This window comes from Dasypus novemcinctus, chromosome 27 (assembly GCF_030445035.2).
Source record: "Dasypus novemcinctus isolate mDasNov1 chromosome 27, mDasNov1.1.hap2, whole genome shotgun sequence".
Taxonomy (NCBI): Eukaryota; Metazoa; Chordata; class Mammalia; order Cingulata; family Dasypodidae; genus Dasypus; species Dasypus novemcinctus.
In genome coordinates, this window is record NC_080699.1 from 29671574 (window position 1) to 29815752 (window position 144179).

The 144179-nt window shown below is 37.8% G+C and overlaps 4 protein-coding genes and 1 pseudogene across 5 annotated transcripts; 2 read left to right on the plus strand and 3 right to left on the minus strand.

The window, feature by feature from the left end:
- Positions 1-24200: 24200 nt before the first annotated feature.
- On the minus strand, positions 24201-25139 carry LOC101427860 (olfactory receptor 6M1-like). The gene has a single exon (XM_004459564.1). The coding sequence runs from the start codon at positions 25137-25139 to the stop codon at positions 24201-24203; it is 939 nt and encodes a 312-aa protein (XP_004459621.1).
- Positions 25140-49008: 23869 nt separating this feature from the next.
- Positions 49009-51536, minus strand: TMEM225 (transmembrane protein 225). 2 transcript variants are annotated; one of them, XM_004459565.3, is made up of 4 exons: positions 51272-51536; positions 50517-50663; positions 50111-50245; positions 49009-49454 (listed from the first exon to the last, which is right to left on the minus strand). In XM_004459565.3, the coding sequence occupies exons 1-4, from the start codon at positions 51450-51452 to the stop codon at positions 49222-49224; spliced, it is 696 nt and encodes a 231-aa protein (XP_004459622.1). In that variant the 5' UTR covers positions 51453-51536; the 3' UTR covers positions 49009-49221. The 2 variants fall into 2 exon arrangements, with proteins under 2 accessions (XP_004459622.1, XP_058145455.1); XM_058289472.1 differs by having other exon boundaries at positions 50517-50680; positions 51272-51385.
- A 20224-nt stretch (positions 51537-71760) lies between these two features.
- On the plus strand, positions 71761-72690 carry OR8D4 (olfactory receptor family 8 subfamily D member 4). The gene has a single exon (XM_004459547.2). The coding sequence runs from the start codon at positions 71761-71763 to the stop codon at positions 72688-72690; it is 930 nt and encodes a 309-aa protein (XP_004459604.2).
- Positions 72691-108878: 36188 nt separating this feature from the next.
- Positions 108879-109824, plus strand: LOC101428730 (olfactory receptor 4D5). Its single transcript, XM_004459566.3, is given in 2 exon segments — positions 108879-109043; positions 109045-109824. Coding segments are annotated over 2 exon segments (945 nt in total).
- Positions 109825-115999: 6175 nt separating this feature from the next.
- LOC105746221 (olfactory receptor 6T1-like) lies at positions 116000-117371 on the minus strand (annotated as a pseudogene).
- Positions 117372-144179: the final 26808 nt, after the last annotated feature.

The window sequence follows — 144179 nt, forward strand, 5'->3', positions numbered from 1 at the left end:
GTCCTGCAAATTATAGTCTGCCCTGGACACCAGGCACCTTCCTCAGGGAAGCAACTAAAGAAGAGGAAGTATGGCATCAAATAAACTCTGCTTATTTATTAATTTTGTCACTGGTTGGCCCTGGTATCAGATGATGAAGTTTTCCTTTAAGAAACTTCATTGGAATTTAGTTTCTTGCCTTTATTCACATCAGTTTATTGTCATGAAAGGTCTTTACCTGGTCTCTCTAATTTTCCAACTTCTTATTTTTAAGGCTCAAATCAAGACTCATTATCTTACACAAAGGCTTTCCAGCCCACTCAAGCTAACAGAGCTGATGATCTGCACTGAACTTTGTATTGTATCTTTTCTGGTATTATTTGCTAATTATCACATATTTCTTATTATACCTCAAATGTTTGTTGTTTGGCACTGCTATTTAACTTTTCATGTGTTTGTTTATATTTTCTTTACAATATTCTCTTCTTGGTTCAGTCTCCTAGGTATAACAGATACATGCAAAAATATTTGTTGATTGATTGGCATATTGAGCGTGTTATGGGCATAATTTGGAGGATAAGGAAAGAAGAAGTGCCACATCTCCTTTACAAGTTATCAATTGGTTGAAATCAAACTTTCAATTTAAGTGATTTTAGGAAGAAGGAATAATAATTGAGAAACTTACAATTAGAAAAGGAATATTTCAGTCAGAAGATAATGATTTCCAGAGTGGGTTCATTTGATTTGAGCTGGTTTTTTTAGCAATAACTTTTTATTATAACTCTGAATGATTGAATCTAATCCTTAGTTTCAATCTGACATGACATGAGGATGTAATTCTTTTCAGACATACAAATTGTTTTATACCCGAACCCAAAGGGCTGAGCAAAATTCCGAACTCAGAATTTTACATTATTGTAATGTAATAATGTAAGTGCCGCAGTCCTTACTTAGCCTTTGCGATTCCACCCGTCCTGGTAAGTGTATTCAGCCGTTTTCCTTCGGACTTGGCTGATTTCCTGCTATCTTTTGAATTACTGCAGCGCCAGCTGCTGGATCCACCACAAGGGGGCTCCCTTGTATGGTTGATACTGTGTAGCACCCAGAACTCCTAGGAGTTCATTTCACTAAGAACGGTCCTTTTCTGTTTTCTGTCAATGACTAACAATGAACATATGAGCTATTAGCCATATTTTCCAAGAAAACAATGCTTTACAAATTCGTAAACTAAATCAACTTTTCTATTTTACACAGATTTTGTTTTTGGCAGTTTTTCTGAAATTCTTTATTCTTGGGTAGAAAAGATAGTTAGGGAGGGGCCCTTCCTCATGGGAGGTCCTGAGGAGTTTAAAAACAGAGGCTCTGGGTTGTATATAAAAATCTCTACTTTTTTTTTTTTTTTAGGAGGTAATGGGGATTGAACCCAGGACCTGGTATATAGGAAGCAGGCACTCAACCACTGAGCTATATCTTCTCCCCTCTTTTCTTTTTATTTATTTATTAATATATTATTTGTTTATTTTTTAAAGTATATAGATCACACAAAATATTCTTTTAAAAAATATTCACAGAATCTCATGCCAGAAAACAAGATTGTTATGTTAGCCACCCAACGATGAAAGAAGAAAGCACTCGGCTTCTCAAATGCTTCTTTTCAAAGTAACCTCAATGACCTTAACTGATTCGTGGAATCAATTAATAATAATTATAATGGTGCGGCTGGACAAGTAGTTTTCAGTTTTTTGACGTTTCAGAACCCCTGTCAAGGTCCTCTGGCACTCACACCCATGTGGCTTTCTCAGTAGGCAGCTGCCAACCCTGAGGAAGGTCCTTGTGCCTGGAAGAGAGCAGTGGCCTCCTAAGTGAGGTGGATCCTCCCTAGCGAAGATACTTGATTAATTCCTGTTGATTATCCACTAACAACTTGAGAGTTATCTAAACAACCAGTTTCTACATGAAAGTGTGCTAAATAGATTATTTGGAAAATGGAGTTCATTTCTAAATGACCTCATTAAGACTTTAATTAATTAAATTCATGATTGAAAACAATTCTGTATGTTCACACTGGATTCCAAATTTACTTCAAGAATTATTCAAATATGGAAATGGTAGTTTCAGCTATAGAACCCAAACTTTCAGAAATAGAATATGGGCATCTTATTTGACTGGTAAAAAATTCCATTGAAAACACAAATATTACTCTAGTTCTCACCTCAATTCCTGGCTCTTTTTCCCTTGAGAAAGAACTGCTAAAATATGTGTAATGGACATATATTTTATTTGTTGGCCTGGTTTCTCTTCTGTTAGGAAATGCCCATGATATCTAGTATTTACACCTCTCTTTTGACATACCAGGCACTAACTGCCCTAAGTATTTTAATTTTATTTTTATGTTTTTATTAAATTGTCTTTTTAAAAAATATAAGAGGTTCCCACATACCCCACACCCACCCACTCCTCCCACATCAACAACCTCTTTCATCTTTGTGGCACATTCATTGCATTTGGTGAATACATTTTGGAATGTTGCTATACCGCATGGATTATAGTTTACAATGTAGATCACACTCTCCCCCAATCCATTCAGTGGGTTATGGCAGGATATATAAAGTCCAGCATCTAACCCTGCAATATCATTTAGGACAACTCAAAGTCCCAAAAATGCCCCCACATCACATCTCTTCTTCCCTCTCCCTGCCCTCAGCAACTACCGTGGCCACTTTCTCCAGATCAGTGCTACAGTTTCTTCCATTACTAGTCACAGTAGTAGTTCTATAGTAGAATAATATACATTCACTCATTTAATCATCACAAAAGCCGTACAGTGAGAGTATCATTATTATCTCCATTCTACATGTGAGGAAATTGAGGTCCAGAGTGGTTAAGGGCCTTCTCCAAGGAAGTAGAGCCAAGGCTTGCACCCAGGCAGTCTAAGGTCATGTCACAACTGGTGTTACAGCATGCCAAAGTCAAATGCAAGTTCAGTATTATTAAAAAAAAAAAACCTTATTGAGAATGTACTATATACCAGGGTCTATGGCAACATTTTACTTGTATTCAATATAACAATCCAAGATCTTTCTGACCACCAAGCCCATATTTTTGACCAGTACCCTACACTATAGAGGGGTGCCTCAGAGTTGCTTGACTTTGAATATCTTAGTTATCTGTAAAGCTAATTGTTTCTTTATGAGTTGGTTTAATATATGGGTTGAGGTACGCTTTATTGTCAGTGATTGATAAGCAACATGCAAAAGCCCAAACAAATGAGATGAAATGATTTAATTTATTTTGAACATTTATAAAGTCCAGAAATCAGAAGGAATCTTAAGATTGTCTATCAGAAAAAATGTCATTCAATTAATAGGCATTCTTTTCTTAGTTACTCTAAATGACAGAACCCACCAAATTTTGTTTTTGGCCAGTTACCAGAAAGCTTGTCATGAAACTGAATGTGTACTTAAAGCAACTTTGTTAACTTAGATTTTTGGTATGTATATCTATTTTTCTCTCACATGCTTTCTGTTTCTATCTTAATGGTAGTATTACATCTACATCATATTATAAGCAACCCTGAGTTGGATACGTTCTGAAAGAGAAGATCCACTTTACTGCTTTGTAGCACTTGAGGAAGAACCTTCCTTGCTTGCAAAGGTGAAATGATTCGCTGATAATTGTGTAGGGCAGTTAGTTCCAACACTGAAGCTTTAAGGCATTCATTTTGTTTTTAACTTAGTTTAATGCATTTTAGATTCATCCATGCTGTTACATATTTAAGTAGTTCACTCTTTTTTAGTTCTGAGTAACAATAGCTGTTTGGCCATCTTGCAGTTTATTTATATATTCGGTAGCTGATAGAAATTTGGATTGTATATGGTTTGGGACTATTATGATATAATTGCATGAAAATTCAAGTAAAAGTCTATGTGTAAATATGTTTTAATTTCTTTGGGGAAAATACCTAGGAGTGGGATAGCAGTGTCACATGGAAATTGTATGCTTAAATTTTGAAGAAATGGCTGAACTTTTCCAAATTGGCTGCAGTATCTTCTATTCTCAACAACAATGTATAAGAGTTCCAGTTTCTCAAATTCCTTGCCAATATTTGACATTAGTCTGCTCAATATGCTTAGGTCATCTCAGGGAGGTCATGCAATGTTTGTCCTTTAGTGACTTAGCTTACTTTACACAACATAAGGGCTTTGAGATTCATTCATGTTGTTGCATGTGTCAAACTTCTTATAGCTGAGTAGTATTCCATTGTATGTATATACTACAGTTTGCTTATCCATACATCTATTGTTGGATACTTGGGTTGCTTCCAACTTTTGGCAATAGTGAATAATGCCATTGTGAATATTGGTGTGCATATTTCTGTTCCTGTCCCTGCTTCAATTCTTCTGGGTATATTCTAGGAGTGGGATTGCTGGATCATATGGCAATTCTATAGTTAGCATTCTGAAGAACTGCCAAACTGTGCTGCAAATGGCCACACCATTTTACATTCCCACCAGCAGTTGATGAGTGTTCCTATTCCTCCACATTCTCTTCAGCCCTTGTAGTTTTCTGTTTTTGTTTTTTTAAAAATAGCTGGCAGTCTAGTAGGGTAAGATGATATCTCATTGTAGTTTTGATTTGCATTTCTCTAATAGTTAGAGATGAGTGCCTTTTCATGTGCTTTTCAGTCATTTGTATTTCCTCTTTGGAAAAGGGTCTATTCAAATCTCTTGCCCATTTTTTAAAAGGGGTGTTTGTCTTTGTATTTCTGAGATGTAGGATTTCTTTAAATATGCTGGATATTAGTCCCTTCCTGGTTAAGTGTTTCCCAAATATTTTCTCCCATTGAGTGGACTGCCTTTTCACTTTCTTGAAAAACTCCTTTGATGCCCAAAATTTTTTAATTTTGAGGAGGTCCTATTTATCTATTTTTTTCTTTTGTTTCTCATGCTTTGGGTATAAAGTTTATGAAACCATTTCCTACTACAAGATCTCACAGATGTTTCTCTGCATTATCTTTTAGGAGCTTTATGGTCTTGGCTCTTATATTTAGGTCTTGATTCATCTCAAGTTAATTTTTGTATCGGGTGTGAGATGGTGATCCTCTCTCATTCCTTTGGTTATGGTTATCTAGTTCTTCCAGTATGCTTTGTTGAAGAAGCTATTCTGTTCTAGTTGAGTGGGCTTGGTGGTCTTGTTGAATATCAGTTGACCATATATGCATTGCTCTATATCAGAATGCTCAGTTTGGTTCCATTGGGCAGTACCTTATTCCAGTATCATGCAGTTCTGACTACTGTAGCATTGTAGTATGCTTTAAAGTCAGGTAGCGTGATTCCTCCAATTTTGTTTTTCTTTTTCAATATGTTTTTGGCTATTTGGGGCCCCTTGCCCATCCAAATAAATTTCAGAATTGGCTTTCCTAGTTCAATAAAAAATGTTGTAATTTTTATTGGGATTGCATTAAATCTGTAAATCAATTTGGCTGGGACAGATATCTTAGTGACATTTAGTCTTTCAATCTATGAATAGGGACTATTCTTCCATTTATTTAGATCTTTGATTTCCTTTAACAATGCTGTGTAGTTTTCTGTAAGTCCTTAACTTAACCTAGTTAAGTTATTCTTTGATATTTGATTATTTTAGTTGCTATTGTAAATGAATTTTTTTTTCTTGATTTCCTCTTCAGATTGGTCATTATTAGTATACAGAAATGCTACTGAGTTTTGCATGTTAATCTTATATCCTGTTACCACTTTACTGAACTCGTTTGTTAGCTCTAGAAGCTTTGTTGTAGATTCTTTGAGGATCATGTTATCTGCAAATAGTGAAAGTTTTACCTCTTTTCAAGGCATTCTTACCCAGCCTTCTCTCATTCCAATATCCTTACTTCTCTGATCTTGGTGAGCCAATGAATCTTGATTTATTCACTAATGAAAACAGGAAAAAATAATTTGGTGTCATAAAACCAAGTTGGAGGAAACAGGTGATGCTGGAATAATGTGAACTGTTTTTTTTTTCTGGGATCCCCATAGATTCCTTTAGTTAGAGGGGGTGGGGGATATCTATGTGCCAACTTTGTGTTATTGTGATTCACTTTACTGTGCTTTGCAGCTATTTCATTTTGTCCAAATTGAAGGTTTGTGGCAACATTGTGTTGAGTATGTCTATCAGTGCCATTTTTCCAACAGCATGTGCTCACTTCATATCTCTTGTCACATTTTAGTAATTCTCACAGTATTTCAAATTGTTTCACTATTATTTTATCTGCTATGATGATCTGTGAATCAGTGGTCTTTGATGTTACTATTGTAATTTGGGGGAGGGGGCACTGCAAACCATGCCATATAAGATGGCAAACTTAATGAATAAATGCTCCACCTACTAGCTGTTTCCTATATTTCTCCTCTCCTCAGGACTCCCTATTCTGTGTTCCCCAGGATACAACAATATTGAAATTAGGCCAGGTAATAATTCTACAGTGGCCTCTAAATGTTCAAGTGAAAGAAAGAGTTGTGCATTTCTCAGTTTAAATCAAAAGTTAAAAATGATTAGTGTTAGTGAGGAAGGCATGTTGAAAGCTGAGATAGGCCAAAAGCTGGACCTCTTACACCAAATGTTAGCTAAGCTATGAATGCAAAGGAAAAGTTCTTGAAGGAAATTAAAAGTGCTACTCCAGAGAACACACAAATGATAAGAGAGCAAAACAACCTTATTGCTGATGGAGAAAATTTTAGTGGTCTGGACAGAAGATCAAACCAGCCACAAAATTCCCATGAGCTAAACTTAATCCAGAGGAAGACTTTAACTCTTTTCAATTCAACAAAGGCTGGGAGTGGTGAGGAAGCTGCAGAAGAGTGGTATGAAACTAGTAGAAGTTTAAGAAAATAAGCTTTTTTCTGTAAGATAAAAGTGCAAGGTGAAGAAGAAAGTGCTGATGTAGAAGCTGCAGAAACTTATCCAGAGGACATAGCTAAGATAATTGATGAAGATGGCTACCCTAAGCAACAGATTTTCAATGCAGATGTAAAAGTCTTCTATCGGAATAAGAGACCTTCTTAGACTTACGTAGCTAGAGAGAAGTCAATGCATAGCTTCAAATGACAGGCTTGTTTGGGGCTGATGCTGCTGGTGACTTTAAGTGGAAGCCAGGCCTCATTTACCATTTTGAAAACCTTAGGACCCTTAAGAATTATGCTGAAGCTACTCTGCCTATTCTGTCCAAATGAACAACAAAGCCTGGATTACAGCACATTTATTTACAACATGGTTTACTGAATATTTTAATCCCAGTGTTGAGACCTACTGTTTAGGAATAAAAATTCCTTTCAAAATAGTACTGCTCATTGATAATGCCCCTGGTTATCCGAAAGCTCTGATAGGGATGTGCAATGAGATTAATGTTGTTTCCATCGCTGCTAACACAACATCCATTCTGCAGCCTCTAGATCAAGGAGTAATTTTGATTTTTAAGTCATGCTGTTAAGAAATGCATTTTGTAAGGCTATGGCCTCCATAGATAGTGATTATTCTGATGAATCTGGGCAAAGTAAATTGAAAACTTGGAAAGGACTCACCACCCTAGATGCCACAAGAACATACATGATTTATGGCAGGAGATCAAAATATCAACATGGACAGGAATTTGGGTGAAGATGATTCCAACCCTCCTGGATGACTTTTAGTTGTTCAAGACTTCAATGGAGAGAATTACTGCAGTCAAAATAGCAAGAGGACTAGAATTAGAAGTGGAGCTTGAATTGCTATGATCTCATGATAAAATGTGAATGGATGAGAACTTACGTCTTACGGAGGAGCAACGACAGTAGTTTCTTGAAATGGAATCTGCTACTGGTGAAGATGCTGTGAACATTGTTGAAATGATAACAAAAGATTTAGAGTATTTTATAAACTTAGTTAAAAATGCAGTAGCAGGGTTTCAGAAATTTTCTCCAATTTTGAAAGAAATTCTACTGTGGGTAAAATGCTACAAGCAACACCACATGTTATAAAGAAACATTTTGGGACAGGAAGTGTCAATCAGTATGGTAAAATTTATTTTTGTCTAATTTTAAGAAATTTCCACGGCCACACAAACCTTCAGTGACCACCACCTTGATCAGGCAGTAACCAGCAACATTGTTTTAAGACCCTCCACCAGTAAAAAGATTATGATTTACTGAAGACTCAGATGATGATTAGCATATTTTAACAATAAACTATTTTTTTTATTAGGGTCTGAACAATGTTGTTTTTTTTTTTTTACATAATGCTATTGAACTCTAAATAGACTACAGTAAATGCAATTTTTATATGCACTGGGAAACATAAAAGTCACGTGACTTGTTTTATTGTGAAATTTACTTTATTGTGGTGACTGGAACTGGATCTGCAATACCTCCAAGGTATGCCTATGTTTTCATTGTCATTTAGTTAAAAATCTTTTCAATTTTCCTTATGAATTTTTTTGATTTATAAATGAATTAGAAGTGTTTTTAAACTCCAACCATGGGGATATTAGTTTTAGCTATTTACTGATTCCTTATTAATAGTGGTTATAAAATATGGTGTATAGAGTACCAGTCCTTTTAAATGTGCTGAAACGTGGGGGGCTCAGTATTCTATCTGCCAGTTCAAGCTTTCTTACTGCTTTGTTTTTAATCTGTGCTTTTACTGTGTTTTTGAATGTTTGGCCTATCAATTTCTGACAGTATCTTATTAAAATTTTTGAAATGGTAATAACTATCCATTTTTCCCTGTTCTGTCCATTTTTGCTTTATAGTTTTTAGGCATTTTGGTTACGTACATAACAATTTGGACTATTATAACTTTTTGACACATTAACCTTTTTATCGTTATTTGGTTACCTCTTTACCTTTAATAATGCTTTTTGCTTAAAGTCTATTATTTTCTGAAATTACCATAACTACAATAGTTTGTTTGACTTGTATTCTTTGACTTGTATTCACATGCATATATATTTTTATCCTTTTCCTATAATGTTTCCATATCCCTATGTTTTTGATGTGTTTCTTTAAAAAAAAGTCTATTAACTATTGTCTTTCAACTGGAAAATTTAGTCCATTTATCTTTATTATAATTACCGATGTGTTTGGGTTTATAGTCCCACATTACTTTACAATATCTCTTTGTCCTTCCATTTCCATATTTTCTTCTCTGCCCTTATTCTTTTTTGGATTTTAGGTTAGTTTCTCTCATAATTTTTTTTCTATAGTAGTTTAAATGTCTTGAACCCCATTTCTATTCTTTTCATGCTACCATAGAGGTTTAATATGCACCATTCGTTATAGGAAAGTTAATTAAATCCACACCCTCTTATTAATTGGCATGAAAGCTGTAAAGCCTCATTTCAAATGCCTCCTCCTAACATTGTGCTATTGTTATTTGTTTTGATTTTATCTTGTTTTTTATTACTCCCTAAGAACATTATTGTTATTATTTTATCTCATCCTTCTTCTTACTATTATCTCATTCATCAAGATTTTTTCTAGATTTACCCACATATTTTCCCCTTTCTTTGCTTCTCTTTCCTTTCCGCATCTCATTCTTTCCTTCTGGGATAATATCCTTTTTTTAATTGAAGTATATCCTTAAGCATTTCCTTCAGTGAGGGTCAGTTGCTAGCAAACTAAATTTTTGTCTTTCTTAAAAGATCTTTATTTTTTCTTGGTCACCGAAAGACATTTTTAATGTTTAAAACCATTTTTTTCATGCCATTATTTATCTTTTGGTTGGTTTAATATAGTACATTAAAGATGAGTTTTTAGAATCTGCCTATTATTGTGACTGGTCTCATATGGAGACAAGTGGGTCCATTACATAGATGGTAGGTGAAAAGAAAACCGTAGTGACTCCTCCTCCTCCTCCATTTCAGCAATTGGATCTTTCATTCAAGTGCCAAAGAGTTGGAAATATCTGCATCTTGATAAAGTACACAGTTATACAAGTCTTTAATTAAAATGCAACTTCATCAGAAGGAAGGAATAGTATGAGTCATTATTCACTATCAGCTCTATGTGGTGGTTTTATTCTTGAAATGTTTTTCACAACAGGGCTAAGTAATGATTTCAGCTGGAAGGGAATCATAAGGGGGAAACAAGGTAGGACAATCCAGACTAGGAGATGCTCATAAGAGAACACTGGTTTTGGGTGGTGGTAGTGGTGGTGTTGGGGTGCTGATAGCATACTTCAGCATTTGTCTTGACTTCCTAACTCAGAATCTCTCAATCCATGTCTCTTCACTTCTTACTTAGATGGTGTTCTTGCCTCTGTTTCAACTGAGGAATGAATTATGAAGTGACAACTCTCTCCACTTACCTAGACCCTGAGCTCCCTGCTCCCTCAGAAACTGCTCCACAAGCTGCCACTTCTCCTTCTTCCCTCTGCACTCCCAAGTCATGGGCTCTTTCCTCTTTTATTTAAAAATATGTTTAAGCCTCTCTTATTCAAAGATCAAAATAAAAACTCTTCTGCTGCTACAAATGTAATACAGCATTCACTGTAGAAACTTTGGGAAATACAGAAAATTACAAAGAAGAAAAACAAAACCCAACTATAACCCTACCCAGAAGATGATTACCTTTAACTTTTTTTGTGTGTATTCTCACCCTTCCTTCCTTACTCCCTCCCTCTCTTTCTTCCTTCCTTTTTTGGAGATATCAGGAATTGAACCCAGGACCTCATACATGGGAAGCAGGCTCTCAATCATGTGCGCTACATCAGCCCCCCTTGCATGGTCTCTTTATTTATCCACTTCTTTTTCCATATACAAATTCGGGATGATAATGTGGATTTTTTCCCCTAATATACTTTGTCTTCTCATTACAATACTTTTCCCTGTTGTTAAGTTTCCTCTGTCTTTATAGTCTTTATTTCTGTCATAAATACTGACAATCTATACTCCTTGTATACACTCCTGCCAGCTAAGTCAGTCCTCACACTAATGAAGACTGTATTTTATGTCTCCCTCCTAGACTAGAAGCTGGCAACTGCTGTGAATGATCTTGGTGCTGACAAATCTGACAGATATTTCCATACCTTATCTTATTTAACTTTAAGTGGTAGTTGACACTATTGATTATAGTCTTCTGGAAACTCAGTCCTCTTAATTTTCACCAAAATTTCTCTTCTGCTTTTCTTTTTTCTTTCCTTCCTGTCATCCATTTCCAGCATCTTGGAATAGTCCCCCTAAGTGCTTATGGATCTTCCCTTGGTCCTTTTCTCATTCTCTAGTGTCTGGGAAATCACATCTATATCAATGATTCTATCTCAAGTTCAGCCTTCACTCGGGACCTCTGAACCCACGTACCTGGATGTTTCATGGTCATGACCATCGCAGAACTTATCATTGTGTGAGAGGGTTCGATGGGCCAGCCTGAAAATAAATCATTCTGCCTACATTCTTTTGGCTAGAACTCAGTCACATGGCTGTGAAATATAGTTTAGCTGTATGCCTAGGAGGAAAAGGGGTTAGGAGACCAAACAGTCTTTAACACACCTACCTATGAGGAACATTACATAGCAAAAGTCACCAAAAAAAAAAAAAAAGATTACTGATAAATGATAAGAATGGCAAAAAGAGAGTGCCTGGAAATAATAGTCTTTTAGGGAAGTCTGGTACTGAAACAACTCCAGATGTTGTTCAGAGAAGTCAGAAAGCAAGGACAGATGTTAAACGCAGCCCATGAAACATGATTTGCTTATCCACGAAGGCCATTCAGAATGAGCTCAGATAACAAGAATAAGGTCAGTAAGGATCATCTCTAAAGCATCCAGATGGGGCTTTTCTCAGCACAGACTTTTGTACTTTTAGAAGACCTGGAACAAACTTAGGCAATGTTTTGGATGTACTTTCATCAGTCACTGTCTTCTTTCCCCATTTCAGTTACAAGTTGGAATATGTTGTATGCGTTAGATTTTGGTCATTTTTGAAGATAGCTGAAGTATTTCAGTTTTGTTTTTTAATCTTGATCCCTTTCCTTAACTTCACCAATCTATTAGCCCACCTCTTCTTGCCAAAAAGGTTCTACAAAAGCATGGTCTCAGAAGATGAAGGAGGCTTAGAGCAAACACAGCTTGGGTGCCCATCCCTGAATCATTTGCTTGAGCCACAATTTATCTGGAGTCTATGTGGTGCAAGGCATTGGTCCCATCAGACCAAGTAAGGGCTCAGTAAGTTATAGGACTAATTCTTTTAACATCTGTGCATATTTCTGTATTAGTCAGCCAAAGGGGTGCTGAGGCAAAATACCAGAAATTGGTTGGTTTTTATAAAGTGTATTTATTTGGAGTAGAAATTTACAGCTACCAGGCTATAAAGCACAAGTTACCTCCCTCACCAAAGTTTATTGCCACGTGTAGGAGCAAGATGGCTGCCGACATCTGTAAGGGTTCAGGCTTCCTGGGTTCCTCTCTTCCCGGGGCTTGCCTGTCTCCAGCCTCAGTCTCTGTTATCTCCACAAGGCCAGTTTGGACACTTAGGCAAATAGCTCTGTCTCTCCCCTGGGACTTGATCCTCTCCAGGCTCAGCTACTCTGTTCCTCTCTGTACTCACTTCCCAGGCTTCAGCATTAAAACTCCCTTTTCTGCTATTTCTTTGTGAGTCCTACTGACGTTGCCCAATCAAAGCATCAAAGCCTCAATCATTATTTGATTGAGTAAAAGTGAAACTTCTGAATCCAATACACTGTAATACACCCAGAGGAAAGGACCAGTTTACAAACATAATCCAATATTTCTCTTTGGAATTCATCAATAATATCAAATTGCTACAATTTCCTTATCTGAAAATGGATAAAGATGTAAAATGAGTCATTCTTATTAACCATACTTTTATTTTTTATTTTTTTTAAAGATTTATTTTTGTCTCCCCTCCTCCCCCAGTTGTCTGTTCTCTGTGTCCATTTGCTGCATGTTGTTTTTTTTTTCCCAAAGATTTATTTATTTATTTATTTATTTATTTCTCTCCTCTTCCCCCCACTCCGGTTGTCTGTTCTCTGTGTCTATTTGCTACATGTTCCTCCTTGTCCACTTTTGTTGTTGTCAGTGGCACAGGAATCTGTGTTTCTTTTCGTTGTGTCATCTTACTGTGTCAGCTCCATGTGGGCAGCGCCATTCTTAGGCAGGCTGCACTTTCTTTCGCGCTGGGCGGCTCTCCTTACGGGGTGCACTCCTTGCACGTGGGGCTCCCCTACGCGGGGGACACCCCTGCGTGGCACAGCACACCTTGTGCGCATCAGCACTGTGCATGGACCAGCTCCACACAGGTCAAGGAGGCCCAGGGTTTGAACCTTGGACCTCCCATATGGTAGGCAGGTGCCCTAACCACTGGGCCAAGTCCGCCCCCATACTTTTATTTTTAAAGACGTTTAATGAGAGATGTCTTTGAACTACTTCTCAGGTAGATTTCTACAAATACTAAATAATAATCTTGATAAATCTACATAATTAAGTCTTCTATCCCTTCCCTTTCATTCCCACTGTTATCATCTCTTACTTGCTCTGCCTGATTTTTAGTTTCTTGGGCAGTACCACTCATGAAATGATTATGGTAACTGCCACTCAAGACACACCCCCAGCAAATCTTAGCTCTGTCATTTACCACCTATGTGACCTTGGCAAGTTCCTTAACGTTTCTTTGTTCCAGTTTTCTCATCTGTATTTAGAGCAATGCCTAGCATGTGTAAGTGTCCTGCACAGATTTAGCTTTTAATATCATTATCAGCCCCACTTTAATACACTCAGAAATCCAGGGCCAGAGTATTCACACTGACTGTTGATTTTCCCTTTGTTAGCTTTGTGCTAACAATCTTCAGTGGCTCTGCATTGGCAAAGTATAAAGTCATTTATTTTTTATTTTTTAATTAAAAATATTTTTAATTGCATTTTTTTGAAGATACATAGAGCACAAAAAATGTTACATTAAAAAATAGAAGAGGTTCCCATATACCCCTCGGCTGACCGCCACCATGTAAAGTCATTTAGGGGCCTCCATAATTTGGCCATAACTCTCCCTTCTGGCATGTTCTCTTCCTTATCAGAATGAATCTCAGGCTATTCTTCACATGACTCTTTCTGCCTCTGCACTGAAGCTCATGGCATTCTTTTTGCCTGGAATTTTATCTTTCTAGATAGTTTCTGGCATAATGGTTTCCCCTTATGCCGAGCAGATACGATGATTAAATTATTGGCTGTTTACCTGGGGTTCCTTCCCAGCTCCCTGGACACCTGATTATCTGGGGAGAGGGTAGTTTGCACTGATGAGTTGGTGGTCTAAGTGAGAAGAGCAGGAATCATTTGTTCCAGCATGGGCATTCAAGTGTGCCCAAGGCTAATCTTTACACTTCTGTGTAATGCAATTCTCTCATCTATAAAGTGAGAAACACAAGACATTCTCTGACTCGTTTTTGAAGGTTAATACATTTAAATAACCTCAAGAATTTGAGAGTTTCATGGGAAGAATAACAAGCTATGATAATATATAAAACAGCATCATTATTATAATCAGGATTGCATGGAAAGAATATGACCAAATTGTGATTCATTATTAGGCTTAATCAATATCAGGTAGGTGCCATTAATTGAATGTCTACTAAGTTTTCAATAAAATTTTAAAACCCTATGAGGAAGAAATAATGAGTAAAGGCTAAGAGAAGTATAGTTGGGTCATGTTCATGTGGATTGGTTGGCACTAGAGCTAAGGATTGAAATGGGATCCATTTGGCTCTAAAGCCTGGGCTCTTTTCAGTTACCACATTGCCTCCAGGCACCAGGGCTAAAGTGAGTAGAATGAGTGCATAGAATTTGGATCAGTAATCTCCAAGGCAAAGGCTTTTAACCCTGAGAAATATCAGAATCTTCTGGGGAAGCATTTGTAGAGTACAACTGCCCAAATGTAGAGATCAGATTCTTTAGGTCTTCAGAAAGGCCTGAGTCTCTGCATTTTGAAAAATCTCCGCAGAGCTTTAACGATTCATTCCTGTTTTAAAAGCTGTACTTTTAAATATTAGTTAACTGAACACATACATCGTGTCAGTCTGTGCGCTAGACAATGGGGTAAAAACATGAACAAACATGATCCTTGTTTTTAAGGTTCTTGTATTTTAAAAGAGAATGGGTTATGTGAACATTTGCAATACAGAGCAATAAATGATAATGACACTTATTTATAAGTGCCTTGGGATTGTGTAGAAACAAATGCCAGACTTTGCTGAGAGCCTAGGAAGGCTTCTCAAAAGAAGTAACATTTTAGCAGAGACTTGAAGATAAACAAAGATGTGGGATGGAGAGATGTGTGTGCACTGGAGCGCTTAAAAATAGAAATGACAAGCTCATGCCCTTTAATGCTCAGCTTGAGTCATGGTCTGAGAATCAGAGCTTCCACGACAACCTTAAAAAACTCTTATTCTTGTAGCCACAAGGCTGTTATTGCTAAAAATCAAATACAAAAAATAATTGTGTACAATGTGCATTGTGCAGCAGTATTCAGCAATGCCAATAAACTTCTATCAGCATCCCCCAGCCATTTTACCTATACCAGCCATTTTACCTATACCAGTGCAAACTGGATGTGGTCTCTGGCTAGAGACACCTGGCCTTCCTTTCACTCAGCTTCATAATCCTCTTTTTTGTATCATACAATTTTAATTGCCTCTGAAAATGAAGGTGTTGGAGTATGATAGCTTAGGGAATGAAAAGACAAATCTGGAACTGGCAGAAAACCACAGCTGTGAAATACATGACTTCGTGAGAATCATCCCTGAGGGAAACACCCCACAAGAGGGCTGCTGGGAGACCGTCGCAAGAATTCCCCATTTGGAACAGGATTTTGTCCAGGATCAAGGAAAAGCCCTGGATATCCTCAAGGGGTCTTGCCATTGGGCACCTGGGGAAATTGATGGGTGGGGTAACCAATCAAAACAGCAAAGAGTGGGACTCTTCCCCCAAACATTAAAATGGAGCAGAGTAATTAATGGTTTAAAAAGCAAGTGCAGAGACTGAATTGCCCTGTTTTTGCCCTTTCTCACTCTGTCTGGACCAGCATGCATGTACATCTGGGGACTTGTAATCTGTAATGTGGACCTGTAATCTATAAATAGGCCTTTTGGACCAACCCACAAATATACCTGGGACCCATAATTTGCTTTCTCCCATTTCTCTTCCTTCATTTTCTTTTCTTTCTTAAAGATTTATTTATTTTTTTCCCCGTTCCATCCTCCCACCCTGCTGTTTTTTGCTATCTGTGTTGTATTCTCTTCTCATTTTCTCTTCTATAGGATTCACCAGGATTCAATCATGGAGACTTCTGATGTGGAGAGAGGTTCCCGGTCAACTGCACCATCTCAGTTCCTTGTTTCTGCTGCGCTTCACCTTGACTCTCCCCTTGTCTCTCTTTTGTTGCATCATCATCTTGCTGCATAACTAACTTGTATGGACACTTGCTCACCACATGGGTACTCATGCGGGCATTGGTTCACCACACGGGCACTTGTGCTCACCATGTGGGCAGTCACGTGGGCACTGGCTTGCCATGTGGGCACACTTTCTTTTCTTCTTTTTCACCAGGAGGCCCCAGGGATTGAACCCAGGTCCTCCCATACGGTAGGCGAAAGCTCTTTCACTTGAATCACATCCGCTTCCTTCTCATTTTCTTAAAAAACCTCTGACTTAAATAACCTGGCATGTAATTAAATTCTTTTTTGTAACGTAGCCAAGAACCTAGAGAAAATCTGGCCACAGTGTTATAGATTCCTCTTTTGCACTCATCAGATTTTTAAAACTCACTGAAGCTAGTATAAATGGAACAAGTCTATCATGGTCTTTTGATAGTTTGACAGGTTAGGGGTTGGTGGAGGCTTGGGGAACCCACTAATCTGTGATTGTGATCCATGATAATTTTTGTAGGTAATCCTATCTCAATGACCTTTTCATGCTGTTTTAATTACCCAGCTTTGAGGCAATCCTACTGTGATGGTTGTCTCATTTTGGTCATTTATTTGTGAGGCAAATTTCTTGCCAAAGTGGGGATTCTTCCACGTTGTTTATTGGAAAAGAGTCTTTTACTACTGCTGGAATTTTTCAGGATGTATCAACACTTAATACACCATTACATTTTTCTCAGGACATCTCCCTCAGGTTTTGTTTTCAAAGTATGACTTCAAAGGTAAAAAATAAATTCCTTAAAACATTTAATACTTTAATTAATGAAGCATAAATAAGTTCTTAAGATGCAGGAAATTTTCAAGGACCCATCTTTATTGATTGCATTCAATTTACAAAAGCATTCTTTGTGTTTGTTATTAAAATGAACTCAGAATTATTTTTTTTGAATTGTAAAATAAAAGGAGAAATTATTACACATCTCCAGGTCAGGAACATTTGCATTTGACTATGCTTCTAATATATGCTTTCTTTGTGTGAAAATTATCTTTATTGATTTCTTCCAATATTAAGAATTAACACATGCTTCTAAAATTTTAAAAGTCCAAAATGTAGAAAAAATATCTCTTACCCCACTCTTCAAACACAACCACTTAAACACTTTGTTATAGCGTATTTTCTTCTGGTTGTTAAATGACTTTTCAAATGTACATGATCTGCCTTTACACATTTAAGAAATTTTGAATTCACTTCTAGAGATTAGAGTATATATTTCCACTTTGAAGTACTTTTTCATCATTTTACCCCTATCACTTATTTCAGTGCTAGAGTCATAGCAGAACAAACTGCATTTTGGATCTAGTGGGATAAATTTGCTAGTTGAGTGAAACGAATTTCCAGGGTGCATTCAATCTTATCCCTTGCTGCATAAGCAGTATGAGATGTATATTTGTCTAAACAAGGAAAGTGACACTGCATTTTTTGCTGAATTCCGTTTTACATTAAGAGGACATAAACACCTATTTCTGCATGTGAAGAAAATATTTAATCACTAATAGATAGTAAATAGAATAACTTGGTATTATATGTGTCAGTCATTCAGTAACGTTCATGCATGTTAAAAAAGCACACTTTAACATGGTATTTTCAAGTTCCTCTTCTTTTATATTGATTGGTGATGACCAGTTCTTTTCAAGATCTGTTCTGGGAATGGCTGAAAAACCTAAAACAGATTCAGACAAAATTATTAATTACTGAAAATTTCAAAACTGGGAGGAACTTATATCTTATAATTTTCAACATTATCACCTTGGAACAGAATAGGGCCTATTTGCTGCCAAAAGCTGAAAAAGAGAAAGAACACCTTAGTGAATGTAGATCTCTAGTGAATGGCCTTTAAACAACATCCTTGAGGTTGGCCAGGAATCCTATCCCATAAAGGATTTTTAAAGGTCACAGAAGAAATACACACCTCCAAATGTGCACCATACACATATACTCACATAACTACTTTCAAGAACAAAGCAAACCAAATGTGTAGAGATACTGCCCAAAATAAATAGTTTGATGTATTTCTTGTGATGTAATTGGGATGTACATTGGTACTGTTCTTACTGAATAATTAATTACAACTGAGCCAGAAGGAAGGATTTTATGAGTATTAGCTGGTGAGAGGAAGGAATATGGAATTCATTATGTAAAACAGTGTGCATTAGTCAACTAAAGGGGTGCTGATGCAAAATAACAGAAATCGGTTGGGTTTTATAAGGGTATTTATTTGTGGTAGAAGCTTCTGGTTACCAGGCCATAATGCATAAGTTACTTCCCTCACCAAAGTCTTTTGCCACATGTTGGAGCAAGATGGCTGCCAATGTCTGCCAGGGTCCAGGCTTCCTGGGTTCCTCTCTTCCTGGGACTTGCTTCTCTCCGGGCTCAGGATCCCTCTCTTCCTGGGGCTTGAATCTCTTTCTGCACATCAAAGCTCCTCTGTGTGCTTACTTCCCAGGGCTCCAGGTCAAGACTCCTGCTGTCTTTTCTGCTGTGTCATTTTCTCTGTGAGTCCACACCCATCAAGAGGGCAGGGATGTAACGTCCAAATGGCATTGCCCAATCAAAGCCTTGATCATTATTTAATCATGGAAACCTCTGAATCCAATATAATTAAATATGCCCAGAGGAAAAGACCAGTTTACAAAAATAATCCAATACTTCTTTTTGGAATTCGTCAATATCAAACTGCAACACAGTCATATTCCAGTTCCTTCATAGTTGAAGGAATATATTTTGTCTGGTATGTGGAGTATTGTTTGAAATTCCTACAGGTTATTTTGATGTATTCCCACCTCTATCCCTCATAATGAAAAACACTAGTGTAAATCAATTAGCCATGATTAAATATAAACGAAATAAAGGATCTGTAGGTGTCCTAGAACTTATCTCATATTTACCAAGTAACTCAACTACTTGAAATCAATGTAGAAAACCAAAATTACTGTCTGCTAGTTTAATAATGTTGATGTTCTTAAGAATAAATAATGATCAAAATTATAATAAAACAGTATATTTATGTGATTCTTTAAAGTTTATAAAGTTTCTGTACTTTCAGTTTTAAGTGGCTTGGTCTGGGGCAAGCTCTACCTGGATACCAAAATCATACTTTAATTTTCTTATTTATTCGGAATTTTATTTTCTGCATTAATGATACCAGAATAGGGCCTTTAAGTAACATGGAATTCATTTAAAAAATCGACATAAAAGAACAACTATATACCTCTTAATAATAATTTAAATAAAAACAGACATAGGTAATCAAGATATGTATTTCCCAGGTGTTTTGCTACTTTATCATCTCCATATTATGGGTTTTGTTAATTTTTCTGGTTGTAAGTGACAAAAGAAAGAGAGAATTTTTTACTTATTATTGGCTTAAAAAAAATCATACTACAGAGACCCATAGGTTCTATGGTCATGGCAGATGGAGTTCAGTGTCATGTCAGTTGGCCCTACTTTGGAGTTTGTGTTTCTGTGTGATGGAGCTGGACTCAGATGTGTTCTTTGTCCGTGAGCCTCTCCTGTTAACTTTTACCAGAACTTAGTTGGTGCTGGGGTTTAATGTATACCCAAGGAACTTGAATCTCTTGACTGATCATGTGATAGCCAGGCCCTGAGCCTCAACAGACTTGAAACTCCTACCCTCTGGTTTATTGGACTTACCCCACTCAGCTAACATGGAGGTGAAGAAGGTCAACCATCACACCAGGGAGCCAAGAGTGCCTACAACTGAAAGCAGGAGAATTGCATCCAGCATCTATGTGGAATCTAAGCCCCCTCTTGATATAGATGTGGAGTGGACACAACCATTCTAAGGTCCACAAGATGGAGGAATAGAGTATGGATTAGAGTGGACTTACTGATATTCTATTCATGAACTATTGTGATTAGTAATCGAAGAAAATGTGGCATTGGTGTGGAGAAAGTGGCCATGGTGGCTACTGGGCGTAGGGAGTGGGAGGAAGAGATGTGATGTGGGGGCATTTTCGGGGGTTGGAATTGTCCTGGGTGGTGCTGCAGGGACAGTTACCAGACATTGTATGTCTCCCATGGCCCACTGGGTAGACTGTGGGAGAGTGTGGGCTATGGTGTGGACCATTGACCATGAGGTGCAGCGGTGCTCAGAGATGTATTCACCAAATGCAATGAATGTCTCATGATGATCGAGAAGGTTGTTGTTATGGGGGGAGGAGTGGGGTGAGGGGGGTGGGGGGTATTTGGAGACCTCATATTTTTTGAATGTAACATTAAAAAAACAAATGAAGACAAAAAAAAAAATCATGCTGTGACCTGTTCTTTATTTTTACTTTCTTGGGTCATTAAAACTAGTCATGTTACTGAGGTAAGCAGACTACTGGTACCCCATAGATGTCCATGTCCCAATGCCTGTAACATGTGTCTAAGCTACTTTTCATCACAAAAGGGATTTTGCACCTGTGATTGAGGTATGGACCTTGAGATGGTAAAATTATCCTGGATTATCTGGATGGATCCAATCCTAAAATGGAAGAAGTTTTCTTGAATGAGCCCAAGAGAGATGGAAGAAGAAGGAAGAGATATGTGAAGCATGAGGGGAATTTGACCTGCTGTTGCTGGTTTTGAAAATGGAAAAAGGGGAACATGGGCCAAGGTCTGTGGCAGCATCTAGAAGCTGGGAGTGGTCCTCATCTAACAGCCAGAAAGAAAATGGGGCCTTGGTCCTACAATTCAAGGAACTGAATTCTGCCACCCACCCAAGTGAGAAAGAAACAGTCTCTCCTACAGCCTCCTGAAAGGAATGCAGCCTGCCAACACCTTGATTTTAGCCCAGCCACACCTGCAATGGACTTCTGACCGACAGAAGAATAAAAATAATAAATTTGTGTTGTGTCAAGCCATTAAATTTGTGGATAGGTATTATAGCAGCAATAAGAAATGAATACAGTAACTTTCAAAATTCCTTCTACATTAGTATCTGATTATGAACTCAGAGCAGAAAATTATGTGACTGCTTCATTCCTGGTGGTGTTGTTCTGTGCTTTTTTGTTGTAAGATTTATTTTATTTATTTATTTCTGCCCCCTCCCATTGTTTATACTCACCGTGTCTGTTTGTTGTGTGCTCATCTTTTTCTTAGGAGGCAACCAGAAACGGAACCCAGGACCTCCCATGTGGGAAGGAGGTGCCCAGTCGCTTGAGCCTCCTCTGCTCCCTGCTCATTGTATCTCCTTGTGGCATCTCCTCATGGTGTCATCTCGCTGTCTTGCTCATCTTCTTTAGGAGGCACCAGGAACTGAACCTAGGACCTCCCATGTGGTAGGTGGGCACCCAACTACTTGAGCCACATCCACTTCCCTCTATGTTCTTTTGATTTTTGAATATTTTTCCACTGCATTATCTTAATAGACTCTGTGCTTTAATAATATTTTGATTCCATTCTTAAGAGAGCACTTGCTCTGCCTGCTCTTCCAGGATAGATTTCATGCTGATACTTTGGGTCCCCATCTTTGTCCATGTAGCTAAAAAGTCAATGGCCACACCAATCATGACCCTTTATGATCTTAGAGAATTTTGTCATATTCTTCCTACTCTTACATCCTCTATTTTATTTTGAAAGGAGCTTTAGATTGCATAAATGCTACATTAAAAATATAGGGGATTCCCAAAAGCCCTGCCCCTACCCCCCACAGTTTTCCCCCTTAACAACATCTTTCATTAATGTGGTACATTTGTTACAATTGATAAGCACCTATTGAAGCATTGCTACTAAACATGGTCTATAGTTTACATTATGGTTTACACTTTACACTGTCCAATTTTAAGGTTTTGACAAAATGTATAACGGCTTGTATCCGTCATTGCAATATCATGCAGAACAATTCCAATGTTCCAAAAATGCCCCATGTTATACCAATTTTTCCCTCTCCCTTCCCTCAGACTGTCTTGTGACCACTGTTTATATCAGTGTTACAGGTTCTTCCATTACTAGAATACTAATGAATCTACTTTAGTTCTTTCTGAGTGCTTAGCTGCTTGATACCTGCTGAGCGGCTGCATGGATGGGGATGATTTGACTCCTTGCCAGCCCTTACATTTAAGTGGCTCAGGAGTGGCCATCTCACTCTAATTGGACCAAACATATCCTTTTTCCTGGGAATTTGGATTTTAAATGTATGTATTAATAATTTAAAAATATCCATACATATTCAGTAGCTATATCAATATATTACTATATCTCACTATATATCAATATATTCATATGTATTGAATATACACCTATATATTGAATATATATGTATATATATGTAAACATGCATATTTATATTTGTAAATATTTAAGGAACCATTATTTTCCATTTGTACAGAGAAGTGGAGAAAAACAATAGAGAAAGAAAAATGAAGCAAGTACATTTGTTTCCCATTGCTGCTGTAACAGATTAACACAAACTTGGTGGCTTGAAACAACAAAAAAATATTCTCTTACAGTTCTGAAGGCCAGAGTCTATAATTTCATTTCACTGGGCTGAAACCAAAGTGCTGGCAGAGCAACACTAGAGCTCTTGGGGAGAATCTATGTCCTTGCTTTTTCCAGCTTTAGAGCTTCATTCTTGGTTCCTGGTCCCTTCCTCCATCTTTCAAGCCTGCAGTGAAACATCTCCAAATTTCTCTCTGCTCCCATCATCTCACCTTCTTCTTTGGGGTAGTAAAATCTCTGTCTGCTTTTCTCTTATAAGTACATGTGATCACATTTAGGGCCCACTAGGATAATCCAGGAAAATCTCAAGATCTTTTACTTAATAATCACATCTTTAAAATCCTATATAATGCAGGATTCATGAGTTCTGGGGATTAGGATCTGGGTGTCTTTGGGTGTCATTATCAGCCTTTGCCTCTCTCAGTCTGTTCTGACTGCAACCCACTCCCAGTTACCTGATCTGCTGATCTGCTGGACTATTAGGGTAGATGGGAACAGCTCTGGTATCAGAAAAAGTGGATAACATCCTGGTTAGCTTCTGTTTCCCCTCTTTCCCCTGATGATATCAGGAGGTGCTAAAGGAGACTGGAGTTCACATACTCTAAATTTCAGTCACTCACCAGCAATGGAGATTTGGTTTCTGAGAACCTTGGTTTTCTTATCTATAAAATGGAGATAATAGTAACAGTTTCTCAAGAATGAAGAAGATTAAATGAGATATATATGTATATATTTAAGTACATTGCTCACTCCCTGGGTTATATTTTCCCTCTTCCTTGTTACTGTTGTAGCTATTATTATCTATTGCATTCAGCTGTCAGGGATGAAGCCAAACATCTTTCAACATTTGAAAAGACCCGATAGCATATGTCTATTCTTATTTACAAGTGGCTGCATTTCTTAGACTATCTTGGTTAGTCTAAATGAGAAAAGGAAAGTACAAAATGTTTCCCCTATTTTACAGATGGGAAAATTGAGGTTCACATAGGTCATGTGTCACCTGACAACAAACTGATGGAGCCAAGATTAAACCTCAGGCTTTTTAAACTTCAATTCAGGACTTTTCCCTTTATCCATGGTTTCCTCCCATTTTGACCTTATCCACTGGTGTTCCCACCAGGATGAGCTGAGGGCAGTCCAGTTATAGAGTTCAGAATACCATGTTATTTTCTCTGTGGCTGAATTGCCTCCTCTGGACCTTGACTCCGTTGCTTCACCGCTGATGTGGCACTAGCTTTCATCATACCTTTCCATGGATCCCTTCATGCAGAGTCAAAGAGTTGAACAATGATCGTTCTGAGCAAATAAATTTCCTTAATGTTTCAAGTTCTGTGCAATAAGAACCTCATTCTGCTGATTGCTTCTCTCAAGACTTCCTTTACCTTTTCATTCCTTAGACTATAAATAAATGGGTTCAGGAGAGGGGTCACCATTGTGGTGAGGACAGCAGTCACCTTGTCAAAATCCATAGAATGGCTCTGGCTGGGCCTCACATACATGAAGATGTTGCTCCCATAGGCGATGGAGACAACCATGATGTGGGAAGCACAAGTGGAAAAGGCCTTCTGACGCCCTTGGGCTGACGGGATACGCAGGATGGTCGAAATGATGTTGAAGTAGGACACAGTGGTGAGTCCCAGTGAGGTCAGGAGGACAAGGGAAGATAAGAGGAAGTTGATCATCTCTATGAAGTGAGTGTCTACACAGGCCACCTGCAGCAGAGGGGCAATGTCACAGAAGAAGTGACTAATTTCCTTGTAGCAGAAAGGTAGCCTGGACACCACAAATGTTGGGCATAGCACGGACAGGAAGGCGCCGACCCAGCAGCCCAGAACCAGCATGAGGCAGGCCCTGCTGTTGATGATGATGGTGTAGCGCAGGGGGTTACAGATGGCCACGTAGCGGTCAAAGGACATGACCGCCAAGAGGATAAACTCCACTGTCCCCAGGAAGAAGAAGAAATATGTTTGGGTGATGCAGCCAGCAAAGGATATGGTCTTCCTCTCCTCTAGGAGACAGGCTAACAGCTTTGGGGTGACCGAGGTAGTGTATAAAATGTCCAAAAATGACAAATTACTGAGGAAGAAGTACATTGGAGTTTGAAGGCGATTGTCAGCCCATATTAGGGAAATAATGACAATATTTCCTGTTAGAGTAAGCAAGTAAGTAAACAAGAGAACCACGAAGAGGGAAATCTGAAACTTCTGGAGAACAGGAAAGGCCATCAGGATAAATTCACTTACTGTGGTCTGATTTTGCATGTCTGTTGCACAAACTGCTTAGTGGGTGGTAATGCCTCTGAAAAAAAAATATACACGAAGAGATGAAAATTAGCTTGAGTTTCCAATTCTCAACACCTGTCATAAGGATGAAGTAGAAAAAGCTCTGTACAAGGAATTAAGAGAAATTTGTTCTGGTCCTGCCTCTGACCCTAATAAATGTGAGACACTAGATAAATTGCATAATTGCATTGCTTCTGCTAACCTCAGTATTCTCAAACTTTGTTTGAATGATATGATTCCCATGGCCCCTCCAAAATAAAATATTTTATGATTTTATTCTCTTTTACAAAATTCCTCTCCCCTTCTCTCTTTCACTCTTTCTTGCTCTGCTATTTCCTCAGCTAAGTGCTGTGCCTGAGAAGACAGACATAGTTAACTGGGAATCAAGTTAATAGATCTGGAAAATGGAGAAAGGGAATGATAATAAAAATTAATGGAAGTTATTTTAACTCAAGATATTTTTCACATCAAAGAGCAGAAACTTTGAAAACTGGTCAGAACGCTGTCAAATGAAAGGAAAACTATATTTGTCTTGATTCACTTCTCTCATTGGTACTATGTGTTGCATATCAGTGTAATGTCTAGTTGGATATAAGTCATTTTAACACAATGATCAATCGTTGCATAAGACCACATAGATTTTCTTTGTTTTTATTTTGTATAATGATAGAAATATTTGATGTCTACATTATTACAGAACAAGTATATCCAAGATATACAGTTCATAATTTGAATAGTGTATTTTATGTATTTATGAAAAAAGGTTTTTGGGATAATGGTTAGCATGTTTCCTCTTTATTCCTAGCAATGATATTATATCTATAGCAACCTCCAGGAGAATGACCAACTCTTCTCCCCACAGCCTCTTCCCCAACTGATTCATACAGGTTCTCTCAAATGGTCTCTTATGTTTTTATTCTTTTCATCTATTTAGAGAGCAGGGTTTTTTCTTTTTTTAACAGTAGTGGAAAACAGTGCATGCAGGTAAATGGTATTTAAAATACTCTATTTCAGGGGTTCTTAACCTTTTTTTGTTCCATGGACCCCTTTGCCAGTCAGGTGAAACAGACCCCTTACTAAGTCCACACTACATGATGTATTATTTAATAAATATATCACACCTGCCCCAACACATCCTCACAAGAATTTTTTTTGAATTTTAATTCAAGCTCACAGACATTTTGTTAAGAACCCTGCTCTATTTAATAATCTTTGAATACAGTTCACCTTTAATGAGTATCAGTATTCCATGTCCAAATAATTAATTTAATTGAACAACTGACTTTGTTGTATTACTTTTTGGCTAACCCTTTAGTGGAAAGTTAAAATGAACTATTTCTGAAGATCGAGCTAGGTGTTTTCTTGGTTTGGAACCCACCCAGTTCCTCTTTAAATGAGATCATTTCCCTCGGACTTATTTCTGGGAAAAATAACTACCAGTGGCTATTTTTTCAAACAGATTTCCAACTGAAAAGTTGGCTACACCTTTTTCTGGCCCTTGTAGCTGTCTCTTAATTTCTTTCAAAACTTATTTATCCCACAAACCGAGTTATTCTCATTCTTGTTTTAATAGCAGGGATTTTTGTCTTTACCTTCTCTGTTCTAGATAAGAAAATATTATTTTCTTAGAATTATGTGACGTCTCTAGGTTGTTTGATAAGTAAACTCCTTTACAAATGATATTGATTTCTGTCCAAAAGTCATTTTCAAATATAATGAGAACTGAATATTTTGAGTTGCAGCTGAACTTAGTAATACAGCTCTTTTTACCTCCTTTCAAATAGATTATCTAGAAGAGCATGGATCGTCTCTATATCCCTGTCCAGTCTAAATTTTCCCTTTTTTTACCATGAGGGCAGGCACCCCACCTACTTAATATCCCATTCTTTGAATGTAATAGGCACTCATTTATTAAATGGATGAAAGAATCAGAATTGGGGGAGCTCCTTCTTGAAATATGGGTGGCAGTTGCCCCAGGTTTAAGCAATGGTAAACTCTGTAGCCTACATTTTATATAATAAATATAGACTTCTACCATATCCTGTTCTTAATTTTCTTTGGAGTGTTTCAAAACTTTTCTTTAGCTGTTACTTGGGATTTATGTAGTTATGGGTAATTGGTCCAAAAGCAAATATGCCTTTTATATATCAGATCTTTCAGCGTTTAGAGGTGGGAGGGTCATAGGGTTAGAGGAGGGAAAAGTTGAGGATAAAGTAGAACAATTTATAATAGCATGGTGCTTTATTCCACTTCTAGTAGTCTTCCAAGTTATTACAAGGCAGGATGGTTATCTTATTTTAGGTTATCAAAGAACTCCAAAACAACTTAACAATTGAAACTCAAGTAGGAAATCTTTCCACCACAAATAATCTAATGGTGTTTCCTCCCCATGCTTCTCCTAAGATAATAAACTTCCATACTGTTCATTATTGCAGAAAAAGGCATAACCATACCTGGGTAGCATGTATTAAGATTACTGAGTTCTAATATAAAAATAGAATAAAGTACTCCATGTAGACAAGTAGGAACACTCTGAAATTTCCCAGCCCCCACTCCTTCTTCACTGACCACATTGGGGCTTGAAATGTCTCTTAAAGCAGAATAATGCAGATTCCCACATGGCTGCCTGCCTTCTATCCCATTGTTCCTTATTGTCCCTATCATTTTTTATGGCTCTGATAGGACCTTGATTCTCCTCTGCTATTGTAAAACTTAGACAACTCGGGAGTTTCAAAAGCAATATGCCATTTTTTTAACAACAAAAATTTGATGTGTTTTTTAACAACAAAAATTTGATGTCATGGTGGTCATAAAGATTATAGAACAATGGGGAAAATGGCATTGATAGCTTTCTAGTATGCTATATTTTAGGTCAAATATACTCCGCTGAGAAGAACCGAAGACGTAGGATTGTTCTCCCCCTTGGAGTTTCGTGAACTGAAAGTTCCTGATAGTGAAGAAAACTGGCTGTGTGTTAGCCTTTTCTAGATTATCTCAGGGTCCTCAGGAGCTGCCTAGGAGGAAAGGTTCTGGAACATAACAATTTGTATGTCACAATTTAATTGCAACTTGCCATATTAAGCCTTTCAGTATTTTTGGCATTTTTCCTCATGATCATTTCTGTGGGTCCTTAGAAAATTGCATAAAATTGCACATTTTGCGATACAAGATTTAGTCAAGAAATTGTGGCATGATGGAAAAAGTCTAGCAGACTTTGGAATCAGGAAACCTGAGTTTTGTTCCTGGTGTGACCACTTCTAGCTTTGTGACCTTCAACGAGACTCAAACTCCCTGAGTCTTACCTTCCTTTTCTCTAAAATGGGGATAGTCATAATGCCAGCTTCCAAGTTCCAAGAAGACAGTGCCTATCATAGTGATTTGTATCTATTGGTGCTCAATAAATGTTTGTTAAGAAATAGGGTTTGGGAAAGGATGACCAGAAATGCAATAAGATATGTGGGGGAGGTGGAATAATACAGATTTTTGCTGCTAATGGGATAAATACCAGTAAAATGTACAAAAGTTTAATTGTAACTGAAGTATAATACAAACCCTCAATTATATATTTATGGTAAAGCTATAACACAAGACATCTGCTCTCACTAAAGTTTTGGCAACAATAATTTCACTTCAGTATATAAAATATACATGTAAACAAATTCAAGTAAGACTCACAGACTAACATATTTGGATAATTACATAACATATTTACATAATAAAATATACTTACAGCACATTAATTTGCAGAACAATAGATGTTTTCTTCATACAAATAATAGAACTTTGAGTATTTTTTTCCTACTGCATTCCATTTACTGTTCTTTAAATTCTTTTACAGCTAGTGTTAAAAATTCTGTATGAGTCTCTCAGTCTTAGCCTGAGACCATTAAGTATGATACTTAATTCCCCTTTTTAAACCACACCAAATGGTTAGTCATTTTTTCAAAGTACTCTGACCTTTCCTTGAATGAAAATCTTTCTTTTCATTAATTTCTGATTATTTCTCCTAGTCCTTTTTCTCAGTATTTAGAAAAGGTCTGTCTAAACCTATACTAAGATTAAGTTCAAGTGTTATATTATCTTTTAATCTTTATCTTGACTATCCAGTGTATCTCAACTTCAGAATTTTCCTCTCTTTCAAGAAATATACACTCTGGACCACAATTTTGCCAAGAGGGGTTAGATTTGGTGATGAATCAGGAACTTAGACACAACTAATGCAGCTGAAGCCCTTTGACTTCTATTTTAGATTTCTAGCAAAAATGACTGAACAATTTCCAATGCTTAGACATTTCTTTTTCAATTGTAGAAATGTAAGAATTGTCTCTTCAATCTCTGTTTTCTCTGTGGATCCCTCTAGAAACTGGGAACTACTCAAATGCATAGAATCTCAGGTTAGAAGAAAACTTAAAAGGCAAATAAGCCAACCTGATCCTAAAAAATTCTCCAATGCCTCCACCAAATTGTTGTCCAGTGATCTTAAATTCACTCTTTTTTGAGGCATCTCACCCACTTTAATGGACCTGACTGTTAAAAAAATTCGTATTTTCACTGGCTTAAAACCTCTCTCTAAACTTACATCATTTCGTTTAGTCACTTTTGTCCTTTCATTAGGCTTATGGTAACTTGACTTTAGATGCATCTATCTTATTTCCTTTCTCCAGAAAATATTATCTTTCCTATCTTAAATAGATTACAGTTGGATGAACTGTGATATTTAATTTTTTGGTTCATCTTTAGAGATTTGGTTTAGAATGACTCTTGGGACTACCACATAAAAAAGGTTAATAATTATTCTTGCAATCAAAGAATGTTAAAATTGAAGTAACTGAGCATGGTTATAAAGTTATGGACTCTTGGGAGACTCTCTTGGGTGTTCTATTTTATTTATTTTAAGAAAAACTTAGAGACATGCTTTAAAGCCTCAGGGAACTGGTAACTTGGAAAACTTTAAAAAAATTTTTAATGTTCAAAATGTATTAAAATAAGTTTTAAGATGATCTTCAAACAGACTATTTACATATATATGCATGTATATATATATTTTAAAACCCGTTTAATTGTAGTATGATTTACATACATTAGGCAGTTTAGGTATATAATTCATTGAGGTTTGAGAAATATATACAGTTCTGTAGCCCCATCACCACAACAAAAGTTTAAAATATTTCCATTACCTTAAAATGTTTCCTTTTGCTCCTTTGCAGTAAATGCCCTCTCCCCATTCCAGCCCCTGACAACCACTGATGTGTATTGTGCCACTCTAATTTTGCATTTTCTAGAACTTTATATAAATGTTCTCTTGTAGCATGCAGTTTGGTGTGTCTGGCTTCATTGCTTAATCTGATGCTTTTGAGATTCATCCAAGTGTTTCATCTATCAATAGTATCTTCTTCTGTGTTGTTGAGTATTATCTGTTATATCAATAAACCACAGTTTGCTTATCCATTCAGCAGTTGATGGATATTTAAGTGGTTTTCAAATTTTGGCTCTTATGAATAAAACTGCTATGAAAATTTGAGTGCACATTTTTATGTGGATATTTCTTTTCATTTCTCTTTGGTATATTCCTAGGAGAGGGATCACTATATTGTCTGGTAAATGTATATTTAACTATGTAAGAACTGTCAAACTGTTTTCCAAAGTGGTTGTACTATTTTCCTTTCCTACCTGTAATATATGATTTTTGCCATAGCTCCAGGTCCTTATCAACACTTGGTTTTATCAACTTTAAAAATTTTAGCTATTATAGTGTATGCATAGTACAGTCATCTAAAGCTGCTTTTTGTTTGCATTTCTATAATGGCCACTGGTGTTGAAGGTCATTTCATTTGTTTATTTTCTGTTTATATATTACCTTTGGGGAGGTGCCTGTCTTTTACCATTAAAAATATATCAACTTATGTCCTATTATTAAATTGTAAAAGTTTAAAAAAATATATTTCAAATACAGATCATTTATTACATAGATGTTTGCATCCGGTCCTGTGACTTCCCTAATTGGGTTCCTTGGCCCACTTGCCAATTTTCATAATCATTGTCCTCTGGTTCTGCCCATAAAACATCTTGTAAAGGGAGAGGACATCCCATTAGTGGGGGCCTTTTCCCCTGTAACTTTGTTACTGCTGTTCTGGCATCAGCTCCTTCCAGAGGGCTAGGAGCACTTCATTAAGTTGCTGCCTTATCTTATCTGGATTCACATTAACAACAATGAGGTCTACCCACATTTGCAGTCAAGACATTTTCAGCAGCATCAAGGACTTGCTCCCCAAGGCCTGCGTTGGTCCGGTCCCTTACCTCCCCCCCCCCCCCCAATATGGACCCTTCCTTGTACTGCTCTGGAAGGGGAAGGGACCTTTTGGACTCCCCAGTCCCCCTTTATCCACATATGTGGCTAAGAAGGCTGCTAAGGAACCAAAATATCTAGTGGAACTGTAGCCAGAATCATGTCCTGCATACAGGTGGAAAAGAGTTCACTGTCTGGGCCCATGTACTTTGCCTGGAACATCATTTGGTGCATTCCCATCTCATGCAAAATTTGAACCAGGTGCATGTAAGTAGCTCATTTACTAACAGTCTCTGGGAGCTTCCCATATTATGCCATATCATCTGACACAGAGTCCTGGGGTGGTGTGGGGACCCAGCCGGGGGGTCATCCCAAGTATTCAAGTACCATCAGCCTCCTCGAGAGCTCTCTTTTCCTCCACTGCACTCAGATGGGCCTCTAGTCCCTCCTGTCACCCTGTAAGTCTCTCAACACAGGCTCGCACAGCCAAAATTTCCTTGTGCTGCTCCCACAATTAGTCAGGAACAACCAGGGCACTTTCCCAGCCCATTCCTTCTGGGAAAGGGTTAATGCAGCTCCCAAAGATTCCTGCACCTTTGCAATAAACTCTGGAGTGGGATGAACCATATCCAGGCTCTCCGGCTGAGTGTAGTTATGCTGTATCACTGTGTCCTAGATACAGCAAAGAAGTAACCAGGATGCTTAGGCCATTTAACTATTGGACTCTAGCTACCCCTACAGCGGGGAATGTTAGGAATGTTATCATGGTGCTGGAGGAGAACACTTATGACAGAAAATTCCTAATTTTATAAGCTAAAATACTTTGAAGGGCATGGAGATCCTGGGAGCTTCAGGTTGTTTGATGGGGCAGGCATTTGTGGGGAGGAGCACTTGGTGAGTCTGGACACGTAAGTGAGGGCAGAGAATGGAGGTCTTATGCCCTTATGTGGCATGTTAGAAATCATTAGGAAACATTAGGACAAAGCTATTTGATCATATTTTTGTTTTATAAAGTTAATCAGGATAGCACATTGATTAATTAGTTGGAGATAAGGCTGGAGATAGAGATATTGTTTAGTAGACCATTACAAAAATCCCAAGAATCTTAATAAAGGCCTTAATTTCTGAAATAGTAATAAAGATGAAAAGAAGGCAGTCTTGAAAGATAGATATGAGGTAGAAAAAAGGCCATGACCAATGTTTTTGGGTACTGAGAAGGGAAACTATTCCATTTTCTGATTTGGATGACCAGATAACTTTTGGAGCCTCAAAATTATTTGGATATTCTTGAATAAAGGCACACTGTATCATATAGCTTCACACTCTCCCTTGATGTACTGCATAGGACATGGCACCAAGATATGTCAGAACGTGCTTCATAAATATTCATGAATAATACATTCTTCCAAAAATTTACAGAACTGATAAGGTGGGATCCAGAATCTAATGGTAATCCTCTTTTGTCAGTGGGTTAGCTTATGACTTGTACATTAATAACATCAGTTCTACCCCAAATCTATGATTTATTTAGATTGGATATGAGATCTAGAGTCCCAGATTAGGGACTGTTTTCTTTATTATGGCCACTTAGAAACTTCATCACTAACAAGCTGTTCATGGAGAGAGTCTGAAAACAGTAAATGTTCCCAATCAACTCACTTTGGCTCAACACATTCCCCTCAGGATTAATTTTCAAACTTTGAATTTAAGGAAAAAGGAATTCCTTGGGGGCATTTAACTATAATAAAGTAAAAAATAATTTGGTTTTAAAATGCAGCAAGTTTTAGATACTTATTTCTACTCCTAAAATGGACAGTAAATTTAAGAGTGTGAAACTTGAGAGTTTAAAAGAGGTTGAGTAAAATAAAATTTTCCTATGTCTATCACAAAATACGATAATCATGTCTTCTTTTAAAAAGAAAACCCCAAAGATTTTGTTTTTGTTTTTTGTAAGAAATAAATCACTTTAGTAGCTAATAGCAAAATATTTATTTATTTATTTATTTATTTATTTATTTGAGAAATTGCGGGTTTACAGAAAGATCATGCATAAAATACTGCATTTCCATATTCCACCCAATTAGTAACACCTTGCATTAGTCTGGTACATTTGTTGCAACTGATGAAAGCATAGTTTTATAATTGCATTATTAACTACCGTACATGGTTTAACTTAAGAGTTCACTGTGTGGTATATTTCCATGGATTAAAAAGAAAATTATTCTAGTACCATATATGCAACCTTAAATTTCCCCCTTTAACCACATTCAAATATATAATTTAGTGCTGTAAACTATGTTCACAATAGGTGCTGCCATCATCACATCAATTACTAAACTTCTTCATTGTCCCAAATGGAAACTCAGTACATTTTAAGCTGTAACACCCTAATCCCTACCGTCACTCTGTCCCCTAGCAATGTATATTCTAGATTCTGACTCTATGAGTTTGCTTTTTCTAATTATTTCATATCAGTGAGATCAAACAATATTTGTCCTTTTGTGTCTGCCTTATTTCATTCAACATTATGTCTTCAGGGTTCATCCATGTTGTTGCATGTATCAGAAGTTCTGTCTTTTTTACAGTGGAATAATATCCCACTGTATGTATATATACCACATTTTGTTTATCCATTCATCAGCTAAAGGGCACTTGGGTTGCTTCCATCTTTTGGCAATAGTGAATAATGCTGCTATGAACATCACTGTGCAAATATATGTTAGAGTCTTGGCTTTCAATTCTATCGAACGTATGCCTAAAGTGAGACTGTTGGGTTATATGCTAATTCTGTATTTATCTTTCTGGGGAACTGCGGAACTCTTCCACAGTGGCTGCAATATTTTCCATTCCCACCAGCAATCAATGAGTGTCCCTATTTTTCCACATCCTCACCAATATTTTTTAATTTTCCGTTTAAAAAATAGTATCCGGACAGCAGGGCAAGATGGCATCTGAGTGGTGCACTCTATAATCTCTCCTACAAAGAAGCAGCTGAGTAGAGTTGGAGTCCTGCTGGACCGGGCTGTTTCAGGTGTTTGCAGGGTAGGAGGTGTCTGGACATCGATTTAGTGGGATGGTGACAGAGGAGATTCTTATAAGAGGTGGAATTTTGGGTCTCTTTCATGAAGGTCGGTGTCATCCGCGGGATCCTTCCCCCTGGGGCTGGCGGCCCTGAGGTGGCAATTCCTGGAGGCTTTGCTGCTCTGGGGAGTTCCCAATCTCTGAGCAGGCTGTTTCAGGGGCCTGCAGGGCGGGAGGTATCTGGAAGTTGATTTGGTGAGACAGTGACGGAGGAGATTCTTGCCAGAGGTGAAATTTTGGCTTTCTGACTTGGAGGTCAGAGGGTCTGGCTGGAGCCCCTCCCCCTAGGGCTGCCAGCCGGGCCACGGTGATCCCTGGGATCCTTGTCCTGTGGGGGGGGGTCCCCAAACCCTGAGCGGGCTGTTTCAGGGGCTTGCAGGGCAGGAGGAGTCTGGATGTCAATTTGATTGGACAGTGACAGAAGAGATTCTTGCAAGAGGTTGAACTTTTGATTTCTGACATGGAGGTCAGAAGTCCTAGGAGAAACCCTCCCCCTAGGGCTGGCAGCCTGTCCGCAGTGGTCTCTGAACTATTTGTAGTGCAGCGGTGCCCCCAACAGGCTGTTTCAGGGGCTTGCAGGGCAGGAGGTGTCTGGATGTCGAGTTGGTGAGACAGTGACAGGAGAGATTCTTGTGAGAGGTAGAATTTTGGGTTTCTGACATGGAAGTCAGAGTTTGCAGGCGGGACCCCACCCCCTACGGCTGGCGCCCAGCTGCGGGGCTCCCTGAAGGCTGTGTTGCATTGCAGTGCTCCCAGGCCCCCTGTTAACTGGATGCGTGGTTCCCAGGTCTGTGTCCCTAAATCCTGGTAGCCCACACTCCAGAGACTCACACACCTTGAGTCTGCAATATCACAGACTTCCCATCCCTGAATCCACCACACCCTGAGGTCCATCTGAGGTCCTTGATTATCCTAGCCCTTGGCGTTTGTGTGTATTTTTTTTTTTTTCTTTTTTGTCTTGGTTGCTAATATTGCATTATCTCCTGGTCTTTTCTCCCATTTTATCCCCCAAGGTCCTTTTTTGTTTATTTAGTTTTTTTTTCTCCTTTTCTTTCTCTTGCTTGTTTCCCTCCCTTTTCTTTGCCCACCCCCTTTTTTTCTTCTCTCTCTTTTTCTTCTTATTTTATTTTATTTATATAATAGGTGCTGCAGGGAGCACTTCACGTTTGCTATATATCCTCATCCTCTATTTCCTCTTTTCTGTGTGAATTGATTTTGGCCACCTACACTATCCCCTTTTCCCCACATCTTACTATCCTCCATCATCCACTGTCTCTCTTACATTCCACCTCCCTTTCTTTGGCCCTCAAATTGTCTGACTTTTAATTTCTAATACCTTTGTTCTGTTTTCTGTCTTTTATCCACTCTTGATATTATTGTCTTTCTTTTCTCTTTCCCTCTCTCATGAAAACACTGGCTTTTTAATTCATACTATATTCCTCCCTATATTCAGTTGACTGTCTCATTATAGGTAATCTACTTACTGCTATAACTCTACACAACTTATATGAGTCTAATATCCATTCTCCCAGATCTCACATTGTTGCTCTGTTAAACATTTATTACCAATACTACTTTACAAATTTTCTTTTCTTACTCATTTTGTTTTCCCTGGCTCTAATATTTTCCTTCAAAGTGAACTTAGCCAGCAACAAGAAAATAGAGTAAGAAGAACAAAGTGACAAAGAGAAGACATAACACTTACGCAAGAACAACAACTAATTAATCCCCAAGACTAGACAAAGAAGCTAAGGAACTGATTAAACCCGTCAAGATAAAATGATGACCAGACAGCAACAGAAAACTACAAACCAAACCAATAATCAGGAAAACATGGCTGAATCCAATGAAGAAATTAAAAATCAGGAAGGGGAGCAGAACATTGGACGAGTAATTAAAGATCTCAAAACATATATTAGAGACCAGCTTAATGAAGTAAAGGAAGAGATTAACCATATGAAGAAAACACTTGGAGAGGAAATTGCAGACATACACAAAAAGGTAACATATGATGGGGATGAACACCACAGTTCAAGAAATCAAAAATACACTCCCAGCAAATAGCAGCAGATTAGAAGAGGCAGAGGAGAGAATTAGCAACATGGAAGACAGTACATCTGAAATCAAACAGATAGTAGAACTGATCGATAGAAAGATAGAAAAAAATCCAGCTAGGACTTAGGGACCTGAATGACAATGCAAAACGCAGAAACATACGTATTATAGGCATTCCAGAAGGAGAAGAGAAGGGAAAGGGGTCAGAAGGGGTGTTGGAGGAAATAATGGCTGAAAACTTCCCAAATCTACTGAGAGAGATGGATGTACATGTCCAGGAAGCACAACGCACCCCAAGCATCATAAAAAATAGTATCCGTTATAATGGGTGTGAGATGGTATCTCACTGTAGTTTTGATTTGCACTTCTCTAATGGGTAATGATGTTGAACATCTTTTCATTTGATTTTTGCTTATTTGTATATCTTCTATGGTGAAATGTCTATGCAAGTCTTCTGTCTATTTTTGAATTGGGTTGTTTGTCTTCTTGTTGATTTGGAGGAATTCTTTCTTTAGGGTATTAATCCCTTATTGGATATGTGGCTACCAAATATTTTTTCCATCATCATTTTACTTTCATGATAAAATCCTAGGAGGCACAAAATTTTAATTTTGATGAGGTCATCCCATTTATGGTTTTTTTTGTGTGTGTGTGCTTTGGATATATGGTCTAAGAATCCATTGTCTTACACAAGGTCCTGAAGATGCTTCTTTACATTTTCTCCTAGGAGTTTTTTTTATTATTTTGGCCCTTATATTTAAGGCTTTGATGCATTTTGAATTGGTTTTTGTATATGGTGTAAGGTAGGGATCTACTTTCATTTTTTATGCAAATGGAGATCCAATTTTCCCTGCACCCTTTGTTGAAGAGTATTCTCTCTCAATTTAGTGGTCTTTGCCTGTTGTCAAAAATCAATTGACCATAAATGTGAATGTTTATTTCTGAACTCCCAATTTGATTCCATTGGTCTATATGTCTTTCCTTGTGCCAGAACCATGCTGTTTTGATTACATGACTTGTAATAAGTTTTAAGATTGGGAAGTATGAGTCTTCCAATTTCATTCTTCTTTTTCAAGATGGAGTTAACTACTTGGTGCCCCTTACCTTTCCATATAAATGTGATGACTGGATTTTCCATTTCTACCAAGAAAGTTGTTGGATTATGTTGAATCTGTAAATCACTTTGGGTAGAAGTGACATCTTAATAATATTTAGTATTCTAATCCATGAACACTGAATGTCTTTCCATTTATTTAGGGCTTGAGTTCCTTTAGCAATGTTTTATTGTTTTCTGTGTGCAAATCTTTTACATCCTTGGGTAGACGTATTCCTAGGTATTTGATCCTTTAGTTGCTATTATAAATGGAACTTTTTTTCTGAATCTCTTTGGAATTGTTCATTACTAGTATAAAGAAACACTACTGATTTTGGGATGTTGATCCTGTACCCTGTCACTTTGCTGAATTCATTTATTAGCTCTAGGAGCTTTGTTGTGGATTTTTCAGGATTTTCTTTACAAAAATTGGTTCATTGCAAATAGGGAATATTTTACTTCTTCCTTTCCAATTTGGATGCCTTTTAAATTTTCTTTTTCTGCCTAATTGCTCTGACTAGAACTTCCATCCAGCAATGTTGAATAACTGAGGTGACAGTGGGCACCCTTGTCTTGTTCCTGGTCTTAATGGCAAAGTTTTAAACTTTCACCATTAAATATGAGGTTAGTGGTGGGTTTTTAATACATGTTCTTTATCATGTTGAAGATGTTTCCTTTTACTCTTAGTTTTCTAAGTGTTTTTACCAAGAATGGATGCTGGATTTTGTTAGACACCTTTTGGCACCAATTTAATTGATCATACGGAGGTTTTCCCTTCATTCATTGTAAATGTGTATTACATTAATTGGTTTTCTTATGTTGAACCACCCTTGCATAACTGGGATAAATCCCATTTGATCAAGGTGCATAATTCTTTTAATGTGCTGTTGGATTTGGTGTGCTAGTATTTGGCTGCAGATTTTTGCATCTATATTCAGATGAGGTATTGGTCTGTAATTTTCTTTTCTGATGGTATCTTTATCTGGCTTTGGTCTGATAGTGATGTTGGCCTCGTAGAATGAATTAGGAGGTTTCCCTCCTCCTAAAGTTTTTGGAAAGCATTTGAGCAGGATTGGTACTAATTATTCTTGGAATGTTTTGAAAAATTTCCCCATGAAACCATCTGGCCCTGGGATTTTCATTTTTTGGGAGGTTTTGGGTTACTGATTCAATCCCGTTATTAGTAATTGGTTTGTTCAGATCTTTTTCTTCTTTAGTCAATGTACATAGTTTATCTGTTTTTTGTTTGTCAGCTTACCTAAAGATATATCAATTTTATTGACCTTTTCAAAGAACTAATTTTTGGTTTTGTTGACTCTTTATTTATTTTATTAGGGAAGTTGTGGGTTTGCAGGCCAATCATCCATAAAATACAGTATTCCCATTTACTACCCCTCTATGAACATCTTGCTTTGGTGTGGAACATTTACTACAATTGATGATAGTAATTTTTTATATTTGTACTAATTTTTAACAGTACTTTCTTACAGTTGAAGAAAAATTATTAAAATAGTATTATTAACTACCTTCCATTGTTTACATTAGGTGTATTTTTCTCATATACGAACCTCTTAATTAAAACCTTGTATTAGTGTCATACATTTGTTATCATTCATAAAGGTGCATTACCTGTTAACTATAGTCCATCATCTACAATAGGGTTCACTGTGTTATACTGTCCTATGTTTTATCTTTTAATTTTTATTCTAATAACATATATGACCTAAAGTTTCCCCTTTTAAATATACTCACCTATATAATTCAGTACTGATAATTACACAAACAGTAATGTGCTACCATCACCACTATTCATTTAGAAACCTTTACAATCAACCTACCTAGAAATTCTGTACAAATTAAGCATCAACTCCCCATTCTCTAACCCCAGTCTATTGCTTCATAATTTATATAATGGATTCTAACTCTATGAGTTTGCTTATCATAATTAGTTCAAATCAGTAATATCATATACTATTTGCCCTTTTATGTCTAGTTTATTTCACTCAGCATAATGGCATCCCATAAGTTTTAATACATTGTATTCTAATTTTCATTTATCTCAAGATATTTACTGGTTCCCTTGCAATTTAATCTTTGGCTTACTGATTGTTTAAGAGTATGTTTTATTTAACTTTCATATATTTGTGGATTTTTCCAGTTCTCCTCATTATTGATTTCCAGCTTCATTCCATTCTGTTGCTGTTGGGTGGCATGTTCTACATATGTCTGATAGGTCTAGTTCTAGTATAGTTTTCAAGCGTTCTATTTTCTTATAGTTCTTCTGTGGATCTATTTCCTTATAGATGTTCTATTCATTAATGAAGTGGTGTATTGATGTCTCCTATTATTAATGTGGAAGTGTCAATCTCTACCTCTGTCAGTACTTGCTTCATACACTTTGTAGTTCAGCTATTAGGTACAAATATATTTATAAATGTTACACCTTCTTGTTGAATTGATCCCTTTATCAGTATATAATGATTATCTTTGTCTCTTGTAACAGTTTTTGACTTAAAGCCTATTTTATCTGAAATTAGTACCCCAGCTCTCTTTTGGTTACTACTTGTATGCTATATATTTTTTTATCCTTTCACTTTCAATCATCTTTCAATTCATGGTACATAACTTGTAGACTGCATATACTTGGGTCATGCTTTTTCATTCATTCTGCCAATATCTGCCTATTGACTGCAGAATTGAAAACATTTGCATTTACAGTTACTACTAATAATGCAGGACTTTCTTCTGCCATTTTGCTACTAAGTCTTTGTTTTATACCTTTTATTTGTACCTGAATTATTCTGTTAATATATGCATTCATATTTATTTGATATTTTGGATTGCACCACATTGAATGCCTTCTCATTCTATCTGGAAAAATTTTTCATGTATTTTCCTTGTGGTTACCATGGGTTAAAATTTAACATCTTAGGAAAGTGACTGTGGCTCAATCAGTTAGGTTCCCATCCACAATATGGGAGGCCCTGGGTTCATGTCTTGGGACCTTCTTGTAAAGGCAGGCTCGCCTGTACGCTGTGGAGAGCTGCCCGGCCCGCAGACACCATGGAGTGCTGCCCAGCCCACAAGTGCCATAGAGAGCCAACTCAGCAAGGTGATGCAACAAAAAAGGGAGACAAGCAAAAACACAGAAGAGCACACAGGAAATGAACACAAAGAGTAGACAGTAAGCAAGCTTCAAGCGGGGGAGGGGAAATAAAAATAAACAGACACAGAAGAATGCACAGTGAGTGAACACAGAGAGCAGACAGCATGCAAAAAAAGCCACAAGGGGGGCAATATAAAAAAATTTAGCATCTTAAATATGTAAAAGTCATATTTTATTTAATATCAACTCGACATTGATCACTTATGCATACACTGTTTCTATAAGTCTTCTTCACCCCCATCTTTTTTATACTTGTTGTGAATTGTATCTTTGTACATTGTATGTCTACAACCATAGATTTATGATTACTTTTTTTCCCTTTTTTTTTGAGGTACTGGAGCTGGGGATTGAACTTGAGATCTCATATGTGGGAAGCTGGTACTCAACCACTGAGCCACCTCAGTTCCCCTGAGTTGTTTTTTTTCCCATTTGTTTGCTTGTTTTTGCTTTTTTGTTTTTAGGAGGCACTGGGGATCAAATCCAGGATATCTTATGTGAGAAGCAGGCACTCAAAACCTTGAGTCACATCTGCTCCCCATTATTACTTTTTATGCATTCGCATTTCACACCTTTACTGGAGGTCTTTATTTTGTTATCTAGTGTCCTTTCCTTTCAGCCTGAAGAACTCCATTTAGAATTAGTTGTAAGGCAAGTTTATTGGTGATGAACTCACTCAGCTTTTGTTTATCTGGGAATGTCTTAAATTAGCCCTCATTTTTGAAAGAAGGTCTTACTAAATATAAGATTCCTTATACCCAGGAATGTCTTACACCATTACCTTCATCAACTGGAACCAACAAATCAATAATTGTGATGGGATGTTTAGATATACTTAAATATACTTCTCAAAAAGCAGGCAAAAAATATTAGTAAGTATAAAATAGATTTGAATAATACAAATAACAAATTTTATCTAATTAATATATAGATTACTGCTCCCAACAGTGAAAAGATACACTTAAATATACATATGGAATTTTTACCAAAATAAACCATGTGCTGTATCCTAATGCATACCTCAACCTTCTTTAAGTAATTGAAACCATAGCAATTATGTTTACCACAATGGAATTAGCTAAGAAAGCAATAATAAATAATAACTACAAAATTGCCAACTGCTTAGAAACAATACAATACTTCAAAAAATAACGTGTCCAATAAGAAATAACAATGAAAAGTAGAAGAGTTTTGAACAGAATGATAATGGATGTAACAACACATGGAAATTGGTGAAAGGCAGTTTAAATAGTACTGAGAGGGAAATATTTCATCTTAATGCATACAATAACAAAGAAGAAAAACTGAAAATCAACAACCTAAACTTTCATCTCAAGAAGTCTGAAAAACAAAACAGTAAATTAAGCTGAAAGATAGTAGCAAGAATAAAATTATAAGGATAGGAAGAAAAATGAATGTGATAGAGATAATATCATCAGACTATTACCACCAACCATGGTCCATAGTGTACATTTTGCAGACTTTTTCCATAACCCCCATTATCAACACAGTACATTGTTGGCATTGATGCATGAATATTACAGTATTGCTGTTAACCACAGTCCATTGTCACACCAGTTGTATTTTTCTCATGCTTTTCCACATTCCCACCACCCTGCAATATTGATATACATCTGATCTTGCTCACAGAAGGACACTCTTGCATTTGTACTATCAACCACAATTCTCATCAACCTCTGAGTTCACTGTTATTATTCAGTCCCTAGATTATTCTCTAGCTTTCTTTAAATTAACATTTATATCCTTAGACTACCCTTTTCAGCCACAGTCCCATTTATAAGCCAGCTGCTACTCACTGTAATGTGTTGCCATCATCTCTATCCATTTCCACACTTTTAAAGTCGTTAATTAAAATCTACATACATTAAGCATCAGTAGTCCTCAGTCCTTCTTTTATCTCCTAATAACCTGTAACTTTCAACTCCATGCATTTATTCTTCATATTTAGTTCCTGTAACAAATATTCCACCATGGTGTGGTGTGTTGGTGAAGGGATGTTGTATGTGAATTCTACATGTATGCATGATTGTTTTGTATGTTCACGACCCCTGTGATAAAAATATATTTTAAAAAGTAATAGGTTGTGTTGGGGGAAAAATGCAACAAATAGTAGATATAGACTATAGTTAGAGTAATATTTTGGCAATGCTCTTGAATAGTTTGTAACCAATGTTTCACAATAATGCAAGGTGTTGGTGGTGGGGTGATGTATGGGACCCCTGTATGATGTTATGCATATTTGTTTTGTAAGTTCACAATTTTACTATACACTTATTGTTTATGTATGTTCAACTTTGAATGACAAACTTCAATAAAATAAGAAAAAAAGAATATGAAAAAAGGACATGTAAACTAGAAAATATTAAAAAAACAAGTTAATTTTTTGAGATGAGTAATAAAATGGATAAACCTCTACTAAGAATGATTAAAAAAAAGAAAAATACGAAATTCCCTATTTTAGGAAGTTAAAAATAGATAGGCACAGATCTTATAGGGTTTAAAAAGACAGTTATAGGTTATCATTAAAACATTTGTGCCCATATATTTTATAATTTATAGGAAATACATAGTTTATGTTTTTCTCAAAAAAGCACGGTGAAACAAAATAAGTGAGAGCAAGTATAATTAGTCTTATACCAATTAAAGAAATTGAATCCATTATTAAAAGCCATGCCATGCAGAGAATGCCAGGCCCAGAAAATTTCCATGGTGAATTATTTCAAACATCTAAGGAACAGGGAAGTGGATGTGGGTCAACTGATAGAGCATCCGCCTACCATATAGGAGGTCCAGGGTTCGAACCTAGGGCCTCCTGACCTGTGTGGTGAGCTGGCCCATGTGCTGTGCTGCTGTGTCCAAGGAGTGCCATGCCACACAGGGGTGTCCCCCATGTAGGTGAGCCCCAAGCACAAGGAATACACCCTGCAAGGAGAGCCGCCCTATGTGAAAAAAGCACAGCCCTCCCAGGAATGGTGCTGCATACACCAAGTGCTGAGGCAGCAAGACGACGCAACAAAAAGAGACACAGATTCCAGGTGCCACCGAGAATGCAAGTGGACACAGAGAAACACACAGCAAATGGACACAGAGAGCAGGCAAAGGGGATGGGGGGAAGGAGAAATAAACAAAACAAAACAAAACATCTAAGGAAGAAATAACATTTATTTTATACAAACTCTTTCAAAGAACAGAATAAAAAGAAATAATTCCAAACTCATTAAATGAGACCAGCATAACTTGATTACTATAAGGACTTTATAGGACTGGAAAATTACAGAATGATCTGTCATGTACATAGATGCAAAACTCCTTGAAAATATTAAGAAGTTAAATAAAAATTTTAAAAAAAGCAAACAGGGTTTATTTTAGGAATCTAACACTAGGCTAACATTGAAAAGACAATTCATTTTATTAACAGGATAAAGTGGAAAAAATCATGTCATTTTCTCATTGGATTCAAGAAAAGCATTTGAGTAATTAATTATGCATTCATGATGATAAAATTTAAAAAACCCAGAAAACTAGAAATAGAAGGGAACTTCCTTAATCTAATAAAGAGAATCTCAAAAAAAAAAAGTCTTTAGCAAATGGTCTGCTAATGGCAAAATAATAAAAGATTTTATCTAGACACTGGGAACAAGACTTGATATCCAGTATTACCACTTCTATTCAACATCATACTAGTGTCTTAACCAATGCAAAAACCAAGCAAATGGCATAAGCATTATAAAGAAACAGATAAAACTGTCATAGTTTGATATATTTATTTGTGCAAAGGAAATAAAATATTGTATTAGAATTATTAATTTGGTAGTTCACTGTACACAAGGTCAATATACAAATAAATATATTGTATGTCTATGTAATAGTAAAAAACAGATAAAAATGAATTTTAATACTTACACTATTTTGTCAAATTGTGCAGGAGAGAGTATAAACTACAATGTAAACTCTAATCCACACTTAGTGGCAATGATCCAACATGTGTTTATCAACTGTAACAAATGTACCACGCCAATGAAGGACGCTGTTAATGTGGGAAAATGTGGGAGGGATGGGGAGTGGGGTATATGGGAATCCCCTACATTTTTTATGTGACATTTATGTAATCTAAGTATCTTTTAAAAAATAAATTTATTAAAAAATACCATTACCAGTAGATTAAAAATCTAATACCACCAAACACATCTAAGAAAAGATACAGAAAACCTCTATGCTAAAACTGAAAACCATTACATGCTTGGCCTACATACTTGGCCTACATGCTTGGACGTATATTTTCATTTCATTGATAGGAAAATTTCAATATCATGAAGATGCCATTTCTCTGCAAATGGATCTAGAGGTTTCATGCAATTCCAACCCTAACACATTTTCTTGTGGAATTAGATAAGCTAATTTCAAAATGTGTATGGAAATTCAAAGTTCTGAAAATAGTCAGGAATTTTGAAGAAGAACAAAGCTAGAAGACTTTTTTCTTTTTTTAGCCAGAAATAAAGTATAAAGTTATAGGAATTAATTCAGTGAGCTATTGGCTTTAAGATAGATTTTAAAACGAGGAAAAGTCCTGAAATGGATTTATACAAACAGTAGTCTGATTTGTGGTAAATGTGATTTTTTTTTCAATAAATAATATTGGATCACTTTGTCACCCATTTAAGAAAATATAAATCTTGATCTCCTATCTTACACCATACATTAAAATCAACTCTATATGGATCAAAGATCTAAATGTGAAAACTCAAACAATATGTTTTAGAAGAAAACATGAGAGCATATGCATGATTTTGGTATGGGAAAGGTTGTCCTAAGTAGAAAACAAAAGTCTTATTCATAAAAGCAAACAATTGATAAATTAGGTTACAGCCAAATAATAACATCTGTTCATTAAAAGACCCCATTACGAGCAGAAAAAGACAAGCTGTAGAGTGGGAGAAGTATTGGCAATAAATGTCTATTTAGACTATAATAGAAAGATAATTCAATAGATAAATGGAAAAATATTTGAACAGACACTCAAAAGAGAGGATATTCAGGTGGCCAATAAACACATGAAAATTGCTCAACTTCATTAGTCATCAGAGAATTGCAAATGAAAACCACAATGTCCTTCTGTCCATATCCATCAAAATGGCTACAATGAAAGAGACAGGCAGCATTGAATGTTGTCAAGGATGTGGGGCAACTGGAACTCTCAAACACTGCTGATGGCAGTGAAAATTGGCACAACCATGATGATCACTTGGTAATATCCCAGATTTGAATGGGAACATGTGTAACCTATGATTCAACAATTCCCTCCTTGGTAAATGACCAACAAAACAGAGTACAAGAATGCTCACAGTGACAAACTGGAAACAGCTGAATGTCTATAAGAGTAAAAAGGATAAGTTTTTTGTGGACTATGTCAATGAATGAACTTCAGCTGCACAACACACACAATGTTGCATGAAGGAAGCCAGATACAAAGAGTTTGAAGTAATAGTGTTTTAGCCTCTGTAATGAGTTATTGGAAAGTCATGAAGTAGACTTTTGGTGCACTGGCAATATTATGTTTTTTTTATTAGGGTACTGGTCACATGGTTGTATTCTCTTTGTAAACATTTAAAACTTGTAAACATTTCTTTTTTTTTAATTAATTATTTATTTTTAAAAATTACATTAAAAAAAATGAGGTCCCAATCAACCCCACCGCCCCCACCCCCCACTCCCCTCACAGCAACACTCTCTCCCATCATCGTGACACATCCATTGCACCCGGTAAGTACATCTCTGAGCATCACTGCACCCCGTAGTCAATGGTCCACATCATAGCCCACACTCTCCCACGTTCCATCCAGTGGGCCCTGGGGGGATCTACAGTGTCCCGTAATTGTCCGTGAAGCACTATCCAGGACAACTCCACGTCCCGAAAGCGCCTCCACATCTCATCTCTTGTAAACATTTCTGTATGTATGTTCTTTTTCAAAAAAGCTTACTCATAAACCTTGAAGACATCATGTTGAGTGAAATAAAGTTAGGCTCAAAAGAACAAATATTGTATGATCTCACTTATAGGAAATAATTAAAACATGCAAATACATAAGCTCAAAAACTAGAAAACAGGTGACCAGGGCCTAGGGGGTGGGTAGGAAATGGGGAGTTAATGCTTAATTGGTATAGAGCTTCTGTTTGGGGTGATGGAAAAGTTTTGGTAATGGATGGTGGTGATGGTAGCACAACATTATGAATATAATTAACACCACGAATTATATAATTGAAAGTAGTCAAAATGGGAATTTTTAGATTGTATATCTGTAACCAGAATAAAGATTAAAAAAACATAAATTGTACAACACAAATTGTGAATCCTAATGCAAACAATGAACTATGGTTAATGGTATAATTATGCTAATATTGTTTCAGAGTTGTAACAAAGATACCAGACTAATGCAAAATACTAATAGGGAAAACTCTACGTGTGTATGTGTGGAATTCTCTACTTTCTGTATGATTTTTCTGCAGACCTGTAACTTCTTTAATAAATAAAACGAGAAAAACTATTGAAGACTGTAAAAGAAAACTTTAATAAACATTACTATATTTATGGGTTGGGTAAATAAATATTACTAATATTATTAATTTAATAAACTAAGCATGATTCTGAATGAAATCCCAACGGGGATTGTTGTGGACCCATACAAGCTGATCTGTTTATATGGAATGCAAAAGGACAACAACAAAGAATGCAGTTTTGAACAAGAACTAGTACTTAGACTGATGAAATATCAGGACTTCCTATTACTACAAAATCATTAAGAATGTGGTATGGTGAAAAATAGTAGAATGGAAAATAGTAGAGAGAAAAAAAATCAGTCATATATATGTATATTTAATACGTGATGGAGGTTACATTACAAATCTGTAGGGAATTGGATTAAGTCATACAATGTTCTAGATAGTTATCCAAGAGAAAATAGTTTAAATTGGAATTATGCCTTGTATAATTCACTGAGATTGTTTCTAGAGCAGGGAAGAGCAGGGAAGGATTTCTTAAACATACAATAAAGCATCAACTAAAAGAAAAAGGTTGGTAAATTTTATTACATTTAAATATCTTTGTAAAACAAAAAAACATCATAAACAAAGTTAAAAGCTAAAGCACAACCAGGAAAACATATTTTCAATGCATATAACCAATGGATATTAGCTTTTCATTTTTAAGGAGAACTACAAATTGATATGCAGTAACAAATAACTCAGTATGCAAATGGCCAAAGTATACAAACAGTAATTCACAAAAGAGGAAATCCAAATGGTCAATAATCAAATGAAAAGGTGTTCAAGTTCAGTAATATTCAGGAATATGAAAATTAATACAACACTAATTCAGAGTTTCAGAAATTAAAGAGGCTGGCCACACAATGAAACTAAACCTCTCCTACACTACTGGAAGAAGTGTAAATTGGTACAACCATTTTTCAGATCATTTTGTCAAAAGCAGTCAATTTCATTATGAATTTTGAAGCAATTCCAGTCCTAGATAAATATCCTAAAGAAACTCTAGATTGTGGACAGAAGGAGCTCTGTTCATAGCAACATTGTTTGTAACAGAATAAAACAGCTAGATGTCTCTCAACTGCCGAGTGATGTCTGCATTATTAACATATTTCTACAGTGGAAATCCTAACAGTAGTTTAAATAAATGAAATAGAACTAAACTTATCAACATGGATAAAACTCATACAAAGTTGAGTAAACAAAGCAAGTTGTACAAAAGGATTTGTGCAGTATGATATATTTGATAAGTTTTGAACACCTGGAAAATTAATATATATAATTTTTATAGATTCATAAAGTTGTAGTGAAAATGACAACATGAATGTACATGATAAGCAAGGCATTCTTATGTGTTTTATGGTGAGAAACAAGGTAGATAAATTAATACAGGGACATCAGTTATGTCTATAAATGTCTTTTAAAACATTTATAACAAATAAGACATAATGGTAAGATTTCATAAAATTGGGTGATGTGTACACAGGTGTTTATCATATTGTTTATTCTGTTCTGTATGTTTGAAATATTTCACAGTAAAACAAAGGAAACCAGAGGTAATATGTATCATTCTAAATCTTTGTGGTGTATAGAGTTACCAATACAGCAAATATTATTTTATGATAATATTTTATTAAGAGTCAACATTGTAGAAGAAATATTTGTTCAGCAGATCAGGATAAACACAGTCATCGTGTGGGTCTTTTTGCAGACCACAACCCATTCACAGTCATTTACATAATGTAGAACACAGACAAAATGGCTGGAGACACACACAGCTGCTTCTGTAAAGATGAGCATATACTGAAGGACACAGACTGCGAAATCACAGAGCCCAGGTTACACGACGCGCTTGCACTGGCGGTGGTTTGACTATATCATCTTCCTTTGTATTTATGGAGTGTGAACGGACAATGCTACGAGGCATAATGGTGGGGCTTTCTGTCGAAATGACTTGGATGGAGTTTGCAGATGGCAGTGTATGCTCACTTTCGCTGTCAGATTCATGGATGGTGTTCAGGCTGGCACAGCTTTTGAAGTGAAGGAAAGAGAGCGTTCCTGGGGAAAAGAGAAGCCGGGCGAGTGGGATGAAGGAACCACAGTCCCCTTTGCTGGCAGAGAGCGCCTGGCCCCAAGCCCTGTGAGGGGGATACTTTAGTAGAAGAGACTAGAAGTGTGTGCAGAATTGCATAAAACGCTGCTCAGCTCAACACATTTGAGACTTCTTTTTGAGAAAGGACATGCTTCTATCCAGGTTAGAAAGTGCAATTTCAGGTGAAATTTTAAAGACTCCTTAGAAAAAAAGAGGGGCTCCAGTGTTGGTGGGTGACCATTTAGCATATTGCTTTTCTCTTCCCTTAAACTGCCTTAGCACTACACTGCACACCCAGGGCTGCTGCCCCTCTCTCCCTATTTGAGCATTCCCTTTAGGTCACTCTCCTTGGTCATGGTTTTAATGGTTATCGCTGAAGTTTTGGGGGGTGGGGATGTGAAAGACAGAAGAAAAGGTGAGAATGAGGAGCTCCCTTCAGAGGCAGGCACACCAAACATTTCACACAGCTGAGCTCCAGCTCTCTCCCACATAGGAAGTGTCCTTGGAAAATTAGGCAAGCTGTTTTAAATGAGAGATTTAGTACCTTTTCCCAACCTTTCTCTCTTCCCTCTATCGGGGTTGGGTAGCCCTTACCCCCTTCAAGGGCCCTGGAGACACTCACCACAGATAATATAGAAGATGATATTTATGTAGACAGTTAAAGGGATCCAGGTGACCTTGTATCTAAAGAAGTAGGTGACTTGACCTTGCTTTAGCTTATGGTGATAGTATAGCAGTGCAGAGAGCAGAAGGATACCTGATGTTCAGACAAAAGAAGAAAAAAGTCCCTTCTGAAGAATTTTGGCTTCAGTTCTCACGCCTTAACCCAAGAGCTACACCTGACTTTCAAGCTTCCACCCGGGACAACTGTATCTTGTCCAAAACTGATCCCACATCAGTGGTTAGATCAATTCAGAAACTGCATATCTGAGCCAGAGAACTGGGAAGGCTGAGCTTGTCAGAAACTGTAGCCTGGACCCGCAAACCAATGTACCTCAAAGCCTGGGTTAGGGGAACCAGGAAGTTACCTGTGAGGAAACTGAGGAAGGCAGTGAACAAGTGGATATATTTGGTTTGAGGAATCATATCGGTGAATTCCATACCCAGGATCAAGTTAAAGGAGAAGGAGAGGATGAGGGCCAAAATCATCATGGTCCTGACCGCTTCCAGATCATCTGTTGGAAAGCAGAAGCTGTATTGAGAGAAGGACAGTTATTTCTTCTAGGCTCATTTCCACCTGGGGTCCACAAATCTCTAGGAAAAATAGGAATAGGGTAAAGATTTGAATGAAAACTCAAGAGGGAAGGGGAGGACAAAATAGAGTCAGGAAACTTGAAGCTGAATGGGAGTGAGAACCAGAATAAAATGTTTTGTATTTTGGTGTCTCTAGAAGCCTTTCTCTTCTACACTTTTCTCAGACCTCATTTCTTGCTGATACTCCAGTTCACCCTGTCCTTTTCTCAGGCCCATATAACTTATTTTCCTGTTGCAAATCACCTTTCTTTCATACTCCTCATGCTCTAGATGTGCTGGCCACCCTGCTGCCACTGCTAAGGCTTCCCAAATGGCCAGCACTTAAGCCTGGGAGCTTCTAAACTTCTCTGCAAAACATGCAAGGAGTAAGCTTTTGGAGTCTGCCTTGACTGTGTTAATTATGGCAGTGGGCACTTTGCAGCCTAAGAAAGTTTCACCAGAGAATAATGGGCAAGCTGGTGAGATGAAGGGAAGTAAAGGAAAGACGAACCATCTCTCCACCCGTCTCTTTCCACAGTTTAGTACTGACCTTCTGGCCAAACAGTAATGCAACATGCCATCCAGGGACTGTGTTTTATTGTTGTTTCTTTTGTTCCCACACTCAGTTCAACCCATTTATCCTCAATGATTCCTATCGCTGTTAAGACTAAGGCCAAGGAAGAGAGGACCATATTGGTAGTCTGGATAGTTCCGCTCGATAGCTGCACCATTGTCAGTGGGAATTTCTGGCTGAGACCACCACGAATCTCTCACATGTAGATATCTTTTCTCTGATTTGATTGTCACAGGAAGAAGGGCAAAATCTGGACTTTGAGTGATTGCTGAGGCATGGGCAGTGGAAGAAGCCGAAGTAGCCTGTGGAACAGAGAAGATCACTCCCACCATCCACCACTCCTATCTGGGCCAGCCTGCTGTCAGAGCTGCCAACTGCCATGGAATCATTTACTGGTTTGACCCTTGACCCGGGGGCAGTGGAAGGAACAAGGGCATAAATAGGCAACATGCCATGGCAACTCATATTACTATGTTCTTAAGTAGCAATATGTTTATTTCCATGAACCTTATCCTTAGTGGGATTTCTGGGTTGAAAGATTTAGGCCTTTTAAAAAATATATTAATAACTGTGGCCATACAGATTCAAAGATGTAGGTAGATTAGAGAAAGAGACAGGATCTGAGGGCTGAGTGAGATACAGCATGGATACAGGTCAGAGAAGAAATCTGTTTCCAGCTGGGGAGAACAGCAGTCAATCTGCGTTTAATTAATATCTGAGATGTAAGAGGAAGCACATTTTCTTCTTGAGGACCAAGAAGCAGCACCGTACGTACTGATGTTGTTTAAGTTATGTCTATGGGATATGCTGTAGGCAGTAAGAATTCAGTCCTGAAACTTGGGGCAGGGTAAGGAGAAAGATAACAGATTAGGGAATCGTTGATTTAGGATTGGCTGTTCAGACAGGAGTGTATGCTATCATGCAAGGATATCACACAGAATGTTGAAAACACCAGCATTTATGAGGGAGTGCAAAGAAAGAATGGTTAGAGAGAAGGTCAGGAAATGAAAATATTGTTGGGGAATTCAAAAGAGGGTGCAGTTTTGAAAAGAGATTGGGCAAAGCTGCAGAGAAGTCAGATTAGCAGGCGGCTGGCATTGGCCACGGAATTGGGCAACTAGAATGTCATTGGAGATTTTGGCTTTAGCATTTTCAGTAGCATGATAGGAAAAGTGGAAGTGGAAATAGAGTCGTTTTTTGTTTGTTTGTTTGTTTGTTTAAACAGGCAACAGATCCAATAAATAACAAGGGAAAAAGAAAAGTACAATTATCAATTCAATTAAAGTGTGTAATTTTGAAAAAGTGAACAATAATGTAATGAATCTGCATGTATCCATCACTTAACTTCAATGTTCATCCTAGCCATCATTGTATGGTTAAATAGTTGTTTATTTTATAAGATGAGGATGGATTTTTTTTCAATAGATTTATTTTCTTTTTTAATCTAGCTTTTTAGAAGGTTATCTGTTCTTTTGGCCTTTTCAAGATCTTTATCCACTTGAAAATATTATCTTTAATATTCTATTTCACCACTTTCAGATTTTACCTTCTTTTTCATTTTGTTTTTTTTCCCTATTTTATCTCATTGTTGCTTTTATGCCCAAATATCTTAAGCTAGTTTTAAGTTCTTATTTAATATGCTAGGATGTAATTTAATGCTAGGATATATTTTTTCTGCTGAGTTTGCTATGGCTCATACATTGTAAAATGACTTTTCCCTCCATTTTATTAGACAATTTTTAATGTTAATTTTGATTTCACCATTGAGTCAGGGATTTCCTAGGAGGGAAGTTTCTTAATTACCAAATAGCCATGGATTTTAGGTCACCATTTAATCCATTATTTTCCTTGTTAAAAAATGAATTATGATGGAAATATAGCCCCTAAACAATTTGCTTTTCGAATTTCCTAAGATTTTCAATGAGTCAACCACATGGTTAATATTTTGAATATATCATGGACAAACAAATTAAATTTCTTATGCAAATGATATGCTTTATATATGATGCAAAGCTAAGCAAACTAGTTTGTTTATTGATTTGCTCAGTTCTTCTATGTTATTACTTATGTTTTGATATGGTAGAATATATTTGGTTTTGAAAAAAGTGCATTGACATCTCGGTCTCTGTGGGTGTACTTTAAATATAATCATATCAGTTAAATGATTTGTATATATAAAGTATCTTGATTTTGATATGTCCATTTTATATCCTGATCTAGTATTGAATTCTCTTATTATTTATTCTCTTATTGCAAATTATTTTGTCTATCCTCTTGGTGTTTCAAGTTATGTTTTTGTATGTTCTTAATATAGATATAGCTTTACTTCTTTCTAATTCTTATACATTTAATTGGTTCTACCTGGTTCTTTGATTTGGCAGAAGTCTGCATTACAAAATAAAATAGTAGTGATGATAGTAATTTTACTTGCTTTCTTCCTGACTTTATTTGAAGTTTTCCCTATTATAATAAAAATACATACTTTATCTTGATAAGGAAGTACCCGTTGATATCTTTTTTCTTGAATTAAAAAAATCAGATTAGTTGTTGAAATTTTCCAAATGACTTTTTTCCTCTTATTTATCCCCCTTTCCCCCACTTCTTTGTCTGTTCTCTGTGTCCATTCTCTGTGTGTTCTTTTGTGTCTGTTGTATTCTCATTAGACGGCTCAGGGAACCCATCCTAGGGCCTTCCGGAGTGGGAGAGAGGTGATCATTCTCTTGTTCCATCTCAGCTCCCTAGTTAGCTGTGTCTCATATTGTCTCTTCTCTGTGTCTTTTTTTTGCTGTGTTAGCTCTCCATGTGTACGGTCCCACTTCTGGGTATGCTGCTTTTTTCCTGGGCGGGGCTACACTCCATTGCATGGGGGTCATACCTTGCTTGTGGGCACCCCTGTGTGGGGTGCCACTCCTTGCACATGGTCCCACTCCAAGTGGACCAGCTTGCCACATGGGCCAGGAGGCCCTGGGCATTGAACTCTGGACCTCCTATGTCGTAGGCAGATGCTCTATCCATTGAGCCATATCTGCTTCTCCCATATGACTTCTTCAAATCACTATGACGAACATATACTTTTTCTACTTAGCTCAGTTAATATGATGATTTATATTAGTGAGTTTCGTAATATTGTGCAATTCTTGCATTTCTGAAATAAAGCTCTCCTGGATATATTATTCTTTATGTCCAATTGGATTTTGTTTTATTGGAATTTTTGCATTGGTAGGTGTATGTGAGTTGTTAGGAATGGTTTAAGCATTACTTAAATTGTAATAATTGTCAAATTCCTTGACAAAATCCTCTGGGTCTGTTGTTTTTATAAGTGGTAGTTCATTAACAACTTTTCCAATTTCTTTTATGGGAAATTTTCTGGTTAAATGATCTCTTTTGGTCTCAGGTATAATAATAAATTCCTTAAAAAGTGTCCACTTGCTAGATTTTCAGAATTTTCTGCCCAAAGTAGTGTAAAATATTCTCTTATAATTTAAAAAATTTCCAGTGCATTAACAGTTATTTTCCTCTGGTTATATTTTTTATGTCTTTTCTATTTCCTCCTCTTTTTCTTGATTAGGTTAGCTGGTGGTTTGTCTATTTTGTAGATATTTTCCCCAAAGCATTACTTAAAAGGAAAAAAAATTCATTAATCTTTTTTTAATCCCTTTGCTCTTTCAGCTTACATTGTAGTTAATTTTTTGAGTAGAATATTTAAATGCATGTATTTTATTATTTTATTTATTGATATATGTTTTTTTATTAAACATAATCTTTGATGGATTCTGACATATTTTAAAAATATTCCTGCTTTCTAGAATTTTTGCAATTTCAGTTTATATTTCACCTTTGGCAGAAGAAATATTTAAAAGAGTTAAAAAATGTAATTGAAAGGACATTTGTTTGCTATTAGTTTTTAGTTTTCTTGCACTGTTTTTTATTGTTTGCATTATATGTATCTGTGATGATTAGTTTCATGTGTCAACTTGGTTAGGCTATGGTATTCAGTTGTTTGGGCAAGCAAACGCTGGCCTGATTAGTACTGTAAGGGTATTTCATTGATGGATTTGTGTTTATTGTCTTTCGATTGCGTCTATGGCTGATTGTGTCTATAATCAACTAAGGAGATTGCCTTAAGCAGTTAGGGGAACATGCCAATCCTCACAATCTCTTGAGCCAATTCCTTGAATAAATTTCTTAATATTTATACACACACACATACATCCTGTTGGATCTGTTTTTCTGGAGAATTCTGACTAATACACTATCTTTTTAAATTTTTTTTGAGATTTTCCTTTAGTCTAATATATATTATCATTTTGAATTAGTGCTTTTATCATGTGTCTTGTTTGTCTTTTTAATCACTTCTTGACCTCATTCTACTTTGTTTTATATTAAGATTGGGACTGTTACTTTCCTTCTCTTTGTACTGAACTTGAATATTTTGTTCATCCTTATTTTGAGTTTTTCTGAAAGAATATATTTTGAGTTGAGTTTTACTTTGGAGATTAATCCAGATTTTAAAAAGAATATCCAATTTAAGCCCATGTACACATTCAATTTATTTAGATGCAGTTAATTTCATTTTATATTCATTTAACTAGGTATGTGAATTTGTATGGGTTTTTTATGTGTGTGCATAATAGTTATTCCTTATTGCTCTTGTTTCCTTGCTCTTATCTTTTGATTAAGTTTTGGTATTTAGGGAGATTTACAGTTTAAATTTAGGATTGCCATTATACTACTACTTTTATTCAATAGTCTTAATCTCCTTTTTCATTTCAGACAATGTGTTAGCTTTCAACTATGAGCTACAATAAACTTAGCTTGTAATTTCTTCCTCCCTTCTCCCACACCTCTTCGATAGCATGCCTTTTTCATCAAGTATGCTATATTTTAAAATATTCATCTTTGTACTCTTAAGTATACATGGAGTTTCACTATTTTGTTTAAAAGCTTTATATGATTTAATTTGATTCTCATCTATTACCTATGAAGTAATCACTGAGCTTCAATTTTGATTTCTCTTCTTTTCTTATATTTAAATTTTATTATTTCTAATTTGTGAGAAAATATACTATACTTCTACTTTTCCATGCTGTGCATCCATGCTTAAATATTTTCATTCTTTTTAAAAAATTTGTTTTGTACTACTTCTTTTCTTGTTGAAGCCCTTATCCCCACCCCATGACACACACAAGTAATATTTCATTTTATGAAATTTATCCTCTAGTAGATATTTTAATAAGGGAGGGAAAAATACAAAATTCCCTGAGATCTCATGTACGTAATATGATTTGTCAGTCCCTGATACTTAAAGAATTGCTGGTTAGATATAAAATCCTCAAATAATACTTTTTACCTTAAGTACATTTATATGTTCTGCTAGTCTTTAGTTTTACTTAAATGCTGTTTCCAAGAAGTTTGATGCCAACCTGTTTTTCAAGAAAGTTTCTTGTTTGAATATTTGTTTGTTATGTTTATCTTGTCCTTTTCAAGGACTCTAATTATATCTATATTAGATCTTTTCTGCCTGTCTTCTAGAACAGGGGTTCTGAACCTTTTTTGTTCCACAAACGCCTTTACCAGTCAGGTGAAAACCACAAACCCCTTACTAAGTCCACACTATACTATGTATTATTTAATAAGCTTATCCTATCTGCACAAATGTCTCCACAAGAATAATGTTTTTTTGAGTTTCAATTCAAGCTTACAGACCCCTTGTTAAGATCCCCTCCCCTAGATCTATTATTTTCTATCTTGTTATTTCCTTCTTTATTTATTTTCTTGGTATTTTCTTTATTTTCTTGATATTTCTCACTTGTGTCCTATTTGCCTTATATAGACAATTTGAACTATGTGTTCCATCTTGTATATTTTGTAATTTGCTTTTATTCCTAGATTATTTTTTTCTTTGATCCCTCCCTTTGCGGCTTTTTGTGTGCTGTCTGCTTTCTGTGTTCATTTGCTGTGCATTCTTCTGTGTCTCTATTTATTTCTCCTCCTCCCTGGTGGCTTGCTTGCTATCTCTGTGTACATTTGCTGCATGTTCCTCTGCATTTTTTTTTTTTGTCTCCCTTTTTGTTGCATCACCTTGCTGAGTCTGCTCTCTGCGGTGCTTGTGGGCCGTTGGCTCTCCACAGTGTGCAGGCGAGACTGCCTTCACAAGGAGGCCCTAGGATGTGAACCCAGGGCCTTCTTATGGTAGATGGGAGCCCAACTGGTTGAGCCACAGCTGCTTCCCTTTCTTTGATTTTTTACTTGAGTTCTGTCAGTTCTTACTTCACATTTACCTAAATTTTATCCATTTTTATTCTGAGTTTTTCTTAAACCTCTTTTTGTACTTATAATTTAATTCTAAATTCAAAGAACTTTTTTTTATATTTTGGCAAATGTTTTAAAAATTATATTTATTGAGATATAATTTGCATACAATACAATTAATCCTTTTTAAGTAGGAAGTTTGATGAATTTTTGATAACTGTAGACAATCATATAGCAACCACCATAATCAATATTTAGAACTTTTCTATCACCCTGAAAAGTTTCCTTGTGCCTCTCAGTAGTTATACAACTTTCCCCAATTCTAGTCCTGGAACAGACACTGATCTGTTTTCTGTCCTTACAGGTTTTTCTTTTCTAGCATGTCAGATAAATTGGGATCATAAAGAATAGAGCTTTTATGTCTGTCTGCTCTCACTTAGCAAAATACTTTTCAGATGCATTCTTGTCATTGGGTGCCTTTTTATTGCTGCATAGAATTTCATTGGATGAATATACCATAGTTTGTATATTCACTCTTCGATTTTCAGATATCTTGAATAAAGATGTAAATATTTCCATATAGCTCTTTGTGTGCATGTATTCTTTCATTTTCCTTGGTTAGATACCTAAGAATGAGATCGTTGGGTTGTTTGATATAAATAGGTTTAGCTTCATAAAAAAGAGCTAAACAGTTTTCCAAAGTGGCTATACTGTTTGTCATTCCCAACAAATTATGGAGAGGAATGGAGGAAGAGAAGTCTCTTTAAGAAGTCTGTGTGGATTAAATAAGAAAACAGCAACAAACCAAACTAAACCAAATCAAAACAAAGCAAAAGCTGAATTCTAGTTTCCACACTGCCACTGATTATTTTTATTGTCATCTGTATTAGTCATTTTTATGATTCTTTGGGCCTTACCTTTGAAAAGAGATGGTTTTATTTGATCCAATGACTCTCTTTATCAATGATTTTCTATGTTATCATTATTTGAAGTTGTGTGATACATTAGATCTCTGTAGTTAGGGAAATAAGGTTGTTTGCATCTTAATTCAGGTTAGGGACTTCATGGATGAAATAAGACCGAAGATTGAGCTGGTGCCTTCTTTGCTGGGCTAGGACAAGACAACATGTGTTCTCAGCATTACTGAAAGGAATCAAATCATTAGCTTGTTCAGTCATATTCAGGCTACCTTTTTAGACACAGACATATTGGTAATTATGTTACTTAATATTATGTCTCCTTTCTGTTCTGCTCTTTTCTGTGCATAGTTTCTGAAACTTTTGTCATATAATATTAAAATATTTTGTTTATATGTGTATTTTTTCCTTTGTGTGTGTGTGTGTGTGTGTATTTCAATTGTATTCTCAGTGCCCGAAATAATACCCTTCAGGCATTAGATATGATTTGTTGAGTAGATGAATTTCCACTGCCTTAAGATACACTAGATACTAGCAATTTATGTACTGCTCAATCTGATTTCTTGTCTCCTCAGTTATTTTCTCATAAATGCATTCTTTTAGCTGCTTCATCTTCTTCCCTCCTTCTTAGTCCCAATCCCTGCCTTGTTTTTTGGTTATCTTGAGGATTGAGAAACTCTGGGCTTTTCTCTCCAGAATTTTGTTCCATCTAAAACGTAGTAGAGGCCCATTGGTGATAAAATCATCTCTAACCACAGGCTTGTATTATAATGAGGTGCCAGTCCCTTCTCCTCCTTTAGCTACAAGGATCTTAGAAATGCAAACATTTTTTGTCTTTGATGACTTAGAAACTGATAAGGAAAATAAAATGCCTCTATTGAGGAAAGGGAAAGAGAGATAGGAAATGTGAAAAACTGAAAAAAGTAAAATTATTATTAAAAATAAAAGAAAAAACAAAAATCCAATCCAGAATAAAAGTTCAAAGAATAATTAGAAAAAACAAAAATAACGTGCAAATTATATTCTCCTACCATAGTAATTAGTTTTATTTTACATATTTTATTTCAGTTTCTCTTTATATGCAACCATGTCCTAACATGCAACCAGGTTCTATGTGGTTGAAGTCAAAATGTTTAATCTTGCTTTTGTTCTATCGCAGAAGCATTTAGAAACAGTATTTAAAATGATAATTTTAATGAATGCATAAAAGTCCATTATGAGGCTATACAAAAGTGTGTGATAAGTTCCCTGTAATATTTAGGTTATTTCTATCGATCATGCTGCCAGTCCTCTTGAGAAATAGGATGGAGTCAGGAGTTGTATAGTTCCCACAGCTGATTCCCTCACTCCTGAGGAAAGTGCTCAATAAAAACTATTAATGGCAGCAAAAATATATGAAGACCTTTATATTTTGTAAAATACTTTTGCATGTTTTTTCTTATTTGGCTTTCAAAAATCCTTAAAGTTCATATAAGATTAGTATTATATGTATCTTATTCATAAGGAAACCTTGCCTTAAAGAAATAAGATATATCGCTTCTCGGCCTTTTGGCTAAGATCAAGTGAAGAAATAAGATAACTTGCCCTAAGGTGACACAGTCTGTATTAAATATAAATGGGTCAACAGATCTTAAGGGAATGAAAGACACAATTCCAAAAAAAGAAATTAAAAAAAAAATTTATGTATGTATTTTTTGGAATTTTTATTTATTTATTTTTTGGCTTTGGTTTTGGGGAGGTTTTGAATTGCAGAAGAGTTGTGACTGTGGCAGGGGAGGGTCACTGGTGTGGGGTGTTGGTGGTGGGGTTATGTGTGGGGAGGGGTGCCCCTGGGGCATGCCCTTATGGAATATGAATATGTTCAAGTGGTCATGGGGTGTTGTCTCAGTGGGTGGAGACACATACAATAACAAAAGAATATTGAATTCCCATCCTGGGGAGTCCTGCTACATTCTCTAACAGAGTGGCAAGGATCCCTAGAGTACACGGGCAGTGCCTAGCAAAGGAGGCCAGACCATTACGCCAGGTCCTTGATATTGGTGGTGGTACTTATGAACCTTGTTCTTATGAAATTGAAACTTAGCCTAGTATTATATATTGCCTAAGAGTTACCTCCTGAAAGCCTCCTTGTTGCTCTAATGTGGCCTCTCTCTAAGGCAAACTCAGCATATAAAGACACTACCTTCCCCCTGGTGTGGGACATGATTCCTAGGGATGAGACTCCCTGGAACTGAGGGAGTATTAATGAGCTCCAACTAGCGATGCATTTGGGAAAAGACCTTGACCAAAAGGGGGAAACAATTAAATACAAATGCGCTTTTATGGCTAGGAGATTTAAAAGTGAGTCCGGTGGTCATTCCAGAGGTTACACTTATGCATGTCTTAGGAGGATCTCACTGACTGCCGCAGTAACAGTGCCTCGCCTCAAGCAAGGGTCCTCCTGAGGTTTCTAGAGACAGAGACATGATAGGCAGGGCAGACAACCCCAGGAAGCTGGTACCGTGTCAGTGGGCCTTACCTTGCAGTATATGAGAACCTATCCCCAATGTATCATAGTTGGACTCAATAATTTTCCTATATATGGTTCTTCGGCCCCTTTGATTTGAACCTTTATTTACCACTATATTTCTTAAATATGTGTTCCAGAGACTGAAATTTTCAGTCTGTTCATATGCCAGTTGAGCCCTGAATCTCAGCAGAGTTACAGTCAACACCTACCCTCCAATTCATGGGACTCATCCAGGACAACTAATGAAAGGATGATGATGGACAACACCCACACCCAATTCAACGTACCTACAACTGGAAGCAAGACAGTCCCACCCATCTGCCCCAGCGGACTAAGCCCCCTCTCAGTCAGAAGCAGAGTGGCATCACCATCCCCAAATCCTCGAGTGAGGTACAAAAGAACATAAGGGGGGAATGCAGCTATGGACTAACGTAGATTTATTATTATTCTAGGAATGGAAGAATTTGCAATGTTGATATAAAGGCAGTGGTCACCAGAGGTTCTTAGGAGAGGGAGAGGGAAGAATAGGTGTAATATGGGGGCATTTTTGGGACACTGGATTTGTCCTGCATGACACTGTAGTGAGAGATACAGGCCATTGTATATTTTGTCGTAACCTACAAAATTGTGCAGGACAGAGTGTAAGCTATAATGTAAACTATAGACCATGATTAGTGGCAATGCTTCCATATGTGTTCATCAATTGTAACAAGTGTACGACACTAATGAGAGATGTTATCAATGGGGAAAAGTGGGGAAGGGGGAGAGGGTAGGTATATGGGAATCCCCTACATTTTTGATGCCTTATGTATGTAATCTAGAGCTTCTATAAAAATTAAAAAACAAAATAGACCTTCAAATGAGAAGCTCATTTTCTCTCTCTGAATGTCTGTTCTAGGTATTTAATCAATCATAATAAGTTCTACAAGAGAAATGTACATCATGAATCCCAAATCTTGTCAGCCTTATGATCGATGACCATGGCAGATTTGGATAATTTTAAAAGCTGGAAACCCCTTGAGATTGTGTACATATGTAAAAATAATTTCCCACCTGAGAGTAAATAAAACTATAATATTTTAGGATTAATGATTGCAGGATTCACTTACAAATAATTGAACATAATCCCATCTGGGGCAATTAAAATTTTGTTTCAGCTCTGGAGACATAAAGGAAAATGGAATATATACAAATCTAAATCAGTATCTATGTCCTTTAAAAACCTGATTAGGCACCTCTGTGATCCAAACAATAATTTCAAGAACAAGAAAGCCTAATAAATTGCAAAAAACTTCTAATTCTCTGTCCGCCTGGGTTAGGACTTCATGCACAAGTTGCATTGTTTCTGGATACTTGCTTTTATTTTCTTCACAGTGGAAGGATGGGTCTCTAACTCCTCCTCTAGAAATATTCTTCAGCTTGGGGTTAAGAGGCCCTATTTCGGAAGTCCTCAATATCCCATGTTAGAGTAGTCTGCAGATGTATAACCAAGACAATAATGTATTGTGTTACCTGTAGGTGAATAGCTATTCCTGACATTTGACTGAGGGGAAGCCCTGACTGGGCAATATGGATTTGGGGGGCACACATATAAATGCCGGAAATTCCCCTTTTGCATGCTGGGCCTTAGAGACAGTGCTAACTGCAGTGGAGTTTATGGGCAGAGTGTTGATTCAGTGTATGCATATTATGGTGTGTCTGTGTTTCCACTCAGATTTTTTTTTCATGCCACTTGGCTTCCCTATTCATGAAGCTGACTTCCTGAAGACATGTGGGTGATGTTATTTTGCTACATTTTAGCCTAGTGTTTCTTGACCATGTAACACTAGAATACTTATTGAGATGCCAATTTGTATCAGGTGCCCTGAATGACTAACATTTAAGAATCTCTTCTAGGGATAGTTCTGATAGCGTGGTAGCTAAGCATGCTGGGACATGTGGTAGTACTTAATCTTTGGCCAAGTTTCTTAACCTTGTAGATCCTTTCCACAGATCTCAGGTTTTTTGTGATGACATGGAAGGGATCCACTAGTCAAGGAGTCCTAAGGATTCCATATAGACTCAATAGAGTCCTAGAGATAAAAGTCAGATAAGTCAGTGATAAAAAGATTAGCAGCTATTTCACTAGTTTAGTATACTAGTTTTATTATTGGTTAGAGCCTTTATCCCCAGTCTGTGCTATTCTCTGAATTAAGTGATGTGTGCTAAGTCACCTAGAAGGGCAAAAACATTCTATTTACCTCTGCAAAACAATCAACCACCCCTCTACTTGCTTTGCTTTTGGGGAGCAAAGCATGGGCACTGGTATGATTTGACTCTGATTCTTCGTTCTGCCACTTATCAACTATGTGGTCTTTAGCAAATAACTTAATCAGTCTGAGCCCTGATATTATCAGCTATAAAATGGAACTAAATACTTACCTTATTGAGATAATGTTTGTAGAATGGCCAGAGCAGTACCCAACACATATCAGTTCATTTTGCCTTTTCTTTCTCTTTTTTTTTTAGTAATGCAAACTTTTTTAAAAAAAGTTTATTTTTTATTTCTCTCGCTTCCTCCCCTTCCCCCCCCCAGTTGTCTGCTCTCTGTGTCCATTCGGTGTGTGTTCTTCTGTGTCCACTTGTATTCTTGTTAGCGGCACCTGGAATCTGTGTCTCTTTTTGTTGCATCATCTTGCCGCATCAGCTCTCCGTGTGTGCAGTGCCACTCCTGGGCAGGCTGCACTTTTTTCATGCTGGGCAGCTTTCTGTATGGGGCGCACTCCTTGTGCTTGGGCTCCCCTATGTGGGGTACACCCCTGCGTATCACAGTACTCCTTGTGTGCATCAACACTGTGCATGGGCCAGCTCATCATATGGGTCAGGAGGCCCTGGGTTTGAACCCTGGATCTCCCATGTGGTAGGCAGACACTCTATCCATTGAGCAAATTCACTTTCCTCTTTCCCTCTCTTTTCCATACTCTTGACCACTGAGGAGTGTGTGTGTGGGTGCATATATGTGTGTGCGTGCATGGGTATGTCCATTGGAAGGTGGGAAGATCAGACCAATCTGTATATGTCAGCTGATTGATTGGAGCAGTTTTCAAGATTCTATTTTCATTAAGACCAGGGAATCTTGAGGGATTCAAGAAGAAGGAAAGCAGAGATTGGTTTGATGAGCTTGACCCAGTAAAAAGAAACTATATCCACACGAACTGAGGTGTGATTTGGTTGGACCATGCCCCTTTGCATATTCGTGACACTGGGAGAACTGAAAATAATTTTAGTAAATGTCTCTGCATGACATTAAGCACCATCAGCATTTCTTGGGTAAACACGTAGCAAAGTACAACACAGAAGACCAAGTGTAAGCAAGGTGGTCTTTGCTATCTTTAGCCTCAGCACAATGAAGACTGTGCAGCCCCATGTAGAAGAGTCTGGTGGAGCACAACAAAGAACAAGACTGCACCTGAACAACCATGGAAGTCCACGTGGGAACTACAGTCTGAGTGGAACAGTGACCCCTAGTAGGTGGGAGGCTATTGTCCCTACACGAAGGGTTAAAAAATAGTAATACCACCTTTCTACCTCTCCTGACTTTTTACTGGTTCACCTACCTTTCTAATTTTCTTATTCTTCACCAAAAGAACTCTACTCTGTGGTAACACCCAGAATTTTTGATGTCTGGGTAGAGAAACCGGAGGAGAGAGGGAGAGACCGTGCACCTCGCCAAAATCATGCTCTGACTTTTCTCTGAAGAACACACATCTTTTTACATCTTCAGGAACTCTATGTTTTACTCCATTGGAGACACTTTCCTTTAGGAAGCAAGGGAGAATAACAAATTATGGAGTCAGTAAAAGCTTCTATAATTTTATACCCAAAGCAGGATCTGGACTGCTTTTCCCATCAGTCATCTCACTTGATCCCAATATCTCAAATCCTGTTTTCTTTATTTTTTAAGGCACGGAAGCACTGTAAGGGTTCACAGATCTTACCAAAAGATGCCTGCACTTGCCTGCATTTTTTTAGCAGATGATTATACCAAGCCAGGGGTGGAAAATAAATCATATAACTATTTGTATGGGAATGAGGATCAAGGATTTGCTTATAAAAAGGGCTTGATATATATAGAACAATTGCTGTAAGCCAGATAGTATGTTACAAGCTGTGTGTAGGGCTTCAGTCCACCTTTAATTAAAAAAAAATAATGATAGAACACAGCAAATCACCTCAATTATCATGTTCCAAACTGGGGGAAATTCCTGGCATAACTATAAAGATATTGTTTTAGCTAAATCAACTTTGATTTATTCACATCAACAAAGAAGAATAACAAATAATCCAAACATTTCTCTTTGCCTTTGGACTCCATTTGCTCATTTGTTTCTAGAGTCAGATTCCCCCATATGATATTTATGTCTCATTTTACAAATAGTTTTTAGTTCCAAAAGAAACTACTTAAATGGTGAGGCAGTGATATATTTTATATACATATATATATTTTTACACATATATATGATCATAATAGGGTAGCAAGAGATTTATTTTACTAAACATTATCACAATAATAATTCACAAACTGGTAACAGGTTTTTAGTTTTACACACACAAATAATTAAAATTTTGTATTTAAAACACTTGACTCCAATATACCTCAAACCGATAACCTTGCTAGGACAAGTATAAGTAGAAGAGATGCATATCTACAATATTTAATTTTAAGTATAAGCAAGAATATTGTACCATAAACATCAAGTCTTGTAATATTATAAATGTGATCATTCATGACTAGTTAATTTTGGTTAATAATTGATCTTTTTGTGATTTCGCAGTAAATGAAAATCCCTCCTCTGGAAGTTACATTAGTTTCATCTGTTTATCAGCTCATGATTTTTTTTTTTGTTAAGGATGTACGAGGGATTGAACCCAGGACCTTGTACATGAGAAGCAGGCACTTGACCACTGAGCTATATCTGCTCCTCTCCATCAGCTCATGATTTTCTTGACAGGAGAGAACAAATTATTCTGATTGAGTTGGATGTCTAATGGGGATGAGAAATGCTGAAAGGAATAAATTCAACTATATGCCAGATTCCAGGGACACTGAAATTAAGGAGAAACGGTCCTTTTGCTTAATAATCTCCCAAATGGCAGGGAAGACTAGCCCATATCCACACATAGTAGAAAAAGTGCTAAAGTGGAGGTCAGTGCAAAGGGAAAAAAAGAAAGTGTGTACAAAGAGCTAAAGGAGTATGGCTGGGGCAATTTTTTTTTTTTAAAGATTTATTTTTATTTATTTAATTCCCCTCCCCTCTCCCGGTTGTCTGTTTTCTGTGTCTTTTTGCTGCGTCTTGTTTCGCTAAAGGCAATTTTACCCAAGAATTTACATTGTTTTAGAGTAAAGACCATGCTATATGCACCACTGCTCCACCTCCAGAAATTCAGGGTCCTTACCATAGTAGACACTTAATACTGACTGTGAAATAATCTTAAATGGTATCATAATTTTCCCCAAACACGGATTTGAATTCATTTGTTTGCCCCTGAAAATTGGGAGGTTTCAAATGCATGAGTTATTTCAAGGGTTCCCCAAATGGCTCATCAAAGTCACCAGGCATTTCCTGCCAGATACCTTGGAAAGCCATCAGTAGACTGGAGAGCTGGACTCAGAGTCACCTCTGACACAGTTAGCCACCATAATCAGCAGCAACTTCCTTTATCCAAGAAATATTTCTGTGCTTCTCAAAGTTCTGCACATATTCCTTATGCTATCTGCTTCCTAGTTCCTTTGTTTATGCCTTATCATATCTTGAATATCCCCACATGTCCTCTTAGCTTAAGCTAGGGTGACACACGAGTTGGGCAATAATTCTGACCAATTAGATTGTGAGATTCTCAATGGACTAATTTTTAATCCAATTTCCACATGCCCAATCTATGGTAAATACCCAAAATACATTTACTAAATAAATAAAAAAGATTCCATCATTTACCACTTAAAAAAATATAACTGGAAATCTGTCTACTTCTATAATTTAAACTCTCTCTGTGAGAAAATAATATTCTTTTTCTCATCCATTCCAAACTTTTAGCACTCTAATTCTGAATATCTTCCCAATGTGAAACTATTCTAAAGGTATCACTCTGGAAACCTGACCTCATTACATGACTAGGTTTCCTTCTGTGTAGGCCAAATCCATAGGCTCCTAAACCTCAGGAGATGAGAAACCCTTGGGAACTACTGGTCTTTATACTTCTATGCCCCCAGTACTCCAACTGATTCATTCAAATCTGGTTCCTGTTAGCTGTGGCTGTTTAGATACTTAAAGAAGAAGGTATAATTAATCCATCTTTACTCCCAAAGTGATGAGGCTAGGAAAGAGAAGAAGAGATACTCACTGAAAGGTTTCAGGTGGGAGGGAGGTGAGTTACGGAATTATGATGTTCCTACTGTATGGTTACTAAAACATGTTCTGAAATCAACTGCTGACTATCCACAAGAGCTCTAGAGTTCATTTTTATCTGCGTGGCTGCTGGGCCACAGGTGCAGAGGGGCAGAGGGCATGGCCATGCATCTTAGACACTCACCTAATCTAAACACCCCAGGGTCTAATCTGGGAATTAATAATCACCAGCTTTTAACAGGAATTAAGGATGTATAAACTATATTTATAAACTATATGTATATAGGCCTTTACATTGCACAAATGGTGTCCACCCAAATTTACCCATATTGTGTCATTTAATTTGCACCACAATCCCTTAAAGTATGTATAATTATTATTTTACAAATTGAAACATGAAGTTCAGGAGCTCTCGAATGAGTTAAATGTTGCATTGTAAAGGTTAGAGCTGGAGGTGAAACTAAATCTTATGACTCATGGTCCATCACTCTTTCTGTCACCTCTGTGCTATTGAGAATTGAAAATTAGGTCAGAATTAGGAAAAATATATATATTCAAGATTTGTTCTGTCCACAACTATTGCCATTAATGACATGTGACTACTGAGCATTTGAAAGATGGCTAGCCTGAGTGGAGATATGCTGTTAGTATAAGATATATTAAGGATTTCAAAGATTTGCACAAAAAAGAATGCAAAATATTTTCTTAAAATTTTCTATCTCCATTGCATGTTAAAATAATATATTTTGGCTATTTTGCTAATATGGTATGGTGCTTTGAAGTGTTTAAAAGCACTTTTTTATACTTTGAATTGCTAAAAATGCAATTCAGTTGTCAGGTATGTCAGGTTAGTATATTATTTTGGACAGTGCTCAAACATACAATGTAAAAATTTTATACCTGGACTAGTAGAGCTGTGCCCCTGAAAATTGGAAAGCAGTGTAGCTACTGATTAGCAGATGGTTAAATAAATTAAGTCTGACTATCGCTGTTCATTTTTTCTGTAGATTAAAACCTCATTTGAGTTTTATACAAACAGAAAATCATAAGACAGTTTATTGTAATGGACATTCTTGTGTTCACACACAGGTGGCAAAATATTGAAATATAAAATTGTACAGTTCCTGTATTTCATCTGAGAAGGCTTTTCTTGAAAAGATATTTTCAGAGATTGACTAAGTGATCATGAATGTGACTTGGCCCATAGAAGCAGCAGAGAGAGATTCAGAGGAGGAAACAAAAAGAAACTTCATTTCAGCTTTAGGAAAGAATACCCTAAAGCAGTGCCTCTCAAACTTTACATCAAGTGGGGATCCTGTTAAAATGCAGATCCTGATCTAGTAGATCTGGAGTGTGACCTGAGTGTGTGCATTTCTAAAAAGCTCCCTGGTGATGCTGCTGGCCTATGGTCCACACTTGGAGTAGGAAAGACCTAAAGTGCAGTGATGGTTTGGAAACTTGGAAGTGCAGGGAAGAGTGACTTGACTGGCTTGATTAGAGGGCATAAGGATGAAACAAGGAACAAGGGAAGAATAGAAGGTATTTTACTTTGGGAGGAATTAGGGAAATGTGGGAGAATTAGATATGTGATGAAAGTGGCCAGAGTATTTGTGACACTTAGGGCAGAAAAATGCCCATGAGATTAAAGGGAGTAAAAAACCCTAGTATTTAGATCTTGAATATTCCTTTGGTATTTCTTTCTGTGTGGTCTGTAAGACTAGTCTTCATCTGTGCACGAATTTGTGTGATGGATGAAAGAAAAGGAAGGCTCCAGGGTCTTGTATTACAGGTGAAAGGCCTTTGGATATTCTCTTTTGCACATGATTACCCTGTCCCTATCCTGCAGGATGGGAGCAAAGAGCAGATACAAAAGGCAGGTGTTGTGTGCTGTGTAGCCTTTGCGGGAGGCGGGGGGAGGGGGGGAGACCTGCTCAGGGAACAGGTGTTCCTTGTCATGCTGCTCCTCAGCAGGAACCACCTGCCCCTTTGGGAACTCAAGTGGCCAAGGGAAGTGTGCTTGGCCTAAGATGTCAATGTTAGATCGGAACCAAGAAGTCACAGTAGCCTCTTGAAGAGCCAGGGAGAAACGTAGGTCCTGGGGTGGACAGACAGAAAAAATGCTGAGCCTGATGTCTGAGCAGGGTTCTGTAAACCTGTGGGCAAATGTGAGAATCTGGAGAGGGCTCTATGCCCAGCCCAGCACTAATTGAGAAATGGCCAGATACTTCAGAGGTAAGGCCTTGGTTGAACTCAGGCCAGGAACCCTAGAACTTGTGCCATCTTTGCCTCTCTCCTGAGGAGTGATGTGACTGGAAGGCAGGAAGAGCTGTGAGGGTTGCTGGCGTCGTCAAAAGGAGCAGTACTCATATTAGGCTGCCTAGAGCTCCCCCGTGAAGGAGCCTGAGTGCCTTAGACTGGAGAAGCAGACTTAGCGAAAGTATAGCCAGAGTCAGAGGTCAGAAACAGCCATGGGAGCTCTGCCACTCTACTGTCACGTAGTTCGCTGAAGTATAAGAAGACTAGGCTTCCCACCTGAAATCAACTTATGAGTGGATTAAAAATAGAACAAACACAAAAATAAACTAGTTTCCTGAGCCACCCACTAGTACCTACAATGTGATTAGAAAAATAATAATAAAAATTAAAAAAAGAAAGAAAAATGATTACTGTCATCAAATAAATTTGGGAAGTATTGTATATTATATAGCTCTCTGGGAGATCCTGAGATCTCCTTCAGCCAAGCAATTGGTTTAACTACATGTATTTAACGTAACAACTATAAACATCCTCCATGGAATTAATACTCTACTGACCATGATTGGAAACCTTGAAAAAGGAAAGAGTAATTGACTTTGGGAACAAACACCTTCTCTTTAGATATTCCTGGAGGCAGAATCATCTCTGGGAAAATGTGTCAGCAAAGTATTTTCAGGGCCCTTGCCTTTTTATGCACCTATTCAACAGATTTGCTATGGTAAATTCTCTCCCAAGGTCCTCAGCACTTCTCTTTTTTTAAAAAAAATAAGTTTATTTTTAAATGATACTTAGATTACATAAAATTTTACATAAAAAATATAAGGAATTCCCATATGCCCCACTCCTCACACCTCCCTCTTTTATCCACATTAACAACTTCTTTCATTAGTGTGGTACATTCACTGCAATTGATGAACACATTTTGGAGCATTGCCACACAGCATGGGTTGTTGTTTACATTCTAGTTTACACTCTCTCCCACTCCATTCTGTAGGTTATGGCAGGATATATAATGTCCTGTATCTGTCTTTGCAGTGTTAATCAGGACAATTCCAACTTCCAAAAATGTCCCCATATTAGACCTCTTTTCCCTCTCTGATTTCAGCAACTCCAATGGTCACTGTCTACACTTCAATGATAAAATTTCTTCCATTGCCAGAATCACAATAAGCCTATAGTAGAATGCCAGTAAGTCCCCCGTACTCCATATTTTATTCCCCAGTTCTAAGGATTCTGGGAAACGGTGATGCCCACTCCACCTCTAATTGAGAGGGGGCTTCAATCCCATATGGCTGATGGATGGGACGCTCTTGCTTGCAATTGTAGACTCTCTTGGTTCCTTGGTGTGGTGTGGTGTCCATTTTCACCTCCTTGTTAGTTGTCTTGGGTGGGTCCAATAAACTGGAGAGTAGGTTTAGCAACTCTGCTGAGGCTCAGGGTCCAGCTGGCACATGGACAGCCCAGAGATTCAAGTTCCTTGGACATATGCCTACCAAGTCCAGTGCCAACTATAGGTTCAATAAAAGGAACAGAAGAGGCATGTGTAGAGAAGTCACATCTGAGTCCAACTCTGTCACACTCAGGAACACAAACTCCAAAGTAGGGTCCACTGGCAAAGCACCAAACTCCAGAGCTATCTGCCCTGACTGTAGGACCTGGGTGTCTCTGGAGCCCTCAGGAGAACCACTATTTGGAGTACTACCTACCTTGGCGGTCTATGAAATCCTGCTGAGATGTGCATAAGCATTACCTGTCTGATTCCCTCCTGACTCATTTTGAAATCTCTTAGCAATTTAAATGCATTTTTTAGTATTGCTCTTATCTCTAACTCTGGAGTAAAATGTTTTATTCTTTGATAAAAGAATTGAGACACTGGAGGGGATGGGAAAGTGAGCTTACAGTTCCTAAACTCTATGGGTAGCTAGATGCTGATACCATTTAGTTTCTTACTTTTTTGGTGGGTCAAAGTACTTGTGCATCCAAGGAGGCATAGGATTAGTGTCAAGGGGACAAGGGAACCCAGGCTCATTGTTTTCATATCTAGAAAAACCTGGTCCATGGGAAATTGTAGACAAGCTGGAATTCTGCCTGTCTAAATTGACTATTTCCCTCTCATCTCTACAGATTTCTCAGAGGAGAAGGGGTATGAGAAATCATTCCACAGTGACCGAGTTTGTTCTTTCTGGATTAACTGACCAACCAGAGCTTCAGCTGCCCCTTTTCTGCCTCTTCTTAGGGATATACATGGTCACTGTGGTGGGAAACCTTGGCATGATCTCAATAATTAGGTTCAATTCTCAACTTCACACTCCCATGTACTATCTCCTCAGTTGTTTGTCTTTTTTAGATGTCTGCTATTCTTCGGTCATTACCCCCAAAATGCTGGCAGGACTTCTATACAGAGATAAAGTGATCTCCTACTCTGGATGCATGACTCAGCTGTTTTTTTTCTGTATTTTGGTAATTTCCGAATGCTACATGTTGGCAGCGATGGCCTATGATCGCTACGTTGCCATCTGTAGCCCACTGCTCTACAATGTCATCATGTCCCCCCAGGTCTGCTCTCTCCTGGTGGCTGCAGTCTTCTCAGTGGGTTTTACAGATGCCATGATTCATGGGGGTTGTATATTAAGACTCTCTTTCTGTAGAACAAATGTCATTAGACATTATTTCTGTGACCTCGTCCCCCTTATTAAAATCTCCTGTTCCAGCACTTACGTTGATGAGCTCTTGATTTTCGTGATTGGTGGATTTAACATGGTGACCACCAGCCTGACAATCATCGTTTCATACGCTTTCATCCTTGCCAGCATCCTCCGCATGAAATCTAAAGAGGGCAGGTCCAAAGCGTTCAGCACCTGCAGCTCCCACCTGACAGGTGTTCTTGTATTTTATGGGTCTCTCATGTTCATGTATCTTAAACCCACTTCCAGCAGTTCAGCCACCCAGGAGAAAGTGTCCTCCGTGTTTTACACCACAGTGATTCCCATGTTGAATCCCCTGATCTATAGTCTGAGGAACAGAGAAGTGAAATCTGCACTGATGAAATTATTGAGAAGAAAATTATCTCCATAAAGAATATGCTCTTTATTAAGACTATGTATTCATAATCATTTCTTTGTATGTATCTTCCAAAGTAATTTGATGTGAATTGTGTGTATATTCAGATTATTAAATATATTCACACATAAGATTAATAATATAAAAAACAAGTCTGAAAGTGAAAGGTAAGAAAATATTTTATAGTGTAATATGATTTCTTGGATTAAACATCAAATTTTACCAGTAGTTTCCTGAATCCAGGCAAAAAAGATAAATATACTACATCATAATATCAGGGAAAAATCACACCAAATTCTCCTGGAGAGACAAAGTCTTTCCTCTTATATATCCACTCAAAAAGACATTTCTATTATGGAAATTTATATAGAAAATATTGAGTAGTGTGATGGAGATCATCACAGCTATTTTACAATAAAAGAGGAAGATTTTTTGCTTTATTTTTGGTAAAGGGTTTATTAAAGACCAATGTTATATTAAAAGTGAAATCAATAAAGAAGATTCAGCAAAGGCCTAAGCTAATATGGCACAGTATTTGGCATCGGATGATCAAAAGATAAGACTAGATGAGGAAATGATGTTTAGGCAATGTTCTCTAAATATCTCCCTTTTTCAAGCTGGGCTGGTAAATATGCAGTATTATACTACTAATTATATTTTTGTTTTGTTTTGTCTTGTTTTTGTTAGTCTTTTCTCTCCAGACTATAAGTTTTATTATCTTCTTCCAAATCATGTTTTGAATTGACAATAAGTTAAAAGTTTACAATTTTCAAGAAATAATTCTTATGCAATCAATCAAGATAATGTATGGGGAGCATGATATGTTAATTAATGTATTAATTTAGCATGAGCTTACATGCACACTATGTGCAAGGTGTTGGAATATTAACATGAGGATGATGGACAGGGTCTCTGCTTACTTTCAGGCATGGTAGCAGATAATACAGAAGTAATTATATGAACATACATGATAATTATATAGATAAGTGCTTTGAAGAAACACAAAAGAGGTAAATATTTGTCAGTCGATTAAGGACTACTCTCAATAGAGCTCTTCTAAGAAGTAACATTTGAGATGAAACTTGAATGAAGAGAAGAAAACAATTATTCAGAAACAAAAGGACCAAAGCCAAGTAAAGTGGTAGCAAGGCTGGAACAAATTTGATGGTATGCAAGAAACAGGGAATGCAGTGTGGCTGAAGCCTAATGAAAGAAAGGAAAGGGGTACCAAAGGAGGTTAGACAGGCAGACAAACGTCAGATTATGTAAATAATATGACTATTATTCTAAGTATAAAGAAATGTCATTGGTATATTTTAAGAAGCAGAATAAAATCAGTTTTGCATTTTAAAAAAATCTCTGGTTATTGATTAAAATTAATGGATAGAAGGGGAGCAGATGTGGCTCAGGCAGTCGAGCACCTGCCTCCCACATGGGAGGTCCTGGGTTTGGTTCCCAGTGCCTCCTAAAGAAAAAATGAGCAGACAATGAGCAAAACCTATGAGCAAATATATGAGGGAAACATCCTGGGGCGGGGGGGGGGGGGGGGGGTGGAAATTAATGGATGGATGTGCGTGTATTTGTGGGGATGTTGGATGGGGAAAGGAGGGGTGCATGGCCAAAGTGGAAACAGGAAGAACAGTTGAGAGGCTGTGGAAATTTTCTTGGCAAGAAATAGTGACATGTGGAAGAAATGTGTGGATTAAGGATGGATTTGGAATTTAAACCAAAAAGATTTGCTGTTGAACTGCACATGAGATGGCTGAGGATGATATCATTTTAATAAAACAAAAATAAAGATACAGAAATAAGGAAAATATGAACAATAAGTGAGTCAAGACTATTCAGGAAAATACAGAAATAGTCATAAAAGCCTAAATAATTGTAGTGTTTGAACTTCATATTGTCTGAATTTCCAAGCAGCCCAAATAAAAAACAGAAATGTGATTATCAAGTTATACAATTTTCATTATTAGAAAGAAGCATGCCAATTATTTATAGTAATACAGGTTCCTTATTAAATTCTTAAAACAAAACAAAATAAAACACCATCTACCTCTTTCCTCTCACATTTCATTGTTACCCTGTTTTTGTTTGTTGTATTATGTCTCCAGTTTTTGGGGCTAACATACCTTGATGAAACTGGAATTTTCCATTTTATTTCAAAGAAACTACTTGTGCTTTTTCTTTGAGTTAAGTTTATGGAAAGGTTTTCTAACTATACTGAAAATTTAGATGCAACATAAAAAAGACAAATTTGATATTAAATTAAAAAAAAAACTTTTTGCATTGCAAAACTATCAAGACTGACAACCTGGGAGAAAATATTTGGTACATATATCACAGATAGATGGGTAAAATCCCTGATGAATAAAGAAATCTTAAAATTTGAGAAAAATTTCAAAAACCTGATAGAAAATGAGAAAATATATGAACAACCAATTAACAAAGAAAAGATATGCAAAATGTTTATTGATATTCAGTCTCACACATAAGATAAATGCAAATTAAAACTACATTGAAACACTATTAGTCACCTATCAGGTTGGAAAAGTTAAAATATGTAACGACACAGTCTGTTGATGAGATGATGAGGAAACATTCTTAAACATTTTTCTTGGAAATGCAAATTGGTGTAATACTTATGGAGCAAAGTTTGGCAATATTTAACAAAAGTAGGTATGCAATTACCTTTTACATTCCCGGTACAAGGAGTTTACCCCAAATATGCACCTCCAACCATTTGAAATTACACAATGTTATTTATTGCAGAATTATTTGCAACTGAAATGTCGAGAGTAACCCAAATACATCTACATGGGAGAATGATTGAATAAATTAAGACACAGCCACACAATGGAGTACCAGGCAGCTTAATAAAAGAACAAAGATCTCTATGAACTAGTCTGGAGCGATTTCTAGGATACATTGTTAAGTGAAAAAACCTAAGTGTAAGAGGATATCTAAAATATTCTTCCTCTGGTGTAAAAGGGAAGGGGAAATAAAATATGCATGTGATCTCATCTGAGCAAAAAGAAACAGGAAAAAGTGCTGAGCCTGGCTATGTGTTGGGTGTGCATATGAATAGGATGGAAAGCATACAGGAAATGGGCTGGGGAATTGATGCTAATCTGAATATATACATTTATACAGTCTTGATTTTCAAAACATCTGAATAGTTCACAGATTCAGCAAAGGAAAATAAGTAAAACCAATAAAGAGGGGAGGAATGCTAAATTCAATACAAACACAAATGAGTGAACAGAATCATATTTCAAGTGAAAAACATAGACAATGAAGAGGAAACACTAACCAATGTAAACTTTGAATTTGGTAGTTGGACTCTATACTCTCAAATGAAAGACAAAGAGAGTTCTAAGTAAGTACTAACTCCAGTTAGTAAACTTCTTTTTCTCAAGGGCATGAGTTAGCAAGTTTGAAACTATTTTACATACATTCTAGAATTGAGCTAATATGTAAATATATTGTGGGTAAGGGAACCAGAAATCTCACTGTAGGAGAAGGGAGTTTCAAATATGAAAGAGGTAGGAATAGAATGAACAATATAACAATGGATGAAAATTGAGGACACATGTACAAATTCATGGATTTAAATATCTACTAATTGCTAGAAACAGACATAGATATGGATGTGTATTGTTAGAAGTTCCCCCTTTCAAGGTTTTCAGTGATTAATAGGTCCTGAGACTGTGAGTCAATATCCCTGTAACATAAACTGAAGCCCCGCAGCCTCCAGCCATAACCCTCCAAGCCATCCCCTAGGCTAGGAGGCAGCCCATCCCCGCCCAAGAATAAACAAAGTGGAGCAAGATATGGGCCTTTACCTTCTCCAGGCCCAGGCCCCACCAACCCCTCTCCTCCCTCATTCCAAGACCTCCTCGCCCACTGCCCCCTGACCATTTGGCCCCAGGCTGTGTTATAGACCAGCGATATCGACCTGACTCAGACTCTGAATAAAGTTCCAACTGAGAGCTTTATTAGCCGCACAGCGACTACCTCATCCTGCGCAGAGGATAGAGTAGCCTCAAATCACAGGGGGAGTTTGCTTATATAGGCCTTTAGGTTCAGGGCGGGGGGGGGGGGGGGGGGGGGGGGGGGGGGCAATATCTCAGTAAGCAAGCACGTACAGAAGCAGGTGTTCACGGTTAATCAAGCACTGGGAATTCTACCAGGGGAGACAAGCGGTTGGGGAGTTCTTGTTATTTACAAGGGTCTGAGTCAGGTTGGTCTTTTGGCAGGGGCTGACGACACTTTCTACAGGAGGCGGCCTTGAAATAAGGTTTTACAGTCAAGCAAGCTGGTTACAGAAGTGAGATATAGGCGGTTAGGGGGCTGTGGGATTTTCCTCTCAGGTGGGGGTGGTCACAGGCTCCTACTTCTCCACATTCCCTACTTCTCTTTGGGAGAAGTCAAACCCTTGAATTTAAGTACTCTCCAGTGTCCTGCATAGGTAAGCTTAGGTATGGGGTGTTCAGGATTAACAGCTTAATGGTTTGCACTCTCTCTTGGATAAATCAAACTAAGCGATTATGAGTGGGCCACAGGCTAACAGCAATAATAGGAGGAGTAAGGGGCCCGAAAGGGCAGTGATAAGGGTTGTAAGCCACGGGGACTAATTAAATAAACTTTCATACTAATTTTTGGTGGCTGACTGAGCCTTTTTTCATTTTTTAAAATCATTTCCAGACTAAGTTTAAGCTTTTTTTAATGATGCTGGAGTAGTTAGCATAAAAGCAACAAGTTTCTCCTAAAGCTAAGCAGAGGCCTCCTTGTTTTAGGAATAATAAGTCCATTCCCCGCCGGTTCTGGAGGAATACCTCAGCTAAGGAATCAAGTGCATCTTTTAAATGTGAAATTTGATATTCAAGGTCCTTGAGGTCCTGGGTAACTAGGGCCAATAATTGGTTGACATCAGAGTGACTTTTTACGAGAGCTGCTGATCCTACCGCGGTTGACCCAGCAATGCCCAGCTCAATTAGAAGGGGAACTAGGATTGGGGCCCTCTTGTTCCAGTGGTGCTTAAGACTCGATGTTTCAAGATATTCTCTCTCAGTTTTTTTCAGAGAGGTAATGTATGGGCCACTATGCCTCAGTTTTTAACATTTCCCCCTTTTTGTTTTAGTCGAGGTGACCGTGCCTGTCTTAGGTTGCCCTCCTTTGAGAGTCTTACCCGTCATTGGCTACCGGCCAAGCTCTTCAACTTGGGGAAGTTACTGAAGTGCTTTTGCCAGCACCAGATCACTTACATGTCCCATAGCTGCTACTCTTTTCAATTTTCTCTGAAAACACCGTCCAGCACAGGTGAAAATTATGAGCAACAGAACAAACATGATCAGCCCTACTTTTAAAGCTGACAGTAAACACTGTGACCTCCACTAATCAACTGGGTTAAACCCTGCAATATGTGAAATCATATCTGAGAAAATATTCTTACCATTGGCTACATGAATTTGATTTTGAGACTTTTTAAAAATATTTTTCTTTGTAATACACCATTTCCAGAGAGATACTACTTTCATGACCTAACAAATGATTCTCAACTCTTTTTATACTGTATCTGATGAATTACATGCAGTTATACAGAAAACTTCATTCCAATTACACTTCAATTTTTTAAACAAGTTTAAACTATACAATTGATCTTCAATATGCAAAACAGCTGATTCTAATTCATTAACTCAATTATTTAACTGTTTATTAATGTGATCTTGGCTATGCCATAAATCACTAACATTTTATGCTAGTCATGCCATGTATTGTCGAGTCTGTACTTATACATAAATTTACCATAGCAGTAGCAGCAGCTGTAATGATTCCAATCAGTCTCAAAATGCTTATAATAAGCAGTCCAATAAAGTATTTAGTCCATTTTAAGAATTCTTGTACCATATGTAGCAATAACTGACTTTCAGGAGATGACTGCCAAATCCATATCATTCTCACAGGTATCCAGATGCCTTTTCTTCTTCTGGTTATCACTATTGTTTCTCCATCCTGCAACACAGTTTCTGGTAGACATGTATACAAGGCACCATTTTCATAAAACAATGAGTTATTCTTAATAGTTACTTTACGAGTCATGAAAACACATGGATCTTTAACACAGGCTTTAAAATGATATGTGTAAAGGTTAAATACTGTCCTGTTTTGTTTATATTTCTCAGCTATTCATACAGAGGGGCAATTCCAAGAAATATTTTCCACAAACTCTTCTGCAGGTTATGATTTTGAGTGCTATTAGTTCAAGGGGCCAGTATTTACCTTTCTTTGCAATGTCAACAGTTCCTGCTACAATAGCATAAGGAGAGAGCACACAGGTCCAAAGCCCACAGGCAGACACAAGCTGCAAGCTCACAATTCCAGAATCTGCAAAGCCAATGTGATGCATGGCAGCAAGTGCCACAGGTTATCTGAGGGCTCATTCTTCTCAAGAGCAGGAGGGATCTGATGTTAGTCATTGGCATTGGCGAGTAACAGGCAGCTAGAACTGCTGGGCTAGGCACCACAAGGTTTGGTACTCATGATGTTTGTTTTTTTTTCAGTGGAGCCACTTTGCCTTTTCTCAGGTTTTAGTGGTAGGGCCCTGGATTTTTACAAAGACATCTGTGTTAACAGTCCTAAAAGGGATGTTAGTGGGGTGGGCAGGGACATCACAGAAAGCCACCTGTTACTACTAGCAGGCATCTCGGATGTTCCTTCATAGATTTCAGGGTGATTTACAACAGTTTACTATTTCTGTTTTGCTTTCAGTACCTGCAGTCCACCCCTGGATAGGGATGGCAGTTTTCAGAGTGCCCAGACACTATTGGGTTAAATTTTTCACTTTTAGCAGGACCTCTTATGCTGCACATAATTGCTTTTTTATATTGCACTTTTGGCTTTTTTCCAAAATTGTGATTAAAACCCAAGGGGTACTTGTTTAGAATTTTGCCTTTGCCACAAACTCCACTCAAACCAAATATTGGTGCTTGCTACATTTAATTCATAGGCTAAGTTAATGTCCACAATTTACTTTCTATCATTTAAAGCAGCTTGCTGGAGGTTTTCCCACTTTTATGAAGGATTTTTTTCCAATTAATACACACAACAGCTTCAATATTTGAGCTAAATGAGGGATGAAAGATTTTTAGCATTTTAATAATATTACAAATTCTATTAGCATGAGAAAACATTGTACTTTATCAATTACAGCAGAAAGTATAGATTTATTTTACTCAACCAAACAACACTTAAGAATTTGATAGAGCAGCAGGGACTTTGCAGCTTGTTCTAACTGTTTGTGTAGTTCAGGCTCTTAAGATAAGATACTACTGTCTCTGATGTTTCCTTTAATTTTGAAAAAAGGATTACTGGTTAGTAACATTATCAGTAGGGTTTTAGCCACAGATTTTTTCTACACAGCCAGATTATTACTACCATGCCAGGAGAGATGGTTGGGCTATGCGCATAGCCCTGAAAAGCACTGCAGAAGTCCATTGTTGGGTTTTTCACAGATAGAGGAGTGCAGGCTAGCTTGGACACAAGAAGACACTAAAGAAAGTTTTAGTAACTTTTAAAACAAAGTGATAGCGACACAGGCAGATATTAACTTTTTGTAACAAACTAGCAATATTTGGACTGCTGCATACTACAGTACTGTTATTTTAATTTATAAGAGGTTGTTTCTGTGACACATACTTTTTTATAATAATTAAAGCCATAATTAACCACAGTATACTTCTGTTTAATATTATGCTGAAATATTGGTAAATTTATACACTCTTAAGTATTCATTTGAACCTTTTACTCATGTAACTTTAACAGAGGGTTAAAGAAAAAAGCCTGTTAATTTTACAATACTTTTAAATACCTTCTATTCAACTTAAAACATATTAAATGAACTCAACTATTGCTTTAACTTTCTTTTAAGGTAAAAGAACAAATCTCTTGCAATTAGTTTGAAATAAAAAGTACTTTTCAGGATTTGATTTTGAGAAAGCACGTTTGAACATTATGTTCTTTTAAAAGAGATCAGACCTTTTCTTCTTCAAACACTGAGGAAATTATGAGGTTAAAGCACAAGAAGCTATTTTGATAAAACAGATTTTCTTTGTATACTGATTATTCAGAAAACTTTCACTAAAACAGACTAATGACTTGAGAGATTGAGAAAGAACAAAATTTCCAACCTTGCATCAGTATACTGCCTGATATCAAACATTTCAAAACTTTACTGACAGACCCACCAAATCTCACTCAACCTTAATCACAAAAATTTCCCCTTCACACACCTTCTATACTTTCAGCATTCACCCAGGCTTGTTCCCACACTCTACTGTTCCCAATAATCAATCATTTTATCTCAGGACAAAATCTTCTCCTATTTTCTTAACAATAAAAACACATTCCATACATCCCACATACATAAGTTACCAGGCAAACTTCTTATAACATAATTATCATCAACATTAAACTTTTCTTCACTTTAAACTTAGTAACATGCAATACCAGAAACAGTCTCCCAGAAGCAAGTTGGCAGGGGAGGCTGGCCACCGACAAGCCCTCCTGTCATAAAATTATCTTTTATTTTTATTAATTCAGTTTTTGTTTAATAGTGACTTTCTAGATTTAGCCATTTAAACACTTTAATTTAAACAATGCTTCGTTAAACTTCTTTTAATTATTTATAACCATATAGACTATAATTATACTACTTTTGTTGTAGAATTTGAGAGAGGTTCAATTATTTGTGTATAGAAAGGCCAGGACTCAGGAATGATTTTGAGAAGGAAAAATGGTTTACTGACAGCTGGCGGGACTCCGGTGCTTTCTGTTTCAAACCCGAGTCCCGAACAAGATTTTTAAGTTCTTTTTATACAGGGTGGGGAGTCAAATGGTGCTTTTAATCAAAGAAAACTACTTTTTTTTGTTAGTTAAGTCTTTGCCTGAGTACCAGGTAGGTTTTGAATTAATATATCGCTCATACTTCAGGTGAGCTTGAATTAGCATCTTGCCCACATTCCGTCTGGATGCAACTTTGAATACACATTCAGTCTTACATCTTTTCTGAACATTCAAAGCCCATATTTCTTAACTGGATTTCTAGAGACTAGGCACACTTGGATACAGAAATAGATGATTTTGAATTTATGCACAGGCTATATTATATTTTTTATTCGAGGCCAAGTCCAAGTTCCCTTAAGTTTTGGCATTATTACCATCAGAGTTTCCCTGGACTGACTGGTATGTATGTAGAGTTTGCATGGCTAAATTGCCTCCTGGGACCGGAGTTGTTGCCATGGTCACCAAGAGCAGGACTGTGGCCTCTTACCATTCCACACCCACAAGTCAGTACAGACAGCTTAGGTTAAGGTTATCTCTGAAGAGACAAAGAGCCTCCCACCCATAGCCCACATCACTTTAAGACAAATTTTATTTTCACAGAACACATTCTCTTACTTAAAATTACCACAATATCTTCTACAATTCACCACATGCATTTAAGTTTCATGAGTTTATGAAAACTAGCCATTCTATTTTATGGCAAAACACACCTTTTTGAAAAACTTATTAAATTTCAGTTAGCATTCCCACAAATTTTTAACTTTCTTTAATATTCATTTTTTTACATCTTTCATTTTATTCTGTGAGGAAAAATAAACTATTCATTTTAATTTAGGCAAGAACTATTTTTTAATGAAAAGACATAGTAATTTTGTTAAGACTTATAATTTTTGTCATTGTAGAAATCCCATTAACATGCAAACTTATGTATTAATATAAACACTTATTTAATATTTGGCCATTTGAATAGAGCCCTTTTAAAAAAAATCTTTATTTATTTATATCACCATCCGGAGGTATCAAAATACACAGACATTGAATAAACAAATACAAAACAATTACAACACATTAGCAGAAACATACAGTTTACAATTGACTCATAATTCTTCACAAATCACACAGAACAGAAATACAAAAAGACAAACAATTAAGACAGATGAAGAGACAAACCAGACAGCCTGAACCAGAGTCAAGAGCGACGTCTCACTCTGACTGGTGGGTGGGATCTATTTGCTGTGTCCAGCAGATCCACTTCCCCACAATCCAGACTCTGCAGAGGTTTTCCAGAAAATAGATTCACCTAGGAACGTTCCGTTTGCTGATCCTGGGCCCAGGAACTCCTGATGCTCTCCAGATAGAATTTAGGTGGAGACAATTTCCAGGGCCAGGCGGCGTCCGGGGCAGAGGAACATCCCTCTGAGGCCTTCCCCTAGACCACCAGTCCGTCCCCAGAACATACCTGTCTCCCTGAGTCTGAGGGGATCAACCCCGCTGGAGTGGGGGATCTTGTTGATCTATCTCGCTGGGGCCTCCAAATGTTATAGACCAGCAATATGACCAGACTCAGACTCTGAATAAAGTTCCAATTGAGAGCTTTATTAGCCGCACGCTGACTGCCTCATCCTACGCAGAAGAGAGAGCAGCCCCGGGTTGCGGGGGGGGAGTTTGCTTATATAGGCCTTTAGGTTCAGGGCAGGGGGCAATAGCTCAGCAAGCAAGCACGTACAGAAGCAGGTGTTCACGGTTAATCAAGCACTGGGAATTCTACCAGGGGAGACAAGCGGTTGGGGAGTTCTTGTTATTTACAAGGGTCTGAGTCAGGTTGGTTTAGCGGCTGACGACACTTTCTACAGGAGGAGGCCTTGAGATAAAGTTTTACAGTCGAGCAAGCTTGTTACAGAAGCGAGATGTAGGCGGTTAGGGGGCTGTGGAATTTTCCTCTCAGGTGGGGGTGGTCACAGGCTCCTACTTCTTCACAGCTGTACTTGTTTCTGCCCCCTATTGATGCACTGTATAAAGTCATATCCACCACTCTTCAGGGGCAGGCTGAAGTCTGTTCTTCAGACCCCCTCTCTTGGGATAGCTTCCCAATAAACTGTGCCTGCAATCGTCAGTCTCCATGTCCCAGCGAGTGCCCTTTCTCTAACATGTTTGCTTGTATGTGGATGTGCATGTATGCACGTATATACCTATATCTATTTCCTGACCCTGTCTTCTTAGAGAACTTAGAAGCAATGGCATCCTGATAGCAATAGCACACCCAGAACCTGGATTTTGATTTTTTAATATCATTTTCAAATTAAAGTTTCTTTTAGAGATAGAGTTGATTCCAACTTTGAGGCAGGGAAAGTACAAGATGAGCCTGCAGCACCTTTTTGTGCCATCACATAGTAAGGCAGGGATCACAGAAAGATGGGGACATATCAAAAGGATGCAGGACTCTGCTTAAAGGGGTCTCTATTGGTCAAATCTGGGAACATTATGATAATAAATTATTTTAATCTACTGAATGAAATAAAATAAAGTGTTCTCATACAAATAAAGGGATCCTGCTCTTTACAATAAGAAGCTAAGTAATAAATGTTGATGAAATGACAGTTGCTAAACCACCATTTAAAAAAAAATAACTGAATTATAGAGGAATCAACAACAGATGCAAAACCTAGTTGGTAAAATTTTGAGGAGAAACAGGGTATTTTTTAGTCTCAATTGTATATCGCTAAAAAGCTTTTATGTTTTGAATCCAGCCAAAGCAGTGCTTAGAGAGAAATTTATAGCTTCAAACAGTTATATTAGAAAAAATGGAACATATACAATAAATGAACTAAACTTTCACTTTAAGGAACTAAGAAAAGAAAAACAAATTAAACCCAAAAGAAAGTTTTTTAAAAAAAGGAAATAATAAAGATAATAATGGAAACCAATGAAATAGAATATGGACAAACAACAGGAAATGTCAATGAAACCACAGGCTAGTTTGTTGATAACATGAATAAAGTAGTTAAATTTGTTACTGGATTTTGTCTAGGTTCTTCATTATGCTGCAGAAATGAATTTCAAGAGCACATTGAGTGAGGTAGCCCAGTAATTTATTCAGGGTGGGAGGGATGAGAAATGGGAGAAAATAACAGACCAAGGGTTCCAGGTGAAGAGTAATGGACTGAAAAGTGATAAAGTGGGCTGGTTTACAGACTACCATTCCCCATTGTAGATTATAAATGCCCAGATTTTATTTGTGTGGCCATCAGGGCGAGAGCAGGGCGTAGAAGTCAGGAGCAAGGATCCACAGGCGAGAGAAAGCGCTCAGTCCTCGTGCCTGCATTTTTAACTGTTAATTAATCTATCGCATTGCTAATGGTATGGGAGGAGTTCCAGCTTTTTGCTGTTTGATTGATTACCCCCATCAATCCCCCATGAGGGCCCAATGATAAAGTCCTTAGGGAATATCTGAGGCTTCTCCTGGCTTCTCCGGGAGAATCTGGGGAGGGCCTTTCAGCAATCATCTTGAGGTTTTTGATGTCCATATGGACTTCTTTCCAGGTTCCAGATCCATCTATTGATTCTCTATCTTAAGCCAGCTTCAAATTGATTTAAAAAAAAAAAAAAAAAAGAAGGGCAGCGGACTTGGCCCAGTGGTAAAGGCGTCCATCTTGGCCCAGTGGTTAGGGCGTCCGTCTACCACATGGGGAGTCCGCGGTTCAAACCCTGGGCCTCCTTGACCCGTTTGGAGCTGGCCCACGTGCAGTGCTGATGTGCGCAAGGAGTGCCCTGCCACGCAGGGGTGTCCCTGCGTAGGGGAGCCCCACGCGCAAGGAGTGCGCCCCGTAAGGAGAGCTGCCCAGCACAAAAGAAAGTGCAGCCTGCCCAGGAATGGTGCCGCACACAGAACTGTGCTCGCCTGGGATGGCAAGAACACCTTAGGTCTGGTCAGGCACTGCTCGCCATGTGGCCTTTGCAGTGACATTACTCCTCCCAGCGTGATGGCCTCTGTGAATTCAGACCTCAGCATGGTGGCTGGGATGCCCTAGACTTGAGCAAGGAAGTATAATCTACCCGACTTCAATCCTAGGCTCCGGGACTGGCAAAGTACAACTTCACTATTTTTTATGAGTGAAAGCAGTGACATTACCCAGAGGGGCGTAGACTCCAACTTTCCATGTAGGAGTGGAAGCCACTTGGTTCATAAATGAACACCTGGGGCTTGAATTTAGGTCTGCCTAATGCCAAAGTCCATTCTCAAGGGAGCAAATACTGCCAAGCACTCCTTCCTCCCTTTGCAAGCCACACCCACCTTTGACATTCTATTCCTTAACATCCCTTTTTTCCCTAACAATGTTTCCCCTATAATCTCCTCCCTCTACCTCTACCTGATTATCCTTTGGTGGTATAGTCACGGAGTATAGAAATGGAGACTTTTGGCACATTAAAGAGATAGAACAGGGAGAATTCTTTCTCCTCTTTTTATCCTGCTCTAATCTCAGGGAACTGACTTCCAATTTTTAAAAATCTCCATCTGATTAGGAGACAACAGGGAAATAACAAAGAAAGAGGAGGCGCTCAAGGAAGAATAAATGTGAGAAAGAGGACAGGAGAAAGAGGGGAGGACATTCTGGGGTCTTCCAACTACAGTGAGGACTTTTACTACTCCTACCACCTCCCCTCTGCCCCAAACTAATACTGCTACTGGATTTCATTTAGGTTCTTTCACTATGCTGGAGAAATGAATTTCAAGAGCATGTCGGGTGAGTTAGGCCAGTAATTTATGCAGGTAGGGAGGGAAGAGAAATGGGAGAAAATAACAGATCAGGGGTCCCAGGTAGAGAGAAGGGTTTGAAAAGTGATAAAGGGGCTGATTTATAGGACACAGTTCTCCATTAGAGGTTCTATATGCCCAGGTTTCCTTGTGTAGTGATCCAAATGGGAAAGAAGGCAGCTGGAGTCTGGGGTCCGAGGTAAGAGAGCACGAGTTAGAACTCAGGCCCAGCACTACTTTTTAAACTGCAAATTATCCCACCCCTTTGCTAATGGCAGGGGAGGAGTTCCAGCTGTGTAGTGCTTTGATTGTTTATTTCTCCCGTCAGTCTCCCAGGAGGGCCCAATGATAAAGTCCTTAGGGAATATCTGGGCTTCCCCCGGCTTCTGGAGGAAGTCTGCTTCGGAGTGGCAGAATCTTGGGGAGAGTCTTCCAGCAGCCATCTTGGGGTTATTGATGTCCACGTGGATTTCTTGCCAGGTTCCATATCCATCTATGAATTCCCTATTAATACATTCCTCCTGCTAAAATAAATTTGATGACTTAATTTAGATGGAAATTCCCCTAATACTCAAACCAGGCAAATTCTGTACAAAAAGAGATATAGCAAACTAATATCCTTCGTGAACATTTGTGCATAAATCCTTAACAAAATATTAGCAAATTGAACCCAGTGACACATGAAAAGGATAATGCATCAGGATCAAGTTGAGTATGTATTCAGGATTGTTTTAACATTTAAATAACAATGCAGGGAAGCGGACATGGCCCAATGGCTAGGGCATCCACCTACCTACCACATGGGAGGTCCACGATTCAAACCCTGGGCCTCCTTGACCTGTGTGGAGCCAGCCCATGCACAGTACTGATGCGTGTAAGGAGTGCCGTGCCATGCAGGGGTGTCCCCTGCATAGGGGAACCCCACGCGCAAGGAGTGCACACCATAAGGAGAGTTGTCTAGCGTGAAAGAAAGTGCAGCCTGCCCAGGAATGGCACCGCACACACGGAGAGCTGACACAGCAAGATGATGCAACAAAAAGAAACACAGATTCCCGGTGCCGCTGATAAGAATAGAAGCAGTCAGAGAAGAATACAAGCGAATGGACACAAAGAACAGACAATGGGGGGGTTGGAAGGGAAGGGGAGAGAAATAAATGAAAAATAAATCTTTGGAAAAAAATAACAATGCAATGACCCCATTAACAGATATAGGGAGGAAAATCATATCATGGTCAAAGAATCAATGCCAAAGAAACATTTGATAAAACTGGTCATTTGTTCCTGAGAAAATCTCTCAACGAAATAGAAAAGATTTTTTTCTACCTGATAAAAGACTTTTATGAAATAATTACAGCCAATCTCATACTTAATGGTGAAAGAGCTAATATTTTTTTTCCCTTAAGTTTGGGAATGAGGCAAAATTGCTCACTCTCACCACTTGTTTTCAATATTGTACTGCCTTCCCAGCTAGTACAATAAGACAAGGAAAGGAAACAAGGAATATTGATCAGAAATAAGAAATAAAGCTGTCTCTTACCAGACATAAAATACTTGTTTATGTAAAAGATGCTAAGAAACCTATAAAAAAGCTTCAGGAACTAATTAAATTTGGCAAAGTCACAGAAAACTTCAATAAAAACAATTGTATTTCTATATACTACTAACGGCTATTTCAAAATACAATTTCAAAAGATCACCATTTGCTATTGCAGCAAAACCATTTTATATCTAATATATTAATATATTAGAAATATATTTAATAATTATGTACAAAACCTGTACCTTGGAAACTACAAAAATTGCTGAGATAAATTAAAGAATAATTAAATTAGTGGAGAGATGTGCTATGTTCAATGATTGGCAAGCTCAATCTTATTATATTATAGATCCAGTTCAATGCAATGGCAATTAAATGCCCAGTAGGCTTGTAGATATTGCTAAGGTGATTCTAAAATATTCAGAAATACATAAGATTTAGAATTGTTAAAACAATTTGAAAAAGAGAAACAACGTTGCAGGAATTTCACAACCTAATTATATGATTTGCTAGAAAGCTGTTGAACTCCGAAAATGTACTGTCATAAGAATAGAAGTATATTTCAATGATGCATAGTAGCAAGTCCAGAAATAGATCCATACAAAAAAATCTATTGATTTTCAACAAAGCTGCCAAGGAAAATGCAGTCTTTCCAAAACTGTGCTAGAGAAGGGATATTTATATGGAATTGAAAGGAACACTAGCCCTTATCTCAAATGCTACGCGAAATTTAACTTTAAATATATCTTAGGCATAAATAGAAATACTAAAACAATAAAACTTCTGGAAGTATACATTGGTGAAAATGGAGGAATGACCAATAAACTCATGAAAATTTACACAACATCATTAGTCATCAGGGAAAATGCAAGTTTAAAGCACAATGTGATACCACTACATATCCATTGTAAATACTGACAACAGGTGTTAGTGAAAATGTGAAGCAATTGGAAATGATCCATTACTGATGGTAATGCAAAAATATACTGCCAAATTGAAAAATATTTTCATAGTTTCTTCTTATATTACACACTATTTATCCCTGAAATTTTACTCCTTAAGAATATATCCAGGGAAACGGATTTGGCTCAGCTGATAGAGCATCTGCCTACCATATGGAGGCCCAGGGTTCAAACCCAGGACCTCCTGACTCATGGGTGAGCTGGCCCATGTGCAGTGCTGATGCGCACCAAGAGTGCCGTGCCACCCAGGGGAGTCCCCCATGTAGGGGAGACCCATGCACAAGGAGTATTCCTCCGCAAGGAGAGGCGCTCCACACAAAAAAAGTGCAGTCTGCCTAGGAGTGTCGCCACGCACTTGGAATGCTGAGGTTAGCAAGATGATGCAACAAAAAGAGACACAGATTTCTGGTGCCACTGACAAGAATGCAAGCGGACACAGAAGAACACATAGTGAATGGACACAGAGAGCAGACAACCAGGGAGGGAAGGCGAGAGAAATAAATTAAAAATAAATCTTAAAAAAAAAAAAAATATCCAAGAGAAGTAGAAACATGTCCATGCAACTTTTCGACAAAATGTTCATACAAGCTTTCTTCATAATTGTCCCAAAGTGGAAACAATCCAAATGTGCCTCAGTGGGGGAAAAGTAAACAAATTGTGATATATACATAAAATGGAATACTACTCAGCAATAAAAAGGGATGTACTACTGATACCATTTTTGTTACATGGACAAAGCTCAAAATTATTATGCTAAGGGAGAGAAGCTGGATACAAAAAATATTTGTTGTGTGATTCAACTTATATGGAACTAGAAGAGACAAATCTCATCCATCATGGCAGAAAGCTGGACAGTAGTTCCATAGAGGCATAAGTATGAGTGGTTTGGCTGGGAGAGTCACAAAGGAATCTTTTGTGATGATGGAAATATCCTACATCTTTATTGTATTGATAGTGGCTATATACATGCGTATATACATTTTAAAACAAGTAAACAGGCAAACTCATTGATTGGTACAACTCAAATTGATGAATTTTTTTTGTGTGATTTATTTTAATAAATGACAAAAAATAAAAGTCTGACTCCAGGAAGGATATAAAATGTGATAAGTCAAAATTCCTGCTATAACAATATAAAAGGCTGCTATAACAATACAAATACCATATTATTAAAAACATTGAGGAGCTTAGTATACTAAAAATATCATTTTAAAATGCAGTTCCCTAATGATGTATGATATTGAGCTTCTTTTCATATGCTTATTTACAATCAATGTATCTTTTCTGAGGAGATGCCTGTTCAGATCTTTTGCTCTCTGTGTAATTGGTTTTTTTGTTTTCTTATTGTTGAGTTTTAAGAGTTCTTTGTATATTTTGGACACAAATTCTATATCATATATGTGATTTGCAATAAGATACAACTATACCACCTATTAAAATGGCTAAAATCCAAAACACCACCACCAACAAATGCAGATGAGGATGTGGAACACCAAGATCTCTCACTCATTGCTGGTGAGAATGCAAAATAGTACAGCCACTTTGGAAGACGGTGCGGCAGTTCCTTACAAAGCTAAACAGGCTTACCATATGATTCAGCAATTTTCTATTTACCCAAGAGAGTTGAAAACTTATGTCTACACAAAAACCTGCGCATGAGTATTCATGTGCAACTTTATGTATAATTGCAAAAAATTGGAAGCAACCAAGCTGCCCTTCAATAGGTGAATAGATAAACCAACCGTTTTACAACCATATACTGAGTATTCTGGGGATTAGTTCCGTCACCTTGGCAAGGGCATGGTTAAGTGATTTATTAAAGCTCATCTGTTCTTGCTTCAGAGCACAAATAGCTCTGTCCTTGCTTATCTCTGCACAACTATCTCTTTTGGCTTGAAGTTAAAAACAGCTTCCTCTTGCCCTTTCTGCACTAGATAGGATGTGAGTCTAGAGACAAGGTTTCTTGTTCCAAGACAAAACATCCTTGAGAAATTTAACTTTCACCAAGGCCTTGGCTGAATCCAAACATACATAATATATAAGCAAGAGAAATAAACCAGCTGGAGCCCTCCCTGCATATGAGTTTTGGTGTGTGAGTCTTTCATTCCCGAGGCAATTGGTGCCCAATGTGGGGCAGCTGATTTTCTCCCTAGAAGAGGGGAATTTTTCTGGACAGCCTCCACCAACAGCCAAGTGTAACTACAGTCTGGACGTTCATTGCTGCCAGTGATCACAGCCACCCTTGAGGTAAACAGCTCCCTGGGTTCCGTCCTAGGAATATGTCTGAGTGGTGAGCTTGGGCCAGGCTACCATCCTGCACAGACAGGACATTAGCTGCCCTAAGAGAGGTAACCTGACCGCAGACACTAGCATAACATGGGAAATACATTATCAAAGCACCAGGAGATCTACCTCTGCACTTTACAACTATTGAAGCAGCTAATTGTAAAGTGAAAGCAGAACAAATTATTACATTGCTTCAAACAGTACGGACCTTTTCTCCTTACTTCCCTGATGAGGGAACCTTAGATTTTAAATTATGGGAACTCTAAACCTAGGATTATAGGTCAAATTATTAACTTTATGTTTCTGTTAGTGTGCTATAATTGTTTTTGTATTTGTCTGTTTGTTCAATGTCAGTGTATATTTTAATACCCTGGGATGGTAATATAAATTAATAAATAAAAATTCCTAAAAGAGATTTGTTCAAATGGCCAAAAAATAAATAAGTGCTTATATTAATACATAAGTATAAATCCTAATAAGATCTCTACAATGATAAAAATTGTAAGTCTTGATTAACGGAATTGCTACAAGTGTGTTCATAAAAAATAGTTCTTGGGAAACAGACTTTGGCCCAGTGGTTAGGGCATCCGTCTACCACATGGGAGGTCCGCGGTTCAAACCCCGGGCCTCCTTGACCCGTGTGGAGCTGGCTCATGCGCAGTGCTGATGCGCGCAAAGGAGTGCCGTGCCACACAGGGGTGTCCCCCGCGTAAGGGAGCCCCACGCGCAAGGAGTGCACCCGTAAGGAGAGCCGCCCAGTGTGAAAGAAAGTGCAGCCTGCCCAGGAATGGCGCCGCCCACACTTCCCGTGCCGCTGACGACAACAGAAGCGGACAGAGAAACAAAACGCAGCAAAAAGACACAGAAAACAGACAACCGGGGGAGGGGAGGGGAATTAAATAAATAAAAATAAATCTTTAAAAAAAAAAAATAGTTCTTGCCTAAATTAAAATGAATAGTTTATTTTTCTTCACAAGGTAAAATGAAGGATGTAAAACCTAAATGAATATTAAAAAAGGTAAAAGTTTTATGAGGCTAGCTGAAAATTGATAAGTTTGTTAAAAAAAATGTGTTTCGTCCTAAAATAAAATGGCTATATTTCATAAAATCAAAATGAAAATACGCATTAATTTTATAAGGATGTAAAACTTAAATGCATATGGCAAGTTGTAAGAAGTATTGTGGTAGCATTCAGTGAGAAAATGTGTTCTGTGAAGGTAAAATTTGTCTTAAGATAAAGTAATTATAGTCTATTTTGTTATAAATAATTATAAGAATTTTATGAATGCATTGTTTGAAGTGTTTAAATAGCTAATTCCAAGAAGTCATTATTAAACAGAAACTGAATTAATAACAATAACAAAGAGTTACTTCATAATAGGAAAACTTATTAGCAGCTAGCCTCCCCCTGCCAACTTGTTTCTAAAACTGTTTTTAGTGTTGCATGCTACTAAGTATTTAAATAAAAGGTTTATTTGCGTAACCAAACCGAATCATTATTTTGATGTTTGTTTAATGTTGATGGTAATTGTATGTTGTAAGACGTTTGCTTGGAAAGAGTTTCCAAAATCATTTTGGTAACTTATGTATGTAAGGTGTATAGAATGTATTTTTATTATTAAGGAAACAGAAAATAATTTTGTCCTAAGATAAAATGACTAATTATTAAGAAAGAGTAAAATTTAGGACAAAACCTGAATGAATACAGAAAGTACAGAAGGTGTGTGGAAAAGGAATTTTTGTGTATAAAGATAAGTAAGATTTGATGTGTCTATTAAGTTTTACAAGCTTTAATATCAAATAGTCTCCTAATGCAAAGTTAAATTTTGTCCTTTTTCAAAGTCTCTTAAGTCATTGGTCTGTTTTAGTAAAAGTTTATAAAAAGTTTTTCTCATAAATAATCAGAATATAAAAAAGTCTCTTTTATCAAAATAGTTTCTTGTATTTTAACCATACCCCTTGGCTGTTTAAGAAAAAGCAAGTCCTAACACTTTTAAAGAAACATAATATTCAAACATGCTTTCTCAAAGGCAAATCTTGAAAAGTATCTTTTATTTCAAGGTATTGCAAAGGATTTGTTCTTTTACCTTAAAAGAAGTGAAGTAATAAAATAATTAAGTTCATTTAATGTAAGTTAAATGAACAATATTTAAATGTGTTATAAAATTAAAAGGGATTCTTTAACCCTCTGTTAAAGTTGTATGAGTAAAAAGTTCATATGAATGCTTGAAGAGTATATAAAATTCCTGAAAATTTAATAATGTTTCAACATAATATTAAATAAAAATATAATGTTGTTAACCACAATTTTAATTATTATTAAAAATAATATATATCATAAAAACAACCTCTCTGCCTGGGAATCAAAAAGCAAATGCTTTAACTCATACTCGTCTGATTCCACTGAAAGCTGCTGCAGGGCAAATGCTTGAACTCATACTTTTCGAATTTACATTGAAAGCTGCCACAGGATGATATATGACAATAGGCTATCATATATTAGTGTAACACCCCTGTTGTGTGCAGAAACCCTAAATATTGTTAGTTTATTACAAAAATTAATATCCAATTATGTCATTATCACTTTACTTTAAAATTTGCTAAATCTTTCTCTAATATCTCCTTAAGCAAGTCAAGCCAGCCTGCATTCATATGTGAACAAGCCAAGAGTAAATTTTACAGTGCTTTCCCAAAGCTGTGTGCATAACCCAATCGTCTATCCCAGCCTAACAGCAAAAATCTAACTGTATAAAAAACCTGTAGTTTTAACACTATTTCATTATATTAATAATATTATGTTAACAAATAATTTTTTTTTTTTTTTACAAAATAATCTCACTGCACTTTAAAACTATGCTTACAAAACAAAAAAAGGGGGACTAGGGTTTTAGGTCTAACCAGTTCAAAGGACACCATACAAATAGCCTTAAATACTTGAAATTTTTAAAATCACAATGAGCATGGTTATAAAGTAGCAGAATGACATTTTCAGATACAAATTTTAAAAATTTATCCTAAAGTGTTATACAAACCCCTGGATGGACAAAAAGTTAATGGTAATTGGCATGGTCCAGTAAATTTACTAACATGGGGAAAAGGGTTTGCATGTGTTCTCTCCCCAGGAGGACCTCTTTGGCTTCCAGCAAAGCACATTAAACCACGCCATGGCCTGGTGGAATCAGTAGCACAACCCAATACTGAGCCCGGAAGCACTCAACCTGCAATCAACCAACATTCCCCTGACGCCTATCCAAAGAGCTGAACCGGTTACAATGGGGAGTCTTAAAAAATTGGGGAACAAAGTACAAGCTCTTATGGCATGAGTTGGGTGCCCTAAGACACCTGAAAATACTTTTTTAGCTTATTTTAAAATAGTCACTACTGCTTCTGCTAGGCGGGAACATGGAAAATGTACATATTGCTAAGCACACCTATTGGGCGCATATAACAGATCCACCCCTATTTGTTTTCACCTGGTGGAATCCTGAGACCCCCGTTATCCTCAAATGATTCAATATGGACAGGAGGATACTGGGTTCCTCCTGCAGGGCCACTAATAAATGAAAGTGACTGGGTAGCATTTGTGTCACTCCTTTAAAATGGAATGACACCCAACGTAATTAAGACCAAATTAAAAAAATACCTTCAAAGCGCCTTCTCCACATATATATTGGGTGAAGTGGAAGTTCTCCATCTCCAATTAGAGTGGCAATCATTGACCTTAAAAAATCAAACTCAACAAACTACACTAAAGATCTCAGCCGAACAGTTACAATGGTTAAACCCTTTAACATGGCTTTCCAATCTAAATTTTAAATAGTGGGTAACAATAGGAGGATTAATTTGTTTCTGTGTTGTTATATTTATAGGGTGCTTGATGCTTCTTCCAACTATGACAACATACGACACAACGCTATGAGTACCTGGCCGCCATATATACAGCTACTCAAATAGAACCACCTGCTCATAAAAGAAGGGGGGGGGGGGCGGGCAGATGTGGGGATTAGTTCCACCATCTCGGCAAGGGCATGGTTAAATAATTTATTAAAGCTCATCTGTTTTTGCTTCAGAGCAAAATAGCTCTGTCCTTGCTTATCTCTGCACAAGTTATCTCTTGGCTTGAAGTTTGAAAATGGCTTCCTCTTTCCCTTTCTGCACTAGATAGAATGTGAGTCCAGAGACAAGGTTTCTTGTTCCAAGACAAAACATCCTTAAGAAATTTAACTTTAACCACAGCCCTTGGCTGAATTAAAAAATACGTGATATGTAAGCAAGAGAAATAAACCAGATGGAGCCCTCCCTGAATATGAGTTTTGGTGTGTGAGTCTTTCATTCCAGTATTATTTTGTCATAAAAATAAATGAACTATCAAGCTATGAAAAGACATGGAGGAAACTTAAATGCATGTTGCTAGTGAAAGAAGCAAGTCTGAAAATGCTACACACTGTCTGATTCCAAGTATATATCAGTCTGGAATAGGTAAAATTATACAGAGAATAAAAAGATTAGTAGTTACCAGGGGTTCAGGGGGAAGTGGGAGAAGGATGAATAGGTGGCACACTGGGCATTTTTAAGGCAGCAAAATTATACTGTGTGATACTGTAATGCTGTGTACTGGGTTAAAAAGTGTCCTCCAGAAATTCATTTCTACTGGGAGGTCAGAGTGTGACCTTATTTGGATACAGGGTCTTTGCAGGTCATGAGTTAAGTTCAGATGAGGTCAGGGTTCACCTTTAATCCAATGTGACTGACTCCGCATAAACAAGGGAAATTTGTGTAGAGACACAGAAGGAAGACAGTCATGTGACGATGGAAGCAGAGAATGGAGCCATGCTGCCACCAGCCAAGGAGTGCCTGGAGCGACAGAAGAGGAAGAGGCAAGGAAGGCTCCTCCCCTACAAGTTTCAGAGTGAGAGTGTCAAGGTCTAATTTTTGACTTCTGGCCCCTGAAGCTGTGAAAGAACAAAGTTCTGCTGATTTAAGTCATCTAGTTTGTGGTTATTTGTTATGGAAACCCTTGGAAATTAATACATGGTAGATACATGACATTATGTATTTGTTAAAAACCCAGAGATATGTATAGCATAAAAAGTGAATTCTTATGGAAACTATGGACTTTATTTAATAATGATAATGTGTTAAAATTGGTTCATCAATTGTAACATATATAATACATTAATGTAAGGTGTCAATATAGGAGAAATTGTGCTTGTAGAGAGAGGGGGTATATGGGAAGTCTTTATTTTCTGCCCAATTTTTGTAAATCTAAAACTGCTCTAAAATGGTTGACTTAAAGAAACCCAAACTCTAATTGATGTTACTTATTGAATAACAGCAATAATGACATTTTATATGACTCGTATGAGTTGTGTCTACTTAGAAGCAAATTTATGCTTATATAATTTTTCAAAAAAAGGAAAAAATAAATACTCTAATCATGCAAATCTATATTTTAAAGAAGAAAAATGAAAATATTCCAAAACCACAAAGGGAATAATAAATATAAATGCCACAGTTAATTAATTATGAGAAAAATCAAAGAATTGATCAATATATCAAAGAACTGAATTATTTAATGAATATACCAATGAGAGAATTTTGAATAATAAAAATAAGGGAAACCATAAGCAAATAGAAATAAGAAATGGAATAAGATAAAATTATACATTAAAATAGAAAAACTAAAAATTATGAAATAATTGAACATACCATTCTACACTAACTTGAAAATTTTAGGGAAATGGATCATTTTTATTATTGTCAGATATAATACATAAATTTGCCATTTTAACAGTTTTTAAGTATACAATTCAGTGGTATAAATTACTCTTACAATGTTGTGCTACCATTATCACCTTCCATTACTAAAACTTTTTCATCACTCAAAACAGAATCCTTTGTCCAATAATGCTTCATTTCCACAGTCCCTGGTAAACTCCATTAAAACTTCTGTTTTATGAATTTGCTTATTCTAAATATTCCATATAGGTGGAGTCATGCAATATTCATCCTTTTATGTCTGGATTCTTTCACTTAGCATGTTTTCAGGGCCTATCCTATTGTAGCATATATCAGAATTTCATTCCTTTTTATGACTGAATAATATTCCGTTGTATGCCTATACCACATTTTATTTAGCCATCCATCTGTTGATGGACACTTGGGTTGTTTCCATCTTTTGATTGTTGTGAATAATGCTGCTACGCACCTTGGTGTATGAATATGTGCTTGTGTCTCTGCTTTCAATTATTTGGGGACATATACCTCAGGGTGGAATTGCTGGGTCATATAGAAATCCTGTGTTTCAACTTCTGTGGAACTGCCAAATTGCATTCCACAGCATCTGCACCATTTTACATTCCCATCAGCAAGGCATATAAACAAGAGGTCAAATTTCTCTGAAATGTACCATTTTTAAAAAGGACCTTTGAATTGACTTGAAGAAGAATTGAAAGCACACATGTAATTATAAAACATTAAAATTCATTAGGAAGAATTACTTCCAAAACAGCATATGAGCCTAGTCATTGCCACTGGTGAGTTCTATTAAAAAACAAGAAACTTTCCAGAATACAGAGAAAGATCACTCATCAGCTCATGAGATAATTCTATCAAAGCCTACAAAGACAGCAAGAAAAGAGATGTTTAAGGACTAATTTCACTAATAAATACAGATGTGAAAGCCAGAAATCTAATACTAATGAAACCAAACAATGGCACATTAAAATTTCATCCAGAAAATTTAGAATTTCTGAAAAAATTTGATCTTTGGATTCTGGGGCTATGAAGTAGTGATGCCAAAAAAAATCTCCAAGCTTGAAGGAGAGAAGCTAATTTACTCTCCAGGGAAGGCTAATCTGGGTCAGTGCCCTTCCATGCCTGGGTCCTGTGAAGGTCCCCAGTGACGCTTGGCTCTGGAGTGCCTCAGAGGTTTGCCTGGCCCGTGCCTGACATACCTTTGCTCTGTCAATAATCCCTCTGCACTAGAATTCACCAACCTCAACTTCCCCAAACCTTCTCAGGGTCTGATGGGATCTTCGTAGTCCTAAATGTTTTGACCTGAATTTATATATCTATCATTTGTTATGGGGATTTCCTAAATGGGAAGCTCCAGGTGAGTGAACCACAGATGATTTATGTATTGCCTAAGCTTTTTCTTATTCATTTGGAGATGTCCACTTCTGAAAAGATCCACTGGAAGAACATGGTATGGAGTTTAGTCCTGGCTGTGCTACTAACTAATCTTGAGAATTTAGCATGCCGTTTCTTCTCTGGGCCTCAACTTTAACTCAATTACTTTATATTAGAGTCTAAGGTCATTTTTCCTGCTATGGTCTCTCCACTTTTAGGGTAAGGGGATAAGATTTAAAATTAAACTAAGGTTTAATATAGAAATACAGGTACACTTAAATTGGATAATTAAACAAAACATTGAAGCATTTATAATTCTATTAGCCAAGGGAGAATTCCCAAATGTTAAACTATTATTTAAACTGATTATTTGGTGCCACAATTGGGAAATATATTAAGCCTAGGTCTCTCTCCCTCACTTCCTTGCTCATAAATCCTGTCTCCTTAACCTGACTTTTAAAGTGGAGGCCACAATCGGCCCACTATCTACATTTCCAGTGTTATCTTTTAAACATTATTTCTCTTTCAAATTGGACATTTTGACTTACCCAGATAGTTTCTTAATCTTTTTCCTCCCTCTGAAATGCATCCTTCTGTCCCACCCTATTTCTGATCATTAAAAATCCTTTCTAATTTTCAGGATACAGCTATCATTTATTTATATTCAAGATATTGCTACTACCTAACATTCTTCCAGGCACTAGGCTAAATGCATATTATGGAATGTGTTTTAAAAGGCAAGTGACTCGGGAGAAGGTAGGTAGGAGACTCTGAGCTATTTTCTTCATTCTTTAGTTTCTTGGGAGCAACTGCTTTTGATAGAGTCCTCTACCCTTCTTCTATTTATTAAATAGTCCAGTAGGATTAATACATGAATAAAGTTTATTATTATATTCCTTTCTCCACCCCCTTGTTTCTAACTAAATGCTTTCTTTTACCACTGTCAGTACAGTCTAGGAGCCCATGGCTATCGGACACACTTAGAGAATAACTGTATATCTGGATGTTACTCCCCAGTTTGACATTTTTGAGGATCTGGATTTCCTGAAGAAGTGCCTCTTTTTACAGGACAGGTCTAGGCTTTTAATGAGTGATGTGTGCGTCATTTGGAAATGTATAATGAGTTCTCAGATAGTGAATTGTGTCTGTCTGAACCTTGAGCAACTACCCCAGGTGCTCTACCAGGGCTCTTTAAGCCTAACTTGTTGACATCCTTGAGTTGCATTCACGACGCTTTTCCTCAGTTATGCTTTACTCTATATTGCTGAAACAGATCCATCAGTAAGTTCCTGAAATTTTTTTCTGACATTTTGAGTGTCTGAAATATTTTATTTCTAGCCTCCCCTTTAAATAAAACTTTGGCCCACCCTAGAATTTCAGGGTGAAAATCATTTTCTTTTGGACTGTTCAAGGATTTTCTCCATGCATAATATACATAAAGACTGAGCATCCTGTGTTGCTGTTAAGAAGTCCAAAACCCTTAGGATTCTTCTTCCTCTTTGCAACCCTCTGTTTTAGGATCAGTATTGCACTTTTTAAGGGTTCTTCCTTGTTAGATGATTTTTTTCATAGAACTCCTTTCTTAAATTTTAGCTATTATTTCTTCTTGTCTCTCCCTGAGGATATTACTCATTTTTTGACATTTTGTTTTGTGCCTTGTGTTCACTTTGTTTCCTCCAATGTATTTTTTTTAGCTTGTTTATTTATTTTGTTCTCTAATTGAAAGTTTCCCAAGTTGTGATCCTTGGCTCACCTGTGAATAAGTGAGATTCTGAAAAGGTGATTGGATGTTCTATGATAGGAGGGAGTTTCCCGCTCATGAGCTTCACCGATGGAAGATGAGCTGGTGAGCCAGCCTTCGACAGCCTCCCCCATCACCCCTCCATACTCATATCAGGAAATAGAAGTCTTTTCTTCCTTGGACTCTTCATTTTCTTCTGAGAAAATTCAAGGGAATAAATATTTAGTAATTTGAAGCTGGTCTTCAGCTTAAGGACTAAAATGCTCTCACACATTCCATGTGTATCTTCCATACTTCTGAGAAGTTATGATAAAAGATTCATGAGCAAGCCCAAGTGTCTTGCCTGTAATTTTGGTGGACTGCTTATAGTAGCCAATATGGGACAATCCACTTCAGTTTTATCTTAAGTAGTAACAGCCCTGAAATCACAGGTCTTATGTACTGGTTGGTATTTTTCAAACATACAATAATGTAAATATATACTCATTAAAAATAATCTATATACAGCTTTTTAAATGATCTCACAGTCCATCAGTGATCCTTGTACCTTTATTTTGGAAATACTGATTTTGGAATCTTCCAGGTCAGATTCTAAACCAATTTCTACTGATTTTCTGCATCTCAATTTCCTTATGCATAAAAGTGGGATAATGATAGTATCTGTCTTATAATTCATGATGAGTAATAAATGAGATAGTATACGTTATGCTCTTAGTACAGTGCCTGGCACAATGATGATACTTGTTTGCTATGATTATTATTATTATAATATTATAAAAAATTATTATTATATATTATAAAAAAAATCTAGGGAGCAGATGTGGCTCAAGGCATTGAGCAACTTTTTCCTACATGGGAGGTCTGGGTTTCATTCCTGGTGCCTCTAAAAATGAAAAGGTGAATGACAAGCAAACAAACTAAAAAACCATCTCCAGAGAGCCACTGTGGCTCAGTGTTTGATCGCCGTCTTCCCTCATGTGAGGTCCTGGGTTCAATCCTTGACCCTGATACCTCAAAAAAAAAAAAAAAAAAAAATCTATAGCAGGGGTTTCTAGAGGGACCATGGAAAATTTGAGAGCATCACATGGAAAGCTTTTCAAACCACAAAAATCCTATCCATTTCCAACCCCTTCTGGGTTTTGATAGGCTCCTAGGATGGGTATAAACACTGTCCTCTTCTGCCCCACTCCCCCAAAACTACTTATTGAGGGCCTTACTTGGTACAGTAACCATGCTTGATATTTTATGTGTAGGCTATCATCTACTTTTCTCAGCAATCCTAAGAAGTAAGTACTAATGTGCTCACCTAATAGTTGGAGAAACAGAGGCTTAGAGAGATGAATTAATGAATCCAAGATAAAGTACCAAATAACTTCTTAGATTGCCAAATATTTAGTATTCAGGCAGTTTGAACACTCATTCATATCTGTAAAGCAGGAATCTGGGTTAAACAGGGTTAGGACTTTGACATTGTTGCCAGAGATGTGCCCAATCCTAATTTTCAGTGACCTGAGAACAATCCACTCCCCTCTCTCTTGCTTTTTAAGTCTTTACCAGCTTTTGTCCTCCCAGAAGCTGGAGCCATTTAACCCCCTTCTTCCCACTCTCAGAAAAGGCAGATTCTCAGTCAGGGCTGCACAATAGAATCACCTGGGGGAACTGAGGGAGTAACTCTTTATTTTAATGTAATAGCAAACTTAGAAAAGAGTTGCAAGGATAGTACAAAGGACTCTCATAAACTCTTTACTTAGATGCCCAAATTCACCAATTATTTATGGTTTGTCCAATTTGCCTGCTCTCTCTTTCTCCTCTCTCTCTCTAGTATTTTTATGAAATTTTTGAGAGTAGATGTTGTCCTCTTTACCCCTAAATATTTCAATTCATATTTCCTAAGAAAATAGACATTTTGTTTCTTAACCACCATACATATAAGTTACCATTTAACAAAGATAAAATAATGAGATATAAACCCAAATTCATATATAAATGTTGTTTCTTCCACCACATTTCTGCAACAGTCCAGAATCAAATTCAGAATAATGTACTGCATTTACTTGTCAGATCTCTTGAAAAGTACAGGCCTGTTGTTTTGGAATGTCCCTCATTTGGGTTTGTCTAAGGTTTCCTGATACATAAAAATCTAGGGAAACGGACTTTGGCCCAGTGGTTAGGGCGTCCGTCTACCACATGGGAGGTCCGCGGTTCAAACCCCGGGCCTCCTTGACCCGTGTGGAGCTGGCCATGCGCAGTGCTGATGCGCGCAAGGAGTGCCGTGCCACGCAAGGGTGTCCCCCGCGTGGGGGAGCCCCACGCGCAAGGAGTGCGCCCGTGAGGAAAGCCGCCCAGCGTGAAAAGAAAGAGCAGCCTGCCCAGGAATGGCGCTGCCCACACTTCCCGTGCCGCTGATGACAACAGAAGCAGACAAAGAAACAAGACGCAGCAAATAGACACCAAGAACAGACAACCAGGGGAGGGGGGGAAATTAAATAAATAAATAAATTAAAAAAAAAAAATCTAGTTTTTGTAGGCATACTACAAGTGTGTTACTATTTCCTTTCAGTGCATCATCTTAGGAGGCACATTATGTCAGTTTGCCCTAAAATCGATGACAACTTTGATCTCTTGGTTAAAATGTTGTCAAAGTAAATACAGTATGCTTCCCTTTGTAATGAATAAGTAATTTGTGTTAGCTATGTTGGGACTGTGTAAATATCCTGTACCTCATCCAGCTTAGTATCTATTGGTAATTTTCTAATGCCATCATTCTTTCCTTATTTAATTATTGGCGTTATATTGTAAGGAAGAAACTTCTCTTTTCTTACTTATTTAGTATTTGTATGAACTCATTGATTCTTATTTTACTGAAAGAGTTATTATCATTCCTATCAATATTTGTTTTTGGTATCACATTGTCCCAGACTGGGGCATATTTCAGGTTCATCGAATACCTCTCCTGCCTCAGTTTGGAAAGGTGTTTGTAAACAAGACATAGGAGGTAGGTGAGCTCATTGTTACTGTTGTGTCCTTGCTTTTAGGCCCTTTCAGCAGTCAGAGCAGGAAATTTTGAGTAAAACATTAGAATACATTCGTGTGTGTGCATGCTTGAATACATTCACTTACTCCATCCAATCTCTTATTTATCTGTTTAGTAAAATACATTTGTTCATACTGATTCTTTCAACTACAATATATACAACATAGCACTTTCTAATCATCCCCCTTTCCATTTTGTGTAATTACCTTTTATCTGAGAAACCTGACTCCCGTTATCTCCCTCTCAATCTATTTCTTTCTGCCTCCCTCCCTGCTCCTCTCTCTCTCTCTCTCTCTCTCTCTCTCTCATACACACACACACACACACACACACACACACACACACACACACACACATTACTTCAAGCCAGGAACTTTTGTAGATTGAGAATATGTTCTTCTATTACTAATTATCATGAGTGGATGTTGAATATCACCTAATGTTTTTTCTTTATCTATTGGAATGATCAAAAGATTTTTCTCCTTTATTCTATTAATACAGTAATTTGTATTATTTGAATTTTTAAGGTGTTAAACAATTCCTGCATTTCTGATATAAATCCCACTAATTATGTATATATACATGCAATGTCATATAAAAGCCACAAATATTTTGTTGTATATATATGTATATCATTATATATATGCATATTATATATCCATATATATGTATATTTGCTGGATTTAATTTGATAAACTTTTAAAGGATATTTGCATCTAGGTCACAGAGAAATATTTGTTTAAAAATATCATTTCTTGTAATGTTCTTATTTGGTTGGACCAGCATTTTGCTCATGAATGAGGGAGTATTCCCTTCTCAATTTCCTGAAGGAGTTTGTATAGGATAGATTTCTTCTTCCCATGATTGTCAGAATTCATCAGTAATGCCATCTTCACCTGGAAGATCTTTGTTTGTTTTTCGAGGGGGAGGTTTTAAAAAAGAATTCAATGTATTTAATGGATAAAGGGCTCTAAATATTTTAAATATTTATTTTTGATTTTGTATCATTTCAATATTGTCTAAATTGTATTTTAAAAAGAATTTGTCCATTTATTCTTAATTGTCAAATTTGTTGTCACTAAGATTTTCATTGTTTCCTTTAGTATCCTTTAAATTTCTGTATTCTCTATAATTTTATCACCTTTTATTCTTTATCTTGGTGGTTTGTGTTCTCTTTCTCTTTTCCTCATTGGTCTATCCAGGTGATTATCCATTTTATTTTTTTCCTTGTTCTCCTATTTATTGTGTGAAGTTCATCCCATTCCAGTTTTTAATAATTTATGCTTTTTTTTTTTTAAACAGTTCGACATTTACATGCCTAGGTTTGGATTTCTTTTTATCCATCATGCTTGAGCATCTCGGATCTGTAAATTGTATTTAATTTTTTAACCAAATGTGGGCGATTTAGCTCTATTATTCTAAATATGTTTTCTGCAGCATTCTTTCTCCACTCTCCTTGTGGGACTGAAATGGAATATTTTATTTTTATTTATTTTAAAGATTTCTTTTTATTAATTTATCTCCCCTTCCGCCCCACATCCCCCATTGTCTGCTCTGTGCCTATTTGCTGTGTGCTTTTCTGTGTCTTCTTGCATTCCTGTGAGGTGGTACTAGAAATCTGTGTCTCTTTTTGTTGTGTCATCTTGCTGTGTTAGCTCCCCGTGTGTGAGGTACCACTGCTGAGCGGCTGTGCTTTTTTTGCACAGGTTGGCTTTCCTTGGAAGGCGCACTCCTTGCAGGTGGGGCACCCCTACACGGGGGGCACCCTGTGTGGCATGGCACTCCTTGTAGCGCTGCGTATGGGCCAGCTCACCACATGGGCTATAAGGCCCTGGGTACTGAATCTTGACCTCCTATATGGTAGGCGGACACTGTATCAGTTGAGCCACATCTGCTTCCCTGAAATGAAATATTTTAGACTATATTTTGACCCATGTATCTCAGAGACTTTGTTCATTTAAAAAATATTTTTTCTCTTTCTTCTTCAGATTGAATAATTTGTTAATATAGATCCCTCCTTGGGGATATTTTCTTTTGCCAAAAAGACTCAATTTTTATTTAATATCTTATATTTTTTAATTGTGGAAATTCCATTTCATTCTTTTTTCAAAAAAATTATATATCTCAGAAAGAGTTTTATTTCCTTTTATTTCCTTTTCTTGTCTTATTGCACTAGGTAAGACATTCAGTACAATGTTTATTAGGAGTCATGAAAGAGGACATCCTTACCTTCTTCTTGATTGTAGGTTCCAGAAAGACATCCAGGTTTTCACCATTAAGTATGATGTTAACTGTAGGATTTTTGTAGCTGTCCTTATCAAGTTGGAGAATTTTCCTTTACTCCTAGTTTGCTGAGCATTTTTGTCATGAATGGGTGCTGGATTTTGTTAAATGATTTTTTTTATGTTTATTGAAATGGTCACATTGTCATATGATCTTTCCTGCTCATGTGGTGGATTATATTGTTTGATTTTCAAAAGTCAAAGCAGGCATGCATACTTAGAAAAAATCCCACTTATTCATGGTGTGTAAATCTTTCAAAATATTGTTGAATTAGATTTGCTAATGTATTTGAGGAATTTTGCATCTATATTCACAGGAAATATCGATCTATTAGTTTTCCTTTCCTGTCTTGTCTTTATCTGATTTTGTTATTAGGGTAATGCTGGCCTGATGGAATGAGTTAGAAGTGTTCCTTTTGCTCTATTTTCTGGAAGAAATTGTGAAAAAGTATCATTTCTTCCTTTATTTTTTGGAAGGGTATTAATTATTGACTCAGTTTATTCACTATTTGGGCCTATTCAGATGATCTATTTCTCCATGTATACCTAATTTCTGGGCATAGCATTATTCTTGGTATTTCTGTATAATCTTTAAAATGCATGGGATCAGTAGTGATATTGGTAAACTGGCTACATGTTTATCAATTTTATTGGTCTTTTCAAAGAGCCAGTTTTTTGGTTTCCTTGAACTTCTTTATTGTTTTTCTGTTTTCAATTATGTTGATTTCTGCTCTAATTTTTTATTATTCATTTTATTCTGCTTTTTTCGATTTAAATGGCTCTTCCTTCTCAAGTTTCCTAAGGTGGAAGCCTAGGTAATTGATTTAAATCTTTCTTCTATTCTACATAGGCATTTAATGCTATAAATTTTCTTATAAGCACTGCTTTTGCAGCATCCATAAATTTTGAACAAGTTGTATTTTCAATTTAATTTAACTAAAAATATTTTAAAATTTCTTTTGAGGCCTTTTATTTGAACACTGCAGTATTTAGAAATATGTAATGGACTTGTGTTAATGTCCAAATCCTTGGAGATTTTCCTGCTGTCTTTCTGATTGTGATCTGAGAACATACTTTGTATGATTTCTATTCTTTAAAAGTTTTAAAGATGTGTTTTCTGGCCCAGAATGTAATCTATCTTGGTGAATGGTCCATATGGTCTTGAGAAAAATGCATATTTTACAGCTGTTAATAGAATATTCTATAAATGCCAGTTCAAATTAACTGATACTGTTCAGTTAAACTATATCCTTATGATTTTCTGCCTGTTTGATCTATCAATTATTGACAGGTGTTGAAGTCTCCAGCTATAATCCTGGATTTGTGTGTTTCTCCTTTCACTTTTACAGTTTTGGCTTCATGTATTTTGATGCTCTGTTTTAGGTACATACACATTTAGGATTGTTACATCTTCTTGGAGGATTGACCTTTTATCACTATGCAATATTCCTTTTTATCCCTGATAATTTTCCTTGGACAGTTTATTCTGAAAATAATGCAGCTACTGCAGCATTTTTTGCTTGGCATTAATATGTTATACATATTTCTTTCCCTTTACTATTTTATTACAGATGGGTCTTTTTCAATGGACTTTGATAATCTTTGTTGAGCATTTTATGTGATTCCTCCTCAACTCCTTTCTTAGAATATCAAATATACTTCTTTTTAAAATAACAGCTTTATTGAGAGATAACACATGTACCACACAATGCACCTTCCTAAAGTTATTTGAATAGTCACAGATGCTTGTTTTGTCTCTTCATTCTGTGCTTTTGCTTGCCTTTTAGCACACCTTATAATTTTTTGTTAAAGGTGGATATAATACAATGGGTAATAGGAACTGAGACATACAGATTTTTAGTATGACATTTTATCTTTATCTAAGAGTTAGGCTATGTTTAATATTTTTTGCTCTTGGTAAGCTGTGATTCTCTGTATCTACATTTCTATCTAGTTTTTAGAGTGGTGATTTGCCCTGTGACCTCAATTCACTTACAGGTCTAAGAAAAGTTGTTGGTTCTCAATTTTTCAGTTTTCTCTTGTGAAAATGAGAGTGATAACTTGCAAGTTCTTTACATGCCTGACTGTAAACCAAAAGTTACAGGGTTTTTAGAAACAGTCAGCTTTTCTAATTAAAAAAAAAACACCCAAAACTGTTGGGGACGATTGGTGAGGGCATGCGCTAAGATCAGCGATGCCAATAGCATGGCCGCCGGAGCGGAGCCCATTTCCTGGTTCTTTTCCCTCCCTGCTCCTTTGTTCTCTGTTCCCCGCCACTGCCTAGGCTAATACAGTAACGCGCAGGTGCAAGGTGCGAAATTGAAGTCTGCCCTCCACCCCAGCAACGGCAACAGCCAGTCCCTGGACCCTGCCACTTCCCCTAGTGACAGCAATAGCCAATCCCTAACCGCCATCCCTCCCACTACCCCTCCCCTTCCCAAGAGTATAAATGCTTTGTTCTCACAATAAAACTTTGCAGCTTGATCCTCACCCTGTCTCGCTGTCATTCCTCGCGTCTCCTGTCTCACCATTCTCCTCCGCGCGACCACGAGCCCCCGTTCCCTGCCCCGCTGGCCGGGGCATTCACACAAAACTTAGATATATAAAAAGATCCTTTTTTTCCCCAATGTTTCCAAGTTTTGAGGCAGCCCTGTGTTTAGCTGTTTATTTCTTTATTTTAATTAATATTTATGGCCTTGTCTTGTTGCTTCCTTGCATGAGCATGAAATTACTCTTTAGGCAATGTCCCTTAAATGAATAGTGATACTTTGAACTCTTTGGAGGTGCTTTAATATTCTATTTGCTCTCCTCTATATTTCTCAAGGGACTGTAGTTTCTCTGGGTTTTCCAGAACCACAAAACAGAAAAAACACTAAGTCATTAAATAACTTACTTCCCATTCCACATGTTTTGTTCTCTAACCTTAAAGAAACTAGTAATTCTTCACTATCCTTATAAAGTACAGGGACAATGTTTTATATTTTGTTCCTTTGCCTTGTGACTTTCACATCCTCATAGGACTAATAGTACTTATCTAATATAGTGCTATCTTAAAAAGCAACCGAATATTTTTTTCCAAGGGTGTGATAGACAAACAGCACTTGTTGCTTTGAGATATAAATGAGAGATCTGACACTCCATGGAAACTCCATCTAAATGTCCAGCATGTGGGGATTTTTTAGGTCATAGTTATAAAGTATTCAGTTACAGGAGACATTGAGGACATTTATCTAATTTATATCATAGATGAGGCAAGTGAGGCTTGAAGAACTTCAGAGAATTGCCTCAATTTACACAATTAGTTACTGGCAGAATTGAAATTCATTTCTGGTCTAAGAATCGTTCCTCTACATCCCACTTCTCAATTCTTGAGGTCTGATTATCTTGCTTCTCATAAGCCATGAGTTATGGCAGAGTTATCCTGAGTTTCATGTTCCTGACATTAGATTGTGTCAACATGATGTTCAAATGCTGGTGTCCTATAGAACCACTGAAGGCATTCCTGTTATGGTAAATGACATAGTGGAGCATTCTTCAGAGGGAACAAAGGGAATTATATCTGAGAAATTTGTGGATCTTATGATGAATATGTCCATTTTCCTTAGCGGATTCATTTACCAGGTTCATTGGCAGATGAATCCAGCCAACCTTTCCCAGGTGACGGAGTTTGTACTACTGGGGCTCTCTCAGGTTTTAGAGCTCCGGTACCTCTTCTTCATTGTCTTCTCTGCTGTGTATTTTATGACTGTAACAGGAAATCTCCTCATTGTGGCCATAGTGACCTCTGACCCACGGCTGCACACAACCCATGTACTTCCTCTTGGGCAATCTTTCTTTCCTGGACTTCTGCTACTCTTCAATCACGGCACCTAGGATGCTGATTGACCTGCTCTCAGGCAACCCCACCATTTCCTTTGGCAGTTGCCTGACCCAGCTCTTCTTCTTCCACTTCATTGGGGGCATCAAGATATTCCTGCTGGCTATCATGGCTTATGACCGCTATGTAGCCATTTCCCAGCCCCTGCGCTACATGCTCATTATGAATCGGGCAGTCTGTGGGCTCCTCATGGCAGCTTCCTGGACAGGCGGTTTCATCCATTCCATTGTACAGATTGGACTGATTATCTGGCTGCCATTCTGTGGGCCTGACAAGTTGGACAACTTTTACTGTGATGTGCCCCAGCTGATCAAGCTGGCCTGCACAGATACGTTTGTCTTAGAGCTTCTGATGGTGTCTAACAATGGCCTGGTGACCCTGATGGGCTTTCTGGTGCTACTAGGATCCTACACAGCACTGCTATTCATGCTCCGAAGTCATTCCCAGGAGAACCGCCAGAAAGCTCTGTCCACCTGTGCCTCCCACATTGCTGTGTTGACCTTAATCTTTGTGCCATCCATCTATATCTATGCAAGGCCATTTCGGACCTTCCCCATGGACAAAGTGGTCTCTGTGCTGTACACAGTGGTTTCCCCTATGTTGAATCCTGCCATCTACACCCTGAGAAATAAGGACGTAATTATGGCCATGAAGAAACTATGGAGGAGGCAAAAGAACTTCCTTGGTGCCCCAGAGCGCTGACCCTAAAGATTGTCAGAGACAGGGACTTGAGAATCTAAGGGATGCATCAGGGTACCAACCTACTTGTGATGACTCATAAGGGAGCTAAAACCATTTTCCCGTTAGTTTTTTAGCTTCAGTCACATTCTGATGACCTGAACTTTTAGATAAGTTTGAACACGAAATGAGTACCCTAGAACTGCTTCCCTGTACGTCCTACATAAATAGCCTCACGAGCTGTGCAAAAGTCATCACTTTTGCATAGCAAAGTGGCACTTTCCTAGAAGAGCACAGTGTTGTTCTGCCAAGAAATTTCAACTGCAGTATGCAAAGAGGTGGTAAATCTAATGTTTCTTTCCTGATATCACTTCTCAGACACTGTATCAGTCAGCCACAGGGGTGCTGATGCAAAATACCATAAATGGGTTGGTTTTATAAAAGGGTATGTATTTGGCGTAGGAACTTACAGATACCAGGACATAAAACATAAGTAACTTCCCTCACCGAAGTCTATTTCCACATGTTGGAACAAGATGGCTGCTGATGGCTGCGAGAGTTCAGGCTGCCTGGGTTCTTCCCTTCCAGGGTCTTGCTTTTCTCTGGGTTCAAGGTTTCTTTCTTACCAGAGCTTGCTTCTTCCTGGGGCTGGCTTCTCTTTCCTCTATGAGCTTAATTCCCAGGGCTCCAGCTTAAGGCTTCAGCATCAAACTCCAACAGCAAAACTCCAATATCAAAAACCCTCAACTCTGTTCTTTGCCATGCCACACCCTAATCATAACTGAATTATGCCCAGGTACAGATCAGATTACAAACATAATCCAAGATCTATTTTTGGAATTCTTAACTATATCAAACTGCTACAGACACAAACTATATTTGAAGAGCTCAAAACTTTTATCAACTTCTTGGAGACAGGAAAGATTTGAAGGTATAAATAGATGTAGAATCCCAAGCCTTGATTTTCCAGTCAATAAAGAGAAAAGGAATTTCCTTGGGCAAATTAGTTTCTTAATGTCATAATCATCATCATTACCATATCATCATGATATGAATAACATTTATTTTAAATCTCTCAACATCCTTATGAGATAAATATCACACTCATTTTGAAGATAATTCAATTGTGGGTTAGAGTCATTAAATAACTTATTCAAGTTTCCAGAAGTTCTTTCTGGAATCTAGGACTATGTAATTTCAGATCTCAAAGTTTTGATGATATCTAAAACTCCTTGGAGCTCTAAGGACCAATAACTCATTATGAGTCTATACCAGTTAGACTGGTATCAATAGAGATAGCATTTTAAATTGGTCTGGTCCAAGTCTGGTTGGGAAAGATGAGCAGACTTTATATGGAATATTCCTTACTTGTAGGTAGAATAGTTTTTTCTATGCTCTTGCTCAGAAATTTGCCCTTTTAAATTAAGCAATCTTTATGACTATGTGTAGAGTCATAGTTGATTGCTTTGATGGTCTAGTCCCTAAGTAGAGAATGGTGCTTTAATTTAAGAGGGGATGGAGAAAGGGTCATAGCACTCTCTTCCATCACCTCTCTACTCCTCCCCAAGCCCTCTCTAATCCAGATTCAATTATCTTCTCCTATCTCTAAGTTAATCACCTGGATTTTTTCCTGTATCACAGGACTGGTACCTATTTATGCCCACCCCAAGCCCAATCAATTTTAAAATGAAACAAAACAAATTTTATTTTATTTAACTTGTTGAATGCTACTTAATTATTCAGTGAACCACTCCATAGATGTGGGAGGGAAATAGAATGACATTCAAACAAATGTATCTGCCATTATCCATCACTTACACTTTTGTAAATACATTAGTATAAGAAAAATTGCTTCCCACCATAATGGCCAACTGAGAGGAAATGTTTAGAACACAGAGTCTAGACCTTCAGTCAGACTGCAAAATGGACATGCATAGGGTTAGAGAAAAAGGAATTGGGATGCTGGAAGAAAAGATATGAGGGTTTGGAGCAAGCACTTGAGTATTTTAAGGGGAGCACATACTTTGGTGGAAATAGAATTTCGGAATTAGAAGATCCAAGGCAGAGTTCTCTTTCCATGCACTTTAGCTCAGCAGTAAGGTTCTAGTTCTCTTTTCATTATGTCATGAACTTGTAGCAAAGGTGATAAGTTTACTTATAATGAATTATATATGCAAATAAAATGTAGCTACTTTATTTTTCAAAAACTGTTATGATTTTCCTCATACATGTCTACCTGTTGTATAGTAAGGTAAAATACCTAAAATTTTGCTTTTATGCACGAAATCAAATAATCCCTTTAAGAAAATGTTCATTCTCTTTAGAAAATATCTCAGTTGCTCAGGATTCAGCCCTCGCTTTCTTTCCAACCAAGTCCCTTTTTAAATTGGTGTCAGAATACAAGGAGGAATGGTGCACTTCCCTGACTCTGTGACAGTACAGGAAGGTAAAGTCCTCAGATCCACAGTGTCTCCTCTGCCTGATGGTCTCTGCCAAGAGTAGGTGATCCGGGCTCCTCTCTGGATTCATGAATGGACATAAAGGTAATTCTGTCTCTGAGCATTCTTTTGACTGCTCCTGGTGAAATCTGATGGCTATCACTCAAGGTCTTGTTTCTTTGTTTAGTCAGGGTTGGGAGATATTCTTGGTCTAACAGTCTTCTCTAAGCTTTAGTTTGGGTTATAGACTCCTCTGAGTTTCTTGCACTGTTTTCATTCATTCCCAGGAAGGTTTTCATCTCATAGGCTCAGAGTCAACTCATCCCTCACCACTGTGGGCCCTTGACACGCCCACTAACTCTCAGCTCAGCCTCTACCAACATTCCTTCTCAGGGGCATATAAGATCTTGGGCTCCATCCATATCAAAGGAGAACTGAGTGTGGTTTGAGAAATTAAAGTCTAGCCCTCCCTTTGCTTCACCATGCTGTCTTACTTGGATGACTTTAATCTAACAACATGCCAGGTGGTTTTATGGGCAACCTGTGGGGCCAGCTCCTCTAAGAGCCTTCATTTTGAAGCAGGACAAGGGTTTTCACCCTTCACCCTTAACCTTGGTTTATCTCCAGAGGCAGCCCAGGAAAGTAATATCAATACACACCTCAGATTATCTGCCTTCCTACGTCTGTGTTCCTTCCTTACCTCTTACTATTTTCTTCTTTCTCTTCCTGTCTTATGTTCTATGTTCTACTAAGTTACTCCAGCCTAGTTTATGGTATGTTAAAGATATATTAAAGGAATACAGAAAATCCTTTCCTCTCCCAGCCAAGACTCAGACTTCATGCCCATTATCCTGATAATGTTGAGAGACACAAAGCTGATTGCCGTCTTCTTGGTTCCTGTCTTCTCTCTTTTTCTCTATGGCTATGAGTCTCAGGGTGGAAAGCTTAAAGAAAGCAAGATTTAAGGGGGGAATTTAAATGCCTCCATTTATTCTTTACAAAATAATTTCCTTCTGTAGAACCGAATGGTTCATGTGACTATAAATCAATGTGTAAGTGTAGAATTTCAGGTCTGAAAAAGTGCAGAGATGATTTAGGAATAAAATGATTTTTGCTCAGTATTTGTATAGATCTGAGCTAATGACTTAAGTAGCCCCTTCATTGTGATGGGATTTCCGAGGTTGAAGAATTTAAAGAAATTTATAAATGTAGAAATTATAGGATTTTAAAGATGACTGATAGATAGTATATCTGCCTGTCCTTTCCTTCTTCTAAGAGTCTGTGTAGGGGGATATAATTGTCCAGGATTACCTGCTAGAATTGGTACAGCAAAATTGATAGAGCAATGACCCAAAAATTACATTACCCTTCTTTTATTTTTACCCCCAAAATTGTTAATTACCTTTGTTCCCATAATCAATATTTACCACTAAAGTGGCCCAAAGGGCATTGTGAGTGATTGGACCTTAGACAATGGGCACTCAGAGGGTGATCTAGAAACAGGCTCTATCATTTATTTACCATCTATCTATGTATGTATCTATGTATCTATGTATCTGTCTATCATGTATCATCACCTACTTATCTATGTTGCCATTGAAATATAATGCTAATGATGGCACTTGCTATCAGAATGTATTAATTAGTAAATGTGTGACTGAACAGACCTAGACATAATTTTTTTTTTCAGAATCTACAGATCTTCTGTTTTCTAGTCCAGTCCTGTTTTTATTAAATGGTGATTCTTAAAATATTAACAAGAGAGCTACATGGACTGGCTCCTGTTTACTTTTTCATTCTCATGTCTTCCGTCTTTCTGCCTAACCATCTATTATATTGTACTTCTTTCCATTTCCTGCGTATACTGTGGACATCTCTGAGCCCTTGCTGCAGGAAACACTCTTAGCCCCTTAACCTGGATGACTCCTAGAGGTCCCAGATGAGATATTCCTTTCTCTCGGAAACTTTTGTTGTCCCTTTCCATCTGCCCCATAGAACATTTGCTTCCTCCAACAAAGTTCTTGAATAACTATTGAAGTTTCCCTTTACTAGCCTAGTTCTAAGGACTGTAAGATCTATGGGTAAGAAAAGTCTGTATTTTATAAACACTGCCTCCAAAATATACATCAATTATCTACTTCTTTCAATCTGCACTGCCAATAAATACTGAAGTTAGAGTTAACTAATCTCTCCCTTATGTTATATAATACTTCTTTATTGATCTTCTAAACTTCACTTCTGCCTCTCTTCAACCAATTGTCCCCACAAAAGCAGTACTGAAGTTTTAAAATTTGATTAGATCACTCCCTTGATAAACCTTTCAAAGGCTTTGCATTGCCTTAGAAAGAAAAAAGTCATATAAACATGGTAGATAAGGTCTAACTCTCCAGTTAGATAGCTTTCTCTCAGTCCCTTTGCTCTAATTGCAAGACTTTGGAAATACTATTCTCTCTCCTTGGAATGTTCTGCTCTTATTCTTTGCCTGGGTAATTATTGCTCATTCTCAAGTCTCAGCTTAAAGATTTCTTTCACAGAGGTGCATTCCCTGATTTTTTATCTAAATTAATTTTTCATTATTAGCACCCTTTCAAAGCCCAGCTCTGTTCTCAAAAACATTTCTCACAAATTGCAATTATATACTGATTTGTGCATTTAGTTGTTTTATGTTTGCCATTCCCACCATACTACACATTTCATAAATTTAACAGCCATGTCTAATTCTCAAGGGCTAGCATCGGAGACTAGCTGAGATGAAGCAAAAAGCCGACTATGGTGCAGCATTTAAGGAGGCTCTTCACTCTCAATTTTGTACAAGTCCTGACCCTAAATTTACATGACACTGAGTCTATCTGCCTTCCTAAAATTTGTACCCTAGTTCACCATCTTCCAGGCCCTGCCCGACACAGTGCCTAAAACATACCAGAAATTTAATAATAATTTTAAAGGAATGATTGAATGATTCTGTCATTGGTCTCTATTAGAACGCATGTGACTTGGGAATTAGGGATATCCAAATCCTTCATTGGTCTCCTCCTTCTTCCTTGAAGAAAGTCCCAAAAGAGGTGTAGTCACATGAACAGTCCTATATCAAATAAGAATGAAAGAACCATTTCTTAATGTAGCCAGGACTTGGTTTCCTAACACAGAGGTTCTGGTTAGTCTTGTTTGTCATACTCTGTCTAGTTGGAACCTCTTACAGGCTTTTTACTCCCCTCTAAGCTCCAAATCTCAGTCCCCAAGTTTTAGCATCTTCTGATTGACTTCAGGGTACAGGAGACCAAAACAGTAGCTGTGTGCTTCAGCACATATGAGAGGAAGAGGACACAGGCTTCCTGCATGGAGACCATGTGCTCGTGCTTACTCCTGAACCCAGAAGTTCAACCAAAAAGGAAAATTGTCCTAACCAGAATTCTTAAATTTGATTAATCACATCAGCCTTCTCTGTAGGGAGGAGGAGTACCCAAGAAAGATTGTAAGGAAGAAAATGAAGGCTAACTCTCATATTCCATATCATATATTCATGAGGAATGTACTTTTATCATCTGAGAAAAACATAGGGTTGTGCCTGAGTGATTTGAACTTTGAATATATATATATTTTTAATTGAATAAGCTCTTTTATTTTTTCAGGAGGTACAGGGATTTTGAACCTAGGACCTCATATATGGGAAGTAGGTGTTGCCCTCTGAGCTACATCCACTTCCCTTGAATAAACTTTTGATCTTTTCCTCTAATAGTTATGTTTTCTTTTCCTTGTGACCCTCAGAGCCTCCTTGCTGCAGTGGGTCTGTCCCACCACAGGGCATCTCTCAGTGCCTGCTTCACTGTATTGTTGTGGAGACTGAAGATGAATGGGTTCAGGAGGGGTTGACGATACAGCCCAGGACGGTTACCCCTTTGTTGAGCAGCATGGACTGGGCCTCTGACAGACGGATGTAGAGGAAGATGCAGCTGCCGTAGACGATGACCACCACGGAAAGGTGGGAGGCACAAGTGGAGAAGGTTTTCCTTCAGTCAGTTGCTGTGGGGGCCCTGAGGATGGTGGCAAGAATGCAGGCATAGGAGACTGAGGTCAGTGCCAGAGAGCCCAGTAACACCCCACAGGAGAGGTTCAGTAAGGGCTAACTGTCGCAGAAGAAGTGGTCAATGTCATTGGGGCCGCAGAAGGGCAGGCTGGCCATGAGGACAGTGGGGCTTAGGACCCAGAGGAATCCACAGAGCCAGGAGGCCAGCACCAGCTGGGAGCACACTTGGCCACTCATCAGGATTACATAGTGGAGTGGTCTGCAGATTGCCAAGTAACGATCCAGGGACACGACGGCCAAGAGGAAGAAGTCAGTGGTGCCGAGGAGGAAGTAGAGGTTGGACTGGATTGCGGGCAGGGGCGGGCCTCCGGGAGGGTAGGCTGCCTCGCGGTGGAAGGAGAGGAGGGGGGTCGGCACGAAGCCGTTGGGCCCTCGCTCTCTCCGCTCAGGCACGGGGGACGCGCGGTGCAAGCAAGAACACCACGGAGACAAGGTCTGGGCACAAGTCTGCTTTATTGTAAAAGGGGACATGGTTTTATAGGGTCTAGGAATATGTAAAGGGACTTGATTAGTGCCGGCGGGTGCTGTTGCTTGCGTAAACGGTTACAGGACAGTAAGCGGTTACTGAACAGTAGGCGGTTTCTGGACAGTAGGCGGTTACTGGACAGTAAGCTGGCTAAGGGGTTAGGAGCAAGGGAGGGGAAGGGGAAAGTGTAGGCTGTCTAGATAACGGCTAGGCGGAAGACGGAGAAGGGGAGAAGGAGGGGCAGCGCCGGCTGCCAATACTGGGCGGGAAGGAGACGGGGACACTGGATGATGCAGCTGGCAAATGATATGGTGTGATCCCCCGTGAGGAAGACGACAGTCATCATGGGAACCACAACAGACACGAGCACCAGCTCCAGGAAGGAGAGGTTCCGCAGGAAGAAGTACATCTGTGTGTGCAGGCGACGGTCAAACCAGCTGAGCCCAATGATTAGCAGGTTGCCCGTGGCTGTTACAAGATAGGTCACCATCAGCCCCAGGAGCAATAGCACCTGTAGGGTGCAGCTACTGGGGAAACCCAGAAGGACAAATCTGGTCACCTGAGTCCCGTTTTCAGGCCCCATCTTCAGTCACCTGTGGGAGAAAAGAAGCAGAACTTTGGAACTGCTCTACAGCTACCAATCATCATTTAATCAATAAAATAATTATCAAGCAGCTAGCACTTCCTTACGTTCTCAGAATACGTTTTCTCTACACCTATATGCAAGTGATTTATAAAGAGAAAAACACGTTCCGATAGCAAGCAGCATAGCAGTAGCAATGTGGATGGCAGTGGACACCAATTACATACTAAGAAATTTATATGCAGTAGCTCCTCTTGCAGCTACCCTTAAAGAGAGGCAATCTTGTTCTCACAGATAAGGAAAGGTTGGCTGAGGAAGTTTAAGTTGTCCCTCCTATGATCAGTTAGGGAGCAGGTGGTAGTGGCAGAATTAAATATCAAGCTCTGTGGCTCTAAAACATATTCCACTTCCACTGTTTCATTTAGGCTGAGTACTCGAGAGTTGTGGAAGCGTCAAAGAAGAGCTTACAGAATAAATGCATCATGAGCAAAATCTTATCAGCATCAAGTCCTCTTGTTTTACTATTTTTGCCCTTATGTGTGCTGGCTTACCATAAAATAACATAATAAGAAAATCTGGGCTTTTGGTATCCTTAGAGATTTGTCCTGAATCAGACAGAGCCACATGGGATATGAACTGTGCACAGCCTCAAACCTGTCATAAGGTATTTCATTTGTTGGTTTTTGCCAAGATTCTAGACGTTACAAGAAGTCCCTTCTCTAAGCGGGGCATTTCCTGGCCTTCTTTCAATTTCTGTTCTCCCAGCATTATAATAGCATGAAATGGGAAGGGAGAGGAAACATTATTATCAAAGGCAATAGGATGTATCAACTTGCCTCTTCAACTGTCATCTAAATTTGGAGATAAGTACCTCCTATCCCCAGAGGTTTTGGCATCTTGGGAAATTCGTCCATAAGCTTTGAAGAATTGGGTATTGCTAGACATCTTGGGTTCTGAGATCCTTTCTGTCCTATCTAGCACCAAATACTCAGAATTACATAGAACCTGCCTATGGGTTACAGAAAATTTTAGAAAATATTCTGAGATAAAAAGAATGAAAATTGCCATCAAGTTACTTTGTTTAGTTGACAAGACACTGAAGTGTAGAGAGCTTTTTTCAAAGCTTAAACCAAGGTCATTACTCCAGATTCCAGTGTTAAAGATGGGGAGCCTAAATACTTTCTCAATTCTATCTTAAGTGACCCTAACAAAGAGCATCAGCGTGGGCAAGGAATACTGCCTTCAAGACTTAGAGGAGGTACTCAGAGTATTTTTATATAACTTTGCGTAGAAAAACTCCTGGGATTTAGACAGCTAACCAATAATAAAGCTTCACTGTGCTAACCTATAATCTGTATCTCTAAAACCAAATATATACGCCTTAATAAAATCTAGAAAATGATGCTATAGTACTATTTCAGGACAACCTAATCATTTTATTTTATTTTATTTTTAAACCTTTTTAATTTTGAAATATTATAGACTCACAAGAAGTTGCAAAAATAGAAAAAGAGTGTTCCCAGCTTATGCCATAGGTGACCTCTTTCATAACTGTGTCATCAAAACCAGGAGACTGATGGGTACAGTACGATAAATTAATTGCATATTGTTGTAAATGTTAGGAGAGGAAATAAAAGGTTGACGTGACAAGCAACTAAGTCTAGATACAGCGGTTGGGAAAATGTTACCTTCTTGGGGAGGCGACATTTAAGCTGAGATCTCAAAGTTAAGAAAGAGCCAACCATGAGAATGAGATGGGGAAAGGCATTTTAGTCAAGGGGACAATTAGTATGGAAGTCCAGAGGAAAGAAAAAAGAGAAAAGAGACCAATATAGTTGGGGCATAGTAAGTGAAGGGGAAAGTGACAGGGGGTAAGTTAGAAGGATCAGCAAGAGCCAGGTCATGCAGTGTCTTGTAGAGCTGGTGATTATTTTAAAGCCATAGAAAGGATTTAAACAGAAGAGGTAGAGAATTTAAAAAAAACATTTCTCTTTGGCTGTTGTATGGAGATCAGAATGTAACCAGGGGCCAAAGGTGAATACATGGAAACCAGTTCTGAGGCTATTTATTAATATTTAGGCTACTGATTTTCATCCCTGACTTTCCTGATGTCTTCAAGGGTCAGCGCTCATTCAGCTGTGTGCCCTTGCTCTAGAAATCTGTTCTGACTACTGGTCTGGGGTGGGCGTTGTCTCTGGTAGGGCACCTATGCATTTTCCATCCCTGCTTTCATTCAAAACCAAAGAAATGCCTTAATAAAACCCAGAAAGTGATGTTATAGGCTTGTTTCAGGACAACCTAATCATTTTAGATAAGGAAAATGTATAAACGGTGGCGCTTTCCAACATGTAGGTAAATATTATTAAAAGCAATTTATAAAGCCTAACTACCTAACACATAATATCAGTTTTTAGCTACTGTTATAAAATATATACACTAAATTCTATTATCCAACATTCCATTAAAAGTTAACCTGTTGTCCACTTATAAGTTCTCTAATATCAATTCTCTCAAGATAATAAAAATATAAAAACCACGTATACATGTTTAAAATGCCATTTTTACCTCAAAAACACTTTGCACGTTGGTCTGCTTAATTTCGAGGAAGATATGCCTTAAGTCACCCAGTTAGAGAATTTTAGTGTTGTTATTGGAAATAGTTTCTTGGACCCACACACTTTGCACTACAATATTTTGCTTGAGAAGATGAGGGCAGTGAAAGGAATTAGAACTATGAGGGATACACATTCACATACACAGATATTTTCATTTGATCTACACAAAGGCTTAAGCTACACACAGTTTGACCTGTGCTATTCCCTTCACCTTACAGTTAAGCAAACTGGAACACAGCAGGTTATGCACACTTGAGCATCTCTGACTCTGTTGTCTGACCATGATACTAGAAAACATGTCTGTGAAACTTGAACCTGCCAAGAAATTTTGCAGGATATCAGTTTTGAATGCCACAATGTAATAATGTCTCATAATCAGCTAGCATTTGTTGAGTCCTTATTTTGTACCAGGCACTTGTTAATTTCATAATCAAACTAGCTCAGCAACTCTACAAGGTAGGAGCTATTATTATCTTCACCCACTGGCAGGGGAATGAAAGTTCAGAGAAATTGAGTAACCCATCTAATGAGTAACGGAATTCTTTAGAATTTGGAAGTTCTGACTTCAGAGCTGATATTTTAAGCACTAAGACATGATGTCTGATAAGAGAGAGAGCGTATGACTACACATTTAGTTTGCTATCAGCTTCCAATTGTTACCTTACTTCATCTGTCAACTGATAGGAATTCTACATATGAAAATTAATGGTTGTAGTTTGAGGCTTTGATGCTGAAAAAATGTAAATACCTGTAGAATGTGCATTGGACATAACTCTTTCAGCTTTTCTTCCCTGGGAGGCTCTGGGTGGTAGAAGGACAGCAGGGACTATAGCTCCAATCACCACATCCAACACCCAGAAGGACAGACTGGCCCCTCCCGTAGAGGATCATAGAAGGTTGTTTCTTCTTGACCTTTAAGTTCTACCACCAGAATATGCCAGATCTATAGCACATAACAAGTGAATCGTTCTACTTGGATACAAACATGAAATAATAACCCTCCTTTATTTCTAATCCTGACTGGTTATAGATCGACGATCACACACAGCACCTACCTATTTCATCCACCTGCCTTACATACACCCTCAGACGCTTTGGGCTAAATCTGGATGGAATTGTCAAAACCCTCCTATCCACCTTGTGGAAGACAGGACACTCCTGCCCAGACTCATAAATCTGTGCTTATCACCCCATTTCTCAATTCCTTCACCCAGGTGGGTCATTTGGGCTGACAGAACCAAGGTGTGCTGATGTGTCAACTCAGTCCTTCATGCCTTGTCACGCCCTGGTCATGCTCCTCTCCTGCATTCCTCAGCTAATTCCTTCATCTCCTACAGGCAGCACCATTGTTTGGCTTGTTCCCCCCCCTTTTTTTTTATTTAAAAAAATATTTATGTTATTAATTTCTCTTCCCCTCCCCCTCTCCATTCCGCCCCAGTTGTCTGTTCTCTGTGTCCATTTGCTGTGTGTTCTTTTTTTTGTCCGCTTCTGTTGTTGGCAGTGGCACGTCTTTTCCCCCTCTTTTAAGTGGACTCCTGGCATCTCAAAATTTGAATAAATTTTATACCATATTAGTCAAAGATGAACCTAGGTTTTTTTCCTCTAATGGAAATCATGCTTCAAAATCAACTGGTTTTTTTTCTTAAAAATGATGATTTCTAGGCTTTACCCTGTAATAGTACAATCGGATCACTTGAGATTAGGGCCCAGGAATACGATGGATTTTAAACAAGTTCTTTGGGCTTTTCTTATTTACCTGGGTTTGGGAGAAAGGAAGAGTGTTGGGAGGTTTAGTTGTGATTAGGGGAAAGGGTTGAGGTAGAAGGGAGGCAGATTGTAGGCAGGATATATAGGAGCCTAGAAATGGGTTTAGTTTTCTAAAATGAAAACATCACCAGCTTTCTATTATGGTGGTAGAGCTAACTTTACAGTGACCCAGAGCTGCAAAAAATCCAGACTTCTGAAATCCTACAGCACTGGGATGCTGTCTCATGTTCCAACACGGCCACAGTTATGCAGTGATTATTCTTTCCATGTATGGGCTAGCTAGGTGCACACAGAAAGTTGAGACTCCATGTAATCTTGAACACTTGCTGTCTGCCAGGTATTCTACTAAGTACTAGAGATACATCACTGTATAAGCCTCTGAGAAGTCCATAGCAAGGGCTAGAAATATGCAAATGGTAAATTCCATTAGAACTCAAAAGCTATGATAAAAGTAAATTAAAGTCTTAAGGAGACAAAAAAGAGGAAGAAACAAATTTTCTTGGGGTGGAGTGCAGTATGGAACTTTTCATAAGGCTAGTAATATTTAATTGAGCATTTCAGGGTGATTTTTTTCCAGGTCAAGAAGGAGTTTGAGGCTTTTAGGTTTGTAAAGTAATCAAATACCAAAACCTTTGAGTTTTTCAATAGTAGAATGAGAGAGAAAATTAGATAATTCCTGATTATTCAGCTACTGTTTAAAATAAACTCATAGTTACTATATAACTCTGCTGTAAAGATAGCAAGACCAGAGCATTGTATTTGCTGAATAGAAGAATGGTTTAAACTTGATGAAGGACACACAGGGACATAAGCTGAGTTGATCTCCTGATAGAGCAGAAATTTACAGTTTATCCTTGGTTCCTTCCCATCTCTGCTAGTTTTGCCATAATCAAACTATTACATGGTTTTCTTGCTTTTAAATTATTTTCAAATACTCTTATTAATGTTTTAACTTAAAAAGAGATGTGAATATTTTGAGTTATTTGTATTTTAATAAAAAGAATTTAAATATTAAAGACTTTAAGATATAAAAGTCTAGAGCAGTAATTGTGGAATAAAAAATTCTCCAAAATTGTGCTGCTGTTTTGGACAGGGAACTTTGTCTTTTGCACTTTTAAGTATAAGAGGTTACCAATTACTCCTCTGCAGGCAAAACTTGAGCTTTGACTAGAACTTCAGTGAGTAATATACGCAGGATAAAATTTTCTAAAACCGGAAGCTTGGTTCTCCAGCCCCTCATTAAAGAAGAAGTTGTGTGGCTCATTTTCTGGGTGTCAGAACATGTAAATCAGAGCTTCCAATAGGGCAGTTCTCTGTTTTATTGGCTCAAGTTGGTCTATCTAGGTAGTAACACTCAATAGCCTAAGATTATGCATGGAGGGACCAAATTCACATCTTGTCTCAGTAAAAAGACATCTTATTACTATATACAGGGAAATGTATGACATTTTTCAGTACTCAAAAATGTTTGCCTTAAAGTACATATAAACCAAACAGCTTAATTCCAGCAGGTCAAGTTTTAAGTCAAGAGTAAGGTAATTTCTGAGTATACCGATTTACCTGTGATATAAGGCTGATAAATGTTGGCTTGTATACCTTTTCCAGTCCTGCATTTCTTAGGCTTCCTCCCCAGCCAGCTTGAAGAATGGGAACACACGGGGCCTACCTGCTCCTCTTGAGGGTCAATGGAGCGCACAGAAACCTCTTGCATCAACAGATCTTTTAGTTTCAAGTAATATCAAACAAAACCCCTTCACAGTGTTGACAGAGAAATTCCTATAACTTTGTAGGATTATTTCCTTCCACACCCAAGCAATTAAACTTTACTATTACTTGTTTTGAACTGAAATCCCCAAAGGAAACTACCTTGACCCAAGTCCCTTAAAAGCAAACAATGTAATTAATCCTATGATGCTATGTGGGGCGAGTTACTTGGAATTTCAAAAAAAGAGGGAACCGTACTTCTTCATCCAAAAGTAGAGCTATTTCTTCGGTACAGGAGTAGAATAAATTCGCTACCATAATAAAACTTTGGGAAATTCCCTTAAACTACGTAGTTCCTCGGTAAGACCTTGGATTTCTTGACCATAGAGTGAAATCATAAGAATGAAATATTTTATTAAATTAAATGACACATTCGTTAAGTTAACTCACAAAACCCACTCTATTTTCAGTAAGCACTGGATATTGAGTCATCTACTAGTTATAGCATATATTAGGGGCATATCCTTGGGTAATTTGCTTAAATTCTCAGTGCGTCAGTTTTCTTATCTATAAAATGGGCTTCACAGGGTTTTTAAGGGTATTGGTTGTATCTAGTTTGCACCCAGGTTATCAATAGAAGTTAGAAAAAAACTTTTGAATGTTACTCATCATTAAGTACAACAGAGAAAAATTCTCATTTACATAACCACTACAAGTTAAAATTATTCATTTTTCACATTTTTCCCACCCCACTTCTCCAACAAATGGTGAGTTTGAAGCTTGTTAAAATCTGATTTTATTTGAACAAACTCTGAACTTTCTTGAACCTGTATTTTCCTAGTGCTGTTCTAACTAAAAATTACCATAGGAGTTAAATTTAGCATGAGGTAAACTGTGAATAGTATTGTTCTAACAGAAATTCAATAAAATCTAAAGGATGTATTTAAGTTCTATTCATGGTTACCAAAACTTGGTTGGCATTAGCAAATGTAAAGTTTTGCCACCGTTTATATTGGATATATTTATTTGAAGTAAATTCTGTTTTTTTCTCTTTGAAAATGAAAAATTATTCCATGCTATTCTTAAGAGGTTCATATGCTAAGGACAATACAGTTTACAATATACAATAGATAGTTTTGCACTGGTCAGAATTATCTACCTAGAGAAAACTTTTCAAATATTCTGATAGTGCCAAATCTTGTTCCTTAAAATGAGGTAGTGTGATGGGGTCAATGAAAGCTCTCCACTTGTAATGTGGTAAAGGGGGATAAATAAGGAGCCAGTCTTACTTTGATTTTCAGAAATTACGAAGTGGGTTGAATGCCAGAATGAGTTCTGTGGATGAACTTTCCAAATTTATTCTACCTTCCTTCTCCCTCTCCCAGGTGGGTCACATCTGTAGGGTCCTAGGGGTTGATCCTGGAGTCCCAGGCTAGAATCCATTTCTTAAGCACTTCAAGTGATTTTTTTGTTTTTATTTTTTTAATTTTATTTATTCATTTTTTAAAAAATATTACATTCAAAAAATATGAGGACCCAGTCACCCCTGCCACCCCCACACCACCACTCCCCCCACAGTAACACTCTCCCCCATCATCATGACACATCCATTGCATCTGGTGAGTACATCTCTGGGCATCGCTGCACCCCATGGCCTGTGGTCCACACCATAGTTCACACTCTCCCACGTTCCATCCAGTGGGCCATGTGAGGACATACAATGTCTGACAATTGTCCCTGCAGCACCACTCAGGACATCTCCAAGTCCTGAAAATGCCTCCACATCTCATCTCTTCCTCCCATTCCCTGCACCCAGCAGCCACCATGGCCACTTTATCCACACCAATGCCACATTTTCTCGATTATTAACCACAATAGTTCATGAATAGAATATCATTAATTCCACTCTAATCCTTACTGTATTCCTCCTTCCTGTGGACCTTGGCTTGGTTGTGTCCATTCCACATCTATGTCAAGAGGGGGCTTAGATTCCGCATGGATACTGGATGCTATCCTCCTGCTTTCAGTTGTAGGCACTCTAGGCTCCATGGTGTGGTGGTTGACATTCTTCAACTCCATGTTAGCTGAGTGGGGTAAGTCCAATAAATCAGAGTGTAGGAGCTGAAGTCTGTTGAGGCTCAGGGCCTGGCTATCATATTGTCAGTCCAGAGATTCAAATCCCCTAGATATATCTTAAACCCCAGCACCAACTACAATTCCAGTACAGTAGCATGAAAGGCTTGTGAAAAGAGATCACATCTGAGTCCAGCTCCATCACGCAGAAACACAAACTCCAAAGAAGGGCCAACTGACATGGCAGTGAACTACATCTGCCATGACCATAGAACCTGTGGGTCTCTTTAGCCCTCAAAAGGACCAATACCTGGGGTTGTATCTACTTTATCTGTCTCTGAGACTCTGCTCAGGTGTGCAAAAGGGCAATCCTTCTGAAAACCTCCAGACTCTTTTTTAGAGACTCATAGCCATATAAACTCATTTGTCCATTCCATTTCCCCATTACTTTAGGTCAAACAGCATTTTTAACTCCTGTTATTATATGTAGACAGGGATATTCTGCTGGTCTGCATTGAACCTTTAATTCAAGGACATTTTCTAGTTAAATCATCAGCTGGTAATTGCTAGTGATCCCTCGGTGCCAGGGAGGCTCATCCCCGGGTGTCATGTCCCACGCTGGGGGGAAGGCATTGCATTTACATGCTGAGCTTGGCTTTGAGACTGGCCACATTTGAGTAACATGGAGGCTGTCAGGAGGGAACTTTTAGGCACAGTGCTGCTCTAGGCCTTGTTCTTATTTCAGGTGTATAGGCTCACAAGCATAGTCATTAATATCAGAGGGTCACTGTTGGACCCTCATTCCTTCCTGGTCCTTGCCGTTGCACCTGGGCGACTGCCGCTGCTCCCCTAGGGACCATGACAGAGCCCCACCTCCGGCCAGGAACCCAGTACCCCCCCAGCTGTTGTTTTTAATTGTTTCCACTATGTGTATATCCAAACATTTCCATGCACCCTGGACACATGCCCTGTATAACTCCCTGTCAACCATATGTCCCCTGTCAATAACATCCCATACCAGTATTCCTCTGCAGCCATTGTTGAACCACTCTGTGATCCAAAACTTCCTGAAAAGTGAAGCCCAATATAATGTCAGGTTCCCTTACTAGTAAAATGGAATATAGCGATGAGTTTAAAGGTTAGATATAGAATACATATTGATTTGGAAAAATTCTACATCCTATCTTTTTCTTTTCCTTTTTCCCTCATTATTGAGCTTCTCTTCACAAGAGCCTTAGATCACAGTAATTCATATATACAGTATTCAGTACTCCCACATATCCATTATAAAACCTTTTCCCTTCCACAGAGATAATCTTTTAACTTATTCATATCATATTTACTAAAACTGATGTACAGATATTGAGACAATAGCTTTCAAACAAGGTAACATTTGTGTCTACATTGTGGTTTATACTTTAGGCTATAGAGTTTTCTAAATTTTTTAGTTATCCTATGGTTTACATTATGGTTTACATTATTAGTCTGTCGTCCCCTATATGTTTTTGGTGTAATATTACATGTTTTATATCCATCCTTGTGTACTCTTGTGAAACATCCTTTTGCCCTCACATTTACTTTGGTTCCATCTATTCAATATCTATTTCCCCCTCCCCTTGGGGCCCACAGTGACAGTCAATCTTCATTTCTTGAGGAGCCATGTTCAGAGATACTTGCAACAGTGTTGAGGGCTTGACTTGCTCAACTGCCCTAATGCCCTGGGAGCCACCCTTTCTCTTGAGAGATACAGTTCCCTCTATTTGATGGCATTAGTCCTCCCCAGATTGTGGGTCTACCTTCACTCTCATTATATGGGTCTCTACCTAATGGTATAACCCACTCTGGCAAAATGAGCATTCAGATATTCCCTAGGAGTCTGTCCTGCATCAGATTATCCCCTTTGAGTATCTTAAACAGGTAACTTTCCTAATTATATTTTGAAAAGGTTTTTTCAGCATTATACTCTCAACCAACACCTGACAATCTCCTATATTCGTGTGTTGCCCCACCCTCCCCCCAATTTCTTGGGCAATATTACTCATCTGCCCATCCCTAGCCCCCCTCAAAGCCCCAAAGCCCCACCCAAAGGTCACCCTAAGCCCCCATTTTATCCCTTCCTTGTACACATACTTACCTCCAGCTTATCCTAGATTTCACCCATGTAGATGTCAGTTTACATCCTTCCTCTACCCCCCGATTTCCTATAAGCCTATCTTCCAGTCTCTAGCTCTCTGAGGCAGCTTGCTTATTTCATATCATTGAGGTCATGTAGTATTTGTCCTTCAATGCCTGGGTTGCTTCACTCAACATAAGGTTCTCAAGATCCATCCATATAATCACGTATGTTTGTAGTGTATTTGTTCTTAAAGCCGAGTAGTATTCCATTGTATGTATATACCACATTTTATTGATCCACTCATCTGTTGATGGGCATTTGGGTCGATTCCAACTTTTGGTGATAGTGAACAATGCTGCTATGAACATTGGTGTGCATATATCAGTTTGTGTCCCTGTCTTCAGTTCTGCTGGGTATATACCCATCAGTGGAATTGCTGGGTCATATGGCAAACCTATGGTTAGTTTTTTGAGAAACCGCCAAACTGTCCTCCAGAATGGTTGGATATTTCTGCATTCCCACCAGCAGTGGATGAGTGTTCCCATTTCTTCACATCGTCTCCAGCATTTGTATTCTTCTGTTTTTTTTCATAGCTGCCAATCTTATGGGAGTAAGATGGTATCTCATTGTAGTTTTGATATGCATTTCCCTGATAGCTAGAGTTTTGGAGCGTTTTTTCATGTGCTTTTTAGCCATTTGTATTTCTTCTTTGGAGAGGTGTCTGTTTAAATCTTTTTCCCATTTTTTAATGTGTTGTTTATCTTTTTATTTTCAAGATATAGGAGTTCTTTATATATGCAAGTTATAAGTCTCTTATCGGATATATGGTTGCCAAATATTTTCTCCCATTGTGTAGGTTCCCTTTTTACTTTCTTGACAAACTCCTTTGAGGTGCAGAAGGCTTTAATTTTGAGGAAGTCCTGCGGCAGATTGCTCGGTCGGTAGAGGTGGGGTCTGGCTGCGGACGAGGGGTCGGTCCAGCTCTGGACGAGGGGTCGGTCCCGCTTGGGACAAGGGGTCGGTCCCACTTGGGACGAGGGGTCGGTCCGGCAGCAGACGAGGGATCGGTCTCACAGGGGTTGCGCGGTTCGGCTGACGGGGTCACCCGGCGAAGCCGGCGACGAAGGGGTCGCCCGGAGAAGCAGGCGACGAACTGGGGACAAGGGAGGCCAGGCCCTTGTCGGGGGCTCTCAGGACTGGAGGGCGCACGGCAGAAGAACTACCGCGGAGACAAGGTAAACACGCAAGTCCACTTTATTGAGGGAGAGGCAACAGTTTTATAGGGGCTGGGGAAGGCTGATTGGTCGAAGCCACGCCCTGTTCTGATTGGTTGCTGGCGAAAGGTCAGTGGGCGGTACCAGACGGGGGAGGGGTGGTGGTTAGGGATTGGCTGTCGCTGTTGCTGGGGGAAGGGGCAGGGTTTAGGGATTGGTGGCTGCTGTTGCTGGGGTGGAGGGCAGACTTGAGTTTCCCGCCCACGCCTGGCTGTTGCTGCTGTCGGGGGAGGGGAAAAGGGCAGACTGGAATTTTCCGCCCTGCGCCTGCGCAGGGAGAAGGAAGAAGAAGGGTACTGCCCCACAGGCATCGTGTGGCGCCATCCGGGAGGAGGGGCGGCCGCGGAAGCATGGCTGCCGAGAAGGGGAGACCCGAGGGCACTCTGCGCCCATGCCGAGCTCCCTTCAGGGGTGGCGGTGAGTCCGACCAGCCACCCTATTATGGGGGCAGCGGCTTGGCCTGCCGCGGCTGCTCCCCTGCCAGGCCAGCAAACCACACTTCAGCCCGAGGGGTGACCGCAAAGTCCCATTTATCTATTTGTTCTTTTGCTGCTTGTGCTTTTGGTGTGATGTTCATGAAGCCATTTATTATTACAAGATCTTATAGCTGTTTCCCTACACTGCTTTCCAAAGTTTTTATGGTCTTGGCTCTTATATTTAGTTCTTTGATCCATCTTGAGTTGATCTTTGTATAAGGTGTGAGATGGTAATCCTCTTTCATTCTTCTACATATGGATATCCAGTTCTCCAGGCACCATTTGTTGAATAGGCCATTCTCTCCCAGTTGAGAGGGTTTGGTGGCTTTATCGAATATTATATGGCTATATATATGAGGTTCTATATCAGAACTTTCAATTCGATTCCATTGGTCTGTGTGTCTCTCCTTATGCCAATACCATTCTGTTTTCACTACTGTAGCTTTGTAGTATGTTTTGAAGTCAGGTAGTGTGATTCCTCCAATTTCATTTTTCTTTTTCAATATGTCTTTGGCTATTCGGGGCCTCTTTCCTTTCCAAATAAATTTCATATTAGTTTTTCTAGTTCCTTAAAGAAAGCTGTGTTGATTTTTATTGGGATTGCATTGAATGTTTAGATCAGTTTTGGTAGGATAGACATCTTAATAATATGTAGTCTTCCAATCCATGAACGGGGAATATTCTTCCATTTATTTAGGTCTTCTTTGATTTCCTTGGACAGTCTTGTATAGTTCTCTGTTACAAGTTTTTTACATCTTTAGTTAAATTTATTCCTAAATATTTGATTTTTTAATTTACTATTGTGTATGGTATTTGTTTCTTGATTTCCTCCTGATCTTGCTCATTATTAGTGTACAGAAATGCTACTGATTTTTGCACATTGATCTTATAACCTGTGACTTTGCTAAACTCATTTATGAGTTCTAGAAGCTTTGTTGTAGACCTCTCAGGGTTTTCTATGTCTAGGATCATGTCATCTGCAAATAATGAAATTTTGACTTCTTCCGTTCCAATTTGAATGCCCTTTATATCTGGTTCTTGCCTTAGTGCTTGAGCAAGTACTTCTAAGACAATGTTAAATAGAAGGGGAGAGAGTTGGCATCCTTGTCTTGTTCCTGACTTTAGAGGGAAGGATTTTAGGATTTTTCCATTGTAAACGATGTTGGCTGTGGGTTTTTCATATATACTCTTTATCGTGTTCAAAAAATTTCCTTGTATTCCAATCTTTTAGAGAGTTTTTATCAAGAAAGGGTGCTGTATTTTGTCAAATGCTTTTTCTGCATCTATAGATATAATCATGTGATTTTTTTCCTTCAATCTGTTTATATGGTGTATTACTTTGATTGATTTTCTTATGTTGAACCATCCTTGCATACCTGGAATGAATCCCACTTGGTCGTGGTGTATAATTTGTTTAATGTGTTGTTGAATACTATTAGCGAGTATTTTCTTAAGTATTTTTGCATCTAGGTTCATCAGAGAAATTGGTCCGTAATTTTCCTTTCTTGTGGTGTCTTTGTTTGGCTTTGGTACTAGGGTAATGTTGGCATCATAGAATGAATTAGGCAATGTTCCTTCTGTTTCGATTTTTTGTAAGACTTTCAGCAGGATTGGTGTTAGTTCTTTCAGGAATGTTTTGTAGAATTCACCTGTGAAGCCGTCTGGCCCTGAGCTCTTCTCAGTTGGGAGGTTTTTAATGACTGATTCTATCTCTTTATTGTGATTGGTTTGTTGAGATCTTCAATTTCTTCTTTCGTCAATATAGGCTGCTTATGTGTTTCTAGGAATTTGTCCATTTCCTCTGAATTGTCGTTTTTGTTGGAATATAGTTTTTCAAAGTATCCTCTTATGATAATCTTTATTTCTGTAGGGTCAGTGGTGATATCTCCTTTCTCATTTCTTATTTTGTGTATGTGCATCTTCTCTCTTTTTTTCTTTGTTAGTCTCGCTAAAGGTTTGTCAATTTTATTGATCTTCTCAAAGAACCAGCTCTTGGTCTTGTTTATCTTTTCAAGTGCTTTCTTATTTTCTATTTCATTTAGTTCTGCTCTTATCTTTGTTATTTCCTTCCTTCTTCTTCCTGTGGGATTACTTTGTTGTTTTTTTTCTAATTCCTTCAAATGTGCAGTTAGTTCTTCAATTTTTCTCTTTCTTCTTTTTTGATATATGAATTTATGGCTATAAATTTCCCTTTCAGTACTGCTTTTGCTGCATCCCATAAATTTTGGTATGTTTTGTTATCATTATCATTTGTTTCAAGGTAGTCATTGATTTCTTTTGAGATTTCCTCTTTGACCCACTGTTTTTCTAAGAGTATGCTGTTTAATTTCCATATCTTGGTGTGAAATCAGGGCCTTTGGCCCTTGCAGATTTCCAACTTCACTCCGCTTTGGTTAGAGATATTATTTTGTATAATTTCGATCTTTCTGAATTCATTAAGCCTTTCTTTGTGGCCTAGCATATGGTCTATCTTGGAGAATGATCCACGTGCACTGGAGAAAAATATATATCCTGCTGTGTTTGGGTGTAATGATCTGTATATGTCTATTACATCCAGCTCCTCTAATATACTGTTCAAATATTTTGTTTCTTTAGTGATTCTCTTTTGAGATGTTCTGTCCAGAGTTCATAGTGGTGTATTAAAATCCCCCAGTATAATTGTAGAAGCATCTATTCTTTCACTTAGTTTTTCCAGCGTTTGCCTCACATTTTTAGAGGCGCCCTTGTTAGGACCATAAATATTTATGATTGTTTGTTCTTCTTGACAGATTTTCCCTTTCACTAAAATGTAGTATCCTTCTTTGTCTCTCACAATTGTTTCGCATTTAAAGTCTATTTTGTCTGATATTAATATAGCCACTCCTGCCTTTTTTTGGTTATTGTTTGCTTGTAAGATTGTTTTCCAACCATTCACTTTCAGCCTCCCTGAATCTCTGGGTCTAAGATGTGTCTCTTGTAGACAGCATATAGATGGGTCATATTTCCTTATCCAATGTCCCAGTTTGAATCTTTTGATAGGTGAGTTTAATCTGTTGACATTCAGTGTTATTACTTTCAAGGAATTATTTATGTTAGCCATATTTTGATTGGACTTGTTTTTGTCATAATTTGTTGTTTTTTTCTTCTCTTTTTGTCTTTTTTGTTTCTCTTACACTCTCCTCCAACTCTGCCTGTCCCGTTTTTTCATTTCCTCCTGTAGAACTCCCTTTAGTATTTCTTGAAGGGGAGGTTTCTTGTTGGCATACTCTTTCAATTTCTGTTTATCTGTGAATATTTTGAACTCTCCATCATTTTTGAATGCTAGTTTAGCTGGATAGAGTATTCTTGGTTGGAAATTTTTTTCTTTTAGTACCTTGACTATATCATACTACTGCCTTCTTGCCTCCCTGGTTTCAGATGAGAAATCAGCACTTAATCTTATGGAGCTTCCCTTGTATGTGATGGTTTTCTTTTCTCTTGCTGCTTTTAGAATTTTCTCTTTGTCTCGAGTGTTGGATAATTTGACAAGTATATGTCTTGGGGTGGGCCTGTTGGGGTTTATGATGTTTGGGGTGCATTGTGCTTCTTGGATATGTACATCTGTCTCTTTCAGTAGATTTGGGAAGTTTTCAGCCATTATTTCCTGCAACACTCCTTCTGATCTCTTTCCCTTCTCTTCTCCTTCTGGGATGCCTATAATACGTATGTTTGTGCATTTTGCATTGTCATTCAGGTCCCTAAGTCCTAGCTGGATTTTTTCTACCTTTTTATCGATCAATTCTACTATCTGTTTGATTTCCGATGTACTGTCTTCCACATCGCTAATTCTCTGCTCTGCCTCTTCTAATCTGCTGCTATTTGCTGTGAGTGTATTTTTGATTTCTTGAACTGTGGTGTTCATTCCCATCATATCTGTTATCTTTCTGCGTATGTCTGCAATTTCTCCTCCAAGTGTTGTCTTCATATTGTTAACCTCTTTCATTACTTCATTAAATTTGTCTGTGATATATGTTCTGAGATCTTTAATTACTTGTGCGAAGTTCTGCTCCCCTTCCTGGTTTTTAATTAGTTCATTGGATTCAGCCATGTTTTCCTGATTACTGGTTTGGTTTGTAGATTTTTGTTGCTGTCTGGCCATCATTTTATCTTGATGGGTTTAATCAGTTCTTTAGCTTCTTTGTCTAGTCTTGGGGATTAATTAGCTGTTGTTTTTGCGTAAGTGTTATATCTTCTCTTTGTTACTTTGTTCTTCTTATTCTAATTTCTTATTGCTGACTGAGTTCACTTTGAAGGAAAGTATTAGGGTCAGGGAAAGGCAATTGTGTAAGCAAGGAAAAAGTGTAAAGTAGTATTGGTGATAAATGTTAACAGAGCAACAATATGAGCTCTGGGAGCATGGATATTAGATTCATGTAAGTTGTGTAGAGTTATAGCAGTAAGTAGAGTACCTATAATGAGGTAGTCGACTGAATATGGGAGGAATATGGTATGAATTAAAAAGCTAGTGTTTTCGTGAGAGAGGGAAAGAGAAAAGAAAGGCAATAGTTTCAAGAGTGGATAAAAGACAGAAAACAAAACAAAGGTATTCAAAATTAAGAGTTAGACACTTTGTGGATCAAAGAAAGGGAGGTGGAATATAGGAAAGACAGTAGATTATGGAGGATATCAAGATGTGGGGGAAAGGGGATAGTGTAGGTAGCCAAAATCAATTCACACAGAAATGAGGCAGCAGAGGATGAGTAAACCCAGCAAATGTGAGGTGTTCCCTGCAGCACCTATTGTATAATTAAGATAAAATAATATAAGAAGAAAATGAGGGACAAGAGAAAAGAGAGAAAAAAAAAGAAAGAAGAAAGAAAGAAAGAAAAAGGGGGGTAGGTAAAGAAAAGGGAGGTGAACAAGTAAGGAAAAGAAAAGAAGATATAGAACACCAACAACAGCAACAACAAAAAACCCCTGAATAAATGAAAAAAAAAGACCTTGGGCGATACAATGGGAGAAAAGACTAGGAAATAATGCAATATTAGCAACCAGGACATTAAAAAATAAAAAATTAAAAATTAAAATTAAAATTGAAAAAAAAAACGCAAACGTTGAGGGCTAGGACAATCAAGGACCTCAGATGGGCTTCAGGGCATGGTGGATTCAGGGATGGAAAGTCTGCAACATTGCAGACTCAAGAGACATGAGTTTCTGGAGTGTGGGCCACCAGAGTCCAGGGGACACAGACCTGGCAACCTCAAATCCGGCCAACAGGGCTTCTGGGAGCACTGCAGTGCAACACAGCCTTCAGGGATCCCCACAGCTGGGTGCCAGCCCTATGGGAGAGGTCACATCCACAAACTCTGACCTATGTGTCTGAAACCCGCAATTCCCCCTCTCTCTAGGGTCTCCTCTGTGGCTGTATCACCAATTCGACCTCAGGCACCCCCACCCTGCATGCCCCCGAAACAGCCAGTTGGGGGCACCTCTATATTGCAGCCAATTTAAGGACGCTGCAGATCCGCAGCCAGGCCTAGGGGGCGGGGCTCTAGCCAGAAGTGCTGTATCAGTGTCCGAAACCGAAAATCCCATGCCTTGCAAAAGACTCCCCTAATCGGCTTCCAGACGCCTCCCACCCTGCAATCCCCCAAAATAGCCTCCTGGTGAGGTCTCTTTACTGAGAGCGATTTAAGGCCGCTGCAGATAAGCAGCCGGCCTTGGGGGTAGGGCTCTAGCCGGAAGCGCTATTATTCGTGTCAGAAATCAAAAATTCCCTACCTCACAAAAAACTCCCGTCTGTCTCACCAAATCGGTTTGCGAAGGCCTCCTGCCCTGTTAGCCCCTTAACAGCCCGCTCAGGGCTTATGAATTCCCCAGTACTGCAGAGCCTCCAGGAATCACCGCCACGGTGCCGGTGCCGTGGTTCCGCCCGCCCCAGGGGGGAGCATCCCACGTGCAGCCCCTAACTCCGTGTAAGAGAGCCTCAATTCTATCTCTTACACGAATTTTCTCTATTATGTTCCCATGAAATCGATGTCCAGACACCTCCTGCCCTGCAAAATCCCGAAACAGCCTGGTCCTGAAGAATTTCTAACGCTGCCCAGCCGCTTCTTTGCAGGAGAGACTATCAGGTGCACTCACTCAACCACCATCTTGCCCCACCCTCCTCAAGTGGTTTTGTAAGCACCTAGCTCCCTTTAATTCTCCTTGTTTAAAACTCCTAGAATGTTTTTTCTTTCTGTCACTGAAGCCCAACTGAAACAAATCCCCATCAGGGAGGGCCTTTGGTGAACTGCAGCACATAATCACCTTGTTCAGATGGTGCTTTGGTGCCCTACTTGATTCCAAGGATTTTCCTCATAGATCAGTCCAAGCAACCAGAAAAGGGGCCTGCCAGCAGATAAGTTGTGGTCCAAAAATCTGTATTCATCCTGAGAAAGAATGGCCCAATGTGACAGTCTTCCATTTTAGAACAAATGTGGAATATCAGTCTGAGGGGAGAGAGATGGGTGTCCCTGCAATCTTTTAAAAAATATGGGTTTCTTTTTCCTTTATTTTCTTCCCTTCTTTTGTTGTTGTTGCTCATTCCTACTTAGTTTGATTAATCTATGTAAATGCTTCAGGGAAAATTGAGATATCCATTGTTAGCTGAGCTAGCTCAGAAAACACTGTAGAATTCTGAGCATCAGAGGACAGTTTCAGGAAAGTATAAAGATAATACACAGAATGAGAGAAAATATTTACAAATAATATATCTGATAAGAGTTTAATACCCAGAATATGCAGAGAATGGTTACAACTTAACAAGAAAAGAACTCAATTTTAAAAATTGGCAAAGGATTTGAGTATATATTTCTCCAAAGAAGATATACAATTGGACAATAAGCATATGAAAAGATGCTGAACATCATTAGCTATTAGGATAATGCAAATCAAAACCACAATGGGATACCAGTTCATACCTACTAGGATGGTAATTAAAAAAATATATTACAAGTGTTGATGAAGGTCTGGAGAAATTAGAGCCTTTATGAATTGTTGTGGGAGTCTGCAATGGTGACTTACTATGGAAATTAATTTGGCAGTTCTTCAGAAAGTTAAACACAGAATTGCCATCTAACCTGACAATTCCACTTATAGGTAAATACCTAGAAGAATTGAAAGCAGAATCTTGAAAAAATTTGTACACTGATACTCATAGCCACTTATATAAAATACCAAAATTATCAAATCAGTATAGACAGAAAGTAGATTGGAGGTTACCAGGAGCCAGGGGCAGGTAGGAGAGGGTAAATATTGCTGAACAGGTACACAGGTTCTGTTTGGAGTTATGAAAGTGTCTGTGTAGTCGATGATGTTGATGGTAGCACAATGTTGTGACTGTAATTGATTCCACTGAAATGTGCTCTTAGGAATAGTTAAGAGGGAAATTTTGTGTTTTATATATATATATATATATTTGTATGTATGTTACCACAATTAAAATAAATAATAACATGTAATTTATGAAATTGCATTGAATCTGTAGATCAAGGTGGAAAGAAATGATATCTTAATATTTTCTTCCAATTCATGAACACAGAGTATTTTTATTTTTTATTACCTTTTTTAAAATATACATAGATCACACAAAATGTTACAATAAAATATGTAAGAGGTTCCCGTATACTCCACTCCCCATACCCCCCACTTCTTCCACATCAACAACTTCTTTCATTAGTGTGGTACATTCATTGCATTTGATGAGTACATTTTGGAGTATTGCTACACAGCATGGATTATAGTTTATGATGTAGTTTACATTCTCTCTCAGTCCATTCAGTGGTTTATGGCAGGATATATATGAATATATATGAAGACCTTTATATTTTTATATTTTATAAAATATTTTTATATTACTTTTGCATATATTTTCCTATTTGGCCTTCAAAAATTCTTAAAGTTCATATAAGATGTGTACCTTATTCATAAGGAAACCTTGCCTTAGAGAAGTAAGATAACTTGCCCAAAGGTGACACAGTCAGTATTCGGTATAAATGGGTCAACAGATATTAAGGGAATGAAAGACACAATTCCAAAAAAAGAAATTAAAAAAAAATTTACGTATGTATTTTTTATTTTGTATTTTTTGGAATTTTTATTTATTTATTTTTTGGCTTTGGTTTTGGGGAGGATTTGGATTGCAGAAGAGTAGCAACTGTGGCAGGGAGGGTCACTGGTGTGGGGTGTTGGTGGTGGGGTCATGTGTGGGGAGGGGTGCCCCTGGGGCATGCCCTTATGGAATATGAATATGTTCAAGTGGTCATGGGGTGTTGTCTCAGTGGGTGGAGACACATACAATAACAAAAGAATATTGAATTCCCATCCTGGGGAGTCCTGCTACATTCTCTAACAGAGTGGCAAGGATCCCTAGAGTACACGGGCAGTGCCTAGCAAAGGAGGCCAGACCGTTACGCCAGGTCCTTGATATTGGTTGTGGTACTTAAGAACTTTGTTCTTGTGAAATTGAAACTTAGCCTAGTATTATATATTGCCTAAGAGTTACCTCCTGAAAGCCTCCTTGTTGCTCTAACATGGCCTCTCTCTAAGGCAAACTCAGCATATAAAGACACTACCTTCCCCCTGGTGTGAGACATGATTCCTAGGGATGAGACTCCCTGGAACTGAGGGAGTATTAATGAGCTCCAACTAGCGATGCATTTGGGAAAAGACCTTGACCAAAAGGGGGAAATAATTAAATACAAATGCGCTTTTATGGCTAGGAGATTTAAAAGTGAGTTGGATGGTCATTCCAGAGGTTACACTTTTATGCATGTCTTAGGAGGATCTCACTGACTGCCGCAGTAACAGTGCCTCAAGCAGGGGTCCTCCTGAGGACTCTAGAGACAGAGACATGATAGGCAGGGCAGACAACCCCAGGAAGTTGGTACCGTGTCAGTGGGCCTTACCTTGCAGTATATGAGAACCTATCCCCAATGTATCATAGTTGGACTCAATAATTTTCCTACATATGGTTCTTCTGCCCCTTTTATTTGAACCTATAATTAACACTGTATTTCTTAAATATGTGTTCCAGAGACTTAAATCTTCACTCTGTTCATATGCCAGTTGAGCCCTGAATATCAGCAGAGTTGCAGCCAACACCTACCCTCCAATTCATTGGATTCATCCAGGACAACTAATGAAAGGATGATGATGGACAACGCCCAACCCCATTCAGAGTATCTACAACTGGAAGCAAGACAATTCCACCCATCTGCCCCATGGGACTAAGCCCCTACTCAATCAAAAGCAGAGTGGCATAACCATCCCCAAATCCTCAAGATTGAAGAACGAACAAACATAAGGGGTGAATGCAGCTATGGACTAAAGTAGACATTATTATTCTAGGAATGGAAGAATTTGTAATATTGATATAAAGGCAGTGGTCACCAGAGGTTCTCAGGAGAGGGAGAGGGAAGAATAGGTGTGATGTGGGGGCATTTTTGGGACACTGGATTTGTCCTGCATGACATTGTAGTGACAGATGCAAGCCATTGTATATTTTGTCGTAACCTACAAAATTGTGCAGGACAGAGTGTGAGCTATATTGTAAACTATAGACCATGATTAGTGGCAATACTTCAATATGTGTTCATCAGTTATAACAAATGTACGACACTAATGAAAGATGTTATTAATGGGGAACAGTGGGGAGGGGAAGAGGGTAGGTATATGGGAATCCCCAATATTTTTGATGCCATTTGTATGTAATCTAGAGCTTCTTTATAAACTAAAAAAACAAAAACAAACAAACAAACAAAAAACCCTTCAAATGAGAAGCTCTTGCTCTCTCTCTGAACGTTTGCTCTAGGTATTTAACCAGTCTTATAAGTTCTACGTACATCATGAATCCCGAATCTTGTCAGTCTTATGATAGATAACCATAGCAGATTTAGGATAATTTTAAAAGCTGGAAACCCCTTGAGATTGTGTACATATGCAAAAATAATTTCCCACCTGAGAGTTTCTCAGAAAATAAGAACTATAATATTTTAGGATTAATGATTGCAGGATTCACTTATAAATAATTGAACATAATCCCATCTGGGGTAATTAAAACTTTGTCTCAGCTCTGGAGACCATAAAGGAAAATGGAATATATACAAATCCAAATCAATATCTATATCCTTTAAAAACCTGATTAGGCACCTCTGTGTTCAAACAACAATTTCAAGAACAAGAAAGCCTAATAAATTGCAATAAACTTCTAGTTCTCTGTCCCCCTGGGTTAGGATTTCATGCACAAGTTGCATTGTTTCTGGATACTTGCTTTTGTTTTCTTCACAGTGGAAGGATGGGGTCTAACTTTCTCCTCCAGAAATATTCTTCAGCTTGGGGTAAAGAGGCCCTATTTTGGAAGTCCTCAATATCCCACGTTAGGGTAGTCTGCATCCTGCCAGAGGGACGTATAACCAGGAGAAGAGTATATTGTGTTACCTGTAGGTGAACAGCTATTACTGACATTTGACTGAGGTGAAAGCCCTGACTGGGCAATATGGATCTGGGGGGGGGGGGGTACACATGCCGGAAGTTCCCCTTTTGCATGCTGGGCTTTAGAGACAGTGCTAACTGCAGTGGAGTTTATGGGCAGAGTGTTGATTCAGTATATGCATATTATGGTATGTCTGTGTTTCCACTCAGATGTTTTTTTCATGCCACTTGGCTTCCCTATTCACAAGCTGCCTTCGGAGGACAGGATTTCCTGATGTGCACATGTGGGTGATGGTATTTGCTACATGTTAGCCAAAGTTTCTTGACCATGTAACACCAGAATTTTTATTGAGATGCCCATTTCTTTTTTTATCAGGTGCCCTGGATGACTAACGTTTAAGAAACTCTTCCAGGGACATTCTGATAGCGTGGTAGCTAAGCATGCTGAGACATGTGGTGGTACTTAATCTTTGGCCAAGTTTCTTAACCTTGTAGATCCTTTCCACAGATCTCAGGTTTTCTGTGATAAAGTAGAAGGAATCCACTAGTCCAGGAATCCTAAAGATTCCACACTCTATAATCCTAGGGATTCTATAGCTTCTGAGTCTTCTCTTCTTGAATTACTGAATATATCTGTAAAATTTTAAATTTTGTGCATTATTTTTGAAAAAAAGACAGTGATAAAAAGATTAGCAGCTATTTCCCTAGTTAAGTGCACTAGTTTTGTTATTATTTAGAGCCTTCTTCCCAATCCGTGCCTGTTGTCTGAATTAAGTGATGTGTGCTAAGTCACCTAGAAGGGCACAAACATCCTATTTACCTCTGCAAACACAAGCAGTCATCTTTCTACTTGCTTTGCTTTTGGGGAGCAAAGCTTTGGCTCTATTATGATTTGACTCTGATTCTTGGTTCTGCCACTTATCAACTGTGTGGTCTTTAACAAATTACTTAATCAGTTTGAGCCCTGATATTTTCAGCTGTAAAATGGAACTAAATATTAACCTTATTGTGATAATATTTATAGAATGACCGGAGCAGTACCCAACACATATCAATTCATTTTGCCTTTTCTTTCCCTCTCTTTTCCACACTCTTGACCATTTAGGAATATATGTGTACATGCATATATGTGTGTGTGTGTGCATGGGTGTGTCCATTGGAAGGTGGAAAGATCAGACCAATTTGTATATGTCAGGTGATCAATGGGAGCAGTTTTCAAGATTTTATTTTCATTAAGACCAGGGAATCTTGAGGGATTCAAGAAGGAAAGCAGAGATTTGATTTGATGAGCTTAACACAGTAAAAAGAAACTATATCCACATGAACTGAAGTATGATTTGGTTCTGGACCATCCCCCTTTACATACTCATGACACTGGGAGAACTGATAATTTTAGTAAATGTCTCTATGACATTGAGCACCATCAGCATTTCTTGGGTAAACACGTAGCAAAGTACAACACAGAAGACCAAGTGTAAGCAAGGTGGTCTTTGGTCCCTTTAGCCTCAGTGTTAAGAAGGCTGTGCAGCACCGTGTAGCAGGGTCCGGTGGAGTACAACAGAGGTCAGGACTGCACCTGAACAACCATGGAGGTTCCTGAGGAAGCTACAGTCTGAGTGGAGCAGTGACTTCTAGTGGGTGGGAAGGTATTGCCCCTAGACAAGGGTTAAAAAAATAATACCACCTTTCTACTTCTCCTGGTTTTTTAATGGCTCACCTGCCTTTCTAATTTTAATGGCTCACCTGCCTTCTAATTTTCTTATTTCTTACCAAAGAACTCTCTCTGCTCTGTGGTAACACGGAGAATTTTGGTGTCTGGATAGAGAAAAGGGAGGAGAGAAGGAGAGACAGTGCACCTCACTGAAATCATTCTCTGACTTTTCTCTAAACAATATATGTCTTTGCATGTCTTCTTGAACTCTCTGTTTTACTCCATTAGAGACACTTTCCTACAGGAAGCAAGGGAGAATAACAAATTATGGAGTCAGTAAAAGCTTCTATAATTTTATACCCAAAGCAGGATCTGGACTGCTTTTCCCATCAGTCATCTCACTTGATCCCAATACCTACCCAAAGATGCCTGCACCTGACTGAATTTTTTTTTGCAGATGATTATACCAAGCCAGGGGTGCGAAGTAAATCATATGACTATTCGTATGGGAATGAGGATCAAGGATATCATCATAGAAAGGGCTTGATATATATAGAACGATTATTCTAAGCCAGATGTTATGTTACAAGCTGTGTATAGTGCCTCAGCCCACGTTTAATTGAACAATAGTAATGATACACCACAGTAAACCACCTCATTTATCATGTTCCACATTTGGGCACCCTCCTAGCATGTCCGTGAAGACATTGCTTTAGCCAAATCATATTTGATTCATTCACATCAACAAAGAAAAATAATGAAAAATCCAAACATTTCTCTTTGCCTTTGGAAAGCATTTTTTTCATTTGTTTCTAGAATCAGATGCCCCCATATGATATTTGCATCACATATTACAAATAGTTTTTAGTTCCAAAAGAAACTACTTAAATGGTGAGGCAGTGATATATTCTATATACGTATATGTATTTTTACACATATATATGATCATATTAGGGTACCAAGAGATTTAACTACTAAACATTATCACAATAATAATTCACAAACTGGTAATAAGTATTTTGTTTTACACACACAAATAATTAAATTTTTGTGTTTAAAACACTTGACTTCAATATTCCTCAAACTGATAACCTTGCTAGGACAGGTATAAGTAGAAGAGATGCATATCTACAATATTTAATTTTAAGTATAAGCAAGAATATTGTACCATAAACTTAAGTCTTTTAATACTATGAATGTCATCATTCATGACTAGTTAATTTTGGTTAATAATTGACCTTTTTGTGATTTTGCAGTAAATGAAAATCCTTTCTCTGGAAATTAGACTAGTTTCATTTGTTTATTAGTTCATGGTTTTTTTTTGTTAAGGAGGTACCAGAAATTGAACTCAGGACCTTGCATATGGGAAGCAGGTGCTAATCCACTGAGCTACATCTGCTCCTTTCCATCAGCTCATGATTTTCTTGGCAGGAGAGAACAAATTATTCTGATTAAGTTGGATATCTGAAGGGAATGAAGAATGTTGAAAGAAATAAGTTCAACTATATGCCAGGCTCCAGAGACACTGTAATGAATGAGAAATGGTCTTTTCTCTCAATAAACTCCTGGCCCATATCCGCATATGGTGGAAAAATTTCTAAAGTGGAGGTCAGTACAAAGGGAAAAAAAAGAAAATGTATACTAAAGGAGTATGGGTGATGTGCAAGTCAATTTTACCTAAACACATACATTGTTTTAGAGTAAGGACCATGCTTTATTCACCTTTGCTCTACCTCCAGAAATTCAGGGTCCTTACCATAGTAGACATTTAATATTTATTGTGAAATAATCTGAAATGATGTCGTAATTTTCCCCAAACCCAGACCTGAATTCGTTTGCCCCTGAAAATTGGGAGGTTTCAAATGCATGTGTTATTTTAAAGGCTTATCCAAAGTCACCAGGCACTTCCTGCCAGATACCCTGGAGAGCCATCAGTAGACTGAAGGGCTGGACTCAGAGTCACCTCTGACACGGTTTACCACCATAATCAGCGGCAACTGCCTTTATGCCAGAAATATTTCAGTCCTTCTCAAAGTTCTGTACACATTCCTTATGCTATCTGCTCCCTAGTTTCTTTGTTTATGCCTGAACTATATCTTGAATATTCCCTCATATCCTCTTAGCTTAAGTGACTTCTCCCCACTTTTGAGGGCACAGTTTAAAATCTCTCCTTCCGTAAAGATTGCCTCTGTCACAGTAGTCAGTAGAGACTGTTCATCTCTGTGCTCAAACAGTACCACTGCTAGTTACATGGAGCACTGTCTGGCATTTCATGCATGCAAAGGTTGCCAGGGCAGCACACGAGTTGGGCAATACATCTGCCCCATTAGATTGTGAGATTCTCAAGGAACTAATTTTGAATCCAATTTCCGTGTGCCCAATCTATGGCAAATACCCAAAATACATTTACTAAATAAATAAAAAAGATTCCATCAGTTACCACTTAAAAAATATAACTGGAAATTTGTCTACTTCTATATTTTAAACTGCTTTCTGTGAGAAAATGATATTCTTTTCCTCATCCATTCCAAACTTTAAGCACTGGAATTCTGAGTATCTTCTCAATGTAAACTATTCTAAGTGCATCACTCTGGAAGCCTGACTTCATTCATTACATGACTAGGTTTCCTTCTGTGTGGGCCAAATCCACAGGCTGCTAAACCTCAGGAGATGAGAAACCCTTGGGGACTACTGGTCT

What these genes read in the sequence shown, in the direction of transcription:
- LOC101427860 (XM_004459564.1), bottom strand. Translation starts at nt 25,139, where the DNA reads ATGCAAAATCAGACCACAGTAAGTGAATTTATCCTGATGGCCTTTCCT.
- TMEM225 (XM_004459565.3), bottom strand. Translation starts at nt 51,452, where the DNA reads ATGGTGCAGCTATCGAGCGGAACTATCCAGACTACCAATATGGTCCTC. An exon ending in CTTCCTCAGTTTCCTCACAG is followed by an intron (nt 50,246 to 50,516) that starts GTAACTTCCTGG and finishes TCTGAACATCAG; the next exon opens with GTATCCTTCTGCTCTCTGCA. An exon ending in CATCTTCTATATTATCTGTG is followed by an intron (nt 49,455 to 50,110) that starts GTGAGTGTCTCC and finishes TCTTTTCCCCAG; the next exon opens with GAACGCTCTCTTTCCTTCAC.
- OR8D4 (XM_004459547.2), top strand. Translation starts at nt 71,761, where the DNA reads ATGAGAAATCATTCCACAGTGACCGAGTTTGTTCTTTCTGGATTAACT.